The following is a 144,179-nucleotide window of genomic DNA, read 5'->3' as shown; positions in this document are numbered from 1 at the left end:
GCTGCTCCTGCCTGGCCTCCATGTTGGCTACTGCTGCTCCTGCCTGGCCTCCATGTTCACTACTGCTGCTCCGATACTGGCCTCAAATGACTATTGCTGGACCTCCACTGGCCTCCAATGACTACTGCTGCCCCTTTCCTGCATTTGTGACATTTTTCCTGCATAGACCCTGTAATAGTGAATATTGAAGTCTAAAAAAAACTGACTTTGAGATATCGAAAAGATAATGATGTTTCTGACATGTAAAGCCCTAATTTCAACCAAATACACAACCCCCGTATCATATAGATGCTTTAAAGTATGAAATCTGAAGAAATCCGAAATTCGGTCGGACCGAACTTGCCGAAAAAATCCGAAAGTTCGGTCGAACCGAACTTTCGAAAAGTTCGCTCATCTCTAGCTGTCGCTTCAAAGACCACGTTGGATCCACAATGTCATCATCATCATCGTCATGACAAGTGACTTCCTCTATCTGACAGTCTACATCCTCAAACTGCGGCTAGAAGCGACAAGCACTTTCAGGCATTGCTGACCGCTCGGTATTTCTGACGATAGGCCAGCTTCCTGATCCTCCTCTGAAGGCATCAGCAATTGGGTGTCAGAGCAGAGAAAATCATCCTCTTTGGCCTTTTGATCTTTTGAACCGCCTTCTGACCCCAACTGCATTGTGTGGTCAAAGAGCTCTTCAGAATGTGGATTATTTTCAGTAGCCTGTATATTGGGTAGGGACACTTTAGTCATGTTTGCTTCCAGTTGGACTGACGATAATAATGATGACTAGTGGTGAGCGAGTACTAAAATGCTCGGGTGCTCGTTACTCGAACCAAATATATCCCGATACTCGAGTGCTCGTTTTGAGTAACAAACCCCATTGAAGTCAATGGGAGACTTGAGCATTTTTTGAGAGGACTCAGGTTCGGTAGAGGGAAGGTTGTGTGAAAACCTCAGAAATTGATGGAAACACAACGGAAATGGACAGGCAACAGAAGGGGTTAAAACAGAGGTAGGCATAGGGACCACCTAAAAACACAGCATGGCAGTGAGAACACAGGGAACCATTAAAACAGAGGTAGCTTATCATGAACCACCCAAAAATTCAGCCTGACACAGCATAGCGGTGAGGACAGAGTGAACAAGGTAGAAGCGGTAGCCATACAGCCTTCCAAAAATTATACCAGACCTAGCATGGCAGTGAGCTCACAGAGAACAATTAAAAATATGAGTGAGGAAGAAAGTGAGCCTCCCCAAAATTAGGCCAAACACTGCATGGCATTGAGCAGAGAACTGCCGGGATCAGCAGTAGCCAACATGGAGGCTAGGCAGGAGCAACAGTAACCAACATGGAGGCCAGGCAGGAGCAACAGTAACCAACATGGAGGCTAGGCAGGAGCAACAGTAGTTAACATGGAGATGAGGCAGGATCAGCAGTAGCCAACACGGAGGCAAGGGCAGGCACACCAGTAGTCATCAGTAGTCAACATGGATGCCAGTTAAAGCCCAGCAGTAGCCAACATGAAGGCAAGGGCAGGCACACCAGTAGTCAGCAGTAGTCAACATGGATGCCAGATAAGGCCCAGCAGAAGTCAACATGGATGCCAGTTAAGGCCCATCAGTAGCCAACATGGAGGCAAGGGCAGGGACAACAGTAGTCAACATAGATGCCAGTAAAGGTCCAGCAGTAGCCAACATGGAGGCAAGGGCAGCATGGTGGCTCAGTGGTTAGCACTGTAGCCTTGCAGAGCCGGGGTCCTGGGTTCAAATACGACCAAGGACAACATCTGCAAAAAGTTTGTATGTTCTACTCCGGTTTCCTCCCACACCCAAAAACATACAGATAGGTGAAGCGCTGTGGAATCTGTGTGCACTATACAAATAATAATAAGACAAAAAAAAAAAAAAAAAGGACAGGCCCAGCAGTAGTCAACATGGATGCCAATAACGGCCCAGCAGTAGTCAACATGGATGCCAGTGAAGGACCAGCAGTAGTCTACATGGATGCCAGTAAAGGCCCAGCAATAGTCAACATGGATGCCAGTTAAGGCCCAGCAAAACGGAGGCAAAGGCAGGCGCACCAGTAGTCAACATGGATGCCAGTTAAGGCCCAGCAAAAAGGAGGCAAGGGCAGGCCCAGCAGTAGTCAACATGGATGTCAGTTAAGGCCCAGCAGTAGTTAACATGGATTACAGTTAAGGCCCAGCAGTAGTTAACATGGATTACAGTTAAGGCCCAGCAGTAGTCAACATGGATGCCAGTTAAGGACCAGCAGTAGCCAACATGGATGTCAGTTAGGGCCCAGCAGCAGTCAACATGGATGCCAGTTAAGGCCCAGCAAAAAGGATGCAAGGGCAGGCACACCAGTAGTCAACATGGATGCCAGTTAAGTCCCAGCAGTAGTCAACATGGATGCCAGTTAAGGCCCAGCAGTAGCCAACATGGAGGCAAGGGAAAGCACATCAGTAGTCAACATGGATGCCAGTTAAGACCAAGCAGTGGCCAACATGGAGGCAAGGGCAGGCACACCAGTAGTCAACATGGATGCCTGTTGACTTGCGGCAATGCGCACAGATGCGGTGCACCTTGTCTAGCAAGTCAGCCACATTGGGGTAAGTTTTAAGGAACCGCAGCAACATTAGATTGAAGACGTGGGCCAGACATGGTACATGTGTGAGGCTGCCAAGTTGCAGAGCCGCCACCAGGTTCCGCCCCTTTTCACACGCAACCAAGCTCACTGCTAATTACACACGAACCCGGGTGCTGACAGATAACTGGCTAGGCCAGCTGTCAGTCACCATCAAGGGTACACCCGATGCCTGTCGACCAGGGATGGTGAGACCCCGACCACGGCTAGACCAAAAAAACTAAAATAAAACAGCTGGTTGGTTGACGGGGGCGCCATCGGCGGCCCCCCGGAAACCAGTCCTGCTCCTCTGCAGATGTAGTGTGACGTCAGAGCATGGAGGTGAGAACACAGAGAACAATACAGTCTGCTTAAGAGGCCACAGAATTTGATTGAATACACTTTCAATCCTTTAAAGAGTCTCTAAGAGACGGCAAGTGCGGTAGCCTGTGTATTAAAAAGACCTGGTTAATCCTGCCTTTAAAAAGTCTACTACAAAATCCAAGAAAAAAAAGAAGCTACTGGTAAAAGGCCTGGTCAATCCTGCCTTCAAAACGGCTAAAACATCCAAGGAAGGGAGAAGGTGCTGTTTAGCAGTTTGAGCACCTCCTGTTGGCGCTTAACCACGGCAGTGCTGCTGTGCCTAAAACTAAAATAGCCAGATTATAGCTAGATTTAGCCTCACACCCTCATGCAGTTGTGTGTGATTGGCATCTCTTTGGAGGTAGGGACGAAGAATAACAATACAGTCTTCTTAAGAGGCCCAGATCTAAAAAATGAAAGGACAGAGAACACCCGCAAGTTGACATCCACAGATTATATGGTTCGAAATGGACAACACAAGGATGCTAAATTAGGATCTACCATTATCACTGTCTGTTCCTTTGAACAGTGGCGTGTATCTTGGAGATACAATAGATGACCAGACAGCCCTGCAAAATTGCAATTGAAGTCGATTTGATTTTAAAGTGGCCATTACTGGCCTTTAGATGAGGCAGGCGTGGAACCTCACAAAAATTAGGCCTGACACAGTAGAATAAGAGTAAAAAAAATAAAATACAATAGCTGGCTGGTTGGCAGGGGCGCGATCGGCAGGCCCCCGGCAACCAGTGCCGCTGCTCCGCAGATGTAGTGTGACGTCATAGCATGGCAGTAAGGACACAGAGAACCATTAAAAGTTAGGTAGCAAGTGAGCCTCCCAAAAATTAGGCCTAATACAGCATGGCGGTGAGAACACATGGAACCATTCAAACACAGGTAGCATATGGACCACCCAAAAACTTAGCCTGACACCACAGACCCAGACCAAGATGGACAATCCAATTATGTCTAGATTTAGCCTCACACCCACATGCAGTTGTGTGTGAGAGGCATATCTTTGGAGGTAGGGACGAAGAATAACAATACAGTCTTCTTAAGGGGCCCCGGAATTTGATTTGAATGAATGAATACACTTTCAATCCTTTAAAGAGTCTCTAAGAGAGGGCAAGTGTCTATTAAAAAGACCTGGTCCATCCTGCCTTCAAAAAGGCTACAACATCCAAGGAAGGATAAAATCTACTGGTGAAAGGATGGCAGAGGACACCCCTAAGATAAGATGACATCCACAGATAATATGGTTCGAAATGGACAAGACAAGAAAGGTAAATTGAATTTGACTATGAATTTGACTCTAGCAGTTGGGGTAACATTCCCTGCATTATGTGACTCCCCACTTCTCCCCCCACCATTGTTTTGAGTTTGAATTTGACTTTGAATTGGACTGTAGCAGTTGGGGTTAGTTTAACTGGTTGACTTGCGGAAATGTGCACCTTGGTGAGAAAGTCAGCCACATTGGAGAAAGTTTTAAGGAACCGCAGCAACACTAGGTTGAAGACGTGGGACAGGCATGGTACATGTGTGAGGCTGCCGAGTTGCAGAGCCACCACCAGGTTCCCCTTGTCACACGCAACCAATTACACACAAACCTGGGATGCCAGTTAAGGCCCAGCAGTAGCCAACAAGGAGGCAAGGGCAGACACACCAGTAGTCTACATAGATGTCAGTTAAGGCCCAGCAACAACAAGGCAAGGGCAGTCACAGCAGTAAACTACATTGTTACCATTTAAGGCTCAGCAACAACGAGGCAAGGGCAGGCACACCAGTAGTCTACATGGATGCCAGTTAATGCCCTGCAACAACGAGGCAAGGGCAGGCACACCAGTAGTCAACATGGATGCCAGTAAAGGCCCAGCAGTAGCCAACATGGAGGCAAGGGACAGTTGCTGCAGGGACAGTTGAATTCTGCGCTTGGACACCTTGCTTGAGGGTGTGGAGCATAGTGGAGGTGAAGGGGTGCGTGTAGGGTGGGAGGCGCTGGTGCCTGGGGCCAGGGCGGGGGGACTGATAGAGCCAGCACGTGACACAGGGGAAGGAGCAGGGGTGCAACTTGCAGTCACTGAACGGCCTTGGTTCCACTGAGTGGGGTGTTTAGCATACTGGTAGTGGTTAGGCTGGTAGTGGTGGCTCCCCTGCTGATCCTGGCGTGGCACACGTTGCACACTACAGTCCGTCGGTCATCCGCAGTTTCTTTGAAAAACCTCCAGACTTCGGAACATCTAGCCCTGGCCACGGGAGTTTGACTCCATGAAACAGTTGCTGATCTACTCGCTCTGCCCCTGCCTCTCTCTCTGCCCACCCCTCTTCCTCTTCCAACCGATCCTGCAGGTGAACTTGCCTCCCCCTCAGAAGCACGGTCTTCACTAGGCTTATCCACCCAGCTCGGGTCAGTCACCTCTTCCTCATCCACGTGATCACCTGTTCACACTGCTGCGGTTTCAGTAACGGTCTACCTTGAGACCCCGTAAGTTGGTCAAAGAAGCTAGGGAGTGGACGTCTGTGGTGTGCCACTGCTACCTCCTCAACCGGTGCTGCTGTGTCAGCCTGCCCTTAAACACGGCTTCCAGCAACCACATCACTTGGAACCCCACACCCACGCCCTCGACTCTTACCCCAGGGGTTCACCATTTTATGGACACTGCACAGTATGGAACTGAGATAGGCCTTGCGTATGAAATACAGATATCTGGAAAAATAGTTGTAGTACCCACTGGTTTGGTGGGGCTTTACGGTGCAATCTGGTATGGGCACCAACTGTTCTGTCACCCCAATACAAAGATCAGTGAAGTTCTATGCAGGCTGCACTACAAATCCCAGCAATATAGTGTAGTACACACTAGTTTAGGGGGTGCTATCTGGTATGGGCACCAATTGTACACACTTTCTGTCACACCTATACAATGAGCAGTGAAGTTCTATGCAGGATGCACTACAAATCCCAGCAATACAGTGTAGTACACACTAGTTTAGGGGGTGCTATCTGGTATGGGCACCAACTGTAGTACACTAGGACCACCAGGCCCAAAATCGAAAAGCACCCTATACCTATATCTGAGGAGACTAATTTAAGGTCCTGTTACGGTTAACAGGGGTGACGTCACACATCTTGATATTCACAGAAAAACAGGATGCAAGGAATTATAGGAGTAATAATCCCTTGTATCCTGGTCTATTCTTTGAAAAAAGTACAATTTAGCATCACCGTTGTTATTTTTACCAGATTCGTAACAAACTTTCTTAAAGTTCGGTTCGGTGCCGAACCGAACTTTTCGCAAAGTTCGTAACGAATCCGGTTTGTTATAGTTCAATTTGCTCATTCTTAGCCATGACTGAGAGGAAGAGGAGGTCAAAGTGTTTGATTCAGGGTCCGATAACCACTGAAAAACAGATTGACGACGCTGTTTATTAATAAGGCGCAAAGGAAACCTAGCAAGAGAGGACAGGCCTGACAGTCCTGCTACTGACGATGTTCTCGCTTGTATGTTGGCTGAAGCCTCTGGTTCTCACAAGGTTCACAAGATAGATATGAAGTCTTAAAAGAGACAAGAACAAAAAAATCAACAGATCTACCCAGTTTGGATAAATCCATGTACACAAATCAGATGTACGATTATTTACTGGGTACAACAGATGTGAAGTATTCCGTACTTTTTTTATGACGGACAAAGAACGTATGTCAGCTGTATGACCGCTGTAATCACTGAACAAATGCAAATGAGATGTACGTTTAATTACTGCATAACAGATGTCAAGTATTTTGTATATTTCATGACGGACAGAGGACGTTTTTCAGCTTATAGAGATAGAGCTGTAATAATGAAACAAATGCACATACACAAATGAGATGTACCTTTAATTACTGTATAACAGATGTCAAGTATTTTGTATGTTTGGTAACAGACAGAGGATGTTTTTCAGCTTATAGGAATAGAGCCTTAATCACTAAACAAATACATGTACACAAATGAGATGTACATTTAATTACTGTATAACAGATGTCAAGTATTTTGTATATTTAGTGACGGACAGAGGACGTTTTTCAGTTTATAGGAATAGAGCTGTAATCCCTAAACAAATGTACGTACACAAATGAGATGTACGTTTAATTACTGTATAACAGATGTCATGTATTTTGTATATTTGGTGACAGACAAAGGCCATTTTTCAGCTTATAGGAATAGAGTTGTAATCACTAAACAAATCAGCCATAGGTGTGAGGTGCAGCACTCTTTTTCTTCCCTGAACCGTATTTTGTTTTTCTCTTTTCTCCGTGTTTTGCACTCCTCCTGGTGAGACCCACATGACCGCAATTAGCAGGAGACACCTGAGTGCTCATGGTTTTAATCCCTCCCGCCTGTCCCATTCTATCTTTGATAGCTATGGTGAGTGCAATACCTTATCCAGACTTGTGCTGTTTGGGGGCAGCTTCCTCCGCCGCTGGTGCTGGCTGGGTTTTAGTGTGGCATTTTTGGGTCTGGTCCTGTGGCATGGGGGTTGCAGGGCCGTTCCATGGCCTCCCTTCCCTGACTGTGCACGCCTGCAGGGGTGGTGGTCGCTGACTGGCACAGTGTGGACTTAGTGTAGGGACCCATGTGTATCAGATACCTGCACGCGGTACATGGGGCAGTGTGGCTTGATCAATTCACATACAGAATTCTGATGTTTTTTATGCAGCCGAGAGGTACTAGTATCAGCCATAGGTGTGAGGTGCTGCACTCTTTTTCTTCCCTGAACACTAAACAAATGCATGTACACAAATGAAATGTACCTTTAATTACTGTATAATAGATGTCAAGTATTTTGTATATTTGGTGATGGACGTTTTTTAGCTTATAGGAATAGAACCTTAATAACTAAACAAATGCACATACACATGAGATGTATGTTTAATTACTGTATAACAAATGTGATCAGACAAAAACACACTTTTGGGCACTATGTATAAATTGGCTAATCCAATATGCCTGTAATACCAAAGCTAAGTATTGCTGTGAATACAATGCTGTCTATGGACAGGAAAATGCTTGTTGAAAATATGCTAGTCTAACCTTGCTAAACACCCTATTAATCTCAATTTCTATCTGACTAATCTCGCTAATCTCACTTCCTATCTGTCTAATCGAAATGCCAGCATGCAGCATGCAATGAGACACTGATAGAGCACTCTATCCAGCACAGTGAGTGAGCTGAAAATGGTGTCCATAACGCAGCACAGTGACTCATATATGAGATGGTCATGGGATTTTAGCAGCCAATGAGACCCCTACACCTCAGCAATGACGTTTCTGACACTTTTATGTGCTCTGCACTAATTGGCTGACAAAAAGGCGCTCGACGCTAAGTCAAACGCTAACTCGAACAAACAGTAAAATGTTTGGTTCGGTTCGAGTTCGAGAAAATCAAGATGTTCGACCTGAATCTAAGTTTTCTCAAACAGTTCGATCAACATTAGTTAGCACACTCTCCCATGTATAGATTTTATTTTATATAATACAACATGGAGAGAGAGGAGCGGTTGCATAGGTGGGATACCTATGGCTGATACTAATGCCACCAGGTTATTTTTAAAAACCAACGCCAGGATTTTGGTGTATAATTTGATCAAACCATATTGCCCCGTGTACCACAAGCAGGTCCCTTGGTTCACACGGGTCCCTACGCTGACTCCACACTGTGCCCCACCAAAACCCAGCCGGCACCACCGGCGGGGAAGGCTGCCCCCAAACAATACAAGTATGAATATGGTATTGCACTCACCACCACTGCTGCAGACAGAATAGGAAAGACATAAGGTACTGACATGTGAGCACAGGTATATCCTGCCAATTTGGGTCATGTGGGTCTTATAAAGGGGAGTGCCAGCTGCTCAGAAAAGGGAGAACTATAAAATACGACATGGCCTAGTGGCATTAGTGTCAGCCATAGGTGGGATGTGCAGCCGCTCCTTTCTCTCCATGTCAGATTTTATTTTATATTGATTCTTTTCTGCACTATTGCGGTACGCACTTGATAAAAAAAAAGGCGGACCGGTCTTAAAACGCGTTGTGTCCTGTGTTAATTTTATGTTTATAATAAATGATTTCATGCTACATATCACCTATCCGTGGCTATCTAGACCTGCACCAAACACCCTGTCCCTGGGATGGAGGAGTTTACTGATTGCTTTTAATCCCTGTGGGAATTAGAAGGGAGTTGCTGTGTTTCACTGACATCCTGTCAGTAACAGTTGTGCCTTATATCAGCACAACTCACTAAGGTGAAAGTTCCATATGCACATTTTTAACCTTTATTACTACTGTCTGTGGTTACGCTATGGAGCGATGTCTTATGTTTTGATTCTCTGACCTTTTCTCTGAGCTCTACTTTTGCCTGTCTAACCAGCCCCACTCCACTATCTCTCTAAATGTGGGAAACCGCTTTAATATTTCAAATATCATTATATACCCTTATGTTTAAGGCAGGGGCGGGCTGGGCCGGGGGGCAGGGTGGCATATGCCCCCCGGGCCGGTCCCCCCCAGGACACTTAAGGGCCGCAGAGGCCGGATATTAATTTGGCCGCTCTGCCTCTTTAAGGCTCCCGGAAGTAGCGGCCGCTGACACTGTGACGCTGTCTCTCTCTCTCTCTCACACTTCTCTTCACTTCATTGGTGGTGCAGGCAGCCTGCTGCATCAGGGAGTGAAGAGAAGTGCACTGCCCATGAAGGAGGGAGAGGAGGACGCCGGCCCGGAGAGGAGCCGCCCACTGTGCTGACAGGTATCTGGGGAGGGGGTCTGGGGGGGGGTCACTGTATAGTACTGGGGTCTGTAAGCTGTAAGACACCACCACTATACAGTAGCCTAGGGCTGGCTGGAGCAGAGGACACTCACCTTCCTGTCCGGTCAGCCAGCTGATTCTGCAGTGTGATTAGCACTGCCTGCTCCTCTCTGCTCTGGTCAGACCTGATTAGAAGAGGCCAGAACAGAAGAGAAGAACGGACCTGCTAGTAAGTATATTGGGGAGGTAGGGGGGCATTGTGCTTTGTTCTGTAACATGTGACTCTCCAGTTCTTGCATGACTACAACTCCCATTATACCCTGGTGACAGGACATGATGAGGGTTGTAGTTTGGTAACAGCTGAGGAGCCACATGTTAGGAAGCAATCATTTAGGGGTACAGTTTATTTAGTAGTGTTCTCCAACATGTGACTCCTCAGTGCAAAACTATAACTCCCATCATGCCCTGGTGGCAGGAGATAATAGGGATGGTAGTTTAGGAACAGCAGGAGGGTCACATGTTGGAGAACACTTCACTAAATAAACTGTACCCCTAAATGATTGCTTCCTAACAGTGGCTCCTCAGCTGTTACCAAACTACAACTCCCACCATGCCCTGCTGGCCAGATATAATGGGGGTTCTAGTTTAGGAACAACAGGAGGGTCACATATTGGAAAACACCACACTAAATAAACAGTACCCATAAATCATTGCTTCCCAACCAGTGGCTCCTCAGCTGTTACTAAACTAAAACTCTCATCATGTCCTGCCACCAGGGTACAATGGGAGGTGTAGTTTTGCCACTGGTAGGGAAACAATAATTTAGCGAGGGGGGGGGGGGGCAGTTTAATTAGTATAGTGTTCTCCAACATGTGACCCTCCAGCCGCTACAAGAATAGAACTCCCATCATGTCCTGCTGACATAATGGAGGTTGTAGTTTAGGAACAGCTGAGGGGCCACTGGTTGGAAAACAATGATTTAGGGGGGACAGTGGTACAGTACATTAGAGGGGACAGTGGTACAGTACATTAGAGAGGACAGTGGTACAGTACATTAGAGAGGACAGTGGTACAGGACATTAGAGGACAGTGGTACAGTACATTAGAGGGGACAGTGGTACAGTACATTAGAAGACAGTGGTACAGTACATTAGAGGGGACAGTGGTACAGTACATTAGAGGGGACAGTGGTACAGTACATTAGAGAGGACAGTGGTACAGTACATTAGAGGGGACATTGGTACAGTACATTAGAGGGGGCAGTGGTACAGTACATTAGATGGGACAGTGGTACAGTACATTAGAGAGGACAGTGGTACAGTACATTAGAGAGGACAGTGGTACAGTACATTAGAGGGGATAGTGGTACAGTACATTAGAGAGGACAGTGGTACAGTACATTACAGAGGACAGTGGTGCAGTACATTAGAGGGGTCAGTGGTACAGTACATTAGAGGGGACAGTGGTACAGGACATTAGAGGACAGTGGTACAGTACATTAGAGGGGACATTGGTACAGTACATTAGAGAGGACAGTGGTACAGTACATTAGAGAGGACAGTGGTACAGTACATTAGATAGGACAGTGGTACAGTGCATTAGAGAGGACAGTGGTACAGTACATTAGAGAGGACAGTGGTACAGTACATTAGAGGGGACAGTGGTACAGTACATTAGAGGAGGCAGTGGTACAGTACATTAGAGGACAGTGGTACAGTACATTAGAGAGGACAGTGGTACAGTACATTAGAGAGGACAGTGGTACAGTACATTAGAGGGGACAGTGGTACAGTACATTAGAGAGGATAGTGGTACAGTACATTAGAAAGGACAGTGGTACAGTACATTAGAGGGGACATTGGTACAGTACATTAGAGGGGGCAGTGGTACAGTACATTAGAGAGGACAGTGGTACAGTACATTAGAGAGGACAGTGGTATAGTACATTAGAGGGGACAGTGGTATAGTACATTAGAGAGGACATTGGTACAGTACATTAGAGGACATTGGTACAGTACATTAGAGGACAGTGGTACAGTACATTAGGGAGGACAGTGGTACAGTACATTAGAGGGGACAGTGGTACAGTACATTAGAGAGGATAGTGGTACAGTACATTAGAGGGGACAGTGGTACAGTACATTAGAGAGGATAGTGGTACAGTACATTAGAGAGGACAGTGGTACAGTACATTAGAGGGGACATTGGTACAGAACATTAGAGGGGGCAGTGGTACAGTACATTAGAGAGGACAGTGGTACAGTACATTAGAGGGGACAGTGGTACAGTACATTAGAGAGGACATTGGTACAGTACATTAGAGGACATTGGTACAGTACATTAGAGGACAGTGGTACAGTACATTAGGGAGGACAGTGGTACAGTACATTAGAGGGGAGAGTGGTACAGTACATTAGAGAGGATAGTGGTACAGTACATTAGAGAGGACAGTGGTACAGTACATTAGAGGGGACAGTGGTACAGTACATTAGGGGGACAGTGGTACCGTACATTAGAGGGGACAGTGGTACAGTACATTAGAGGACAGTGGTACAGTACATTAGAGGACAGTGGTACAGTACATTAGATAGGACAGTGGTACAGTACATTAGAGAGGGCAGTGGTACAGTGCATTAGAGAGGGCAGTGGTACAGTGCATTAGAGAGGGCAGAGGCACAGTACATTAGAGGGGACAGTGGTACAGTACATTAGAGAGGACAGTGGTACAGTACATTAGAGAGGACAGTGGTACAGTACATTAGATAGGACATCGGTACAGTACATTAGAGAGGACAGTGGTACAGTACATTAGAGAGGACAGTGGTACAGTACATTAGAGAGGACAGTGGCACAGTACATTAGAGGGGACAGTGGAACAGTACATTGGAGGGCATAGGTTATATAGTTTATTAAGTAAGCAGTGGCAAACTACATTGTGGGCACAGTATAACACGGGGACAGTGGCACTATTTAATATAAACACAGTTAATAAGAGGCACAGTTTATCCAAGGGGACGGTGGTACAGTTCATTAGGACAAAGGGGTACCATTTATTTAGCACAAAGGGGGGGCTAACTGCAGATGGAAGCACAAAGTGAGGGCAAAAAGGGAGGGCACAACTACAGAGGGCAAAGAGAGGGAGCACAACTACAGATGGGGCACAAAGAGGGGGTCTCATTACAGATGAGGGCACAAAGAAGGGGTCTTACTACAGATGAGGACACAATGATGGATCCTAACTACAGATACAGGCATAAAGAAGGGATCTAAGTATAGAAAGAAGCACAGAAAAGGGAAACGACTACAGATTGGTCTTCAAAGAAGTCTCTTCTACTGTTTAAGGGCACTATGATAGAGAGTTTGTATAGAGGTGGTTAAAGGTGCTGTAAAAGTAAGGTCCTGAAGATGTTTGTCTGGCAGATGATGCTGTGATGATTTGTGGTTGGAAGAAGTCTTCATGATGGAAAAGAAAAGGAAACCTGACCGACTCTGATCAGAGAAGACGTCACCTGTGAGTCACTGGATGTGTCTGCACTGTACTTACACCTCTATTTGTTTGGGGGAATATTGGCCCCTGTGTGGTGAAGTGTAGTACCAGTATAGTAGTAATGCTTGTGGAGTGACGGTATTATTAAGGAACCATTTATAATGTAGTTACTGTGTGATTATAGTATGTGGTCATGGTGTGGGGGTATTATTGGTCCCTTTTATAGTAGTATTATTGGTTATATTAGTATACAGGGTTTGGTCAGTAATAGTATGATGTCCATGTCCATACCAGGTACAATCCAATCCAGAGCAGATTGAACTCTGGCCTTATATAAAAATCCTGGGCCAGGGGAACATAAAAAAGAATCTATACTTACTCAACCCCGTGCCCCTGCAGCACAGGGTCACCAGCTCTCTCACAGCTGCTGTTATCCTGTTCCTCACGTTCCTGCATTGTCATGTTCCGGCGGAAAGTACCCACTTGCCCCAGTGCGTGACATTGCAGAACCAGGAGCTGCAGGAGGCTGGTCTGTGAGCAGAGACGCTGTACTGCGGGGGCACAGGGACAGGTAAATATGGATTCTTTATTATGTTCCCCTCACCCCCTGCCTGCTTGGGATGTTTAGGTTCAGCAACAGTTCTCCTTTAAGTATATGTGCCCTGACGATTGTCCGCTACTCATGGGCCACTGCTGTGTGCTTGCCCCCCAGGCCAAAGTTTGCCAGCCAGCCCCTGGTTTAAGGTACAAAAATGGGTGGTTCTGGGCAATGAAATTTTGAAACCCAAACCATGGTTTGGAAAATGTAATGCTCATATTTGAAGCTATGTAAGTTATTATTGTTAAAGCAACATTTACTTTGCTACAATCTAAGCAAAATATGTGGTGATATTTTTGAATAATATGTCATAAAAAAACAAACATAATTTTCTATGAGAAAAACTTTTGTCCACTATACCTTCAGGGTACTTTGTATGATAAGGCAGATTTTTTTTGTTGAGCTTTTGCTTTTAAATACTGTATACTATTTGCAATACATATAGTTATAATTATAGCAAATAATTATGTTATACATAAGGAATTTGAAATATATTAAAACCTCAATTATATCTGTTTCGGAAAGCTCCATATGTATGAGATAAAACAAATACAAATTTTATAGAAATACACATACTGTATATAGAGAGATTTGGTTTGATACATAACAAAGGACTTATTTTATTTCTCCTGACTCTTTGCTTTAATTCTCTATCTATTGGGTTTGCATACATTTTTTTTCAGGCTATAAGTAATGAGCAGGCAATGACTTAAGATTCACAGAGACCAAGTCATGACTGGATCAGAATATACTTTTAATGAGATAGAGTTGAAAATTGGAAAGTGTAACCCAATGACAGAATTGGCAAATCAGCCAAGACTATTAAAAACATTCCAGACCATTATGCAAGGAAACTGGCATATATTCTTTATAGACTGCTTGTTATTGTAGAACAAAAGGACTTTTTAACACAAAGGGAGGCATTTACTTTTAAGTCTAAAACATGCAATTTTTTGACAAAGAATCAGTTTGTTTTTTTACTTAGCTGAATAGGAATAATTTAAAAATATTCATAAATTTGGGAATAAAATTAATCACAAAATTATTGCCAAATACTCGCAAAAAAATGCTCAAAAAAATTCACTTGCCACTGACCAGATGTAGGACTGCAGTAGATTTTAGAAATTGTGGTAATAATAAAATTGGACACAGATTCTGGATTATGCTAATTATTAGTGATGAGCGAGCATGCTCGTCCAAGCTTGGTCCTCATTCAAACATTAGGGTACTCGATGGTATTCGTCACTCGGACGAGCATCTCGCGATACTCGAGAAAATCTCATCATCCATTTTCTGTATGTTTGGGCGCTATTTCTCAGCCAATAAACATGCAGGAGACTCTTTGGTACATCCTGCGATCACGTGGGACCCATACATGTCGATGGCAGCAATTGGTTGGCCAAATCAGATAACCCTGCCATATAAAAAGCACGTCCGGTAAGGCTCGGCTCACATGTATGCTGGAAGAGATTAGGGACAGAGCTGCTGTTTTTAAAATGTACTACTACAGAATGCTGGTTGAGACTTGCACTGCAGCTACCAGGATTTCAGCAGCACACTGTGGTGATCGGCTGCTGGCAGAAAGGGGACATTAGGTGTTGCATACAGACTCCTAAGAAGTGTTCAGTACTCTTTTATGATTGCATGGCTGGTGGTCCTGCTGTACTACATTGTATTGATGTGATTTGTAGTACACCTGAATAGAACTTCACTGCTCATTGTAAGGTGGTGTCACAGAGTGTATTGGTGCAGCCACTAGTGGGACCACTAACATATTTCCGATTTCTGTTTTTCTTGCTCAAGCCATATTTAAGTTCACTACTGCTTGCAGAGTGTAAAGGGGGTGTCACAGAGTGTATGGGTGCAGCCACCACCAGATTGTATCTCACAGCCCCCAAAAACTATTGAGACCACTTGTATATATCCATATTTCTGTGTTTCTTACTCAAGCCATATTTAAGTTCACTACTGCTTGAACAGTGTAAAGGAGGTGTCACAGAGTGTATTGGTGCAGCCACCACTAGATTGTATTCCACAGCCCCCCAAAAACTAGTGGGACCACTAGTATATTTCCAGATTTCTGTCTTTCTTACTCAAGCCATATTTAAGTTCACTACTGCTTGCAGAGTGTAAAGGGGGTGTCACAGAGTGTATTGGTGCAGCCACCACTAGATTGTATCTCACAGCTCCCCAAAAACTAGTGGGGCCACAAGTATATTTTCAGATTTCTGTCTTTCTTACTCAAGCCATATTTAAGTTCACTACTCCTTGCACAGTGTAAAGGGGGTGTCAAAGAGTGTGTATAGGTGCAGCCACCAACAGATTGTATCCCACAGCCCCCTAAAAACTAGTGGGCCCTGTAATATACTTTCTGATTTCTGTATTTCTTACGCAAAGCATATCTTAGTTCACTATTGCTTGCACAGTGTAAAGGGGGTGTCACAGAGTGTGTATACTGTAGGTGCAGCCACCAACAGATTGTATCCCACAGCCCCCAAAAAACTAGTGGGACCAATAGTATATTTTTATTTTTGTCTTTCTTACTCAAAACATATCTAAGCTCCATACTGTGCAATGTCCATAAAATGGTGAACCCCAGGGGTAAGGGGCGAGGATGAGGGCATGGGTGTGGAGTTTCAAGCGACGCAGTTGGCAGAGGTTGGTTCAGGACAGGGTGACACAGCATCACCCATTGAGGAGGGAGCAGTGGCACACCGCAGACGTTCACTCCCTAGCTTCCTCTTGCAACTTACGGGGTCTCAGGGTACACCACCATTAAAACTGCAGCATTGTTAACAGGTGATCACGTGGATAGTGGATAATGTTTCCAGTTACTTATCCACCACCCAGTCTTCCACGCAGTCCACCTACGCTACCCAAGGGAGTGGAACCCTTGCTCCAGCAGCTCAGCCTCCTTCCCCACAGCCTGGCCCCTCAAGGGAAAGAAGGGATTCAGATCCACCACCACCATGCTCCCAGGAACTCTTTTCTAGACCCTTCCCTGAGTCTGAGCAACCGGAGCAGTCGATCTGTCCAGATGCCCAAACTATGCAGCTCACGCAGTCAGTGAGTGATGAGAGTGGCGACCTGCAAGCGGGGTTGGAAGAGATGTCTGATGATGTCAATGAGACCCGGTTGTCAGACAGTGAGGTTGTTGTCATGGATGTAACTCAAAGTGGGGAGCAGAGTGAGGAAATGGAGGAAGAGCTGGTGGATGAGGATGAGGTGACTGACCCGAGCTGGTGGATAAGGCTAGTGAAGACAGTGCTTCTGAGAAGGAGGCAAGTTCACCTGCAGGACCGGTTGGAAGAGGGGTGGGCAGAGGGAGAAGCAGGGGCAGATTGAGTAGATCAGCAACTGTTTCACGGAGTCAAACTCCCGTGGCCAGGCCTAGATGTTCCCAAGTCTAACCACTACCAGCATGCACAGGCATATAAGTGCTAAACACCCCACTCAGTGGAACCAAGGCCGAGTCGCACCCCTGCTCCTTCCCGTGTCAGGTGTTGGCTCTGTCAGTCCCCCCGCCCAGGCCCCAGGCACGAGCGCCTCCCACCCTACACGTTCCCCTTCACCTCTACTATGCTCCACACCCTCCAGCAAGGTGTCCAAGCGCAGTGTTCAGCTGTCTCTGCAGCAGACCTTTGAACGGAAGCACAAATACACTGCCGCTCACCCGCATAAAAAAGCCCTAAATGTGTGCATAGGCAAACTGCTGAGCTTGGAGATGCTGCCCTATCGGCTAGTAGAGATAGAGACTTTTAGAAACCTCATGGCGGTGGCTGTCCCTACTTTTCATGGTGTGTCGTCTCAGCCCTACACCAGTCTCTCATGATTTATATACCTTTTTCTCCTCCTCTTCTTCCTACTTCTCTCTATTACCCTCCACGAGCACGTCGCCTGCATTTCATAGCGCTAGCTGCATCAGCACTTCAGTGGGCAAGCGCCAACAGGAGGTGTTGAAACTGCTGAACTTAGGCGACAAGAGGCACGCGGCCCAGGAGCTGTTGCAGGGCATCACAGCACAGACAGATCTTTGGCTCGCGACATGGAACCTCAAACCAGGAATGTGTGACAACCGGCGGAACCTGGTGGTGGCTCTGCAACTCGGCAGCCTCACACATGTACCATGCCTGGCCCACTTGTTCAATCTAGTGGTGCAGCGGTTCCTTAAGACCCGCTGCTTGGCTGACTTGCTCACCAAGGTGCGGCGCATCTGTGCACATTTTTTGTAAGTCAACCACGAATGCTACCACCCTTAAGGCAGTGCAAAGGCGCATGCAACTGCCGGATCCCAGACTGCTGTGCGACGTGCCCACGAGGTGGAATTCCACCTTCCAGATTGTAGCCAGGATTTACCAGCAACGCAGAGCCATTGTCGAATACCAGATGTCAACCTCGGTAAAAAGTGGTAATCAGGTCAGTCAGCTACCTCAAATCTACAATGAGGAGTGGACGTGGATGTCTGCTATCTGTCAGGTACTGGGCCCCTTTGAGGAGTCAACACAGATGGTCAGAGGCGATGCCGCCATCATCAGCCTCACCATCCCGCTGCTGTGTCAAACCTCACTGCTCAGCCTGAAGTCTGAGACTTTGCCTTTGTCTCAGGAGACGGGTGAAGAACATCCGCTGCTAGATAGCCAGACCACCCTGACATCAGTTTCTCACCACAGAGTAGAGGATGAGGAGGATTAAGAAGAGGAGGAAGAGGAGCAGACTGCTGCCGTGAATGAAGAGGGTACCCATGCTCAATGCATAGTTATTGAGCGTGTATGGCCTGAAGAGGAGGAATTGTTGGAGGAGGAGGAAATTGGGCCTATTGAGGAGAGGGAGTTCTTGCGTGTTGGGACCCTGGCGCACATGGCTGACTTTATGTTAGGCTGTCTTTCCTGTGACCCTCGGGTTAAAATTTGTTTTGACAGCACCGATTACTGAGTGTTCACCCTTCTGGACCCTCGGTACAAACCACTTTCATTCCTGCCGAGAAATGCAATATGAGAGTGAATCAATATCAACAGGCCCTGGTGCAGAAGCTGAAAATGTACTTCCCATCTGACACCACTAGCGCCAGAGGACATCGTTTTGTGGTCCAAAGAGCGGAGGAGAGGAGAGGTGGAGCAGGCAGCTTGTCAAGGGGCAGGGGAACACTCTCCAAGGCCTTTGACAGTTTCATGGCACTCCAGCAAGACTATGTTAACCGTCCCCAGTCTAGATAGAGCAGGGGGGAGGCCTTCATAAAGATGGTGAGGGAGTACATTGCTTACCATACCAACGTCCCTCCCGATCACTCTGCTACATATAACTACTGGGTTACAAAACTGCATAAGTGGCCCGAACTGGCGCTTTATGCCTTGGAGGTGCTGGGCTGCCCTTTCACTAGCGTGTTGTCAAAGTGGGTCTTCAGTGCAGCTGGTGCAATCATCACTGATAAGCACACCCGTCTGTCAACTGACATCGCTGACAGGCTGGCGTTTATAAAAATGAACAAAGTCTGGATTTCACCTGAATTCAACTGTCCACCCGGGGAAAGCAGCTCAACATGAAGATTCTTGGTATCTCCTCTCCTCCTCCTCCTTCAATTCTTAGCCAACAGCCAAGTCTTCTTCCACCATGCTTTGTCTGGCCGAATTTTTGGGAGGCTCACTTGCTACCATATTCACTTTTAATGGTTCTCTGTGTCCTGACTGCCATGCTCTGACGCCACTACCTCTGCCGAGGAGTGGGACTGGTTGCCGGAGGCCCACTGATCGCGTCCCCGGTAACCAGCCAGCTGTGTTATTTTTTTTTGTGTGTGTGTGTGTAGCCGCGGCCAGGGCCTCACCACCCCCGGTCGAGAGGCATCAGGTGTACCCTTGATGTTGACTGACAGCTGGCCTAGCCAGTTAGCTGTCAGCACCTAGGTTTGTGTCAACTATTAATCCCAGCCCCTCACTCACTTTTAATGGATCTCTGTGTGCTCACTGCCATGCTGTGTCTGACCTAATTTTTGGGAGGCTCACTTGCTTCCTCACTCACTTTTAATGGTTCTCTGTGTCCTCACTGCCATGCTGTGTCTGCCCTAATTTTTGGGAGGCTCACTTTAGGCTCACTTGCTTCCTCACTCACATTTAATGGTTCTTTGTGTGCTCACTGTCATGCTGTGTCTGACCTAATTTTTGGGAGGCTCACTTGCTACCTCTCTCACTTTTAATGGTTCTCTGCCTCCTCACTGCCATGCTATGACGTCACTATGTCTGTGGAGAAGCGGGACTGGTTGCCGGGGGCCCGCCAATCGGGTCCTCGGCAACCAGCCAGCTTTGTTATCTTTTTTTGTGTAGCTGAGGCCAGGGCCTCACCACCCCCAGTCGATTGTCATCAGGTGTACCCCTGATGGTGACTGACAGCTGGCCTAGCCAGTTAGCTGTCAGCACCTAGGTTTGTGTCCACTATAAATCCCAGCCCCTGGCCTCACTCCAATTTTTTGGGAAGCTCACTTGCTTCCTCACTCACTTTTAATGGTTCCCTGTCTGCTCACTGCCATGCTTTGTCTGGTCTAATTTTTGGAAGGCTCACGGCCTACTGATTCTACCTTGGTCACTCTATTCTTACCCCCATGCTTTGTCAGGGTAAATTTTGGGGTGGTTCATATGCTACATCTGTTTTTAATGGTTCTCTGTGTCTTCACCGCTAGACATGAGCGAACTGTTTAGACTTTTGGTCTGAAAGCAGTTCTCTCTCATCATGCCTGTGATCCCGGCCGCATAGTTGCGCTCCTGGGATTATGCGGCAGGGATATTCCAGGGAATTGATGTTGAAATCCCTGGAACATCCTGGCCGCATTTTTGTGGGATCGCAACTATGCGGCCGGGATCACAGGCATGACAAGAGAGCGCCGATGCCGTTGGACCAAAAGTCCGACGGTCCACTCATCTCTACTCACCGCCATGCTGTATCAGGCAAATTTTTTGGGTGGTTCATCATATGTTACTTCTTTTTTAATGTTTCCCTGTGTTCTCATTGCCATGCTGTGTCAGGCTGCGTTTTTGGGTGGATCCTTCCCTCTACCGAACTTGGGTCCCCTGCAAAAATACTTGAGTTTCCAATTGACTTCAGTGGGGTTCGATACTCAAAACGAGCACTCGAATATCGGGAGATATTAGTCTCGAGTTACAGGCCGAGCATTTTAGTACTCGCTCATCACTTATAATAATGCCTAGTCTCCCTGTTGGCTAAATTCTACGGCACCTCATCAACACCTACAATGTCATTAAATGCTAATGATCCACTGCTGTCCACAGCTCTACTGGGTGAAGTTAAAACAGTGAGTCACCTGTCTCCTGGGACCTGTTCTAAAACCTTGTCTTGCAGCAGCATAAATATCAATGCCAAAGAACAGGCCACCTTACAGCTTACTCACTTGATTAACTTAACCCAGGAGAGCTGTAGACTGTGAGTATTGACACACAAATTGACAGGAAAGAATCTACATAGCTTACACTACTAAAATCTAAACTTAAACTTCTATAATCCTCTTTAACCCTGCAACAATATATGGGGTATCTGTTTACTGAAAGTGCATGACTAAGTAACAGCAGAACCTTTTTTCCAAGTATAATAAATACAGAAATAAATACATCACAGAAATGTTAAATTAAAATTTAGTTTTTTTAACAGGATTTCTGTAATTTCTATTATCGTACATATAAAATTGTTACAAGATTTAAACATCACTCAAAATCCTTTAATACCAGCAATTCAGACCACTAAATGTCTTCATACAGTAAGAAGTAAATCACAGACAGGTGCTCTAGAAAACATTCTCCAATCTCTGAAGCTTTTTAAAGAAGTCATTCTTTAGAAATGGCTGAAAATACCATGACCTCATCTCAGCATTTGCCAGGATATGACTAGGGACATAAAGAGCAATTCTAAGTAACCTTTGAAAAGTAACTTTTGAAGCTTACAGAGTGAAATCATAAAGTAAATGTAACAAAACTATGAACTTTTGATTTGATGAACAACAATTATTTTCTCTTATCTTGAAATCAACTATGTGACTCCAATGATTTGAAGTAAAGCCTTGTCCTGGCTTCACTTCTCTAAACACAATATGCCGCTGTAAATACATTGTCCAGTATGCTTAGATATTTAGTTCCCATGGGAAAAATCAAGTTGGATTAGTGTATAAGTTAAAGCACAAAGCATTATGTAGGGGATAAAAGAACTATAATTCTAGGGGATGGTCAAATGACATTTAATGATTAATATTTGTTAGTATATGGGAAAGAAAGTGGAAATCAAATTCTGTAAAGTTTCTGAAATTTAGAGGAGTCTCTATAACCTATTCAGTAAATGTACTACAGACTTTGTAACTTTCTTTTTGCAATCTAAGTTAATGACAAGATTCCTTTATTTAGCAGATTAGTACAATTATTGCAATATAGAAATATATGTACAGTACTTTTTAAATGTTTTTTTTTTTACTTTTATGCTATAAAAACTGAGTTCTGCAAGGGCTAATTTTTTTGCAGAATGAGGTGACAGTTTTAGCTGTACCATTTTGGGTTTTATGTCATGTTTGGAAGGTGAGATTAATAAAGCTATGTAATTTTGGTGGCATTCACTGTGCTAGTAAAATCAAGTGATAATGTCTTTGTTATCATTAGATATGGACAAACTGTCGTAAATTTGTTTTGTGAGGATTACAAATTTTGGTTTGGATTTGTGAATATATTCGCAAATCGCACACAAATAAATTTCATTAAAGCAGCAAAACTATAGTAACTACAATAGTGGGACTATTAAGGAGTAAAAAAAAAAAAAGTGTCAACAATTGGAAATTGACAATCCCTATCCCTTGGTAACAAATCATTTAACATGTTCCGATCACACTTCAAGAAGGGGTTTTGTTGCAATAAACTGCAAATATGTCAAAGTGTCTAAAGAAGTCTTGCCCTTTTCAAGGTTTGGCCAGTGGCAGCGGGAGAGGTAGCAGTCAAGGTGGTGGAAGTGGAGGAACATGGGGTCTTGGAAGTGGTGGAACATGGTGTAGGGGCCATCCTAACAGGATTGGATGAATTATGGAGCCATCTTGGGAGAGGTCCCCACTGTAATAGGTTTGTCCAAAGTTTTCTGGCTGATGGTCCGCCAAAGAGTAATTTGCGGCCAAGACATGACAGGAAAATCTCAGCCACTGTACTTTTTACAAAGCAATGATTTAAAGTCATGCCACTGGATGAAGAATCTTGGAGCACAGGCATTGTAATCTTCATTAAGGCACGAAGATGTGTTTGTTCCACCAATGCAGCAATGGTTGGAACGGGGGGTGGGGGACACTGCTACTGAAGAGACAACAGACGCTGTCTAAAGCCATTACCATCAGACGTTACTTCTAAACTACTCAAACAATCACCCTACAACAATCATAATAATGGGACAAATGGCTAAATGAAATGTCCTGCATTTCTTTTATTGCATTTATATTACAAATATAAAAATGACTAAATATTAGTGATGAGCGAGTACTAAAATGCTCGGGTGCTCGTTACTCGAAACGAATATCTCCCGATACTTGAGTGCTCGTTTCGAGTAACGAACCCCATTGAAGTCAATGGGAGACTCGAGCATTTTTGCTGGAGACTCAAGTTCGGTAGAGGGAAGGTCGTGTGAAAACCTTTCAACCTCAGAAATTGATGGAAACACAATGGAAATGGAAAGGAAACAGCAGGGGCAGAACGTATGCATGTCTCTGAGGCTGCCTAATGGCACCATTATGCCTAATTCTGTGCAACAGCCTGGTTAAAGCAGAGGTAGGCATAGGGACCACCCAAAAACTCAGCAAGGAGGCAAGGGCAGGCACAGCAGTAGTCAACATGGACATCTATTACTGCTCTGTTCAATCCTGCCTTAAAAACGGCTACAACATCAAAAAAAGGTCGAAGGTACTGGTGAAAGAATGGCAGAGGACATGCTTAAGATAAGATGACATCCACAGATAATATGGTTCGAAATGGACAAGGCAAGGAAGGTAAATTGAATTTGACTATGAATTTGACTCTAGCAGTTGGGGTAACATTCCCTGCATCATGTGACTCCCCACTTCTCCTCCTACTGTTGTTTTGAGTTTAATTTGACTTTGAATTGGACTGTAGCAGTTGGGGGTAGTTTAACTAGTTGACTTGCGGAAATGCGCACAGATGCGGTGCACCTTGGTGAGCAAGTCAGCCACATTGGGGTAAGTTTTAAGGAACCGCAGCAACATTAGGTTGAAGACGTGGACAAGGCATGGTACATCTGTGAGGCTGCCGAGTTGCAGAGCCACCACCAGGTTCCGCCCCTTGTCACACGCAACCACCTCAGTGCTAATTACACACAAACCTGGGTGCTGACAGTTAACTGGCCATGGCAGCTGTCAGTCACCATCAAGGGTACACCTGATGCCTCTCGACCGAGGGTGGTGAGGCCCTGACCATGGCAAAAAAAATAAAAAAATAAAACATCTGGCTGGTTGGCGGGGGAGTGATCGGCGGGCATGGCAGTGAGGAGAAGCATTAAAAGTAAGTGAGGAAGCAAGTGAGCCTCCCAAAAATTAGGCCAGGCACAGCATGGCATTGGGCACACAGAGAACCATTAAAATTGAGTGAGGAAGCTAGTGAGCCTCCCAAAAATTAGGTCAGACACAGCATTGCAGTGAGCACACAGAGAACCATTAAAAGTGAGTGAGGAAGCTAGTGAGCCTCCCAAAAATTAGGCCAGACACAGCATGGCAGTGAGCACACAGAGAACCATTAAAAGTGAGTGAGGAAGCTAGTGAGCCTCCCAAAAATTAGGCCAGACAAAGCATGGCAGTGAGTACACAGAGAAACATTAAAAGTGAGTGAGGAAGCTAGTGAGCCTCCCAAAAAATTGGAGTGAGGCCAGGGGCTGGGATTTATAGTAGACACGAACCTAGGTGCTGACAGCTAACTGGATAGGTCAGGTGTCAGTCACCATAGAGGGTACACCTGATGTCTTCCGACCGGGGTTGGTGAGGCCCCGGCCACAGCTAGACAAAAAGATAAAATAAATCAGCTGGCTGGTTGGCGAGGACGTGATCGGTGGGCCCCCGGCAACCAGTCCCGCTCCTCCGCAGACGTAGTGGGACGTCAGAGCATGGCATTGAGGACACAGGGAACAATACAGTCTTCTTTAGAGGCCACGGAATTTGAACAAATACATGACGACAAGAGACGGCAAGTGCGGTAGCCTGTGTATTAAAAAGACCTGGTCAATCCTGCCTTCAAAAAGGCTATGACAACATCCAAGGAAGGATAGAAGCTACTGATCAAAGGCCTGGTCAATCCTGCCTTCGAAACGGCTAAAACATCCAAGGAAGGTAGAAGGTGCTGTTCATCAGTTTGAGCACCGCCTGTTGGCACTTACCCATGGCAGTACTGCTGCGCCTAAAGCTAAAATAGCCGGATTATGGCTACATTTTTCCTCACACCCTCATGCAGTTTTGCGTGATAGGCATCTCTTTGGAGGTAGGGACGAAGAATAACAATACAGTCTTCTTAAGAGGCCCCGGAATTAGAACAAATACACTTTCAATCCTTCAAAGAGTCTCTAAGAGAGGGCGAGTGCGGTAGCCTGTGTATTAAAAAGACCTGATCAATCCTGCCTTTAAAAAGGCTACAACATCCAAGGAAGGTAGACGGTACTGGTGAAAGGCCTGGTCAATCCTGCCTTCAAAAAGGCTACTACAACATCGAAGGAAGGAAAGAAGCTACTGGTAAAAGGCCTGGTGAATCCTGCCTTCAAAACGGCTAACACATACAAGGAAGGTAGAATGTGCTGTTCAGCAGTTTGAGCACCGCCTGTTGGCGCTTACCCATGGCAGTGCTGCTGCACCTAAAACTAAAATAGCCAGATTATAGCTAGATTTAGCCTCACACCCTCATGCAGTTGTGCGTGAGAGGCATCTCTTTGGAGGTAGGGACAAAGAATAACAATACAGTCTTCTTAAGAGGCCCCAAGCTAAAAAAATGAAAGGAGGGCAGAGAATACCCAAAGTTGACATCCACAGATTGTCTGGTACGAAATGGACAACACAAGGATGCTAAATTAGGATCCACCATTATCACTGTCTGTTCCTTTGAACAGTGGCGTGTATTTTGGAAATAGAATAGATGACCAGAAAGCCCTGCAAAATTGCACTTGAATTGAAGTCGATTTGATTTTAAAATTTAAATTGAAGGTTAGAAAATAAAAAAAAACATAAAGTGGCCATTACCTGCCTTTAGATGAGGAAGCCATGGAACCTCACAAAAATTACACAGTAGAGTAAGAGTAAAAAACAAACAAACAAAAAAAAAACAGCTGGCTGGTTGGCGGGGGTGCAATCGGCGGGCCCCCGGCAACCAGTCCAGCTCCTCCGCAGACATAGTGTGGCGTCAGACTTGGCAGTGAGGACACAGAGAACCTTTAAAAGTGAGGTAACAAGTGAGCCTCCCAAAAATTAGGAGTTAACATTTGAACCAACCCAAAATTTAGCCTGACACAGCATGGCGGTAAGAACACATGGAACCATTCAAACACCGATAGCATATGGACCACCCAAAAACTTAGCCTGACACCACAGACCTAGACCAAGATGGACAATACAATTATGCCTCACACCCACATGCAGTTGTGCGTGACAGGCATATCTTTGGAGGTATGGACAAAGAATAACAATACAGTGTTCTTAATTTGAACGAATACATACAATTTCAATCCTTTAAAGAGTCTCTAAGAGAGGGCAAGTGTCTATTAAAAAGACCTGGTCAACCCTGCCTTCGAAAAGGCTACAACATTCAAGGAAGGTATACGGAACAGGTGAAAGGCCTGGTCAATCCTGCCTTCAAAACAGCTACAACATCGAAAAAAGGTAGAAGGTACTGGTGAAAGGATGGCAGAGGACACCCCTAAGATAAGATGACATCCACAGGTAATATTGTTCGAATTGGACAAGACAAGGAAGGTAAATTGAATTTGACTATGAAATTAACTCTAGCAGTTGGGGTAACATTCCATGCATCATGTGACTCCCCACTTCTCCCCCCACCGTTGTTTTGAGTTTAAATTTGACTTTGAATTGGACTGTAGCAGTTGGGGTTAGTTTAACTGGTTGACTTGCGGAAATTCGCACAGATGCGGGGCACCTTGGTGAGCAAGTCAGCCACATTGGGGTAAGTTTTAAGGAACCGCAGTACCACTAGGTTGAAGATGTGGGCCAGGCATGGTACATGTGTGAGGCTGGCGAGTTGCAGAGCCGTGACCAGGTTCCGCCCCTTGTCACACGAAACCAAGTTCACTGCTAATTACACACGAACCCGGGATGCCAGTGAAGGCCCAGCAGTAGCCAACATGGAGGCAAGGGCAGGCACACCAGTAGTCAACATGGATGCCAGTTAAGGCCCAGCAGTAGCCAACATGGAGGCAAGGGCAGGCACACCAGTAGTCAACATGGATGTCCATTACTACTGTGGTCAATCCTGCCTTAAACACAGGTACAAAATTTAAAAAAGGTAGAAGTTACTGGTGAAAGCATGGCATAGGACACCCGTAAGATAAGATGACATCCACAGATAATATGGTTTGAAATGAACAAGACAAGTAAGGTAAGGGCAGGCACAGCAGTAGTCAACATGGATGCCAGTGAAGGCCCAGCAGTAGCCAACATGGAGGCAAGGGACAGTTGCTGCAGGGACAGTTGAACGCTGCACTTGGACACCTTGCTGGAGGGTTTGGAGCATAGTGGAGGTGAAGAGGTGCGTGTAGGGCTGGAGGCCCTCGTGCCTGGTGCCTTGGTGGGGGGACTGACAGAGCCAGCATGTGACATAGGGGAAGGAGCAGGTGTGCGACTTGCAGTCACTGAACGGCCTTCGTTCCACCGAGTGGGGTGTTTAGCACTCATATGCCTGCGCATGCTGGTAGTGGTTAGGCTGTTAGTGGCGGCTCCCCTGCTGATCCTGGCGTGGCACACATTGCACACTACAGTCCGTCAGGTCATCCGCAATTTCTTTAAAAAACCTCCAGACTTTGGGAACATCTAGCCCTGGCCACGGGAGTTTGACTCAATGAAACAGTTGCTTATCTACTCGCTCTGCCCCTGCTTCTCCCTCTGCCCACTCCTCTTCCTCTTCCAACCGATCCTGCAGGTGAACTTGCCTCCCCTCAGAAGCACAGTCTTCACTAGGCTTATCCACCCAGCTCGGGTCAGTCACCTCGTCCTCATCCACCAGCTCTTCCTCCATTTCCTCACTCTCCTTCTCACTTTGCGTTACATCCATGACAACAACCTCATTGTCTGACAACCGGGTCTCATCTTCATCATCAGACACCTCATCCAATCCCGCTTGCAAGTCCCCACTCTCATCACCCACTGACTGCGTGAGCTGCATAGTTTGGGCATCAGGACAGATCGACTGCTCCAGTTGCTCTGACTCAGTTAAGGGTCCAGAAAAGAGTTCCTGGGAGCATGGTGGTGGTGGATCTGATTCCTTTGTTTCCCTGAAGGGGAAAGGCTGTGGGGAAGGAGGCTGAGCTAATGGAGCAAGGCTTTCACTCCCTTGGGTAGCGTGGGTGGACTGCGTGGTGGACAAGTTACTGGACACATTATCCGCTATCCACGTGATCACCTGTTCACACTGCTGCGGTTTTAATATCGGTCTACCATGAGACCCCGTAAGTTGCGCAAAGATGCTAGGAAGTGGACGTCTGCGGTGTGCCACTGCTATCTCCTCAACAGGTGTTGCTGTGTCACCCTGCCCTGAACCACGGCCTCCGGCAACGGCATCACTTGGAACCCCACGCCCTGTTCCTCGACCCTTACCCCTGGGGTTCACCATTTTATGGACACTGCACAGTATGGAACTTAGATAGGCCTTGCGTATAAAATACAGAAATCAGGAAAGATACTTGTGCTCCCACAAGTTTTTGGGGGGCTGTACAATACAATCTGGTACTGACTGGACCTAGATACGCGCTGTGATACCCCCTTAGAATGAGCAGTAAAGTTTTATAAAGGTGCACTACAAATCCCAGCAATACAATACACTACAATACAATACACTACAATACAATGTAGTCCCCACGAGTTTAGGGGGGACTGTGCGGTACAATCTGGTATCGGCAAGTACTATACACACACTCTCTGACACCCCCTTACAATGAGCAGTGAAGTTCTATGCAGGATGTACTACAAATCCCAGCAATACAGTGTAGTCCCCATGAGTTTAGGGGGGGCTGTACGGTACAATCTGGTATTGGCCGGAACTATACACACACTCTCAGACACCCCCTTACAATGATCAGTGAAGTTCTATGCAGGATGTACTACAAATCCCAGCAATACAGTGTAGTACCCACGAGTTTAGGGGGGGCTGTACGGTACAATCTGGTATTGGCCGGAACTATACACACACTCTCTGACACTCCCTTACAATGAGCAGTGAAGTTCTATGCAGGATGTACTACAAATCCCAGCAGTACAGTGTCGTCCCCACGAGTTTAGGGGGGGCTGTACGGTACAATCTGGTATTGGCCGGAGCTATACACATACTCTCTGACACCCCCTTACAATGAGCAGTGAAGTTCTATGCAGGGTGTACTACAAATCCCAGCAATACAGTGTAGTACAGCAGCACCACCAGCCCGAAAATCAAAAAAGAGTACACTGAGCACTTCTTAGGGGTCTGTATGCAACACCTAATGTCCTCTTTCTGCCAGCAGCCGATCACCACAGTGTGCTGGTGAAATCGTGGTAGTAGCACTGCAAGTCCCAGCCAGCAGTCTTTAGTAATACAATTAAAAAACGCTTTTAAGCCCTGAAAAGGGCTGTTTGTTTGTATGGCTAGTATTCCCTGCCTACTGGAACGCTAAATCCTACACTGACGCTCTCCCTGACCAGCAGCAGCTCTGTCCCTGATCTCTTCCAGCATGCGTCTGAAGCGAGCACTACCGGCGCCGAGTTTTATATGGCAGGGTCATCTGATCTGGCCAACCAATCGCTAATATCGATTATGGATCCCACATGATCGCAGGATGCATAAAAAAGTCTCCTGCATGTTTATTGGCTGAGAAATAGCACCCAAACTTACAGGAAATGGTTGATGAGATTTTCTCGAGTATCGCAAAATGCTCGTCCGAGTAACGAGTACCCTAATACTCGATCGAGTACCAAGCTAAAATTAACCAAACATTATGAACCGCTCTATAAGATTATGGTACAACTGGTCCATCCCTACACTTATTCCTCCCCACTAACAACTTATGCAATCTGCCGTGCCCGCTAATCAGGTAATCGGAGGCAGCTGTCAAAGATGACAGCTGCCTCCGACTACTGGCTGCAGATGATCGGTGGTGGTATAGTGGGGAGATCGCTCCTCCCCGGGAGGTTGTCCCGGAGGAGCGATCTCTGTACCTGATGCAGGCCGGGGACTGCTCCAAAATGGCGCCATCCCTGGCTCAGCACTCGTTTGTTTTCGGCTGCAGCAGCCGAAAGCAAACGAGTGCCGATCTTATTGATCTTTGCTGTATAACTATAGTGTACACTAAAGTGTATATACTAGAAGTCCCCCAGGGGGGCTTCTAGTATATGTGTAAAAGTAAAAATAAAAGTGATGTTATAAGTAAAAAGCCCCCTCCCCTAATAAAAATCTGAATCACCCCCCTTTTCCCATGTTATAAATAAAAATAAACAAATAAACAAATAAACATGTTTGCTATCGACGCGTCTGTAATGGCCCAAAATATAAATTTATCACATTCCTGATCGGTAAATGGCGTTAGCGTAAAAAAATCCCAAAGTGCAAAATTGTGCATTTTTGGTCGCATCAAATCCAGAAAAATTGTAATAAAAAGCGATCAAAAAGTCGCATATGCGCAATCAAGGTACCAATAGAAAGTAAACATCATGGCGCAAAAAAAGACACCTGACTCCCCACAGACCAAAGGATAAAAGCGCTATAAGCCTGGGAATAGAGCGATTTTAAGTGACATATATTTGTTAACAATGGTTTGAAGGCTTCCGGTTCCGGCGCCATGCTGTAGGGACGTGTGGAGACACAGCTCCGTGCTCGCCGCGCCTGCTTACCTGCCTTATACCCGCACTACTGCTCCTAACGACCCCAGTCATAGACATATTGCTCAGGGGAGACTTTATGGACCGCTTCGTGCAAGCAATGTGTTCTATAAAGCAAGGCAAGTCCGTGGGCAAAGCCGTGAAGGAGAAGGCGCGAGGCGCCAAAATGGCGGACAGGCCGCCGGCTGCTGACTATAGAGATAACTCTCCCACACGTTCTGACAATGAGACCTCAGATGGAGAGGACGCCCCAAACCTGGACTGTGAACGGCTGGCATCGGCGGTTGCTAGCCGTCTCCTACCTACGATTCAGTCCACACTTACCACCACAATGATGGCCACTCTAAAGAAGCTGCAGGCTGAGGTCACACAACATAGTGGACGCCTGGATGAGGCAGAAGCCTGTATCTTACAGCTAGAGGAAGGTATGGATTCAGTTGTTCCCACATCAAGGGATCTAATTGCTGATAACCGCAGACTGTGGTGCAAAATCCAAGATATGGAAGACCGCTCACGGCGGAATAACCTACAGGTTATAGGGGTCCCAGAAACGGTATCCCTACGAGATCTTGTGACGCTATGTAAAGTGACCATACCTTCCCTACTGGGCTTGCCCCGTACTTGCAAAGTAGAACAGGCACATAGACTGGGTGCTGACATGAGACACCAACCCAGTGGAGCATCGCTCCCAGCTCTCCAGCATCACCCCCAACCCCGCCAAGTCATTGTCCGGTACTTGGACTACTCTGATAAGGCAGAAATCTTACAGACATTCAGACGCCATCATGATGGGATTTTATATGACAATGTTAAATTGCTGATCTTTGCGGATTATTCCGAAGAAACTACTAGACAACGTAAGCTGTTCTCCCCGGTGTGTTCCATACTTTACAAGAGGAAAATCAGATTTACACTCCTCCATCCTGCCACACTTCGGGTCTTTCATCAAGATGGCTCGTTCTCAACATACCGATCCCCGGATAAAGCCAAGGAAGACCTGGGCCTCTACGTCGATCCCCAAATGCGAGATGAGCATAGACCAAACCGGCGCCGAGCTTCCCTATCACCCAAACGCCGCCGAGAAACTCGAGCCTCTCCGAGCCTCTCCGAAACTCGGAATGGTTCTCTGCACCCAAGGAGCAGCGTTGCAGGAGATCCTCTCTGCCACCCTAAAGCCCGCGGGGTCCCGGAGGGTGAGGAAACCATGGACATGATCTTACAGGAGGGTGACTGTTAACCTATGGTTGAGTTTGATAGGCTGACACTCCCATGTTTATATTTATGATGTATATTCACATAGTTTGGGGTTGTTTGTTTTCTAGTTCTGCAGTTGGTGGGTGCGGTGAGAGGTAGCCTGTGCTAGATATTATGATAAGGACAATGCCTTACAGCGTGGAAAAAAGTGGAGTCATCAGACGCCGCTCTCTGGTCGCTATACAAGCGATACAGCCGCCAGAGCAGCTGGTCCGGTTACCTGTGTTGGGGGGGGTGGGGGAGGGATTGTTGGGGGTATGTTGGGTGGGAACAGGGTGGGTTGCTCGCTGAGGGAGGTTTCACCTCTTATCTCCATAGGTATGAGATCAATAATGCTCCAGGCTAATGCTACGCCTGCTCTCTTGGAATATAAAAGGGCTTAGGTCACCCCAGATGCGACATATGGTCCTCAAATACCTAAAGAAATTTAAACCTGACTTGGTTCTGCTGCAGGAGACCCATCTGGGCGAGGAGGATTTCTTTTGTCTAAAGAAACTGTGGGTGCGAGATGTCTATGGGTCCCCTGCAGTGGATCGCAAGGGTGGAGTAGTAATCCTAGTCAGTAGAGCCTTCAATGGAGAAGTCCTGGGTTCTGATCAGGATACGGAAGGCCGCATCTGGTCCTTAAAGGTAAAATTATTAACTGAAGAGGTTGGGATTTACAACATATATGGCCCGAATGGGAATAATGCCGCCTTTTATACTATGCTTACCTCCCGACTCCTTGCTGACCCTACGCCTAACAAATTGGTTGCAGGAGACTTCAATGAGGTTATGTCCATTTTGGAAGACAGAACACATAGTCGCTCTGTCTCTAAGCCTTTGCCTCAAAGAACTACTCTTCTAGAACTCTTAACTTAATGTGGGACTGTCTGACACGTGGAGATATTTACATCCCGACTCCTGTGAATTTTCCTTTTATTCTGCCCCCCATGATTCCTGGTCCAAGATTGATTATATCCTGTCCTCTCACTCCTTTCTACCTAAACTACTATCCCATACTATAGAGGAAATGGTCATTTCTGATCATGCTCTCCTGCTGAGTACTTTTGTGACAGACCTGCCGCATGGTAGTGATTTTCTCTGGAGGTTCCCGATTGGGCTAGCTAAGGATTTAAAGTTTTACTTAAAGGCTGGTGGTTGGAGTATGCTACCCATAATGTGTCCCACGCTGACCAACCCCAGTTATTCTGGGATGCTGCGAAATCTGTCTTGCGGGGTCATATTATGGCGTATAAGTACTCCCCCCAGAAAAAGCTTGCGATTAATATCAGCAAATATAGCACAGCTCTTAGGGAGGCATACACTCACTTCCAGAATGCCCCATCCGACCTGACAAGGACAGCTTGGCAGCAGGCACGTGCTGACTATGAACAATGGATGGAGAGGAAAGAGGCACTAAACAGATCATATTTCGATGCCCTTCTGTTTAGACACGGCAATAAGGCAGGCAGTATTCTGGCCAGATTTGCTAAGGGCCCCCTTCCTCTACAAAGTATTACAGTACTGCAAGACGTAGGGGGAACAACACATAGTCATCCGAAAGAAGTGCTCTCTGTCCTCCAGGGGTTTTATCAAAATCTCTACACTGCTCCTAACTCTTCCCCTGTGGGGGACAAGGCCTCCTGGTTGAACTGTAATCTACTTTCCCTGTCGGAGGAACAAGTTTCATTTCTTAATTCCCCGATCTCCATTGAAGAATTATCAGGAGTTATTAAACACCTAAAATCACATAATGCACCAGGTCCCGACGGATTTTCTGGTGATTTTTATAAAATCCTCAACCAGGAAATTTCCCCTACCTTGCTAGCACTCTATAAAACCTATCTGGACGGCACTCCAATACCTGGCCCATCTAATATGGCACACATTAAAGTGCTTTAAAACCAGGCAAGGACCCCAAACTTCCGGGATCCTACCGCCCTATATCTTTGTTAAACTTAGATTTAAAAATAATTTCTAAGGTTCTGGCAGACCCGGTTGTCTATGGTTATGCCAGAACTTATTTTGCCAGTCCAGGTAGGTTTTGTTAGGAATAGGGCAGCAGTCATGAATATAAGAAAAGTACTGGCGGTTTTAGATGAGGTCAGATTTCGGGCTCAGGATCATCCATCCCCAGCTCTCCTGTCTATTGACGCTGAAAAAGCTTTTGATAGTGTGAGCTGGGGATGGATGTTGGAGGTGATGGGAAGGATGGGCTTCACTGGCCCCTTTATGGCCTATATTAGGGGACTATATAGTACTCCCTTTGCTAGGATTCATCTGCCTGGCTTCCTTTCTCCATCTTTTCCCCTCTTCCGGGGAACACGCCAGGGGTGCCCGCTGTCCCCATTACTTTTCAATTTGGCAATAGAGCCCCTCTCTAGAAAAGGGCAACTGGCAACTGGTGCCAGACATAGCGGGAGTGAGGATAGGAGCAGGGGAGGTGTGTGTGGCTTTATTTGCTGACGATCTTCTCGTCTTCCTGGATGACTACGTGAGGGACACAGACAAGGTGCTCAGATATCTGGAACAATTTGGTAGCCACTCGGGTTTTAAAGTCAATGCTGACAAAAGTGAATTATTGTCCCTGTCCTCCAGGTCGTCGGCCAGGTCGACACCAACTAGAAGTCTGCCAGTTAAGTGGGCATCTTCCTCAATTACTTATTAGGGGATTAGGGTGGGTAGGGAATCGGGCTCCCTTTACACTATGAACTTCTCCCCAATAATTAGGAAGATTCTCGGGGATCTCCAGAAATGGTCAAAACTACCACTCTCGCTATTGGCACGTGTTACTTTGCTGAAAATGATGGGTTTTGCCAAACTCTTATACCCACTGCAGACAGTCCAACTACTTCTTAAGCACACTGATGTTACATGTCTGGCCAAGGCGTTCAGCTCTTTCAAATGGGCCTCGAAGAGGCCTCGGATAGCGCAGAAAAAATTAACTCTTCCTAAAGAACAGGGAGGCCTTAACCTCCCTGATGTGCGTCTTTACAATTTAGCCTGCATATTACATCATGGGATAGATTGGGTGAAACGCACAAGCTCTTATTCTAATTATGATTTAGAATCCCAATTGGTAGCTCCTTGGTCACTGAACAGTTTACTCCATAAGAAGTATGGCGCTTTACCTCTTATGGTTAAACAAAGCCTCCTCTTGATGGATACGGTCAAGGCCTGGCAACATAGTAGGAAACTTATGGGTCTCCCATTTCTGGTTAGTGCACATATGGAGCTTTGGAGACACCCAGAATTTTCCCAAGGCCAGCAAAACCCTATGTTTCGAGAGTAGAAAACTCAAAGGGCATAAAAGAGGCTTCCGATCTCATGAATGTTTCGAAAAGGAGATATCTGTCATTTCTAGAAGTACAGGAGGCCTTTGCCCTCTCACCTAACCATTTTCGGGTTCACCTAACCATTCATGGGTTTCTACTTTCTAGACTGCGAAATTTACAGAATGAGCTGACATCTAATCCAATATCTGCTTATATCCGCATGTCCACTCATGCCCGCATGTCCGCATGTCCACTCATTCTGTATCTTTCTTGCATAATACTCTACGCCATGCTGCGCTTAAAGGGGTTGAAGCATCTTTGTTTAAATATTGGAGAGACAAGCTGCCTCTCCCAGAGCTGCCAGCTCAAATTCTTAAGGGCTGGAACACGGTGAGAAAGGCCATTATATGTGAAAAATGGAGGGAATCACAGTTCCGTATTTTACATCACGCCACTTATGGGTTTAGTCTTCCGAGGACCCCGGAACGTCCGGACCGGATTATAGCATGCCCAAACTGTGGTGAACCTAAAACGGATCTATATCATGGGCTATTTACTTGTCCTTTGGTTAGAACGTTCTGGGGAGACCTTGTCTCCTTACTCCGGGAGAAATTGCAAGTGGCTATTCCAGTAGACCCCCATCTGATGATACTACACATCCCTCCTGATGAGGGCAGATTGTCTCTACTGATCCATACTTTTGTTGTGATGGCAAAACGCTGTCTTTTATCTAGATGGCTGGTTCAGGACATACCCACTGTTGGACAGGTGATACAGCAGGTCAAGTATTATCTATATATGGAACAATTGGAAGCTGAGCCATCTAGGGAAAAGAGGGCCAGGCCCTTCTTTAAAAAGTGTAAAAGGTTCATAAACTCCTTTCTAGACCCCACTGAACGGCAAAAGGTGGTCAGGCCCTTTCGCAACACTAAATGGTATCTTATGGTGGATATTGCTGACACCCTTGGTGACTTACGCTTACCTGATTAGAGTGTTGGAGTAGTATAATTGGAGTGGGGGGGTCCTCTGTCGCGAGCTGGGGAAGGGGGGGAGGGAGGGGGGTTATATTGATTAGTTTTTTTGACATATGTTGTGTATGTTGACAAAGTTGGAGACACCTTGTTTCTTTATATTTTTAAATTTTACTGTGTAAACTGGAAAATTTGAATAAAAATGATGTTTGCAAAAAACAAAACAAAAAAACAATGGTTTGAATTTTTTACAGGCCATCAGATACAATAAAAGTTATACATGTCATATACAGTTTTAATCGTAACGACTTGAAGAACATATATAACAAGTCAGTTTTACCCCAGGGCGTAAAAACACAAACCCCCCGAATAAAAGAAATGCGTTTTTTTTTTTATTATTTCATCACACTTTGAATTTTTTTCTGGTTTCGCAGTGTACTTTATGAAAAAATTCAGCCTGTCATTGCAAAGTACAATTAGTGGCGCAAAAAATAAGGGCTCATGTGGGTTTCTAGGTGAAAAAATGCAACTGCTATGGCCTTTTAAGCACAAGGAGGAAAAAACGAAAATGCAAAAATTTAAATTGGCCTGGTTCTCTAAGGGTTAAAGCCATGTTCCCACTTTGTATGAGACCGGCTGTTACGTGACCCTGTCAGAAAAGATCATCCCGATGATCTTTGATCTTTGCCACCGCTAAATTTGAATTTGGGTGCATCCATGCATGCCCACAACCGAATTCCCTGCTGCTCACATTGTGTGAACTGACAGGGTTTTCTGCGGCCGCTATGCAATGAAAATTGACATATCAGTTTCTTGCAGCGCCACTAGGGATCCCGGCTGGAGTGTAAACTATGTGTATACATTCCGACCGGGATTCCATAGAAGGCAGTACTGTGTAAGTTCCGTAGTAATCACGCCCCGTTGTTACAACGGCCGTGATTACTATTGAACTTACGTAGTGGGAACATGGCCTAATAAACTATATACACTATTATATACAAAATACTACTATAAATATCCACCTGGCTAAGCTTATTTCCCTCCTGTTTGATTGACTGTACCAACACAGATCGAAGGATTCATGCAGAACTACAATTCCAAGGTTATCCATGAGCAGGTGATGTGTGATGTCTGCTGATTTGTGGCACAGTTTGAGGTAGATACTGTTTGTCAGCTGCAACGATTCTTGTGTAAACTACATCAGGCAGGTGCCTCACATCATGGAGACTGCATTAAGTAACATCATCATCAAGGGGAGCAGTGCTATGGTCTACCATGTGAACCTGATCCCAGAGAGGGACAAAATAGTGGTGGAGGAGGAGTTATATGGGCACAGGGTTTCAGACACTTACAGGTGGGCATCTCTGCCCGAGGTCACACAAAACAGCCAGCAGAGGTAGCAAATCACGATCCACATAAAAGATTGGTCACAATAAACAAATGGCAAGGGAGGCAGATTACAAGCATAGTCAGGGTACAAAAGCTGGGATAAAAAGTGTGTGTGTGTGTGTGGGGGGGGGGGGCACGTCACATAGTCCACTGAGAATAAAATACTTTGTTGCACAGGAGTAGGAAGGGGTTTGATGGGGATTTTAATGTTTTCTAATATTTTTGTCACTTGTGTTTTTCGAGACAGTAAAGAATTACATAAACTGACTATCCAGTAATCTGACTAAGCAGGAATGCTGCTAATCTGGAACACTGGGTTAACTTAAAGCACTCAACCCACAGACTGGTTTCAATGAACAATGAATTTACAGTGATAATAGCAACTGCTTTAACAGCACCCACTGACTGATAGTAGGATTTTTTTTCACAACACCCAGTGACTTGGTATAATGCCCAGCCAGAACCCAGTGACTTGTTATAATGCCAAGTCAGCACCCATTGACTTGGTATAATGCACACCCTGTTCAGTCTAATATATTAAAAATACAAAAGTTATTGAGTTCTCTGTGGCTCATAGCATGAAGTCACTGACTTCTTCTGGTCCATCTTCTCTGACCACAAATGGAATATTTGAGTTGAGCCTTCCATAAATATAATTTGAGTCCATTTAGGTCAACTATCCAAGCAGTTCTTTTTTTTTTTTTTTTTTTTTAATAATGGCCTATTAAGTCGGTGGTTGAGGAGGAGGAAATAAGCTGAACTATGCACTTCATACACTTTGTTGGGTTGATAGGGGTGCATTGGAATTGTCTGTCAGAGCTTGAGGACACACATGGCCATTCATGTTTTGCTGCTTTCCCCTTTTACAGATACAAAGTCTGGATTAATCCAGTGGCTGTTAATTTTGAAAAATGTTAGTCTGTCAGCACTGTCAGTTGACAGGCAGCTGAGCTTATCCATAATGCTCCTGGCTGTGTTGAATATTCCTTCAGAGATAACACTGGCAGCAGGGCAGGCCAGCACCTCCTAGGCATAGAGGTACAAATCCAGCCATGTGTCCAGTTTGGACACCCTTTCATTATAGTGCGAGTGAGGGATAGGGGAGGACAAGGTTACAGTTAGCCAGGTGCTCACTCAACACTTGTCCCTTTTCCCTGATTCTCCCAATAGACCCTCAGTGGTGAAAGTTTCGTGACGGGGTGCCATGAAAGTGTCCCACACCTTTGAGAGTGTTCCCCTGATGGCTGTGGACAGGAATGCACTATAACTATTTTTTTTCTTTATATTCTAGCCGTATACAGCCGTATGCAGCTGTATACACTATATCCCAAGTTTACTTTATGCCGACAAGCCACAGTTGACGGCTATATGGCTAAATACGGTATAGTATACAGGTATAAGGCTGTATACTATTCGTATAATCTATATATCTTTTTTTTTTTTTTATGCCGAAAGACCAGAGGTGACAGGCGTTGAACCATTTTATATCAAACAATGAACCCAAAAAACTTTGGGTGTGTGTGTGTGACTGAGGGTACTATTACACAGAACGATAATCAGCTGAATCGGCCCGATCTGACCGATTATCGCTCCATGTAATAAATACAACGATCAGCCGATGACAACGATCATCGGCTCATCGTTGATATAGGTTTGGACCTATTTTCGTCGGGCGCCGACCGCGCACCGCTACGCATAATACTGGCTATTCCAGTAAACCCCCATCTGATGATACTACACATCCCTCCTGATGAGGGCAGATTGTCTCTACTGATCCATACTTTTGTTGTGATGGCAAAACGCTGTCTTTTATCTAGATGGCTGGTTCAGGACATACCCACTGTTGGACAGGTGATACAGCAGGTCAAGTATTATCTATATATGGAACAATTGGAAGCTGAGCCATCTAGGGAAAAGAGGGCCAGGCCCTTCTTTAAAAAGTGTAAAAGGTTCATAATCTCCTTTCTAGACCCCACTGAACGGCAAAAGGTGGTCAGGCCCTTTCGCAACACTAAATGGTATCTTATGGCGGATATTGCTGACACCCTTGGTGACTTATGCTTACCTGATTAGAGTGTTGGAGTAGTATAATTGGAGTGGGGGGGGGGTCCTCTGTCGCGAGCTGGGGAAGGGGGGGAGGGAGGGGGGGTTATATTGATTAGTTTTTTTGACATATGTTGTGTATGTTGACAAAGTTGGAGACACCTTGTTTCTTCATATTTTTAAATTTTACTGTGTAAACTGGAAAATTTGAATAAAAATGATGTTTGCAAAAAACAAAACAAAAAAACAATGGTTTGAATTTTTTACAGGCCATCAGATACAATAAAAGTTATACATGTCATATACAGTTTTAATCGTAACGACTTGAAGAACATATATAACAAGTCAGTTTTACCCCAGGGCGTAAAAACACAAACCCCCCGAATAAAAGAAATGCGTTTTTTTTTTTTTTTTTTTCATCACACTTTGAATTTTTTTCTGGTTTCGCAGTGTACTTTATGAAAAAATTCAGCCTGTCATTGCAAAGTACAATTAGTGGCGCAAAAAATAAGGGCTCATGTGGGTTTCTAGGTGAAAAAATGCAACTGCTATGGCCTTTTAAGCACAAGGAGGAAAAAACGAAAATGCAAAAATTGAAATTGGCCGGGTCCTCTAAGGGTTAAAGCCATGTTCCCACTTTGTATGAGACCGGCTGTTCCGTGACCCTGTCAGAAAAGATCATCCCGATGATCTTTGATCTTTGCCACCGCTAAATTTGAATTTGGGTGCATCCATGCACGCCCACAACCGAATTCCCTGCTGCTCACATTGTGTGAACTGACAGGGTTTTCTGCGGCCGCTATGCAATGAAAATTGACATATCAGTTTCTTGCAGCGCCACTAGGGATCCCGGCTGGAGTGTAAACTATGTGTATACATTCCGACCGGGATTCCATAGAAGGCAGTACTGTGTAAGTTCAGTAGTAATCACGCCCCGTTGTTACAACGGCCGTGATTACTATTGAACTTACGTAGTGGGAACATGGCCTAATAAACTATATACACTATTATATACAAAATACTACTATAAATATCCACCTGGCTAAGCTTATTTCCCTCCTGTTTGATTGACTGTACCAACACAGATCGAAGGATTCATGCAGAACTACAATTCCAAGGTTATCCATGAGCAGGTGATGTGTGATGTCTGCTGATTTGTGGCACAGTTTGAGGTAGATACTGTTTGTCAGCTGCAACGATTCTTGTGTAAACTACATCAGGCAGGTGCCTCACATCATGGAGACTGCATTAAGTAACATCATCATTAAGGGGAGCGGTGCTATGGTCTACCATGTGAACCTGATCCCAGAGAGGGACAAAATAGTGGTGGAGGAGGAGTTATATGGGCACAGGGTTTCAGACACTTACAGGTGGGCATCTCTGCCCGAGGTCACACAAAACAGCCAGCAGAGGTAGCAAATCACGATCCACATAAAAGATTGGTCACAATAAACAAATGGCAAGGGAGGCAGATTACAAGCATAGTCAGGGTACAAAAGCTGGGATAAAAAGTGTGTGTGTGTGTGTGGGGGGGGGGGGGGGGCACGTCACATAGTCCACTGAGAATAAAATACTTTGTTGCACAGGAGTAGGAAGGGGTTTGATGGGGATTTTAATGTTTTCTAATATTTTTGTCACTTGTGTTTTTCGAGACAGTAAAGGATTACATAAACTGACTATCCAGTAATCTGACTAAGCAGGAATGCTGCTAATCTGGAACACTGGGTTAACTTAAAGCACTCAACCCACAGACTGGTTTCAATGAACAATGAATTTACAGTGATAATAGCAACTGCTTTAACAGCACCCACTGACTGATAGTAGGATTTTTTTTCACAACACCCAGTGACTTGGTATAATGCCCAGCCAGAACCCAGTGACTTGTTATAATGCCAAGTCAGCACCCATTGACTTGGTATAATGCACACCCTGTTCAGTCTAATATATTAAAAATACAAAAGTTATTGAGTTCTCTGTGGCTCATAGCATGAAGTCACTGACTTCTTCTGGTCCATCTTCTCTGACCACAAATGGAATATTTGAGTTGAGCCTTCCATAAATATAATTTAGTCCATTTAGGTCAACTATCCAAGCAGTTCTTTTTTTTTTTTTTTTTTTTTTTTTTTTAATAATGGCCTATTAAGTCGGTGGTTGAGGAGGAGGAAATAAGCTGAACTATGCACTTCATACACTTTGTTGGGTTGATAGGGGTGCATTGGAATTGTCTGTCAGAGCTTGAGGACACACATGGCCATTCATGTTTTGCTGCTTTCCCCTTTTACAGATACAAAGTCTGGATTAATCCAGTGGCTGTTAATTTTGAAAAATGTTAGTCTGTCAGCACTGTCAGTTGACAGGCAGCTGAGCTTATCCATAATGCTCCTGGCTGTGTTGAATATTCCTTCAGAGATAACACTGGCAGCAGGGCAGGCCAGCACCTCCTAGGCATAGAGGTACAAATCCAGCCATGTGTCCAGTTTGGACACCCTTTCATTATAGTGCGAGTGAGGGATAGGGGAGGACAAGGTTACAGTTAGCCAGGTGCTCACTCAACACTTGTCCCTTTTCCCTGATTCTCCCAATAGACCCTCAGTGGTGAAAGTTTCGTGACGGGGTGCCATGAAAGTGTCCCACACCTTTGAGAGTGTTCCCCTGATGGCTGTGGACAGGAATGCACTATAACTATTTTTTTTCTTTATATTCTAGCCGTATACAGCCGTATGCAGCTGTATACACTATATCCCAAGTTTACTTTATGCCGACAAGCCACAGTTGACGGCTATATGGCTAAATACGGTATAGTATACAGGTATAAGGCTGTATACTATTCGTATAATCTATATATCTTTTTTTTTTTTTTATGCCGAAAGACCAGAGGTGACAGGCGTTGAACCATTTTATATCAAACAATGAACCCAAAAAACTTTGGGTGTGTGTGTGTGACTGAGGGTACTATTACACAGAACGATAATCAGCTGAATCGGCCCGATCTGACCGATTATCGCTCCATGTAATAAATACAACGATCAGCCGATGACAACGATCATCGGCTCATCGTTGATATAGGTTTGGACCTATTTTCGTCGGACGCCGACCGCGCACCGCTACGCATAATAGCGGTGCGCGGCCGGCAACCGACGATATACATTACCTATCCATGTTCCAGGGCTGCTGCGGTTTTCTTCTCCCCAGGTCCTGCGCGTTCTAGCTTCAAAGTGGCCTGTCAGCTGACAGGCCGCCCGGCCAATTACAGGCTGTGGCGGTCCCGGCCTGTGATTGGCTGAGTGGCCTGTCAGCTGACAGGCCACTCTGAAGTTAGAGCGCGCGGACCCGGGGAGAAAAAGACCACAGCAGCAGCCCTGGAACGTGGATAGGTATTGTATATAGTTAAGCAAGGGTGGAAAGGACATCGGTAACGATGTCCCTGCAGCCCTTGTTTAACGATTATCGGGCCGTGGAATAGGTCCAGTAAACGTGCGACGATCTAGCAGATCGCTGTTCATTTACAGGTATTATCGGGCCCCCATCGGCCCGTGTAATACCACCCTGACTGGCTGTCTGTGTCACTGTCATATGCTTAGGAATACGTTGGGATACGTAACAATATAGTTTTGGGGTTACTTTAGTTTTTTTCCAATATATCACACAGCACAAAAGACAATTGTGACTGTTTAATATCCCAACAGAAATATACCAATTTGGGCAGAAAAAAAATGATGCACAGTAGACTATTGCGAATGTTCAATATCCTAAGAGAAGTACGCCAATTTAGGAAGAAAAAGTAATGGAGAAATTTATCAAACATGGTGTAAAGTGAAACTGGCTTAGTTGCCCCCAACAACCAATCAGATTTCACCTTTCATTTTCCAAAGAGTCTGTGAGGAATGAAAAGTCGGATTTGATAGGTTGCTAGGGGTACCTAAGCCAGTTTCACTTTACACCATGTTTGATAAATCTCCCCCTAGGTGTTTTCAAGTTTTACTTACAGCAACAGGCTATACATGAATATATATATATATATATATATATATATATATATATATATATATATATATATATACTGTGCAAATGGCCGCAGCACTCCAGACTTCTAGTAAAGTGAAGATTTATTCCATAGAAAAGCACACAGGGAAAACAGTGACGTTTCGCTCCATCAATAGGAGCTTTTTCAAGCCAGTGGATACAACTATAAGAACAAGTGTTTTATATCATCAGTAATTACTCAATCTGTGACGTAAAAATGTGGGCGTGATACATACGTGTGAATATAATAAATAAAACTTACAATACATCATGATATTTTTCATCATAAGACACGATAAACACGATGAACACAGGATTGTGTTTAAGGGAATAACATTCCATGATTGTGAATAATATATTAGTCTGTAAATATGCACTTATCGGGGCAAATGCAGCTCACTCACGGGCAGTAGCCATCTCAGCAAAGTCCTCCAAGCAAGTGTAGTTGAAACGCACGCTCCGGTGGAGCGCACGGCCATGTTGGATTAATAGAGACTTGGTATAGCGTCTCAGTATCCCAGCAACCAAGAGGTCATGTGATCAACCTGTTAAACCATCTGACCGGCATTGTCACTTGCGGCGAGTCCTACCAATTAGCACAGATTTCCATATATCCTCCGCAAGCGGGGAGAGGTCCCTTGTCAACGGCATCCTCTGTCACAGGAGAACATTCCTAAAGGGATCCCTGGCCATCCGTGGGGGCTCATCCGCTGTCAGATATCGGCTCTCTGGTATGTAATTATGGTTGCTGTTCTCATAAAACACGGGAGTATAATTACTTAATTCTGTACAGGAGGGCATTGCTGTGGATTACTGTCGCTGAGGATCCGCTTGTTATGTCCCAAGGGATAGGCTTGCTAGCATGGTGATCTGTAGTGGGATGCAAACGCAGTGAATCTGCAAAACTGTCTGTGTCACTATATGATATGCTGCTAGACAGCCTTTCCACTATAATGGAAGCAGCTATATACTGTACTGTGTAATAGCCCTAATAAGGTCTTTAACATTTTCTCTCGCCTACAATCTTCTAAAAGCATCACTTTCCTCTTTCCAAAAGCTCAACCTGCTAAAATATCAACACATACACTGAACGAGGAAGTAGTTCAACTGCAGCCTATTCCTGACACTGCTCTTTGCTGCCTGTGTGTGAGAACACACTGATGGGTTCCTAGCCGCTAATAGAATCGCTTTATATTGGGTTATAAAACTGTGCTGTGTATAGTTGTAGTCCTAAAAAGGGCTTTGGGGGGGGGGTCCCTCCTGCCTAAAATCTGCTAAAGCCTAACTCTCCCTGCTCCACACACTCTCCATTAAGGTCCAAAATGACATCTGACAACAATCAGGAAATCCCAAGTTCTTATACTCTGGAGGTCACATGAGTAAGCCAGCCAATTAATGTAGATGCTGTTCTCACGTTGCAAGCGTGCTCCTAGGGCCTGTCAATTTTTATTGCATATTTGGCCAGAAGCTTGATAGAAAACTAGTATATTGAGTATTCAATCAAATACCTACTCGATCGAGTGCTTCTCGCTCATCTCTAGTAATGAGATATATACTGTCAGTGAAATATTCAGAATGTAAAGCATCTTTTACTAAAAGGAACAATCTTTCTTTTTCAAATAAATTAACTGACATATATTTTTTTTTATTTTTTATCATTTATAGCCAAAATTGAGGTAGCAACATTACATAGCAAGATTACAGCATTTAGCTTCACTTAATGTAATTGATTGAGGAAAAAAATAACAGTTTTTTTACTTACTTATATTGAGATAAGGGTACATAGAAAACAAATATTGGCACTTAAACTAATTTATCATAATAACTGCTTTACTTGGTAATTCAGAATGTCTGAAATCAGTGAACAAGCACAGAGAAAAGATGACTAACCGATGGAAATAAAGAAAAATGTTAAAAAGGATAAAACCGTAACATATTATTTTCAGTATTAAGAGAGTGTGTCACTGCTAAATATTACTTATCAGTGGCAAACACAATTCAACTACAATGTTAGATATCCATGTCACTTGGTAAAAAATTTACAGAAGAAATTGCTTAGAAATGTACAGTTCATGAATGTGGCTATGCAAAAAGTTCAAAAGGTGAGGGGGGGGTTAAAAAATAAAGTAAAGTGGGACTACATTTGAAAAAAAAAAATAGCTTTTGTTCCTCATGATGGATATTGGTGTTTTAGTACTTCAAGTTGTTGCTATGTATTGAAATTGATTTGTACAAGCATGTTGACACTTCTGTTTCTGTATCTGTAATAGAGTTTATCTTATTATTCACTTTAAATGTCCAAACATAACCTGCTGTCGGTGGCACATCTGTCCGAGTAATGAGAAAATTGTGGCTGACGAGTGATTAAAGGAAATGGCTACACGAACATCACTAAGTTAGTGCAGCCCTGGCTGCATGATTATTGAGCAGTATAATAAACTCTGTAAAGGTCCTATTCCACCAACAGATCTGACAACAGATTATCTGCCAAAGATTTGAAGCCAAGCCCAGGAGTGGATTTGAAAAGAGGAGAAATTCAGTCTTTCCTTTATGACCTGTTCTCTGATTATAATCTGTTCCTGGGGTTGCCTTCAAATCTTTAGCAGATAATCTGTCGTCAGATCTGTCGGTGGAATAGGGCCTTAAGTGAAGGCTAATCTAGGAGATTAGCAATTGCTTAGACCATGGGTCTGACAATCTAAACAACCTTTAGTCCTCAATCGCTGCTACTTCTCTCTTTTTTGTTTGTATTGCTCTTGCATTACAGCCGTACCAGACATGAAGCTATCCCTCCCCCCCCTTCCCTCTTACCATCGGCATCGTAAAAGCATCCGCAGCGAGCGGGGAACGAGGAGCAAGTGATTGCTGACCTAACAGATCGACGCTCGCTTGCTCCCTCTTGTCGCCCCATGTAATAGGGACTTTAGAGAGGGAGTGGCTCCTAACAGGTCGCCGCTCGCTTGCTCCCTCCTGTCGCCCCATGTAATAGGGGCTTTAGAGAGTGAGTGTCGAGTCTGTTTAGTATAAGGACTCCTTGTATGAGGTTGTCTTGTTTTGGCAGGTGGCCCCATAAAATGTGATCAGCATGCACAATAAAAACCTAATTGTAAATTTACTAGTAATTCAATTTTAAATAATAAATATATTCAGTGTTTGCTTATACTTTAGTGCCTGAAAGTGTTTGCATTACAAGCCAATCAGATGTGCACCTGCACATTTATTTCACTTTGGATGTGCTTAACTTTGCTTTTTGAATTGTTTATGATACAGAAGTGTCAACCACAGTATTTCAATACCAGAGACAGCTACAATGGCCCACTAACTCAGCACACAAGTGGAACGTATGTCACTTGTTTTAAGTTTTTGCTGAAAGTTTTAATTTAGCAAACATTTGAAGGGACTCTGCCACCTCCAAAATGCTTCCAAAACATAGAAACATAGAAGAATGTTGACAGAAAAAGAACACCTGGTCCATCTAGTCTGACACTTTAGTATTTCCCTTCTTATTATCTTAGGATAGATATATAAACTTAAGATATCAGTTGATAGATTTAACAAAGTTGCTGCAACATTTTTATCTTTTTACATACTACAATTCCTTTGCTATACACCCACAAACGAAGGAGTATAAGTAGTCCTCTCCATTATATTCTTGAGCTAAGTAGTCCTCCGTATGAATCAACATGCCACGTTTGCAGGCTTACAGCGTGGAAATGCAAAAGAGTAGAAAGAAACAAATTACAGATTTGGAATCAGCATTGTTTATCCAATTTTTACAGATGATTATAGTTTAGGGGTTGAGGGAGGTGGGTTGAGGGTGAAAGAGTCCATTTTAAGTGAACCTGTTGTTATAACTTTCAAAATCTGCACCAAAAGTAGATGTGATATAAAGCAAGTTTTCAATTTACATTCATTTTTTTTTCTTTCTAGTTATCATGGAAAACTTGGCACTTGCTGTTTTCTAACTCTTTTTTCTCAGTCAGAAAACATTGGGGGAGATTTATCAAGCATGATGTAAAGTGAAACTAGCTCAGTTGCCCCTAGCAACCAATCAGATTCTACCTTTCATGTTCCAAAGAGTCTGTAAGGAATGAAAGGTGTAATCTGATTGGTTGCTAGGGGCAACTGAGCCAGTTTCACTTTACACCATGTTTGATAAATCTCCACCATTAAGTCCTATGTTTCCCAGGCCATCTGATCGCTCACAGAGAAGGCAGTGAACGCATTGAGCCATGGTTCTCTCTACTGGCTGGAATTCCTGTATTTAGTCTGTTTTTTTCAACCACCACAAGTAATAAAATCTGCCTTCAGGAGACTGGACCTGGATTTCTGGTAAGTTCAGATTTGTTTTACAGCATTATAACAAAAAAATATAATGAATGTACAGTGGTGCCTTGGATTACGAGCATAATTTGTTTTGGGACCGTGCTTTTAATCCAAATCCACTCTTATACCAAAGCAAATTTTCCCATAAGAAATCATAGAAATGCAGACAATTGGTTCCACACCCCAAAAATAATTATTTATTATTCTGAATAACATGTAAAACAGATGAAACAAACATTCAGAAACTGCAGAATATGTGATATTATAAGTTACTGTACAGTAATGGAGAGGATGGGAAACACAAGGGTTGACAGAGACTGCAGGGAGCATGAAGGAATGAGCAGGGTATATGTGGGCACATACATGCAGCACTCTCTGTCCGGGGAGAGAGAGGTTACAGATATGAAGAGATTACCTCCACAGTCCTGTCCCCTGATGTAAGCCCCAGCCTGAAGTGGTTTTGCTATGATTTGGAAGGTGAGGGAGACTTCCTGGGTCAGAGTACAGGGCTATAGACCGAGCTATGCAGACCATGCCCCTCCCCCACTTGCCCTCCCACCCAGTAAAGGGAGCTCTTAAACCAAAACAATGCTCTTAAACCAAGTCACAATTTTGAAAAACTATGAGCTCTTAAACCAAAACGCTCTTAAACCAAGTTACTCTTAAACCAAGGTACCACTGTATATGGAAATCTTCCTTTATATCACATCTACTGTTGATTTACATTTTCAAAGTTATAACAACAGGTACACTTTAAGGCATGTCCCCAAGCTTTTACTAAAACTTATGACTTTGCTAAACCATATCATAAAAAATATTCCCTGTGCCCTCAATCCAGCCCTATCATAATTTTCATACACCAAGTTGTGAGTCTCATAAATAATTTATTGTGCAACTTAAATTATTTAAAAAAAACATTCTAATGTTAGTTATAGGGTTCTTCCTGCGTTAAAATTCCACATCACTTATCTGCTACACGGACCCACCTTTTATTTTAGTTCCCTCACTTTCACCACAGCAACATTGACAGACAAGTGTAAATATATTCTCCAGTTGACAGCCATACAGATACTCTGTTAGCAACTAAAATGAACAAGACAGAGCAATAGTACACAAGAACAAATAATAATAAAAAAAAATGTCCTAACAATCTTCCCTCAATTTTTTCTTCAGCAGCTCTGTCTCATACTGCCTGATCTGCTTCCTCTGGAAATTTTTTCCCAAAGCATGAGAGAAGGGAAAAAAAACAACAATGATTTAATGCAAGCAGACTGTCGATACTAAGAGGCTCCCAGCAGGTGCCACTTTAAAAAAAGCAAGCAGCTACCCATGAGACATATCCCATGACCCTTGAGGGTCATTTTGTTTGGTTTTACACAATGCATGAGGGAAGTGATTTGGGGGAGGAAACAGCACATTGAAAGGGAGTAATGCTTTTAAAATCTGAGACAAAATCCTTGTATTTATTGCTAAAAATGCATAAAACTGTTAAATACTCTTAATCTTACATTTTCAGATTTGCTTAAGATAGAGTGGAAAAAAATTCTAATAATTTTCTAGAATTCCTAGTATTTCTGGTTAGCATTGCTCCTCTAATTGGTGACCCACCGTGTATTCCATATAAATACTGCTATTCTCTAACTTGTGAGCTAGTCAAACAAATGGAATTTATTTGTGCTAATTATAGCCTGTCAACTCCCTCCAGACATGCTTCTTTCTTATTGCTGTATTTACCAGCCATTGAATAGAAAGCCTAAAGACACTTCCTCCGACTGGATATTCATTAAGTGCTTTCTGCCCTAGTCAGTCTTCATTCACCTCCCCCCATACTATTTTCATTATCTGTCCTCTGTGAAAACAGAACCAGGAAGCATGAAAGATTATGTCCTGTGATAAAACAATAAGCCAGTTTAATCTTCTGTGCTTACAGAATGTGCACTGCTTGTTGTGTGTGTCAGTGCTTCACATTTTCACGGAATTGTTCACATTATATGACATTATGGTTGAATAGGAAAATGCTAAACCAAGTATTTCTTTAGAGTATTTTATTGCACTTCAGATATCCAGCGAAGTGTGGTGTTTTTCACAAGGTCATATGTATATCACATAATTTCCTAATTGAACATCCTCTTTTACAATTTCCACTCTAAATATATCTTGTTTTATCATATTAAGGTTGACACGATGACATGCAAGATGACCTGGTACAAAAGATTGGATTTGCCATTCTGGAGGAAATTTCATTTACTGGAGTAAAGTGATGTTGTGATCTGGAAACAATATTACTGGAAAACCAGAATGTGCTCTACAGATACAATTTTAAAAATTAGGACCACCTTTGAATTTCTACTTTAATATAAAAGAATAAAAAAAAACTGAATATACTCTTTAATTTACATTTTACAATATATAATCTTCAAGAGTTTTAATTTTGTAAACCAGTTTACAGTTACAGACTCTGTTTCTTGTACTAAAATACACTCTTGTTTTATTCAATAATCTGTAAAATAAAGCAACGTTTTGGTCATGAATGGCCTTTAACAAGTCATAACAAACGTGTGTCTTGGCTTGATAAAAGCAATTTGTGGCCAAAACACTGCTGTGTTTATGGATTACTGAATAAAGCAATAGGGTTTTATTGGACCCATGATGCCTTGCATTTCCCATTCTATTGATGTCAACACAGTGCAGTGGACAGCTGTTTCATGTTTAAACACAGATAGTACAAGTAATGCTAAGGTATTTCCACATTAACTTAATACTAGAATCAAATCATGAAAATTTTGTACTGACTTTCTAATCAAGGAGGGTTGGGACCCAGAATCCTTACCGACGCTAAGAATAAAGATATCACAATTATTGTTTAGTGCTTTGACCTCTTAACTGTTCTCATCTGCATATTGTTGCTCTCAGTCTATTCCAGTCTCACATCATGGCACATATTCTAGCAATAAGACCACTGTCCATGATGAATAACTCTCTTATGCTTAGCTGATCTTGGCTGTAAATTGAAGGTTATACAGCATATAATCAAACATAAGCTAAGTGGGTCTACACAATGAAAGAACTGCATAATTTTTTATTTTTATTTTTAAGGGAAAATCGCAGTGCTAATGTGTTTACTTTCCCCTGGTTGTATTTTACTTGATATTTTATATCTGTATTTCGAAGGAAAAAGGAAATTGTCCCTTTGCTAAGTAATTATAATAAAATAAAGTTTTAGACTCACTCTTGGTTTTGCCTTGCAAATACTGATGCAAAGTAACCAAACCATGCAATGTAATATTGCTGGTTTCTGTGTGCATGACAGCCACAAGTCCTGACCCAACAATGGTTCTATTGTGTCACATAGGGATCTTTGATGTTGTCAGTTTCAATCATTATACTCATTGACAGTCCAGGAGTTGCAACAATAAGACAGACACAAAAATGGACCTGTATTAGCCTTGTTTGAAACTGGTTACACAAAAGGATATGTTGGTGGTCAATAAGTAATTAAAAAAAAAAAAAAAAAAGAATAAATTGATTTGCTTTTTTGTCATATTGAGTTTTCTTGCTGTACATTTGCAGGAGTCATCTTGAATGATGACAAGTTAAATATTTAATATATTGCGTGAGCCACAGGAAAAGACAGACTGAGATATTTATTTGAATTTGGACATTTGCCTAGAATCTGAGGAATATGTTCTTATTCAAATATATAGACTCTGTGATATTGAAGCACTATGCAGATGTAATATAAATGGAAGGACAAAATAAGCAAGTCAAATCAGAATACACATTCTATATGAAAATTGAAATACACACATATATTTCACTCAGAAGTCTCCAATGATTTTGTAATTGCAAATGAGCAACATTAACACGTGGATATGGAAATCGTAACATGAAAATACATAGCTTTCAACTCCGCAACGTGCAACATTGTTTGGACATTTATTGTGAATGAATTAATAAAGCAAATTAGAGACCTATACCAGAAAGAACATGTGTGAAATACAGAAGGGTTTCATTTAGTCTTCAACTCTGTAGATGGGTCAACACAGAAGGCTGTGAAAATCAGTTGAACAAACAGGACAGCTGAAGTGGAAATCCCTGGTGCATTCTCCAATGCTGTTTGGGAGGGAGATAAAAGAAAGACACACACATTGAATACACAAACTGCAAAAAAGATCATATGCAAAAGAAAGGACTCTAGTGACATGTCATAGGAACAATGTGCTCTTTTCTCCTCTTTGAAGAAAAGTTCCGTGATGTCAAATGATATGTAAACAGTTGCTGTCTTTAGACGCACAACATTTCCTGACAGCTGAAAAATGATTTTTATCATAGATTTGTTAAAATCAAATCAACCTGACAAGTATGGGTCAGTTTAGTTCATTTATGAGTGCTCATATCCCTACAGAGAAGGGGGCTGTATTTTTCAGACAAGCATTCATAAGTGATATGGTCTTTTTTTCTGATGAAATGAAAGGGGTATTCCTCTGTGTACTGTGAAATATATTATATATCTTCCACATAGTTGGTTAGGGATCAACTGCCAACTTCTTTACGGAGTGAACGCCTGATTGAAGCTCCAGCTGTGTTCCAAAGATTGAAAGAGACCTTGAAAATGGCAAAGCAAGGCTCAGCATTCAGAACTGACAAAACAAATCTGACAAGAAAGGCAATTGCTATTCTTTTGGAGTGCTCATCATGGGAAATGTCATTGAAAAGAAAGTCAGATAGAGAAGATAAAAAACCCTTTTGTAACTCTATCACAAAATGCAGCTATTTCATATAAATATTTTAAGTGTCGGTAGATTATCTAAATTTACATTATTTTTACATTTGCAGTGTTTGCATTCACCTGAGAGTATGGATGCTTTGTTTTGTAGGAAAATAATTGCCCACATAAAACTTTAGCAAACACACTGACAAGAGGTTAAGAGGTACATTGTAAGAAGCACAAGGCACAAAACACAGCAGAGCAAAGCAAGATTTGTATTTCTTAGTAAAATTGCAGGAGTGGGTTGTTATTATTATGTTCACCAAAGATACTGATGGTAATACATATAATATTTGTGATTTTCCATTTTAAATTCATAAACACACTTCTGATGTTAAAGAGGTAGCGGTAATGAAATAACCAAAATATATACATCTATATATAATGAGATAAGATGTCTTTTTATATTAATTTCCTAAATCAAAAAGATATCCACAAATGACACTTTAACTTTTTTGCAGATAATAGACTGTGGATGAATTCATTATTATCAGTTTCTTGCTCTCTTGATTCAACTGATTGTTTACTTGAAAGACTGCTCAGTCATTTAATAGTTTCATAAATATATACACACACACCTTGGTTTAAGAGCAACTTGGATTAAGAGTGTTTTGCAAGAAGAGAGTGGGAGGGGGAGTGGGGGACAGGAAGGGGCATGGTCTGCATAGCGGGGTCTACAGCATTGTACTCTGTACCCAGGAAGTCTCCCTCACCTTCCAAATCATATCAGATCCACTGCAGGCTGGGGCTTACATCAGGGGACAGGACTGTGGAGGTAATCTGTTCATAGGTGTAACCCCTGTCTCTCCAGACAGAGAGTGCTGCTATACTGTGCTCACACCTGCCCTGCTTATTCCTTCATGCTCCCTGTAGTCTCTGTCAGTCCTTTTGTTTCCCATCCTCTCCATTACTGTACAGTAACTTATAATATGACATATTCAGGTGTTTCTAAATGTGTGTTTCATTTGTTTTACATGTTATTCAGTTATTAAAAAAAAAACATTATTTTTGGGGTGATGAACCAATTGTCTGCATTTCAATGATTTCTTATAAGAGATTTTTCCTTGCTTTAAGAGTGGTTTGGATTACAAGCATGGTCCCAGAACAAATTACGCTTGTAATTTAAGGCACCACTGTGTATATATATATATATATATATATATATATATATATATATATATATATATATGCACACACACACAGTGTCAGACTGGGGTACATTGGGCCCACCAGGGAAACTGACTCTAGGGGCCCGCCCTACATGCACAGATTTAACCAGCGCCAAACCTTTCACGTTAGTACAGAAACTTTGCATAGAGCTGTCTATGTGAGCATGTCAGAATGACATGCTAAAAGGTTTAATCAGCCAGGGTTTCAATGCTGAGACCCTCAACAATGGCTGGATCATCACTCACCTGTCATGCAGCAAGTGACGGGCTAAGGAGGGGTAGAAGGAGGGGTATATACAGGGATGGGAAGGAGGGTATATACAGGGCTGGGAAGGAGGGTATATACAGGGCTGGGAAGGAGGGAATATAGGGCTGGGAAGGAGGGTATATACAAGGCTGAGAAGGATGGTATATACACGGCTGGGAAGGGAGAGTATATACAGGGCTGGGAAGGAGGGTATATACAGGGATGGGGGGAGAGGGGACATATATACTGCTGGGGGGAGGGGCTCTAAAGAGGATAAATTTTAGGGGACTGTGCTGGGGAGGATGTAAATACTGTGCTGAGGGAGATGGCATCTGGGGGTTCTATACAGAGTTCATTGCAATGTTTGGGTGGGGGCGGGGCCCAATGTAGTGGGGGAGGGGTTCGCTATGTGCTGTGGGGAAGGAGCACCTCCACAGTGTTGGGAGTGTTACTGGATGCCAGCAGGATGGCTGGAGGGCATTAGATGACAGGACACAGACATTACACATCCCCTCACCTTTCTCTCTCCTGCCTCCAGCCATCCTGTGTCTGAAGTTCCTGCTCCTTGCACTGTATCCCCATCCATACAGATAGCGGCATACAGAGCTCCTGCTGCCCTAAGACATGCCCCCTGCACGGATTATCACTGAGGTGTTGCTCTGTGTACAGGGCATCCTAAAGACACTCTGTATGCAGGAAGTCCTGGGGGTTGTCCTCTCCAAGGCCGTGCAGTGGGGACACATGGGTGCCCTGACAGGAAGGTGAAAGGACTGTGCTGTGTTCTGTACTTTGCAGGAGCTTATGTTGGGTCTGAAGCTGCTGTTCAGGAGCTCCTGTTCAGGGGCCCATCAAGGGGGAGGAGGGGGGAGGGGACCACCGGGGAAACTGGCCCAGTCCGAGGCTGTATATATATATATATATATATATATATATATATATATATATATTTGGCCTATCCACTGGACAATGGACAGCATATATAGTGCAAGTATTAAATAAATAAATATATATATATATATATATATATATATATATATATATATATATATATATAAACATATATATATATATATATATATATATATCATGAGAGGTACACTTTAATAAATTCCCTATATCTTGGACTTTCATGTTGAAGGAGTTTAGAATTTCTATCATTGTTTCAATCTACAACTCTTTTGTGGGCTCTAGGACCTGTATTTTAGACTTTTGTCAGTACTTGTTTTAAAAATATAAATGTGATTTGATATTGCCTTAATGCTGAGTGATTCTTCCCTTCCTCTCCTTGATCTTTTGCATTGTTGTTGAACTGGTGGCACATCTGGTCAGAGAAGAAATGGGGAACACACATACTTTGGTCCCTGCACTTGTCCCCACCCAGTGTCCCTGCCTTCTTTCCACTATCAGTCCTAGGCAGCTGTGGACAACATGGTGGCAGTCCTTAACTTAAATATGGTGATGATTTAACTTAAAAAAGTGTCACACTGAACATAGAGAAGACATACACACACAAAAGAGAAGGGTCAGCAAACCAGATCAAAACCAGAGGACAGATGAGGTACATAATTAGAGGCATATCGCATAGTCGGGTTACATAGCAGGTAGTAGCTGAAGGTAGTAGCTGAAGAAGTGACATGTCACTTCTTTCGGCAGGTAACGGAATACACGCCGGCCCATAGAATGGTGTCTATGGAGCTGGTGGAAAGGCACGCGGCCGTGCGCGGACAGCCCATGGAATTCCGTGGAGTTTATCAGTGATAATTCCATAGGTGAATTTCAATCGCAGGTAATTTTCATTTAATGTTGCCAAAAATTCCTTGAATTTCTTCTTTATGGATGTCCAAACAATAACTACATCGTTGATGAACCTAAGGAACGTTGTTATGTGATCCATGTGGTCCATGTGTGTTATGTGGTCCATGATGATAATTCCTCCCAGAGGATGACCTAATTCTCCCACCAGCCAAGGTACAGGTTAGCGTTTTGGGGGATGCAAGGACTCCCCATCCCTGAGGCTTGTTGCTGATGGAAGTAGTTGCCCCTGAGGTGGAAATAGTTTCTGGTAATGACAAATTTTAACAAAGATATGACAAACTTATAATGGGCCCTGTATTAAGTGCTGCATGTGCCTAAAAGGGTTTCCACTGCATTGCACCCATAAGCGTGAGGTATTGTTGAATACTACGCTTCTACATCCAGTGAACTAAATAGGTGCCTTCATTAATCTGCAAATCTTCCAACCTGATAAGTACATCAGTAGTATCCTTAACAAGGGCGGTACTGCAAAGACAAATGGCCTCAGTATATTATCAACATATTGTGTGAGATTGGCTACACCCAATACAATCGGGTGAACATCGGGTAACTTTGACTTCACCCTGCAGATGGCACAGGCTCCAGATGAAAGGGGATGCTGCAGCAGACAGACCCATACAAGTCTGGGGTGGCACAGAAGGCAGCGCAGAAATGAGAGCAGGTACGTTGCTGAAGTTGTATTGTAGACACAAGAAAGCAAAAAATTTAACTTTTAAAAAACAACTACAAATTTTTTTTTTATAGCATTTTTAAATTTACATGCCATCAAATAAAATGGGTTCAAATGTGGCTATAATTACAAAGTGTTTTTAAAAAATTTAATGCATGGCAGTTAACATTACCTGAAAGGAGTCAAACATGTCAATTGAAATCATTAGTTGAGAGAAACTGTATTTATCAATGTCACACCTTCTGTCTGAAATAGCAGATTTAATAATTTGTTTTCTCTCTCCTTTTTATTTTATTCTCAGATTTCCTTGATGAGCCTCTGCTAAGTTTACTAAATCTGCTTGGAGTGTTAGATGTGTGAAATGAAGTTATCTTGATTAAATGTTTTTTTATTTCACCCACCTGTTTTTTTTTGTTTTTTGTTTTTTTCTACTTCTACAAGATCCAGTTCTGGCTTCCAAAATATTTTGCATATCTGTTTTACAGCCCCCTGCATTGTTCAGCAACAGATTGTTCCTGGAGACATTTCACAATTTGTTATATTGTCATCTACAGTAGTTCTGAATACCTGGGATTTGTAAGTAAATTTTCCCTTTTAAAAATATAGTAGACTGTTCTATAATCTGGCTAATACTTTGAATTTACCTTTAACACTCTTCTGTGTAACTCATTTTCTTTTTTTTTTTAGTTTTTACAAATACAATTGCTACTTTTTGCTAAAATATTCTTATTACTAATTGACTAAATATTTTTATTAATCTGCAGTTAATTAGCTAGAGCACTTGGACATAATATAAAACTAGTGAGAAGAATCTGGAGGCATCCACTGAGACTCCTGGTTTTGTACGTTTCTTCAAACCAAAATGAACAGTGTTAAACAATTGCAGCTGCAATAATGCAACTATAGGGGCTCATTTACTGCAAAAGACATGTCAGAAACGTGTGTTTTTTACTGCATGAGACATGTCAAAAATGTGTTTTTTATGTCCCACTCATTTCAATGAGAGAAGTGATTCTGCTTGCATTTTTTCTGCCAAAAAAAAACACATCAAAAGCTGAAGCAGAAAGTGTGGTAAACACTAGAAAAGAAAGAAAATTTTTGCACTCTTAAATTTTTTTTTTTTTTTAATGATATGCTCACCTGTCCGTACTCCCCCAGTGTTCTCTTCCTTGTCCCTGCGCCTCCAGCCCACTCAATTAAATACTGACTGAGAAGGGAAATCTCCATGGGCAGTGATTAGTTAAACTGACGGTAACTAGCCAGACAAAAGGGACAACCTGCTCAATTACTGGTTGCAGCGCTGTCTAGGCTCAGTCAGCCACTGACTGGCTAAGCGGGCTGTCACTCTCATCTCTGGAGTGAAAGCCCGCTAAGCCAATCAGTGACTGAGATGGGACAGCTCCACAATCAGTGATCAGCTGTTGCATCTCAGTCAGTAATTGGCAGAGTGAGCTGGAAGCACAGGTACACAGAGGAGGACACCGGGAAAGAGTGGAGAGATAAGTTATTCAGAAAAACTACACTATTACAGCTTAACAGTTGGTAAGCTATTTTTGTGTAGTTCATTAAGGTTCAGTTCGCAAGTTCGTGAATTTTATACCAAAAATTTGCAAACTTAAGTTTTCAAAGCTTCACTCTTCTCTAGTGAACGCCAAAAGGAGATGCATCTCCGTTAGTGATGAGCGAATAGTAAGATAGTCGAATATTCAATATTAGTACGAATATCCTGCGAATATTCGAATATTCAATCGAATATTCGATCCCATTAAAGTCTATGGGAACAAGTATTCGATTAGTGAAAAACATCTATATGACCATTTAGAGGGTAAAACCCGAAGCTGGGGGATTTGAACGCTTATCAAATATTTGTCGAATATTCGCGGGATATTCGTACGAATATCGAATATTCGAATATCTCACTATTCGAACGAATACCTATTCGATTGAACAGTATTCGCTCATCACTAATCTCAGTTTCTATTTTTCTGCGATTACATAGTTGTGTCTCTGCCCCTGTATGAAAGTGAAAGTATATTCGAGGAATATTTGGTGAGCGGTGTGCAGCTTGGTACAGGTACTCGAGAGCGAGCGGTTTTCTCCTAGCCATTTGTGAATGTATTTGGCAGGGCCTAGGGAATAGAGAGAGCCATGGCAAAAGGCACCCTTGTCACCAGCCAAGTCTAGCTTGGAAGAGCAGTCAGTATGGCTGTGTTATCCAGTCACAGTTTGGCAGTATTGTTCAGGACTGGTGTGGTGGTGTTAAATGTGAGGCTTGGAGCTGTTACATACCAATCTACCAATCCTGTGGTGAGAACTCCTTCAGACAATATGCATACTGCTCTAATCATTGATTCTATGTGGAAATTTGTTTATGTTTTAAGCAATTAAAAACCATGAAAAACGCGATTCAGACAATTTTTCTACATGTAGAGAAATACATGTGGCTGAAACCACGCTCTCATTTCTTCCTCAGTAGTCATGTGCTGTTACCAGGATTATAACCCATACGCCTATTGGTTACCGCATGAGGGTCTGGTTTCAGTTGCATGTGGTGAAGTGACATACAGTAAATGTGGGAACGCCTAAAACTGATCAGATATTAATATGATGTCCAGAAACTAGAAAATAATTATGCTAATTGGTGAGTGAGGATGGAGTGTCTTGAGGTTTAGTGCTTATGGCAGGAGCAGCTGTTAATACGGCCCTAGGTCCAGGTGCTGACAGATTCCCTTTACCTAAACAAGTGTTATTTACATATACCTCCTTGAACCTAAAAGGAAACTCCCAACAGCCTTTCAAACAAAACTTTTAAACAATGCAAGGTTCTTACCTATGTTCCCCCTGACACTGTTCATGTGATTTTACAGTAGTAGCGCTCCATTTGCTCTTCTCCTGCACTGCTATAACACAATTTCCAGTAGTCTTTGCAGTGCATGCTCAGAATTTCCCCACCCCATAACCCCTCTCCCTCTCATGCCCCACCCCTCTTACACCCTCCCACACACCACACACTTTCCACTGCCTGTTATGTCTATATCCTCAGTCTGAGATTAGGAAACAAACTGAATATGAGATCACACGATCTTTGTCTCCTGAGGGGAAGGGAGAGCAGAGGGAGAAGGAGACAGAGTGGAGTGCACAGAGGCCAGTTTTCATCACTTCCTGGATGTCAATCCAGTGCAGGAGAACTAGGCAGGCACAGTATTACATTATATAGAGTAGGGATGGTCCGAACCCTCCGAGGTTCAGGTTCAGATGAACCCGAACGCTCGGCATCAGATTCCCGCTGTCTGCCCGCTCCGTGGAGCGGGTGGATACAGTGGGAGGACCTCCTGGAAAACTGGGATACAGCCTATGGCTATGGCTGTATCCCAGTTTTCCAGGCGGTCCTCCCGCTTGATCCGCCCGCTGCACGGAGCAGGCAGACAGCGGGAATCATTACCGAGAGTTCGGGTTCGTACGAACCCGAACCAAACTCGGTTCGGACCATCCCTAATATAGAGACATCTATACAACTTTTTATGTAATTTTTTAATAGAAAATAATTTTCCCTATCCAGAGTATCCAGAACATTTTTTTTTCAATACTTGCATTCTTATAATGTTTTGGGATATGTTCAACTTTGTACTATTTTACTTATATCTAGTATACGCCTAATTTATGCCACAAATCTCTTATTATTGCTATATTTTTTTCTTGTTTGTAACTTCTAACTTAGTAACTTAAAAAAAAAAACAACTTAAAGAATAAATATGGAACAAGAAATTTGTTTATTAAGCCAGTGATGCAATACTTTTTTGGGGGTCTCTTTTGGAATTACTTAATTTACATCATTCATGTACAATGATAGGTTGAATAAAAAACAAAGAAATACTTGTAATTTTGATTGTCTGGACTTTGGACATGTGCATTAGAAGGGGAATACTGCAAAAATCATAGATCAGATTCTGACTGCTTATGTCATTTTTATTTTATTCTATTGCTAAGGTTAATATATAATATGTTTACAACTGTTTTTACTAGATTAGTGCTTAGCCAGGAATCTTGCTACAAATTTCCTGTAATTTGTAAAAATTTGTACCTCTTGAGATTTAATACAATGATATGAAACATAAATTTTGCCTATAATTATATTTGAATTGAGGTCTGCAACAGATCAAAACAAGTTAATGCATCACCTAAGGAAAAGTGTGACCTTTGTAAGTGTTATGAATAATTGCCATAAGTGAACTTAAATTGTTTCCCTCCTGAAAATTATGCATGTCAAATCGCCTTTACTTCAAATGTAAATAATAACCCTAATAATGTAACAGAGCATCTTTGATATTAATCTCCCTGCAAGTAAATATCATATACAAAGTAGTTATTTATTTGAAAAACATTGTTCTTCAAAAATGAAGGAAATTAGAAAATGAGATGTTTTTCATTACAATTAGGTGCTTAACAAGAAACATCTGAAAAAAGTTAATGTATTAATTTAATCCCATTTTAGGGTACAGTACCACCTTTTAGAAGCCTGTTGTCCCTTTCAGTAAAAATTTTGAAACTTCAGTTGCTGAACAGTGCACACTGTAACTGAAAATACATGGGGTTGGAGAGGGGGGAGCCCTTTTACTTCATATTGTGTCCGTATTTGTAAACTGTGGGTATGTGCACACTACGGAATCCTGGCGGATCACCCACCTCGGATTCTTCACCTCACCCCTGCTCGCGGACACTGACAGCCGTGCGCATCTCCGCTGATCCCGTAGGCTATATTCTATGGTTAGCCAGATTCTGCTGTCTGCCCAAAGAATGAACCCACTCAGAGTCCAGGTCGAGGTGCAGAATCCACGGTGGGTGATCCACCGGGATTCCTTAGTGTGTACATACCCTGTGAGACTAAAGGAAATAGTAGATGGGAAATGTCTGACTGCTAAGAGTCCCAGGGCCCTATTAGACAGCCCAATCTCGAAATGAGTCTCAAAGACTGTTACTCATTCACAGTGCCTTTACACACGTATATGGAAAGCGTCATCTTAAGAATCATCAGCGTCTTTTTAGAATTATTGGTGATGTTTTTTTTTCTAATTTTCCATTTTACTATGTATATTATAAAAATTCCAAAATCTTGGAATTACCCCTGAAGGAGGGTCAATTTTTAGAGCAGAGGCTGTGACTGTGTACCACTGTGCCCCTGGCTCTGGGAGAGTCTTAGTCTTAGAGAGTCTTTGCAACATAGAACCACCAACCTCAACAAGTGTATGTGTTTATGGGCAGCAGGTAATTATCCCTCAATGACCTAATCCCTTTCAAAAAGATAAGATAAATGAGAATAGTTCTGTTCTTCAGAGTAAGGCCTTATTCCCATGTTCCTGTACCGGAGTCTCCCCCCTGCACAACAGCATCTTTGAAATGATGCTGGGAGCGAGGGAACGGTATATGCGCTGTTCGGCTCTGTCATCACAGCGCTGTGCATATCCATCCAGTTCCCCCTGCTCCCAGCATCATATCAGAGATTCTGCTGTGTGTGTGTGTGGGGGGGGGGGACATGCCTTCCATGTCTGTGTTCAGCGTGAAACAGGGAACGAGGGAATAAGGCCTAAGGGATGAGTTTAGGAAGAGGCATGGACATAAAATGACCCTGACAGTTGGAGAAAAAGGCATTTTTGAATAGGCCTTATGGTGCTTTTACACAGATTTATCTGACAGATTTCTCAAGCCAAAGCCAGGAACAGACTATAGACAGAACAGGTCATAAAATAAAAACTGATTTATCCTCTTTTCAGATTGATTCCTGGCTTTGACTTCAAGAATCTGTCAGATAAATCTGTCTGTGTAAACGCACCATTCACTATTCAATTATGCAAAGTTTATTGAAATGACAACCTGAAGCCTATTTATTAAAAAAAATTCTATATTTATTTATAATAATTCTAAAATTATATAGAATAAGAATGACAGAGAGAGGGACAGATAGATAACTAAATGGTTAGAAAAATGCCTACTGAGTAGGCTTTTTTTTCCAGAAACAAAACACACTTAATCATTGTGATTCTACAGAAATCTCTTTCATGTCAGCCATGTCTCTCAGGTTTCTTTCAAGCAACGTGTAACCATCAGGCAGAAAGATGAGTGATTTAAGGCTCTGATTATGCTTACAGCAAGACACTCACAATAGTACTTCCAAAAATATCACATCTTAAATGATTTGCACACTGTTCCTGGTCACAGACAAATTAGCAAACATTACAAATGACTTGACTGAGTAATGAGCAGGTTCTGGGTAAGTTACTGTGCTGACAGCAGGTTTTAAAATCTATTGAGTTAGACAAGGGAGAAGGTGAATAGGGTAGAATTACAGGGAGAAAAAAAGATTAATGAAGGGTTTTTGCTGAACATACTGTTGCTGTGTTCTTTTAGTCACTTTACAAATTCACATTTTTTTTTTCTCTTACATTGAGAACTATAATTTTATAACCTAAAACAAGCCTGTTTAAATAATTCTACATCATGCAATGTGTCAATACTTTATTGATTTCAATAGAATTACTTTATAAAAATGCTTTTTATGAAACAACTTTATTTATGGAAAGTGGGTTACAGGAAATTTACCTTACATTCTAATTACATAAAACTACTTTTCTGCTATCTAATAATAAAATAGCCATCCCGTAAAGCCCCTTCTGTATATTTTAATGTGTCCTTCCTATATTGGTGAACACACAATTATATATATATCTCACTGGTAGTGGTAACTGAAGTATTGCCTATACAAGCTCCCATGCAGCTCATGATAATGCTGCTCAGGTATCAAACTGTCACTGTTTGATGCAGTTGACAGTTGTAGTATTTCCTATGCTTACTCCCCAGTGACTCATTTTAGCTGCTAAGGCATCAGATGTGTTCTAGTATAAGACTGTGGGGGATCTGCCTTAAGCCTGCACAGACAACCAAGCAGCCATCAAATTTTTACAAAAGTAGGGTTTCACCTGGATTTAGAATATAACTTTACAAAAATTGTGTTTTTAAGTGAGCACACTGTCACATCCACATCTAAATGGCTAAAGAAAAAAAAAAAGTGTTGGATTAAAGTCAAAGTCTAGGCCTCAACCCTATTGACATACTGTTGCAGGATTTAAAAAGAACTGTGCTTTACCCCTTCATGACAAAGCCCAAAATGACCTAAATGACCAGGAAAATTAAAATTTTTGCATATTCGTTTTTTCTTCCTCACCTTCTGAGCTATAGTGCTTTTATTTTCCCATCTACAGTGCCATGTAAGGACTTGTTATTTTTTTTTGAACCAGGGTAATTTTTAATGGCACCTTTCAATCTACAATAAAATGTATAATGGAACCCAAAAATTGTTATTTGTGGGGTGAAGTTGGAAGAAAAAAAAAATGCAATTTTGTAACTTATGGGGGTTTCTGTGTGCAGGTAATGCACTTTATGGTAAAACTTTCATAATATCTTTATTCTATACGTCAGTTCGAATACAACGGTAACCATTTTTACATAGCTTTTTGCAAATAATTATGATTAAAATTATTATGACTGTTTGACTTTTTCCCCTGTGAGACTGTATGGGATGTATTTTTGCACCATGATATTTAGATTTTATTTTTATGAGATTTGTGTAGATGGACATTTTAATTACCTTTCATTTATTTTTTTTATATAGTGTAACAAAAAATCAGCAATTCTAGATTTTTTTTCTCCTCTTATCTTATGTACTGTTCACTGTAGGAAGAATACTACTGCAACATTTTAATAGATCAGACAATTTCACATGCTACAACATATAATATCTATTTATTTTATTACTTTTATGTGTTTTATTTGTATAATAGGAAAGGGGGTGATTTGAACCTTTATTGAGGGAGGGGCTTTGGCATATTTATTAAAACTTTTTATATAGGGAACAATAAATGCAACCATTAGATTGCTAACACTGGTCATAGCATTGATCTGTGTTTTCTGTGATCTTTCCATAGAGTCTGCCAGAAACAAACTCTATGAGAAGATTATTGATCCGACTGCATCGAGGTAAGCAGTATACCTCCGTCTGTCATGAAAATTGATAGGTCTTGATCAGAGAGTGACAAGAGTGGCTCTTGTCACACACCTAAATGCAGTAGCATTTGAGGGGTTGATGACAAGTGGGAGCGTGATTTCTGTGGCCTGTCATTAATGATGAGGTCCTCACCCTCTATGAAGCAAGCTCAGCTTCTGGACCCTATGGCGTATCAGTATTTCATGGGTTGTTTTGGAACAGGGTCATCTTGGGGTTAAACAAACGGCAGAAGTTAATAAACTTGAATGTGGGTCCAACATGCAGGATTAAATTCTTGATGCTTTATTTGATCAAGTTTAGGATTGCGACATATATTCCATATAAAAAATGTCCATAATTTACTCATGATAAGTGTTGAGGGGATTTGCCGAATTGTTCAGGTTCAGCAAGGTTGTCTGAATCCGAACATTTGATTCCCAGCCATAGGCTGTATACTGGAAGCCCTAGAACCTTCCAGCTGCCGGGTATCAAATGGTCAACATTTAGGGTCAAAGAATGTTGTTCAACTTGAACAGTTTGGCAAATTCCCTCAAATATTCAAGCAGAAAAAAACTACTTCACATTATTTTTGCTAAATTTGGTTCTACATTAAATTGATTTATAGGATGTACTTATTTTTCACAGTCTAAATTCTTAATTTTGGTTTATATTTTTGGGAACAAATAACATGTTATATTTTCTCTTTATTGTAAATTTTATTAGTGCAAGGGTGAAAGGATGAAAACACAGGCTCGTCTCCCTATATGAAATTAAAGCACAAGTTTGTTGATAAACTTGTGTGCTGATTTGCTTCCACATTCGAGCCACATGCAACCTACAGCATGTTTTTTTTTACCCTAAAGCTAGGATGGGGTTCCCGCAGCCAGTTTTTGCAAAACTACAATTCCCATCATGCCTGGACAGCCAAAGCCAAGGTTTGTATTTTTGCAGCACCTGGAGGTAGTGGAAGGTTCCCCATGCCATTCTAGCAATGTGATCATTTATCATGGGTGAATTTCCCAATCTTAATTTTGCAAGCATTTTACAATCAGGCTGTGTGAACAATCCCAAGCACTGCTGATATGTTGATGAGTACTAGAGATGAGCGAGTACTACTCGATCGAGTAGGTATTTGATCGAATATTACACTATTTGAAAAACTTGATTTCAAACGAGTATTCGATCAAAACCCCAATGAAAATTTGATTTGTTTTTAACCAATAACTATATGGGGGGGGGGGGAGGCACTAGGAGAACACAGGCAGTGAAAAAAAAATCACCTACATTCATTGGCTGGCTAAACCGTGTGACCTTCACAATAATCGAATAGTGGATTTGAAATTCGTTTTCAGATGAGACTTGGAGCTAGGCAAGGAGACAGTGTGTAGCAGGAACATTCAGGTATTAGGTGATTTTAGGCAGGAGAGACCCCCCCAAAAGCCCTTTCTAGGGCTAAAGCTATAGAACGTTTATCTAAAGATTTACAGCTATTAAACCAACTAGCAGCACATAGGTCACATACAGTAGGTGCGTTCAGACAGGCAGCCGGAGTGTATTCACTGTGAGGAATAGGCTGAGGTGTATGTGTCTGTACAGGGTATACGGCTGTATACTCCTTGTGTGCCAAGGCAACAAAAATAAGTGTGGTGCTACTGTTCTGTGTGCTGGGCACCACATTATAAAGTCAACACCTGTTGCCTGCTGTAGAGCATTCTTGTATTACATTAGTGAGGGTATACAGCTGTATACTCGGTGTGTGCCAAAGAAAAAAATCTAAGTGTGGTACTACTGTTCTTACAGCAGAATAGCTACAGGGTAGGCATTTTCTATATGGCCCATGCAGGAGGGAGGCCCAGGGGAGAAGGTAAGAGCGTGTGTCCTTCTGCTTAGCCCCTTATGTACTGCAGTGTGTAAGTGACCCAATGTTTACTTACATGCTCTGTTCTCCAGCTTGCAATCAAGTAGGAAAATGTGCAGAGCTCCGTGCAGTGGTCAGGGTTTATCAGTGCGCCACCAGTAAAGCACAGAGCATATACTGTATATATATCAATATGTGCAGCGCTTTGTGTTGTGTGTAGGGGTGGGGGGCTTACGTTTTTTTGCTATGGGTCCCCATGAATCCTAGCTACGCTCCTGTGTTCTGCATACTGTGCATCACATAAAGTCGAACGCCTGTTGCCTGCTGAAGGGCATTCTTATAATACATCAGAGAGGGTATACATCTGTATACTCCTTGTGTGCCAAGGCAAAAAATAAAAGCCTGGTACTACTCTTCTATGAGCATTCTATTATGTCATAGAGAGGGTATAAGGCTGTATTCTACTTGAAGGCCATGAGACCTACACTCTCTTATGTGTAATAAGGGCATATGGAAGTGGCAGATGACTTTTTTAAATTTAAAGAGGACGTGTCTGACTGCATCACACACACGTACACACACAAATAACAGTTAGCGATGGGTGCTGTTAGATTTCACCCTTGCCTATGCCATCTGTGGTTGTCATAGGCAACATGATTTAAAGAAGTCAATGAAAATATTTCTTTGACTTAAAATGTGGCTTTCTGTCCATACTACTGTAAGGGAAAGAAGGTTTCCATGTATTTTTCCACTTTACATAGATGTTGTATTGTGTTTGGAGTGTACAGTTGATAGGCTGTGATAGTGGCGTAATACTGCGACTTTGGCATGTTAGATACACCCAGACATGCTTCCCCGTCTGTCCCAGTTGCATTCCAGAGGTGTTGGCAGCATTTCCTGAGGTGTCATTGTGGACTTGGTGACCGAATTTGGATTTCCATGTGTAGAGCATTTTTCTCCCATAGACTTTAATGGGATTCGATATTTGATCGAGCATTGGGGTCTACTCGACTCGATATTCAAAAATTTTAATATTTTACTACTCGCTCATCTTTAATGTGTACATATAATGTAGGCAGTAGAGATGAGCGAACCGGGTTCAGGTTCGAGTCGATCCAAACCCGAACGTTCGGAATTTGATTAGCTGGGGCTGCTGAACTTGGATAAAGCTCTAAGGTTGTCTGGAAAACATGGATACAGCAAATGACTATATCCATGTTTTCCACATAGCCTTATGGCTTTATCCAACTTCAGCAGCCACCGCTAATCAAATGCCGAAAGTTCGGGTTCGGATCGACTCGAGCATGCTCGAGGTTTGCTCATCTCTAGTAGGCAGCAGAATCTATGCATGTATGTTGAATTCATCTAGCTACCGTTCAGAACTTGTGCAGACATAAACACAGAGAACACAAGGAATTTCCAAGAATGAAGAAACACTGGGGATTTTACATGACTGCCACCATCTTATATCCTATGGATGCAGAAACAGCCACTTTATTGTTTACATATGTTGTCTATAGGCAGCAGGATGCTCACAAGTGAAGGTTACAGTATGTAATGGGACACTACATGACAGGTAATGACATGAAATGTTATGATTTATTAGTCACATCTTTTAACCCTGCTGTTCTGTTCGGTTATACTATACACATATAACGTTCCAGTCATTTTTGACCGGGTCTATTAAAGTCTGGATTTTTTACTAATTTAAGTATTTTATTTGAATTTCTTTTGCATTATTATACAGTGTGTGAACATGGTTGTTCACAAATTAAAAATTAAATCAAAAACTAGCAACAATCTTGATCTTTTTCCACAGTCCATGTTGGATTTTTTGTCTTGAAGGTATAATCCATTTCATTTGTCAGTTTGTTTGTGTCATGTAGCTTTGATTTGTTACAAACAACAAAAAACATCCTCTTTGTGGGGGATAATAATAACAATGTTATCAGGACTTGTAGGATATCTGTAGGATATTGTTTTCAAAATATTAGTTTTATCTTGCTCTGAAACCTTTAAGAAAAAATTGAAGATATGTGGTATTTTTTTATGCAAACCTGTTAATAGAATATACACCAAAATTCAGTTAAGCAGTATTCCCTCACTCAGTTACTATTATTGTCTCGCATCTGAATGGGGAAATAAATTTTGTGTAAAGGAGACCAACATAATCCCCTTTGAAGAAGGCATAGCCGAAACGTACGTCGGGGTGGGGGCTGCTGGTGGACTCTTTACCTCATTGCCACTCTTGGTAATATACTTTTAACTTTGTTTACAGTTACTACGCTTGTGATATAAGTTTTTAGGTGTATGTTTTCTCGATTTAGCAGACAGGATACTACTCTCATTTGCATTACACCTTTATGAGTTACCACCATCACCCCCTGCTTGTATGTTCGTTGTCGTTGTGTGTTTTTTAACCTCTTTTCCAGAAGTGGTTCATTGCTTCATTCCTTTTTCTGTTTTTTGTCATTTCATGTGTGCTTTTTAACAATTTATATAATAAAGATTTGTTCATATTGATATCAGTTTGAGGTTCAGTTGTGTTTTTGTTGGTTTGCTGTTAATAGAATATCATATAGTGTCACAAGACAAAAACTAATCTGATTTGCTCATAGCAACCAATCCCATCCTGCAATGTAATGAGGTGCTGAGCTGTAATGGTGTTGAGGCGTTTTCTAGGCCGCTGTGGTTGCCGTGACAGATCTGGCATTTGCCCATGGCAGAATGTACTAGGGTTAAATACATAAGGTCCACAATGGACATTTTTACTGTTTAGTGGCACAAAGTGAGTATTATTACTGTGTGGAGGATAATTATTACAGTGTTGGGATGCTTTATCTGTATAACATATAAAAGATGGCAATATTACATTGTGAAACACAAAAGACACATTTATTGTATAACACACCTCCTGGGACACAGTTAATTCTATCCCTTTGCACTATTCATTTTACCATTTTACTAGTAGTTTTAGTCTACATGTTTAGAAGGTCAGTGCCATATTGTAATGGCTTGACTAAATATACAAAATATGACATCCTTAACAATGGCCTCAGTATTTCTGGAGTAGAGTATTTGAGGGCATTGGACATCCTAGCTGGTATGGTATTTGGCACAAATTACTAGGCAAAGAATTAGGGAAAACAGCAGGATGAGGACTTTGTGTAGCCCGGGAAATCTTATTAGGAAAGTGAGAAGCCAAAATTTTCTGGCCAGCAATAGGAAGACTGGGCAAACCATTAGAAATTGGTTTTGACAGAATTTTTTTTCCCCCCCAGTTTGCAGAATATGTACTGTATGGATGACTAGAATCTACCATATGGTGCTGATGTTAGTCTTTTGTATTGTAGTTGTATTCACTAACAGTATGGAAATATGTAGTGGGACTGGTGGCAGTTATGGTAAGGCAGTATTATTCAATTCTTGTATTGTATCATTAGTAATGATGGTCATTTTTGGTTTTGGTATATTGGTAATATTTGATAACTATATATTTGTGGGTGAAGAATGTGTACAGTAAATGGCCATATTACTTATTTGCTTACTCATATGATGCATATAGTTACATAAAGGAAATAATTTTCTCGGACTGAAATGTTGTAATTTTTGCAATGCTTTAAGGATTACGGGTCATTTTGTGGCTGTAAGATATGATGGTTTTATTAGGATATGCTATCTGTTTCTGATCTGTGGAAGTTTACCTGTCAGGACCCCCACCTCAGAATGAAGAGACTGCATTGCTATTTCACAGATTTTCTCTGCACATCAATGCAGAGAACAGCACACTGCAACACAGACACAGTCACTTGAAATGAGCAGTACTTCAGTTTCTGGCACAGTAGGTGGTTTGTAGCACTATAAAAGCACCAGGGCTGAAACTAATGGGACCTTTATCCCTTAATGCTTAGGATAGGTCCCAAAAATTTGACTCTTAATGCTCATATTGTTGTGAAATATCCCAGCAATATACTATAATATTCTAATATGGAGCTTTCCCTTTAATAAAGGTAATAATTTGCAGACAGTCCACATACTTAGATCTTTTCTTTGGTATAGTAGCAGAAGACAGGTATAACGTTGGCTGAAAGGGCGTAAGGATTGAATTACAGTGATGCTAAGGACTACATTTTATCCCTGTCTTCTCATTGTTTGTTACATGTTAGATAGATGGATTAGATAGATAGTAGATATACCTCTTTATTTTAAATTCTTACAACAAAAACAAAAATCATTGTTGCTCCTCACATCTAGGTGAATAAATGCTTTTTTTTGCTATAAGAACACAATTAAATCTATATTGAGAAACCAGAAGAATTTAAAATTAAATAAAACTGACCTTTTTCTGAAATTGACAATTCTCTTCTTTGTTGCATGCTCAGGGGAACACAGAGGGATTCTTATTGATTGCTCTGAAGCAATCCACTTTTGGTCTGGGTTGTACTGGATTTGCAATTATACCTAGAAGACGAATTATTGACTGGTTGGTATTACTAGACCAACTTGAAATTCTTCAGCAAACTGAGGTAGTGTTCAGAAGAATCACTGTATAAAGTTTGTTTTTTATTCTATATATCCTTATTTAACACAGAAAAGGAATGAAAGATATCTATGTAATTGACAGTTAGGTATACAAAATATAAAGCTTTCCACTATGTATTTGAAACTTTGTTTTAAAAAAAATATATATAAATTGACATAAAGCTTTATTTGCTGAAAATATAATGCCCCTTTAATTGTGATGAAAAAGCATCTCATTAGTATTCTATAGTTGTAATCTGTGGCTATAGGTATTGCAGATGTGTATCTTTTCATAGAGGTTTTTATTACTGTTCTCTAGCAGAATTTCTCTCTGTAAGCAGTGTACTCAAAATGCACAGAGCATGGTAATGTGGATACAACTCAATTTATAATTAAAATATAATTGTTCGATCCTGAATTTACAATCTTACATAGTCAAGGTTAGAGTGTATAAATTATACTTTATTTTTGCCCTGCTTTAATGGTTTAAACATTAACAATGCTAATAGATCAGATAATGTGACAAGGAACACTGTCAGCAAATTACACAAATCTCTAATACAGTGGAAAGCTTTTGGTGTGAATTAAAACCCTTATGTAAATGACATTTTCAGTATGGCTCTGCACGTTATTTAAGATGCAAATAGGTTTGTATAAAGGCAGGGAGTTAAGGAGGAGCAAAATTTTAAAAACTTGGATTGCCAATATTTCGTTAATGGACAAATTTGTTGTTATGGATCCATGTATGTTACAGAGGACAAAGGATGTGAGATTCTATGGATCCATATTTCAGCTCTATTGTTTTATTAGAAGCAAATGTAATAAAATATGGTGAAATGTTAATGTTTTTATTACTTCTAGCAGTGAATGCTGACCACACACATAAATGTTTGACCACCAGTTGTCTCAACTGTATCATGAATATGCCAGTGTGGGTTGCATTAGCAGCTTTGTTATTTTTATGGTGGGAACAGGGATGAACCTGCTATGAACCTCAGACAAAACTAATCACAGTGAGACATTAGAATCTGATAGGTTGAAATTAAATCTGTCTGGTTCCTGTTTCCCTCAATATAAGGAATCAAGAGATGTTCTACTGGTCACAATAGATATAATATTGTTGTCAGATACCACTGACAAAAGTCTCATGTTTAGCTCAGCTTGTTATACTATACTGTATAGCTATTCAGTTTTTAAGAGAAATTTTATTCATTTTCCATCTTTTAAGGTCAACCAAAGATAGAGGACAGTGCTCATCCTAGTATAAAATAAGTAGTATTGGACTCACCCGGTTTATGTAAGTACAGGAATCACTCTTCCCCAACTAGAATCCATAATAGCATCATTTCACTAGTAACTGTCCCTGTTCCACAAGAGCATCTATATAGAGGATACTCAACAACACCCAGGGTGTTGCTCAGGGTCAGAAACCAATAGAGTGATATAGTGTGGGAATTAAAGGGGTACTCCAGCGGCGGGTCCCGTATCGAGGCGCTCCGGTCCCCTGTTCTCGGCCGCTTCCTGGTGTCGGACGCCAGTCAGTGACAGAGGCGGGGTCTGAGAGGACTTGAAACGGATCCTGCCTCTGTCACTGACTGGCTGAGCGGACTTAAGATGTCACATCTCAAGCCCACTTTAGACACCAGAAAGCCAGGAACCAGGGAGCAGAGCGCCCCAATATGGGACCCGCCGCTGGATCCGGGGAGGTGAGTGGATGTCTTTTCTCTCAGCCACCTCCTCCCTGGCTAGATCTCAAAATAGCCCCTCCCCCCACCAGAGTACCCCTTTAACCAACCTAAATCGCAGCACTTACTTCACTGTGGGGGAATGGTTAAATGATCATGCCTGACCCTCTCCAGGATGCCCAATTAATCATACAGCAACAGGACCAGCTCCGGACTTAATAGCATCCAAAAGGCAATTTAATCCAAAATCACTATGGCAAAGCGTTTCGGTGGGTGTAGTCCCACCTTTTTCAAGCCAAAACAATACTCATATAGGAACAGTTTACTTACATCCTGTAGCAGTATTCACATGTACCTCACACCGGGTTGAGAATGACGCATCGCAAGGCAGCCCAGGAGGAAATCGGAACTGTCCTGCAATCCATAAATGCATTCCACCCCGGGCAGATGTAGTGGATCACAGAGTGAGCCAAACTGGCACCCGGAAGTGGCTCTGCATTCCAAATATGCGTTCCACTGTCAGTGGACTTTGATAATGTGGGAAAAAACAAAAATAAATATAAAATTTAAAAATTTGGATCACAATAGATTAAAACTACATGTATATTGTAGAGTAGATCTATCTTATTAAGATTATTTATAAAAAGTAGAAATATATAAATATATTATAATGTCATGATATCGCTTACAAAGCAATTCCATGGATTAAGTACACAATATAATAATATGGTAAATGGCATGGCACATATAGAAAAAAGTTTTTTTCCTCCATTATTTCAGTCCCCAAAATCATTAACCCTGCTGTTCTGTTCGGTCAAAAACGAACGAAACATTATATGTGTATAGTAGAACCGAGCAGAACAGCAGGGTTAATACATACAGACTCATTCCCTCTTTATAATTAACTCCTCTAAAACAAGGGTATCCTTTGTCTGTGACTGTATTTGTTGTAATACTCTCAATCCGTGGATAAAATTTTTTATTTCTGTTTCAGAGGGTAGTAGACATAAAAAAAGAGAACATTTTTTTTTTGTTGGGGTTGTTCCATAACGAAAAGTTTATACTGATGTTATGTGTTGTGTGAAATAAAACATATTTCAAATGTACAAGCATTTTTTTAAATGGATTATTTAAAGGATAGAGATCTGCTAATCCCCCATGTTTTTTTTTTTTTTTTTATAACGTTGCATTTAGGCATCCACTAACTTTGTTCATTCATGCTTAACTCAATTGCAGTCAATTTATCTGTCCCATTACATTTGGCAGTTGGTTTTCACTGTACTTAAAAGCAAGGGAGAATGCAGGAAAATGTCTGCACTATTGTATGGCAGCACCAGGGCACAGTTTAGAGGTGAAAACAAGAAGTGATCAGATACTCATGAGGAGAAAAACAGGACTGGGGTGTAAGTTACTTTAAAAATAAAAAATTGGACTCCTCTGCATAAATGTACAGTATGTGGAAAACATCTGATTTTGCCTTATGTTGCTTTATTACACAACCCCTTTAAGTCACCTAAATAAATTGTTACCTTTTCATGAAATGAAAACCTAAATTGTTTGTTAGGCTAGGTTCACACTGCGTTTTCAGCATCCGTTTAACGGATCATTTTTTTGCAAAAAAAAACGGATTGCAAAAAAAGGATGCATTTGTGTGAATCTGTTTTTGATCCGTTTTTCCATTGACTTCCATTATTAAAAAAAAAACGGATCAAAACGGATCAAAATGGACGCAGAATGTTACCAAATGACCTAAACAAACTGGGAATACTCCACTCCTACTGTGGTGTCTAGAGCTACCCTTATGCCTTTACCAGAGCTTTTTGTAAGGTCAGATAGACTTAGCTGCCAGAGACCCAAAATGCATCTGCAGAGTGCAAAGATAGAATATTAGTTCAGGTCAGAAGGCTGCAAACTACAGTATGACAGGAACCCCAATGGAACCCCAACACACAAGGGAATAACAGGTACACAGTGCAATGTCAGGAGAGCATGTCTTGACAGTGTTACCTGAGACACAGTCCAAAGGTTGGAAGCCAGAAGATAAGTGCCTCATGAAAATGACTAAAATGACACAGATGCCTTTAAACTTGCATACAGAATATACTGTATAGAGAGTATTACATTTAGAGATCATGGGACTTATTTGTTCCTTGATTAAATTTTTTAGCGTTTTGTTTTCCTTAATTTATACTCTAGTTTTTTTGCCTATGGGGCTGAAAGGGGTGTCATTTTTTGCGCCACCATATTTGTGTAGCTCGGACGTTTTGATCACTTTTTTTTTTTATATATGTATAACGTAACAAAAAATGAGCAATTCTGGTGCTTTTTCCCCACTTATGTTGATTGTTATATTTTAGGAGATTGGACAATTATGCACGCTAAGGTATACAATATGTTTATTTATTAATTTTTATGTTTTATTTATATAAAGGGATAGGGGGTGATTTTAACACATTTTATGTCCCCCTGGGGGAACTTTTCCATGCAATCATTAGATTGCAAACACTGATCATTGCTATGCCGTAGGCATAACATTAATCAGTGTTATTGGTGCTCTGCTCATTGAGCCTGCCTGTGGCAGACTCAATGAGCAGAGCGCTGATCGGACCACACGGAGGAAGGTAAGAGACCTCCGGCAGTCTGACACAGCAATCTGGACCCGATTGGTCCAGATTGCGGGACCCGGTCTCGATCCGTAAGTGATAGGCGCTGCTCCTGTCACTTACACTTAAATGCCGTGATCATGCCGTGGCGTTTAAGCAGTTAATGAAAGGCTGCAGTATGATCGGGTACGCCCAGGGTCATCTGGTGACAGGCGGTCAGGGCATAACTGTACGTCCTAGGTCGCCTAGGAGTTAAACAAGCTGTTAATTATCACCATGTGACCGACATGATTTTGCCAGTGCACCTTTCCACAACGTGGTTGTAGAATTTGTTAACCCTTTTGTGTAATGCACAGTAATTGTGCTCTGCTTTGCACTCCACATAGTGGAGTAGTGCTCCCTTTATGCCCTGCACAGTACTAGCCCCCTGTTCAGTGCCCTTTAAATGCCCCAACTCAGTAGTGGTGTTTTCCTAGTGTCAGTAGTTTGGGAAGGAATGTTTTTTTCCATTCTCAAAAATAATGCACACTAACCCCTTAATGACGGAGGGCATACATGTACGCCCCCACCGCCTGGAATTTAAAGCATCAGGGCATACATGTATTCCCTACTGGGGCGCTGCACTGTGGAGGGAGCTCAGGAGCTGAGCTCCCTTCATAGCAGGTGAGGACCGGCTGCTGCAATAACCTATAGATGAAAACTTTGCTCATGCACGCTCACCTGGTGGGGTCGTACACAGCTAAGCACGACTCTAATGTGCGCATGTAGTTATATATAGCAGGGTTGCTGCCGGCCACATTCCAATCCCCAGATGGGTAATCAGTGCAATGTAGACTTCAGCGAGTAAAAGAAAAAAAGTGGTTGATTCCTATTAGCACCAAACCCTCATTTGAATACCGGCCAGGAGTCTTCAACGTCCCAGAGAAATGGCTCACGGCTTCTGGAGTCAAGTAACACTTGGTATTGGTATGCTATGCATTTCGAGGGTGAGAATCCCCCTTCATCAGGCATCTGAACTGCTCTTAATGTCCCCTACTCAGTATTGGTGCTCTCTAGTGAACCCTAGACTAAAAAATAATCCCCATGTCCTCTACTCAATACTGGTGACCCTTAAATATCTTTTCTCCTTAAAGCCTCAACTTAGTAATAATATTTCTTAGTGCCCTAACCCAATAATAATGCCTCTCAGTGTCCCCACACAAATAATCCCCTTTAGGGTCCAACACAGAATTTTGCTGCACCCTTTAGTGCTCCCCATCTCAGTATTGGGGCCTGTCTTAGTGCCTTCACCCAGTTTTTGAGCCTACCCTTAGTGTACCTCCGAGGATAGTGGTGCCCTATTAGTGTCTTAACCATTTAGTAACGATCTCCCATTAAGTACTTTCTCCATCTCCCCCCCCCCCAACACCTGCTGTTTTTAGTGTTTGTGGGGCTTCTCCTTTAAATGCATTGTCTAGGCAGAAGTGTTTATGTATATGCCCTAGGAGGGGCTGATTAAAAGAAATAACATGCACTCACCTTCCTGGCCATGCTACCACTGGTTCATCCCAACCCTTAACCTCGAAGTGGCAGCATAGTGATGGTGGAATGGAATAATACCAGTTGCAGCAGGGGAGCTAGGGAGGTGAGGACACTAAATGTGCACTAAACTAAAAAAAAACAATGTTTACGTGTTTTAGCATGTATTTTGTTCATAAGATGGGTCTCAGGGTTAGAAGCTTTTCTCAACATTTTTTAATAACCTGACATTTTTCACAATCTCTAAAATTCATCCAGTACCTCTGTCAGTATAATAAAAATAAACATGGCATCTGCAAAAGATGTTAGTCTTACCTCTTGGTCATTTACAAATCAGAGTTTATCAAATACAGCACCATGCTGTCAGCTCTGTTGAAAGATCAAATAGGGAGGATATCCCTGCCTCGTACCTTTTACTATATCATTTTCTATTCTATATTGAAACAGAAAGAGTCCTCTTATTTCAAATGTATCCAATACTGTCTCTTATTAAATCAATCTGACAATATCAAATGCATTCTCTGCAAGCAGGAAAGGACATTAGTGTACCCTATCAATTGCCTTTAACACAAATGTTCAGTTTTTTTTCTTTTGGTAAAGAAGGACGTGTGGTAACCAAGCCAGACAGGTGCTGTTAGCTAGGGCACTAGTTGGTGTACCGCTACAGCACTTGTCACTAAACCTGATTGGTATATGCCCTCCCTGACAGTTAATCTCCTGTGATACGATGCAGGTGTGTGGCATTCACTTTTTTTTATTTGCCCATAAAAAGCAGACGGGATCAGAATAGGGCCCTAATGACCATCACAGAAAGCCATATCTGCAATGACTGAAGGTGGCACCTTGTGGCCAAAATACAGCAGTTTGGAAAAGTTTACATAGAGAATACTGTTAGGGTGTGTTCACACGTAGCACATCCTCGGAAGTGTTCATGCTGCAAGTTCCGGAGCGAAATCTGCTGCAGTATGCAGTATAGTTATTCCCTTCGTCCTCTGTATTCTTGCAGGGGATTTTCAATCTTTTGCAAGAATGTAGCCCACTGCCTTATTAACTAATCATCTACTGGGAGTTTGAAGAAGCTCATACATCACCTGCCTGCGCTCTGGCTTGCTTCTCCAGCTCCCTGGTCAATGACAGCGCTCAGCCAATCAGTGCACTGTCCAGCTACAATTTACTGATGGGCTGAGCAGAAAGGGTTTTTTTATTACTGTATGGGCAGTAAGACTGTGGAACTCTGCCAGGGCAAGTGAGCATGGTTAACTCAATCAGATAATTAAAAATAGCCTGGATGTGTTTCTGGAATACAATAACATTACAAGTTTTAGTCAATGGGGGACATTTATCAAGACTGGTGTACTGGTATGCCAGTCTTATTTTAAGGTTGTGGCGGTGTTCTGTACTCTGGGCCGCCATCACACCTTGTCCTGTATCTCAGAGGATGTTGAAACCCATGTGCGAGTGCCTGGTGTTGTCTCCTCTTTGGCCCCTTACCTCTCCCCACTCCTGGTCTGTCTCACTCCGACCAGTGTGCGTCTCCATCTCTTAGGGTGCCTCCGCCCCTTTTCTGATCCCCTCTTCCCCTATTGAAGCCTCTTTATGCTTATCCTTAGCTAAAGGTCCCAGCTTTCCGGCCTGTGATTCCTGCCCATTACTGCTGCCAGTGGTTCAAGCCCTTGACTCCTGCCCTTGTTCTAGCCTTTAGTCCTGCTGCGGCCTACCTGCATACTTGCCTACGTGTGATCAGCTGCACCTCGCCTGCAACTTCTAGCAAGCCCCCCCAGGTTTATTGACCTGGGGGGGGGTCGCCTGCCACCTTGCGACGTCCTCTGGTGAAGACCAGCAGCCCCTTAGACTCCGTTCCCTGGTGCTGCTTACGATATTGCAAGCGACGGTTTAGTGAATCCGTGACTTCAAGTCATTACATCTTAGGTAAAGCCCTGCCCCTTTTTCTCAGCCAAATGCCCTGGGAAAAGATCTAACTTGTCATTGTGAAAAAATCTACACCTGCTTTTGCCTGGTTTACATAAGTTTCCAGGCGTAAACCTTGATAAATTAGATATGAAAGGGGACAATGCTCCACATTGCCACATGTTACAGCTGGCTTATGCCATGGATCAGGTAAAAATCTGGATCTCACACTTCAAAAATGTCCCCCACTATGTGGTGACCCAGGGATGCAAGATATTTAGATGCAAGCGCTTATGTTGAAGATGATAAAGCCTCAGTGTGGGGCAATCTATCAACAGGGACCTAAGCAATTATACTTCCCTAGTGCCGACTGCATTACTACATTACTGATATTCCTAACACTTCAGACTATGGGTACATATCGATTTGCAGGGACGCAGGACTGAGCTTATGGTACTTTCTCTGTTTTTATTTGTGTTTAACCCCTAGACTACCCTGGGCGTACCCGTACGTCCTAAGGTCGCTAAGTTAGTTAAGAGGGGGGCTGTGGGGCGGCCCAGCTATGAACCACCGCAATCCCAGGTGCTTTATGTAGCCCGGGACCGCGACTATTAGCGGGCACGGTCCGATTGCCGTGCCCACTAATTAGCTTTCTAAATGCAGCTGTCAAAGTTGACAGCTACATTTAAAAAGCAGCTTTTTGCCATCCCTGGTGTTTAATGGTCGCGGAGGAGTAATCCCCGCATCTCACATCAGCTGGGGTCTGCGCCGTAACGGAGCTGATAATGGTTCGGCAAGCTATTGTTTTCGGCAGGAGCCGAAAGCAATAGAGTGCCTATCTTATTAATCTATGCAGTATTACTATACTGCATAGATCTCAATAAGAGATCAATGTAGTTATACTAGAAGTCCCCCCAAGGGGGCTTAAGCGCGAAACAATTCCAAAGTGCAAAATTGCACATTTTTGGTCGCATCAAATCCAGAAAAATTGTAATAAAAAGCGATCAAAAAGTCACATATGCGCACTCAAGGTACCAATAGAAAGTACAGATCATGGCGCAAAAAATGACACCTCACAGTGTTATAAGCATGGTAATAGAGCGATTTTAAGGAACATATCTTTCTTAAAAATGGTTTGTATTTTTTTAAATTGTCATTGCAAAGTACAATTAGTGTCGCAAAAAATAAGGGCTCATGTGGGTTTTTAGGTGAAAAAATGCAAGTGCTAAGGCCTTTTAAGCACAAGGAGGAAAAAGCAAAAATGCAAAAATTTTAATTGGCCTGTTCCTCTAAGGGTTAAGCCTATGTTTTCACAGTGTGTTATTTGTGGTTATCGGACCTTGTCTGGAGATTTTCATTTATAATTAAATGATGTTTTTATCCTTTATTACTAGCATTGTATGAAAGAGCATTTCTATAGACCCCAGCTTTTTTCTCTGTTTGTTGCCACTGCAGAACTTGTCATGGGGATTGGGGTAGCTTTCCTTATGTACCTGAACACACCCATTAAAAGTGTGCCCAAAGTCCCCTCTTTAGTGTGGTGGTGCAGTATGGGAGTGCACAGACTCTAGCAAAAATGTTTACTTGACAATCTCTTGAAGATACTGTACTGTGTTTTTAATTACTCTGATCACAAGGTACATCAATACTTAAAGGTAAATTTACCAGCAAGTTCCCTTCTTGGGGACGTCTTGGGTGAATCCTGCTTTAGCCATTAAACTGTTAATAAACAATACTTAGCTTTTGCAAAGTCTCTGAATTTTTTTTTTAATGAAGACTTGCACTTGAGGTGAGGGTGGTGAGGGAACAACCTGGAAAGGACCCGTTGTTATATGTATGGCACTCTGTGTGTGTGTGTGGGAAGGGAAGTTCTGACAACCTTGAACTGTTGATACACCTATATATACGGTTCAGGGAAGACACCTATATATAGTTTTCAGTACCACAAGAAATAAACGTATCCCCAAATATGGAGGAGTAGTCAAATCTTTGTTTCAATCCATCACAAAACAAAACATCATTAAAAACACTGTCGTGTCTCCTAACAGTAGCTGTCAGTGAAGTTCACGCTGTCCGGTACGGAAGTGTCGGCCAGATGATTTTAACTTCTTTTGATTTGGAATGTGGGCGCATTCAGGTGTGTCCGCATTCGAAGGCTATGTTCACACTACCTAAAACTATGGCCGTTGTTGCAATGGCCAATGGAATCCCGGTAGTATACACATCCTATACGCTCTGGCCAGGATCCCGTGCGGCCTCGCTAGTAACTGACATGTCAGTTTTCTGCGGCCGCAATTCAATGAATTGTAGCCGTAGGAAATCCTGTCAGTTCACACTATGAAGCGAGCGGCTCCGGCCGTTTGCTCCATAGTGTGCAGGGGGAAGCTCTGATGCGGGCGCGCGCTGATGCGCCCGCATAAGAGCTCTGTGGCCGGACAGATCATCCGGCACTTAAGTACCAGCCGCAATGATCTGGGCAGAGATCAGCTGTTCCGTGACCTGGCCGGGGTCACGGAACAGCCGGATGTTCACGTTGTGTGAACATAGCCCAAATCACCATAGCAGACAATGTAAATTGTGGCCGGCTATTCAATAAATAGCGTCTGCACAAAACTAACAGGATTCCATAGGAAACAATTTCATTTTAATTTTCAATAAATAGTGGCCGGTGTTGCAATGACTGTTATTTATTAAAAGTTTACGTTGTGTGAACTTAGCCTAACACTGCATCCACACATTACCCTGTAATACACATAACATCAGAGCTGATCTCTCTTTCTCTTTCTCTCTCTCTTTCTCTTTCTCTTTCTCTCTATATATATAGCAGTGGCAATCGCGTTCTGGGTCACTGCAAATTTTTGAGACTTTGAGATTCCAGGGAAGTTCTGGAAATTTGTTCTGATTTAGGAAGTCCTAAATCTGTTTAGAGTTTTATTGTTACATATGTATGTTGTCTGACTGACAACATTTCAACCCTGTTCTGGAGACCTACATAAGAATCATAAACAACAAAATACTAAAACGTATGCAAAGAGGAAGCCAAGCACCATGCAATTGCATTTTTTCCTGACCCACATCGATAGGCCTCTCACTAGCCATCCAACACCCCGCTCTGCACTGATGAGGGGCAACAACTTTGAAACAGCTGTCTTCAGATGGGAAATCTTTTCTTTTGGAGAGTTTTGGCTTGGCATAGATCCCCAGTCAATGTTCGAGATGGAATGAAACACTTACATTAAAGTGTCACTGTCGTTATAACTTTTAAAATCTAAATCAACAGTAGATGTGATATAAACAAGTTTGCATTTTACATTTATTATTATTATTATTATTATTATTATTATTTAGTTATCATGGAAAACATGGCACTTCCTAGGTTATTTTTTTTTTTCTTTCTCAAAAAACAGGAAACATCTGAGCTCTTACATAGAGAAGGCTGTCATGTGATTGATGGACACATTGAGCCGTGACTCTCTGTACTGGCTGAAATTCCTGTGTTTAGTCTGTTTTTTCAACCAGTCAGAAAATCTGTTTTTTGGTAGGTTCAGCTTTTTTATACAGCATGATAACAAAAACAATCAATGTAAGTTGCAAACTTGCTTTATATCACATCTACTCTTAATTTAGTTTTTGAAAGTTATAACAACAGTGACGCTTTACCTTTTCTTAGGTGGCTTGAGGGCTATTTTTTCCTAGAATTTCCAGTGGAACAGGAATGGATAGGAAGGAGAACTAGTATCCCTTTGACTCCATCCAAGTGAAAATAGTTTTATAAAGACAAAAACAAAAAAGAAAATGCATACAACCATGGTATAGCTCAACAGAGATCTGGCTGTTGCCATGCGACAGTGCAGACATTTTCCCACAATACCTCTTGCATTTGAAGTAAAAACGGCAATTGAACTGAGCATGAGTGACCCAACCTAGTTATTGCATGGTGGGCCTTAACCAAGAGCAACAGGTTATCAAACAAAGCAGCTCATTGGGGGATTAGTGAGTCTACATCTCTCAACCAAGAAATGTAAATTTGAAATAGGTTTCAGTTAAAATAATGTATCAGTATAGACCTAATGGGGGAAATTTATCAAACATGGTGTAAAGTGAAACTGTCTCAGTTGCCCCTAGCAACCAATCAGATTCCCCTTTTCATTCCTCACAGACTCTTTGGAAAATGAAAGGTGGAATCTGATTGGTTGCTAGGGGCAACTGAGACAGTTTCACTTTACACCATGTTTGATAAATCTCTCCCAATGTTCTTCCTGACACCACCCATTAAGTATATGCCTCTAATTTATACAAATAGGAAGAGATAGGGGTGCACAATGGGTGTAAATAGTAGGTGCTTGTTACGGAAGGGTTTTAACCCCAATATACTGTAATAGAAGACTCCGCAGCACTCTTTTTCATGCAAAAGTGTTCAGCAGTTTATTAACAGTGTGCAAAAGAATAGGCCAGGTATGTATACAACATTTATCACCACACTGGTGAACATAGAATTATATATTTTGTTTGGCGACTGAAGATGATGTTTCAACCCTGCCAGGGTTTTTTTCAACGTCGCTGTGGAAAAAGAATAAGCACATACTGTAAGTACCTGGAATGGACAGGTGGTAATGAGAATAAAATAAAATACAATAAAATCTAAATTTTTATTTTATTCTCATTACCATCTTTAGTTGCCAAACAAAATATATAATTCTATGTTCACCAGTGTGGGGATAAATATTGTATACATACCTGGCCTAATCCTTTGCATGCCGTTAATAAACTGTTTACTACTTTTGCATGAAAAAGAGTGCTGCAGAGTCTTCTATTACTCTAATTTTTACAAATGCATGCAAATGCATTTGTGATTTGGTATCTAGACAGATTCCATATAAATCCGACATTTGGGTGAAAACTCCAGGAAAAAGCCTTAGGGCTTTTGACAAAAGGTTGACTACATGCTCTGTCCACACTGCCCTACTGTCTGCACAAGGTCTTATAATTGGTTTTAAAAAAAAAAAAGACAAATCTAGTCTGGCTATCTGAGCCCAGCCTTCAGCTGTATTTGCAAAAAAATACATTTTTCTTTTGTTAGTTTTTCCTGTTCGTTATTATGCATAGAAAGGTAACTGAGCTTTTGGCCCTTGCTTTTTATTTTGGTGTAAAAAAAAGAATGTAGTTTATGCACATTGACGTAGACATGGTGCATACAAATTGGTTGCTTGACTTGACCTTTAATCTTAAGGAACAAGCAGAAAAATGTTCCAAGGAAGTGGGTTTGTTGCTCTCTAGAGACTGATAAGCCTTAATAAAGGTGCATTCAGTTGCAATTCCTCTAAAGCTTCCAGTGCTATTATGCTTTTTTTTTTTTTTACTTTTGTAACAACTACTTTTCTAAATCCCTTTCAATGTCATCTTGGTTGTACTTTGTATTCTCTAATACTTTGACTCCTTGTGTCCACATCTGCTTGCTCCTATTTCAGATGCACACATCACTGCTTATTAGACATCAGTGAAAAAAGATTAAATGTGCATACATTAAAACCCCTTTGACTAATATTAACAATATTTAGTATTATTACATAATAAAATTGTATTCTTTTTTATCAATATTCTTATGTTTTTCATAAAAAAACAAAACATGCTTTAGATTTATTTCATGTTATAGACCAAACACAGTGGTATATAAAGAATGGAAATGTAGTCTGCTAGCCATAATTAACACATTAGAGTTGACCATTCTGTACTGAGCATTGACAGCGGCAATGTGTTGAAGTCCTATAGAGAGAGAATGAAGGGAAAGATAAGTAGTCTTGGTATAACCCCTTTAAACCCTTTAATAGTAAAGTTACATTGTCACCGCATTTTTGCTTTATAACTGCTCTACACGGGTGTAGTGGGTAAATTTTAAAGTTTTCATACCTTAGTTTATATCATACTATACGTCATGGTGCTTGTTCCAGTAAAAAGTGATCTTTTATCATCTGCAGATTGTGCTACGTGGGTGGGGCTTTACACCTGAGTAGAGAAGTCAAAATGCAAAAAGAGGGTCACAGTGTCACTTTAATTTTACTATTTTCTTTTTGTCCCTTTAGGTGGATGCTTATTTAGGTTTATAATGCTCTGAAATACTTAGTATGGCATAACACTAATTTTGTCAGTGTATTACTAACAGCCAAACTCCTAAATTTCTATCACACAGCAACTATTTTTGTGGAATACTGCCACTGTAGTTTTATAGCCAAAGCTAGAAGTGGATAAAGCAGGACACAGTCAGTCCATTATATATCCCATTTCTTTTGAATCCACTTTTAAGGTACCTATACAACTCTAACAACTGCCAGTGTAACAATTGTTTGGCTGACAGTTTTTTCTCCTGTCCTTCCCATACACATGAATATTAGGCATGGCAAATGTTTATATGTTCTCTATGGGGAGGGAAGGGGTGAGTAACAGCCAGACAGCTTTGACAGCTTTTTTTTTTTTTTTCTTTCTCTGGGAACAAAAAAGATCCATCACTATCTCAACAACATCATCTGTCAGTGGAGACTCAGGAGGACCCTACATACTTTACAATGATAGCTGAACTTGCCATCAGCTATATGGTAGTAACCTTAAGCCCCTATTACACGGGAGACGGAGAGGCGCAAACGAGCTGTGAGTACAACTGGGGCCTTGGGGAGCTGCGGGGGGGGGGGGGGGGGCTACCTGGGTGATTGCTTGATTGTCCGGGAAGCCCATAGAGGGCTGCTGCTCCTGTTCCCCCAGAGCAAAGGTAGCAGATGGCTGCTATGTTAGTCGTTTGTCTTTCAATATGTTGAAAGACAAACGACTGCAACGATCAGCCGACACCGTTCATGTCGGCTTAGCGTTGCCTTCTATAACACAGGGCGATTATTGTCCGTAACGGCTGATATCAGCCGAATACGACCGATAATCATTTTGTGTAATAGGGCCTTTAGGCTATGGCTATGTTAGACCTCTGGCTGCCATGATGGTTTATCAGTGCCCCACAAACACCCTTTTTTCTATCAAAAGGATCAAAGAATTGGATTAATTGTTATTTAGTTATCATAGCCATTACAGATGGACTTGCTGAGCTCACGCTCTTAAATATTCATTAAGGCTATGCAAAGGCCATATTTCATTACAATGGCTGTTGTGCAAACAACAGCCACTATTTTATAAATAAAGGTGATTGTTTGCAAGTAACGGCCATTGTTATGAAACATGGTTGTTGTTTTTACATAATGTGAACATAACCTAAAAGAGTATGCGTCCTTTTTCACATAAGCACCCTGCCTTGTCATTCTCTCTCATAGACCACAGACAGCTTCATGCCACTTTACAAGGTCCCAACACAAGGCACAGAATGTCAGCATCCTTGTATGTATGGGTGAGTAGGGGTACGAAGGGAGCACAAAGTGGGATTTATTTCTTTATTTTGTAGGGAACACAATGGTGGGCTTTATCACTAGGTGAAGACATAAATATTGGCATTATCATGTGGCATAAAAAGGAGCAGTATTACTGTATAACATATTGAGAAGATCACTCTTTCAGAACTGAGTAGAGTAGGTAGGTTACAGTAGCTACGATACCATTGAAGGAGATGGTGCAATGGATGGATCTTGATGTTATCCAAAGCCAACAAATCTAATCTCAGTATTCCCCTTTTTTCAAGTCACAGAAATATATATATATATATATATATATATATATATATTTATTTATTTCCCATTTTCAGCTTCACTGTTACTGAATTGAGACACTATTATGGTGTTCAATAATTTTGTGGGGCATACAGGGAAACACTGTGTAGTTCACTATTACCATCTAAGATTCAGTATGGTCATGTAGACTAGAGACCCAGTGGGGTGGCTTAAATGATGAGGGAAAAAGTGGCAACTCCCCCAAATCCCCCAAACCCCCAAATCTTCCTAAACTTCATAGACTTTATAAAAATAAACTTAATTTAAAGCAATTTCCTCCAACATGCACATAGTGGACAAACAGACACCAGTAAAAGGCACAAGGCAATAGCTGTTGCATGGCATCATAAGGTGCTTCATTACGTCTCTCCCCCTCTAAAACACGTCATCCCTTTAAACACACCTCTCCCAATACGTGGAACAGAAAATATATTCACAAAAGCACATTACACATACACAATACACATTGTGTAGCTTTGTAGCTTTCTAGAGCTTTTTCTCTCTGTAACTTTAGCATTTTTTAAGTAGTCAGGTTTCTTTTTGGTGCAGGTCTCTAACTGCTTGACCTACAGTGGTTTTGTTTTCTGCAGGGTGCAGATCTGCAATAAAACTGTGATATAATTGCCATAATATAAAAGCCAGGCTGGACGTCTACTTGGGTCCTTGTTTGGAGCTGTGAAGTATCTGTTTAACTTCTTCTTATACCTATTACTCTCTACTTTGCTCAACCTGTTGTGGTCTGCATAATTTCCACTGACTCTGACTTCCTCTGTAAAGAGGCTAGGGTAGAGTAATCTCTGCCTTCCTCTTTGAAGGCTCTTACAGTGGTGTGTGTGTTAGATACTTAAAGTGACTCTGTACCCACAATATGACCCCCCTCCCCAAACCGCTTGTACCGTCATATAGCTGCTTTTAATTCAAGATCTGTCATACGGTCCGTTCGGCAGGTGATGCAGTTATTGTCCTGAAAAAAAAAATACTTTTGCCCAACGGCAGGGGCTTAGATTGTGTATGCATTAAGCTGGCACAACCTCTCTGTCCCTCCTCCCCACCTTCCTCATCATTAGGAATGATCCAGGCAGATTGCCTCCTATTCATCAGTTGTGTTAGCCCGGCACATGGTCTGGATCGTTAAGCAGCTGTGCAATGTTCAGACAGGAGTAAATGTTTCAGTGGCATTCCTAATGATGAAGAGGGTGGGGAGGAGGGATGGAGGGGTGGTGCAAAGTTAGGGCACAGATGTTCCTGTTGAGCATGGGGCTGCAAGTTTAAAAGTTTTTAAAGACAATAACTGCATCACCTGCCGAACGGACCCCAGGACAGATCTTGGATTAAAAACAGCTATCCGAAGGTACGAGTGGTTTGCGGGGGGGCCAAATTGTGGGTACAGAATCGCTTTAACAGCCTTTGTCTTACCTGGTTGTAAAGTCAAGTGCAATATAAAACATGTTGTAGTTTAACTTAGGATAAGGCATGATATCATGGTATCATGTGCAAGCAGGCGAAAATTGCAGTGTAAATCCTAAACCAGCTCGAAGCTATATAAAAATGCTACAAAAACTAAGGGAAGGAAACCATAGGCTTTTTTGATGTAGTAAACCTGGTCTTAAAGACATTTTAGGATAAAAATATGCCCATCAAAATTATCCTAGTAGGATTGTTATAAAGTGGGAAGCCATGTGTATAGCATTATAAACCAACAACAAATAATGTACCTTCCACTTTGATAGCAAAGAATGATATTTCAGTAGCCAGTTAATGGACATGCTACATTTAGTTTTTCAATATTTCTCCATCATTTTATTCTAGACACAATAAAACAAATACATGCTTTTATACTAAAAATTCTATTCACCGAAAATGCTGAAATATTTCTATACTTGAAGCAAAAATGTATTAGATAACATTTTCATCCAGCTGGGTTCATTGCTTGTACGCAGAGAAAAGGTATATAAAAGGTTAAATGCTTCTTTCTGTAGCCCACACATCCCCCAGCACAGAGCAATCTCTGGCAGACAGCCAACCAATCTTTGCTTCCTAATAAAACTCTGATTCCATCTGCTTCTGCAGTGCAATATATTCCACTTCAGGTCAAAAGCAGAGAGCCAGCAGTATTAACATTACACTAATCTGTAAAGACGTTTTCACTAGGCTAGATAGGCTAATGTTACACACCACTAAAAGCTTCAAGGGTAAGGAACAGCAGTAATTGTCACTGGGAAATATGCAGTGTCTGGCTTTTATTAAATCTCTCAAATGACAATAAATTTGTTCTTGTCAAAAACAAACAGCGACAAAATATGACTAATAAGGAGAGATATTTCTTAATAGAAATAGCAATCGGAGAACTGCAGCTCTTGCTGTACTGTCTGCTTCTTATTTATTTTATTATTAGGAATTTACACTGAAGTATTTTACAGCTGCATGGTGGATTTTTTTTTTGTTTTTAAGAGAGGAAGAATTGTGCTTTATGTGCTTATTCAAATAGAGAATGTTCCATCTAACTTAATATAATGGAGGTTTATAGAGACACTACTGTATATAGCAGGGAATGGAGTGCCTATGGGAGAGTGGGGACACCGACTGCCACTGTAAGGCTGGGTTCAAACCTGAGTTTGTTTATATAGAGATACAGCATAACATAAACTTTGCTTTCCCTTAATTGAATTCTCACTACAGTGGTGCCTTGGATTACGAGCATAATTCGTTCCGGGACCGTGCTTGTAATCCAAATCCACTCTTAAACCAAAGCAAATTTTCCCATAAGAAATCATTGATATTCAACCAATTGGTTGCACACCCCAAAAATAATGATTTATTATTCTGAATAACATGTAAAATAGATGAAAAAAAACATTCAGAAACATCAGAATATGTGCTATTATAAGTTACTGTACAGTAATGGAGAGGATGGGAAACACAAGGACTGACAGAGACTGCAGGGAGCATGAAGGAATGAGTAGGGAAGATGTGGGCAAATACATGCAACACTCTCTGTCTGGGGAGAGAGGGGTTACAGCTATGGAGATAACCTCCACAGTCCTGTCCCCTGATGTAAGCCCTAGCCTGAAGTGGATCTGCTATGATTTGAAAGGTGAGGGAGTCTTAATGGGTCAGAGTACAGTGCTGTAGACCCCGCTATGCAGACCATGTCCCTCCTCCACTCGCGCTCCCACCCAGTACAGGGAGCTCTTAAACCAAAGCAATGCTCTTAAACCAAGTCATAATTTTGAAAAACTGTGAGCTCTTAAACCAAAACGCTCTTAAACCAAGTTACTCTTAAACCAAGGTACCACTGTATTTGTTTTGTAAGCAGAGGGCTGAAAATTAAAACCTAAAAGGGTTGTGTGCGCTTTGCAATGTCATTAGCATTGCCAGGCTTAATCAGGTCATTGATCACATAAAGGACTAGGGCAGAATCATGTTGTACCATCTGCTGTTCAAAGACGCACGTAAAGTGTGTGTGATATAAGAGCCCAGTTTAAAGTGCAAGTGATGTAAGAGCCCAGCTTAAGTTTTTGCAATGTACCTTAGGCCCTGTTCACAATGAGAAAAAGCGTGCATTTCCGCTTCCTCCCCTCTCTGCTCAAAGAATTGACATGTCATTTCTTTGAGCGGGAGCTGACACACAAGCCCTCCCATTCACTCACTGCAGGACACTGAGCACGGCAGGATTCCGTGAACAGGGCCTTAAAAAGGAAAAAAATGAGACTATACTAAGCAAGTATGAATCTAGTGTACCCAGTAGGTTTTCTTGAACTTGTTTTAAAGGGAGAAAACAAGGAATTGCGGATTTCCAGTCCATCTCTTAAACCTACAAAAAAAATCTCCACAATGATCAATTTACTCAGAAAAGTTCATTTATTTATTTCATAAAGACAAGAAAAAAGCCCTCCCATAAAAACATATACACATAAGACATATTAAAAGCACAAACGGGGGAATCCAGTACAAAAATTACTTTTGTGATTATAAGGGACTACAGGTCACAGGATACCATATACTCAGTTTGTAAAGTCAGTGGCAGGATGGAAGTAGGAGCATTAATTACATCAGGTACAATGGTCTCATAATCACATAAATATTAATATTGCACAATCCACTTATATAATATATTTAGCAGCAATCAAAGTATTAGGTAAAAGTAGTAACACAGCCTAATAGCAGCAATATGTTAAAGTGGTAAACAGTATGTATATCACTTATTAAATACCAATTGCACAAAGCCCCTAGGCTGTAAACAGAATGATGCTGAGGTCTGGGGTATAGATCTCACATCCAAACCTACTGCCATCCCCACATTTGTCCTACCCCGGATCTCTGCATCCCTTCTACCAATATACTGACCCAGTGGCCATGTTGTACCGGTTCCCCCTTGGAGTGTGGAGAGGGGGAACCGGTACAACATGACCACTGGGTCAGTATATTGGTTTGATGGTTTGATGGGGAAGAAAGAGAGCTAAACAGATTTTTAATATAAAAAATGACAGATTCTGAGCCGCTGACATAGATTTAAATAGATTCTTAGTTGGAAATAAATAAAGACTGAAAAGTGAGAAATTCAGATGAAATATGCAACAGAACTGTCAGACTACTATTACTAATAATAATTTAAATAAAATATGAAAGTCCAGTAAAATCATGAAAGAAAAGAAAGTGAAGATTAAAGATCTCCAGGTGTTACTGGGGTTCCATTAGTTTCCCATAACAACAAGCAATCATAGTCATAACAAAATTACAATTAGAATTGATATACTGATATCCGAGGGATACATATTTTATGGAGGTTACAGGTATCAGCCATGAATTTAACCTTTTTGATTATAATTGAAAAAAAATTACAGAACAGCAATCTGTATGTGCACACCAGTCTTAAAAATTGTGTCAGCCTGGGAACCAAGCACTTGATGCCAGACAGTCTGCTACCCAGCGAGAGCTCACATTCAGGCAGTCATCATTCTGGTGTAATATAAGCAGTCATTGCTTTAAAATTATTGCCACAAATAAGACTCAGCTAGTAGCTAAACAATTACACTGTGTAGTAAGCGATGAGCTGCCCTGTATTCCCATTTCCCACAATCTGAACATATGATTGCTCCCTGATTGTTTTTAGAGACTACCACTTTGTGATACTATTCCCAAACATATATTTGCTTGTGTGGTTTTTACTGATATTCTCTTTTCATTCGTTAAATAGATACTTGCAATGTTTCCTATTTTGCTTTACAGACTATTAAAAGTCACAGCACATGAATATACAAACCCCTAGGCATAACAAAAGCTATTAGGAAATACATATTGAAAGCCATCATGTATATAAATTCAATTTAGATTGCTTCATTTTCTTTCCAGCTGCAAAGGAAAAAAATATTTTTCCTCTAATGAGCCATCGGAAAACTTACTGAATTAAGAAGCATATCATTATTTTAATGCAGTGTGGTATAGTTAAGCTAATGTACTTTTATCAAACAAATACTTTTTAGATGAAAGAAAGATAATTGTGGGAAGATTAGCACTGACACATTCACTTTAATACACTTCTAACATTTTCCTTTTCATTACTCTGTTTCTTTGTGCCAGGCGTGACTCGCAGTAATTGTTTTAAACTATTGACATTTCTTTACAATATCATTTCAAACCTACATCTAAAGAGCAGGATGTTAAAAGAAAATTATCAAAGTGCTAGAAGGGTAGGAATCACAAACTTAACTATTTATTTCATCAGCAAATAATATTAGAGGCATCTAAAGGAAGGATTTGACATGATTCAGGATAGTTCAGCATTCCAGGGGTTTATGTAATTAGAATATGGCTATGTTCACACAACATTTTTTCAGCTCAACATTTTTTCAGCTCAGGTTTAAAATGACGTCCCTTATTTTGAGTCTAAAATAACAGAGTTCATTTAGCTGTCTGGCCTACCCTTAGTGCAATGACTGGTGTTTGTACATTAATCTAAATTGGGTTACTAACTGCCCTTTTGGGTGCAGCTTAATTGAAAATTCAATTGAATTTAAAAGTAAAAATGGAGAAAGAATGGTGACGAAAGAAAAATGGTGTGTGAACTACTGATAAAAAATGTCCGCTGATTGCAAAAGACGTCCAAAAATAATGATCATTTTCATTATTTTGACGACCGCATTTAAAACGTCCGTTATTTGAAGCATTGTGTGCATTGGACGTCCGTCTTCCTATTGACTTCAATGCATTGCCATTGCAGTCACTTAAATCGCGGCAAAAACTAATGTTTTTTAAATATCAAAATCAGACGCCTTTTCTATATTTTTGACATTGTGTGAACATAGCCTATAACTGCATTTTAACTTCACCTTTCTTGTGCTTAACCCTTTTCAGGTTAGCCATTGAACTATATACATTCCTGCACATGCCCCATGCAGCAGGAACATGTATATACGTTTACTTTTTACAAGTTTTTTTTACAACTTTTTGTTTGCGATATGCATTGTGCGGAAACAATATTGTTTTATTTAATAGACAATTACACACACTACATTACATAATATGTTTATAATAATTATAATATTTTTAAATGTTTCATTTATAAAATGTGAAGGGTTGGTGATTTAAACTTTTATTAGGGGAGGGGCTTTGGTATATTTTTATAGGTGAGTGAATCAGATTAGTTTTGCTTAGCTCTGTGCAGAGGGACCATACCGCCCAGAGACTGCATTGGAAAACATGGCTGCATCCATGTTTTCCAGGGTATCCCTTGTCGGTATTGTTCCTCTGCACAGAGCCGGCAGCCTGAGGGAGATGAGCGCAGAAAATTTTTGCTTTCAACCAAGCAAAACAAATCTGATTTCTCATCTCTAAAAAAATACCCAGGCCCCATCCCCAATAAAAGTTTAAATCACCAACCTTTCACATTTTATAAATAAAATATTTAATATATTATAAAATATATTATAAACATATTATGTATCATAGCATGTGTAATTGTCCAATCTATTAAATAAAACAATATTGTTCGCACTAAGTGAATATCGTAAACAAAAAGTAGTAAAAAAAATTGCTGATCTTGAATTACATTTTATGTTAAAAAATGAAGTTTTAAAAAGTGATCAATTTGTCCCATCTACACAAATATGATACTAATAAAAACGAGATCATGGCGCAAAACAATGATGCCCCATAAAGCCCCGTAAAGGAAACAGTAAAAGCGTTATACCTAATTGGGGAAAAAAAAGTTTTACTGTTTAAAGAAAAGCTTTGTAAACATGCATTTTACTGTAATCAGACTGACCTATAGAATAAAGATAACATGACAGTTTTACCGTAAAGTGCTTTATGTAAACACGGGAACCTTCTTAAATTTGTGGAAATGCAATTTTTTTTCCAATTTGATTCCAAAAACAATATTTTGGGTAGTTTGTCATACATTGTATGTTAGATTGAAAGGCACCACTACAAGGTATAATTGTTCCTGGAAAAAAAAACAAGCCCTTAAGTGGCACTGTAGATGGAAAAATAAAAGAGGAAGTAAAATGAAAATTAGCCTGGTCATTAAGGCCATTTTAGGCTCTGCCCTTAAAGGAGAACTCTGGCCAAAAGTATTTTTTGATATGTTATTACTTATGGAAAGTTAGACAAATTCCTAATGTACATTAATTATGGTAAATGCACATATACTGCTATTTTCCCCAGCCTCCCCCACTGCTGCCATCGGTAACAACCTGGCCCCCATCACCAGCCCCAGCCTGCCGCACAGCCGCTGCCGGTAACAACCTGGTCCCTATCACCAGCCCCAGCCTGCCGCACAGCTGCCGCCCCTGACGGTAACCTCCTGGTCCCCAGCCTGCCGCACAGCAGCTGCCCCCACCGGTAACCGCCTGGTCCCCAGCCTCCCCCACTGCCATCGCCGGTAACAACCTAGCCCCCATCACCAGCCCCCAGGCCTACCGCACAGCCGCCGCCGGTAATCTCCTGGCCCCCATCACCAGTCCCCAGTCTACCGCACAGCTGCTGCCAGGAACAACCTAGCCAGAAGGTTACCGGCAGGGGCGGCTGTGGGGCAGGCTGGGGGCTGGTGAAGGGGATCTCCCTAGTAATACTCAGGAGTAGTAGTGTGTATCTGTCCCACAGCACTGAGCAGCGAGAGAGAGGGAGGAGGTATTAAGATGCATCGGCACCTCTCTCGCTTCCTGCTCAGTGCCTTCCATTTTGGTAGCAAGTGTCCTTGCCCTCTAAATTATCCCATAAACATAGTCCATAATTCATTATTATGAATTTTTTCATAATGTACACTGCGAAACCAGAAAAAAATTCAATGTGTGGTGAAATTGAAAAAAAAAAAAAGGAAACGTATTTATTTTTTTTGGAGGGTATTGTTTTTACGCCATTCGCCCTGGGCTAAAACTGACTTGTTACATACAGTATGTTCCTCAAGTCGTTACAATTACAACGATATGTAACATGTATAACTTTTATATTATGAGATGGCTTGTAAAAAATTCAAACCATTGTTAACAAATATACGTTCCTTAAAATCGCTCTATTCCCATGCTTATAGCGCATTTATCCTTTGGTCTTTGGGGCTGTGTGAGATGTCATTGTTTGCGCCATGATGTGTTCTTTCCATCAATACCTTGATTAAACATATGCGACTTTTTGATCGCTTTTTATTACAATTTTTGTGGATTTGATGCGACCAAAAATGTGCAATTTTGCACTTCGGGATTTTATTGCGCTTGCATTATTTACCGCGCGAGATCAGGAATGTGATTAATAGTTCAGGCGATTACGCATGCGGCGATACCAAACATGTTTATTTATGAATTTTTATTTATAACATTTATAACATTGCGATCTATGCTGCATAGTAATACAGCATAGATCGAAGCCAGAAGCAACCGAATGCCGAGCTGGGATCAGCGCCATTACGGCGCAGACCCCTTCCGGGTGAAGACACGGGGATTGCTTCTCCGGGACAACGTCACCAAGACAACAGGGAATGGCTGCATCAGGTAATCGGAAGCAGCTGGCATCCGATTATCTAATTAGCGGGCACGGCGATCAGACCGTGCCCGCTAATAGCCGCGGACTCGGGCTACATGGGGCACCTGGGACCGCGGCGGTTCAGAGTGCGGCTGCCGCGCGGCCCCACTCTGAATACCTGTGGGCGGCCCTGAACGTACAGGTACATCCAGGGTCGCCTAAGGGTTAATGACATTGCAGTATTACATTAGATTGCATGAAATCACGACCATTTACACTATGGCTGTGGTTCTCTGCGGCCTGTGCACATCATGTAGTACAGCTCCAGGCCTTACTTTTCTTTTCTGCTTTTCTGCAGTAAGGTTTGTAAGAAGGAGGTGAGAAATGACTGATCTTCTGGAACATATGTAGATATGTTCTGTATGTATTTTATTGCAATATGAGATATATTATGTTAAAAGTAGAAGAGGACGTTAAGTTATGATTTGCTGGGATTTTATCTTCCATATTTAGTGACCTTTAGGTGAAATGGTTTGATGTTTTTTTAACACTAAAGTGGTCAATGTTAATTATAATGTATCTCCAGTAAGAAAGAAAAGAAGAAAGGCAAGAAATCATTTTAAAAATAGTTATGATATACATGTTAGGCTATGTTCACACAACGTTTTTTCAGCTCTGTTTAAAATGATGTCCGTTATTTTGAGGCTAAAATAACGATCGTTATTTAGCAGCCTTGCCTCCCCGTAGTGCAATGACTGGTATTTGTACATTATTCTAGTTTGGGGTTACTAATTTGCCTTTGGGTGTGGCTTAATTGAAAAGTCCATTGAATTTAATAGTAAAACAGAGAAAGAACAGTGAGAAAAGAAAAACTGTGTGTGAACTACTAATAAAAAAAAATCAGCTGTTTGCAAAAGACGCACAAGAATAATGATCGTGTTCATAATTTTGATGTCCGCGGCAAAAACGTCCTTTATTCAATACACTGTGTGCATTGGACGTCCGTCTTCTCATTGACTTCAATGCATTGCCATTGCAGTCAGTTAAATTGCGGCAAAAACTGCCATTTTTTTAAAATATGAAAATCGGACACATTTTCATTAATTTTGACGTTGTGTGAACATAGCCTTAGAATGATTTATTATACAGTCCGCATTAATATGTAATAAGCATATGATATTCTCAGTGTTTAAGTGACTTATTAAAAACATAATTTAAAGGCTTGCATCAGTTCAGTTCTCAAGAAAGAGTGGATGGCCATTTGTATTTTATGTGTATGCTACAAAACCCATGAGGATAAAACATTGAACTTTGTACAGTCATAATTTGAAGGCCCTTTGTATAGTTAGAGGAAGCAACATAAAGGTAAATTAAACATGACAACTGAATTGTGAGTAGTTACTGTTTCTCTGGGGATATATAATGTTGGTTTATCCTTGGTGTAGTCTATCATTTTGAGGGTTATGCGCCGGGTTTGAGCAATCAGTACAAACATGCAGCAGTACAAAACCCAATACTTAATGACCGCAAACAAAGCATGGATTTTTAACAAAATTGCAGAATTGTAGACTTCAGGATTCTAGAACAATCATAAATTTATTCAAGTAATTAAAACCTAAAATTTCTAACTCTGCCCTAAAGGGTTGTCCCATAAAGACATTTTACTTAGAAAAAATAGAGAGAGAGAAGCCATTGTCAGCCATTGCTCCTGTAGTGCCTGTTGTAGCAAAGATGTAGCATTACACACCTATATAAAAATGAATGAGCTTTTATGTAATGCATATTTTCCTGGGTCCTCAATGGTAAACCACTCTTTACTACATCATGCGAGAAAGCACAGGAAAAAAGGACGTACCGTTAAATCCATGGTCCTGAAGAGGTTAATTTGCATTTCTATTTGAAAAGTATGATTAACAAAAAATTACATTTTAACTGTTTATTTGCTGAATGCCTGGGAGTGTCAAAGGAACAGGGATAAATAGAAGGTTAAGAATAACCTTTCATTGTCTATCTGCTTCAAAACATTTTCAGGTTTTTGGCTATGTTCACACAACGTCAAAAAGGCGTCTGCTTTTGCTATTTAAAAAAACGTCTGTTATGGCCACGATTTAAATGACTGCAATGCAATGCTTTGAAGTCAATGGAAAGACGGGTGTCCTATGCACACTATTTATAGAATAACGGACGTTATCACCGCGGACGTGGCTACACAGCTTTTAAACTCAAAATAACTGGAGCTGAAAAGACGATGTGTGAACATAGCCCTTCAGTGAAAGGTCCTCTACATCTCATGTCTTTGTTTTTCATCTTGTATTTTAGCAAGTATGACCTTGCAGACAGAAACTTTAATGACTTGTCGCCAGACATTTGTTGCATTATTTTTAGTCCATACCTTGGCCAAAACAAGGCCATTGCAAATTGTTAAATTTCTCTTATACAGGGAGACTTTATCATGAATAAATTAGTCAAGACGTCTTGGATCTAATCACTGATTGATTCACCTGATTGATGGTGAACAATTATGTTAATAGCCAATGGATGAAATAAAATATTATTTTCTTATCTTTTAAATAGTTGTTGGAAGGTATTTTAATGAACTGTGCATTGTCCAGATATGTTGTGTGGTGATAAAAAAAAAAAGTGAAATAACAGTTGTATAAAGTAACAGGAAAAAAACAGGATAGCTTTTCTACTCAAAAGAGATATGCCATCCGGTTGTAAACGACCCCCAGTGACTTCAATACACTTAGCCTTTTCGAATGCTTTACATTCTAATCACTGCACTTAGCATCTGTCTCTGACAGGCAGCTTGTTCAATCTAGCAGATAACAAATGAGCTGCAATGATGGTTAAGCCAAACCCTTCCACATTCACAGAATCTATGCGGTTTCACTACTCTGATTTAATAGGTTTTCAGAATAAGTACAGAACAGTAATTGCCTCAGTTATAAAGCATCCTCACCTGTAAAAATAAACTAAGTCATATTAAATCAATCTTATCATCAGCAGTTTATATGCCAATTTAATTTCATCTAGACTTGCTGTTTTCAAAGCAAAGACAAGTTGCTTTTAGTGATTGGCAGTTATAAAGGACTAATGTTTCTTAAGAATTCAGAAACGGAAATAAGTTATGAAGGAAATCCTTCCAGTACTTAACAAAATAAATATTTATTAAAAAAGAGTTTTCAAGGGAAAATGGGAAAAAAATCCATGACAAGGGTAAAAAGGGGCAGCTTACAATTCATACAATACAGAACTCAGAAGGATCAGAACAGATTGCGAACAATAAAATGTTCCTATGCGTTTCTCCTGTCAGATGAATGCAGGTTCGTCAGGGAACTACTTATGACTGATCACAGTTTAAAAAGATATCAAGGGTTAAGCAGTATATAAAAATCAATAACTAGTGATGAGCGAACATGCTCGTCCGAGCTTGGTACTTGTTCGAGTATTAGGGTACTCGAAAAAATCTCATCATCCGTTTCCTGTAAGTTTGGGCGCTATTTCTCAGCCAATAAACATGCAGGACACTCTTTGGTACATCCTGCAATCACGTGGGACCCATACATGTCGATAGCAGCTATTGGTTGGCCAGATCAGATGACCCTGCCATATAAAAATCGCGGCCGGTAGTGCTCACTTCAAACGTATGCTGGAAGAGATTAGGGACAGAGCTGCTGCTGGTCAGGGAGAGCGTTAGGGAGGGAATTAGCGTTCCAGTAGGCAGGGAATACTAGCGAAACAACCAAACAGCCCTTGTAAGGGCTTCAAATTGTTTTAAAATTGTATTACTACAGACTGCTGGCTGGGACTTGCAGTGCAGCTACCACAATTTCAGCAGCACACTGTGGTGACCGGCTGCTGGCAGAATAGGTACATTAGGTGTTGCCTACAGACCCCTAAGAAGTGCTCAGTACTCTTTAATGATTTTGTGGCTGGTGGTGCTGCTGTAGTACATTGTATTGCTGGGATTTGTAGTACACCTGCATAGAACTTCACTGCTCACTGTAAGGGGGTTTCACAGAGTGTATTGGTGTAGCCACCACCATATTGTATCTCACAACCCCCCAAAAACTATTGAGACCACTAGTGTATTTCCAGATTTCTGTCTTACTTACTCAAGCCATATTTAAGTTCAGTACTGCGTGCAGAGTGTAAAGGGGGTGTCACAGAGTGTATTGGTGCAGCCACCAACGGATTGTATCTCACAGCCCCCTAAAAACTAGTTGGCCCTCAAATATTTTTTCTGATTTCTGTATTTCTTACACAAGACATATTTAGGTTCACTACTGCTTGCAGAGTGTAAAGTGGGTGTCACAGAGTGTATTGGTGCAGCCACCACTAGATTGTATCTCACAGGCCTCCAAAAACTATTGGGACCACTAGTATATTTACAGATTTCTGTCTTTCATATGTTTTAACCAGGCTGTTGCCCAGAATTTGGCATAATGGTGCGATTAGGCAGCATCAGAGGCATCCATACATGCTGCCCCTGCTGTTTTCTGTGCATTTCTGTTGTGTTTCCATCATTTTCTGAGGTTGACAGGTTTTCACATGACCTTCCCTCAACCGAACTTGGGTCCCCTGCAAAAATGCTCGAGTTTCCCATTGACTTCATTTCTCAAAACGAGCACTCGAGTATCGGGGGATATTTGTCTCGAGTTACGAGCACCCGAGCATTTTAGTACTCGCTCATCACTACCAATAACCTGTCTCCATACCAAAATGCTTTTAGCAGCATAAAACAGTATAAAGCACACTATAATCTGTGAACATGCAAACCTGATAGCGTTCAAAGCAGTCACACAGAAGATGATAGTATATTAGAAACAACAACAGACTTTCAATAGTTACTGAAAACAAGAAAACTAAATAGTAAGAAGTTAAAGTATTAAGTTAACCCCGAGATACTCAACAGAATTGTAACTACCGGTATAGAGCAACAGGGTTAATGAACAGCAACCATATGGAAACCAACTGGAGGTTAAATAAAAAACAACACATAAAAAACATAAAAAAAATGATGAGCTTAAACATTATAGATGCATATTTGCAGAGACGATGAGGTAAGAGCACAATAAGGGCAAAAACTGTAGAGCATAAGTGATATGATACTCATCCAGGCAGATTAACCCCTTGCCTCTAAAGCCTGTTTTGGCCTTAATGACCAGGCTCATTTTTTAAAATCTGACCCGTCTCACTTTATGCGCTTATAGCTCAGTGATGCTTTAACGTATGCTAGCGATTCTGATATTGTTTTTTCGTCACATATGACACTTTATATTAGTAGCAAAATTTGGTCACTACTTTGTGTATTTTTTGTGAAAAACATCAAAATATCATGACAAATTTAAAAATTTTGCATTTTATGAACTTCTGAAATTCTCTGCTTCTAAAAGAGGAAGTCATAGAAGATAAATTAGTTACTAAATCACATTACCAATATGTCCTCTTTATTCTGGCATAATTTGGGAAACATATTTTACTTTTTTAGGGTGTTAGGGCTTAGAAATTTATTAGCAAATTATCACATTTTGTGAAAATTTCAAAAACAGATTTTTTTTAGGGACCAGTTCTTTTTTTAAATGGATTTAAAAGGCTTGTATACTGGAAACCCCCATAAGTGACCCCATTTTGGAAACTAGACACCTTAAAGAATTAATCTAGGGGTATAATGAGCATTTTAACCCTACAGGGGCTGGAAGAAAGTATTCACAATTAGGCCGTAAAAAAAAATCGAAAATTTTAATTTTCAAATAATATATACGTTTAGATTAAAGTTTCTCATTTTCAAAAGGAACATGAGAAAAAAAGCATGCGAAAATTTGTAACGCAGGTTCTCCTGAATACAACGGTACCCCAGATGTGGGCGTAAACCACTGTATGGGCACACCGCCGGGTTCAGAAGGAAAGGAGCGCCAATTAGCTTTTTTAATGCAGATTATGCTAAAGAAGTTTCTGAGCGCCAGGTGCGTTTGCAGTGCCCCTGTAGTGTCCGCAGAATAGAATCCCCCCAAAAGTCACCCCATTTTCGAAAGTACACCCCTCAAAGAATTCATCTTTGGGTAGGATGAGCATTTTGACCCCACATGCATTAGAGGAAAGTATTCAAAATTAGACAGTAAAAATGAAAAACACAAATTTTTCCAATAATATGTTGGTTTAGTTTGAAATTTCTCAATTTCACGAGGAACAAGAGAAAAAAAGTACCCTAAAATTTGTAAAGAAGGTTCTCCTGAATACAACGGTACCCCATATGTGGGCATAAACCACTGTATGGGCACACAGCTGGGCTCAGAAGAAAAGGAGCGCCAATTAGCTTTTTCAATGCAGATTTTGCTGAAGAAGTTTCTGAGCGCCAGGTGCGTTTGCAGCGCCCCTGTAGTGTCCGCAGAAGAGAAACCACCCAAAAGTCACCCCATTTTGGAAAGTACACCCCTCAAAGAATTTATCTTGGGGTGTGGTGACCATTTTGACCCCACAGGTATAAGAGGAAAGTATTTAAAATTAGACAGTAAAAATGAAAAACTAGAATTTTTCCAGTAATCTGTTCGTTTAGTTTGAAATTTCTCAATTTCACAAGGAACATGAGAGAATCCGCCCCCCAAAATTTGTAACGCAGGTTCTCCTGAGTACAACGGTACCCCAGATGTGGGCATAAACCACTGTATGGCCACACAGGAGGGCTCAGAAGGAAGGAAGCGCCAATTAGCATTTTTAGTTCAGATTTTGCTGAAGTAGTTTCTGAGCGCCAGGTGCGTTTGCAGTGCCCCTGTAGTGTCCGCAGAAGAGAACCCCCCCAAAAGTCACCCCATTTTGGAAAGTACACCCCTCAAAGAATTAATCTTGGGGTGTGGTGACCATTTTGACCCCACAGGTATTAGAGGAAAGTATTCAAAATAAGACAGTAAAATTGAAAAACTAGAATTTTTCCAATAATATGTTCGTTTAGTTTGAAATTTCTCAATTTCACTAGGAACAGGGGAGAAGCTGCATGCCCAAATCTGTAACGCAGGTTCTCCTGAGTAGAACGGTACCCCATATGTGGGCATAAACCACTGTATGGGCATCCATCCGGGCTCAGAAGGGAAGGAGCGCCAATTAGCATTTTCAGTGCAGATTTTTCTGAAGAAGTTTCTGAGCTCCAGGTGCGTTTGCAGCGCCCCTGTAGTGTCAGCAGAATAGAACTCCCCCAAAGGTCACCCCATTTAGGAAAGTACACCCCTGAAAGAATTCATCTTGGGGTGCAGTGAGCGGTTTGACCCCACAGGCCTTAGAGGAAAGTATTCAAAATAAGACAGTAAAAATGAAAAACTCGATTTTTTCCAATAATATGTTTGTTTAGTTAAAAATTTCTTAATTTCACGAGGAATGGGAGAAAAAACGTACCCCAAAATCTGTAACGCAGCTTCTTCTGTGTAAAACGGTACCCCATATGTGGGCATAAACCACAGTATAGGCAAACAGCCAGGCTCAGAAGGAAGGGAGCACCAATTTGCTGGAGCAAAACCGCAGCTAGAAATAGTTATTAGAATAGCGCAGTTACTAAAATACAATAAAAAATTAGATTACAGGTAATGTGGGGTGGTCACGGGCAACCTGGGGTGGTCACGGGCAACCTGGTGTGGTCACAGGCAAGCTGGGGTGGTCACGGGCAAGCTGGGGTGGTCATGGGCAACCTGCGGTGATTATGGGCAACCTGCGGTGGTTATGGGCAACCTGCGGTGGTTACAGACAATCTGGGGTGGTTACGGGCAATGTGGGGTGGTTACGGGCAACGTGGGGTGGTTACGGGCAACGTGGGGTGGTAACGGGCAACATGGGGTGGTAACGGGCAACGTGGGGTGGTTACGGATAAACTGAAGTGCTTATAGGTAATCTGGGATGGGTACCTGTAATTTGGGGTCGTTACAGGCAATCTGGCGTGGGTACGGGCAATCTGGAGAGGGTCACTGGCAATTTGGGGTGGTTAGAGGCAACGTGCGGTAATTATAGGCAACGTGCGGTGGTTATAGGCAATGTGCGGTGGTCAGAGGCAAAGTGCGGTGGTCAGAGGCAACGTGCGGTGGTCAGAAGCAACGTGCGGTGGTTACGTGCAATCTGGGGGGTTACGGGCAATCGGGGCTGATTACGCACTATCTGGAGGGGGTCACTGGCAATTCGGGGTGGTTACGGTCAATATGTGGTGGTTACAGGCAACGTGCGGTGGTTATAGGCAAGGTGCGGAGGTTATGGGCTTTGTGCGGTGGTTAGAGGCAACGTGCAGTAGTTAGAGGCAACGTGCGGTGGTTAGAGGCAACGTGCGGTGGTTAGAGGGGACGTGCGGTGGTTAGGGACGACGTGCGGTGGATAGGGGCGACATGCGGTGGTTAGAGGCGACGTGCGGTGGTTAGGGGCGACGTGCGGTGGTTAGGGGCAATGTGGGGTGGTTACGGGCAACGTGGGGTGGTAACGGGCAACGTGGGGTGGTAACGGGCAACGTGGGGTGGTTACGGATAAACTGAAGTGCTTATAGGTAATCTGGGATGGGTACCTGTAATTTGGTACCTGTAATTATGGGCAACGTGCGGTGATTACGTGCAATCTGGCGTGATTACAGGCAACCTGGGGCGGATATGGGCAACCTGCAGTGGTGACGGGTAATCTGGGGGGGGGGGGGTTAGGGGTAATTTGGGAGTAAACTGCAATTATTACTATAATAAAAAGTGTGTTTTTATTTTTTTGTATGTTTTTCACTTTTTGTACTTTATACATTCATTTTCACTGTATTACTATGATTACTGTGATATTTTCTATCACAGTAATCATAGTTCAGTGACAGAGACCAAATTGGTCTCTGTCACTTTAAATTTTCAGAGCTGGCTGGTTGTGAAGCGCATGCGCACTTCATAACCAGCCAGGACACCGAAGAGGAAGGAGCTCCAGGATCAGGTAATGTATATGGGGAAGGGGGGGTGACTGGGGGACGGGGGTGACAGGGGGGGTGGGGGGCGACACACTGACACTTTTTATCCCCTGTCACCAATGATTTATGGTGACAGGGGATAAAAAGTGCTTTTTTGCCCTGGGAACAGGCGATCAGCGGTATATAGTATATACCGCCGATCGCCTGCTCCGGGACCACACGGGGGGGTCCCCGATCACTGCCCCATGCTCTCTGCTACCTCCGGTGGCGGAGAGCATGGGGCTTTGATCATTTATTCATTTCCATCCCTGCGAACAAACATCGTTTGTTCGCAGGGATGGGGGCGGCCATCTTGGATGTGATGGCCGCCCAGGGAGGGGAGGGTTAGTAATCGGCCACTAGGGGGGCTGATCTGGGGTCTGATTTATACGTTTTCATCTGAATCCACGGTGGGGGGAGATGAAAGCGATCGGCGGCGCCGGTAATACCCGTTACTGGCTGATCGCTGCTATAACGGTAATAGCGGCGATCGGCCGGTTTTGGGGGATGAGGGGGGGCGGGGGACACATCAGATGTGGCAGCGGGAGGAGGCAACGTTCTGTAGCCTCCTCCCGCCGCCCGATCGGCGGGGGAACACAAATCTCCCCCATAGACGCTGCGGTCGCATTGACCGCGGCGTTTATGGGGTTAACTGCCCGCGGGGAGCGCGGTTCCCCTCCGGGCAGATGCAGCGGGAGGATGCTATGTGACATACCCTCCTCCCGCTGCCCGATCACCGTCCGGGACAGCGGGGGGAGGCAGGGAAAGCATGACGTTTGGGGAACGTCATGTTGCGGGAACTACTTGTTTTACATGACTTGTTTTACGTTCCCCAAACGTCATTTTGCGGCAAGGGGTTAAAGAACATCACCTGAAGATCAGTGTGAAGTATCCTCCATCTAGGGCTGCCAAAAAGGTTTGATAAGGTACCAAACCGGGGGGGGGGGGGGGGGAAGATAAAATGGTTTCTAAAAAAAAACGCTAAAGGAAATTATATATTTGCATAAAAAAAAGGAAAGGAAAGAAAAATGCTACAAATAAAACATTTACCAATTAAAACCAAGATAAATGTAATCAATACCGATATTGATTCATTGTATTTATGGTAACGCAGAAATAACAATTACCAATAACAATCATAAAGTAATTAGACTGGTAAAAATCTTGACGTTTATGGATAAACCAACATGGGTACTTTTTTTCTGTATCTCAAAAGCGTTCAGCTACAATGCCAGACAAAAGCTATGGAAAAGTGTGCAAATGGATATTTGTAAAAATAAAAAATTGAACTGAAATATCAAATATTATTTATATATAAAAGCTTTAAGCAAAAAGTAATTTCTGAATTCAGGTCACAACTGACCATGCTTCAAGTACAATATTTTTCAAATCTCTAGAGAAGTCAGTGATTCAATCTCAACATGCAGAGAAAGAAAACAAATGGTGAGTGTTTGCACTGTAACAAGATGTTTATCACTGTATGAGTTTGAAAGAGGCATTTTATTGCTCAGACTATATTTTTTCATTATATTTTTTGATCTGTAGAAATAAAAACGTTTTTAAAATAGTGACCAATACAAAGAATACATCAATGTAGTTATTGTGTTTTGTATAACCTCTACAGCAAATAAATAAAATAATTCTCTCAATGAAAATACAATTTTAAGTGATGCCTGATGTGGTAATGTAACAAGTAGATGAAATGAATTACTGGTAATTGGTGATAAAATATACTTTTTATGAAAAGTCAATAAACCAAATCAATGTTTTCATTTGCATCATCATCATCATCATCATCATCATAATAATAAATAATTATTAGAAATTTGATAAGCATAAAAAAGGGGTTTAAAAACAAAGGGGGACATTTACTGTTGATGCCAGCCATATACCCCGCTGAGCAGGTGGGGCTGGCCATCTCCTGTGCATAATTTACCATGATTTACATGTGATTTTGAGATGCCAACAGCCACGAATCTAACTTGTGGATACCTCCCTATAGCGCCAAGGACACTGAGGAGGAAGGTATGTACCTTACTTTCCTCCTCTGCAGCATTCCCACCCTGTTAGTTGGTGTTATTTTCTTCCGGGAGCACTGTTAGGAGCACTGCCCCACCCCCACAGCGTCATCTGGCCTGCACGCTCCATTGATTATCAATGGAGCGTGCGGGCCGGAAGAAGTTGTGGAGGTGGGGCAGAACTCCTAACCGTGCTTGCAGACGAAGATTATGCCAACAGTACGGGACTAGCGCCGAGGAGAAGGTGTTGCCCCAGTTAAAGATGTTTGTATTCATATGTTTGATAACACATGTACTGTATACCTCCAACTATAGCTGGATAACAAGGATTCAGAATCGGATTAATTAGCTCCTAATTAACAAATTTATTAATCACTTCATCCAAAAGTTTAGATCACATGGTGAATAATTCTACGCCTTCTTATAAAGTATTAAAAATTAGCATGCATTCAATACAATGTATATACATAAACATAACCCTGACATAAAACACAAAACTAACTAAACATACATATACAGAAATAGGCGAACAATTATCCTAAGGTAATGACATCTACTAGGGACGAATTAACTTTTGAAAAGTTTGGTTCGGTTCGATCCGGCGAACTTTCGTGAAGTTCGGAATCGTACGAACTGAACCTAAAACGAACCTTGCAATTACGGCTGAATACTTGCAGCTACAATAGTGGGAGTCTGATAGGGTATGAAAAAAGTGGAAAAAATCAAAATGCAAAAATTGTGAAAAAAAAAATTAGCCAAGGTGAAAGTGATTACACAGGACATAGGACACAAAGTTTCTTAGACCCAGTAGGGTGGAAAACAGACATTTGACAGTGGAACCAGCAGCAGTAGTAGTACTGTTTTTGACCCATTGTGGTGGAGAACAGACAATTGACGGAGGAGGAGGAGGCAGTAGCACTTGATTGCACCCAACCTAGTATGGTTGAAAAGAGACTATTGGAGAAGCAGTACCACTTGATTGCACCCAGCTCTGTATGATTGAGAACAGACTATTCATGGAGTAGGAGGCGGAGGAGAAGGATGTTAAGCCTTGGAGTGGTGGATTGGGAATGCTCGCTGATGATGTTGTTTACCGCACTTTCAAGAACACGGAGGAGTGGGGTGATGTTCATGCCTGCTCACAGAGTTGTGTCCTCAAAAGGGATCAACAATTGGCAGGACAAGTTCGAAGAAACCTGTGCATTATGAGGTTTATCAAATGTGCCGTACAAGGTGTATGACGCAGCCCTCCCTGCTGCACCGCAGAGAAAAGGTTCTTCCCTTTGTGGGCTACAACATTTCCCATCGTTAGTTGACCTTGGGTCAGCCATTCATATATCTCCTCCTTGATGGTCCGGAGGAGCTCCTGCCCACTGTGGCTCCGTTCACCAAGGCTCACAAAATGGAGGACAGCCTGAGAGCGCCGGGCCTGACATTGTTGGTAAGACACCGGGGCAGGTTGGACTGCAGTCAAAGTGGTGGATGGTTGCAAGCTGGTGGAGGCAGAACTTTTGCAGAACTGGCCCCCTAAAGCACCGGGGAGGTGACAGTGGCAAGAATGTGCTAACTTTCTGGTGGTCTCCTGGGGGGATGTTAACCCAATGGGCACTAACAGACATGTACTGCCCTTGCCCATAATTAAAGGACCAGACATCAGCACTGGGGTGCAAGGTCTTTGACACCAAAAATCCCAATGAATTGCTAACATTTTTCTAAACAACTGTGCAGTGATGGGACAGCCGAGGGGACAGCCGAGGGGACAGCCGATGGGACTTTTTTTGGACTTTTTTTTTTACTTTTTGTTGTTGCGGCTAAACGGGGTTCTCCTATTTTTTTAACCTTATTGTAAAGATATTAACTGATTTTCCCTTGATAAATTCGATAAGCTTGAACAGTGAAGTTGCTTTCATGTGTCTTGGTTAATACTCACAGACAGCTGTCACATTATTTTTGATTAGTCAGCACCCAGGTATATCTGAGGAGACTAATTAAAGGTCCTACCCTAACAGGGGTGACGTCACACATCTTGTAATTCACAGAAAACCAGGATACAAGAGATTATAGGAGTAATAATCTTTTGTATCCTGGTCTATTCTGTGAAAAAAGTACAATTTTGTGTCGCCGTTGTTATTTTTACCAAATTCATCCCTAATATCTACCACACAGCTGTGTGGTTCCTTCTCTTCTTGATGTTTCCCTAATGCATAACCTCATGTCTCTGGACCCTTTTTTTATCTACCTTCTAGCCATTAACTAAAAGGTGGACTTTTCTTATTAGTCATACCTTAGGATAGTTGTGTAACTTCTGGTGGAATGTGGTTGTGTATGCCCAAACAAGGAAAGCTGAAATATTCCATCTCCATGCTGATATTTATGGCTGTCCCCCAAGCTACTACCAACAGGTGGGGTATGGATACTGTACACAAGAAGGTACTGGTTTTGTCTTTGATAACGATCAACTCCTTGTGTATTCAATCACCTCTGCCTGACATATTCAGCCCTGTATCTGAGATACACAAACACATTCATAGTTATGATTGCTAAATCCCTATGGTAAAAGAATTCCATGTTATTTTACTAATATCCCCTTTTTTCCTATTACACCTGACACACACACACACACACACACACACACATATACATATATATATATATATATAAATATATATATATATATATATATATATATATATATATATATATACACACATATATATACACACACAGGACGTCCTATCAACAGGAATACTGTTGTTGTCTTTGTTTAGAAGACCAACTATACGTCCAGTCTTTCCAGTCTAGCATTCCTCCTGAGGCAAGCTTTGGCTGTCAAGGAATTTATTGAGTGAAACCAGTGCTATGCAGACAGAAGGGTGAAAAGTTGACCATTGTGATATATATATATATATATATATATATATATATATATATATATATATATATATATATAATGAAAGAAAATCACTGCGGCACTCCGGAACAGCTCGTGTTCAAATCGTAAGGTTTATTTCTCCCACAAAGTGCATAAGCGACGTTTCAGCTCAATCCTTATGAGCTTTTCTCAAGCTGTGCAATATACATGTGTAACTTCAAGCTTTAAATAGATACAAAATGGTTCCTCCCACACATCACGTGATCAATCAGAAAACAGTGTACAAAAGTGAAAAAGATGTAGATCACATCTACAAAAGTACAAATATGTAAAGCATAATGTGAAATGAGACATCATATACATGTCATAAGGTATACATATTAGGAATGTGCTATAGTGTCCTAAAAGAATTAATAAAAGTCCTTTAAACAATCACAATTGAAGACAGGTGGGATGATCGCTCACCAGATCGCGTCAGAGGGCCAAATATGAGTCCTCGTGGAATCAGTTTGTAAACAGATTCATAGCGCATGCGCCAATTGAAGCCGACCAAAATAGATGACGTGGCATGGTCGGATAGGCGCAGGGGTATCGAGTGCAGCGTGACGTGTGACGTAACACAACCCAAATGGTAATCAGCAGGGCAGCTAGGCAGGTAACCATGGAGAACAGACGCTCTGACCGGACTTCACAGGGTTTTAACCCCTTGCTGGTAAACGGCATCCCATCAGTCACCTATCGGGAATCATAATGGCCAAGGAAACATGGTCCGATGAACAGGCGGGTTCCTGCATAGGGCTACGCCTTCAGACTCATGTCAGTCCTAGACAATCCAGAACTGTCACGATTCCTTTATCGGCCTCATCCCAGGGACTGTAGTATAGCCAATAACCTCACGCCGGCACGTCTAGTCCTACTCACATCATGGAGTACCGCATCATTGCTGTCGTCACAACCGCACCATGTGAATAACGATGTAAATCCAGAAAAAATGTTCAGGCCCAGACGTCGATCAGGAGAGTGTCCCACTCTGCTTCACTGAAATAGCAGCTTGTTACTGTAATGAGAAAATAAGAGATATAAGATAAACAAATAACAACATCTTGTTGATAATAAGAAAAAAACTGTTTTTACACATGTATAATTGGGACCAGAAATAGAGGAGAGGAGAGGAAACAGGAGTCTAAGCCACAGAGTGAACCCATATTAAACATTCAATTCATTTGCAATAACTTGGTAAAATTTTAAAGTCTACATTAAGACCATTAGGTCTAAGTGTGTTAAATTTGTCAATCCAAAATAATTCCCTTCTCTTTAATGATACTTGTCTATTGCCACCTCTGCGTGGTGCCGGTATTTGTTCAAATACAATGGCCCTCAAATCGCTCTCTCTGTGTCCCTTTTCCAAAAAATGTTTCGAGACAGGTAGGTCGGTTCTCTGTTTGCGTATACTGTAACGGTGTTGTATAAGACGGGTTTTAAAGTCCAATGTTGTCTCACCAATATATAGTAAATTGCAGGGACATAACAGGATATAGATCACCCAATCACTCTCACAGGTCAGATGTTGCTTGATCTGTACGACCTGTCCTGATGTGGGATGTGTGAACTGGTCACACTTAACAATGTGTCTACAGTTCACACATCTCCGACAGGGATAGCAGCCATTTCTTAAAGGACCCAAGAGGAACTGTGTGCCTTTTTCTTGGTGTGTGGCTGTCTTTACCAAAAAATCTTTCAGGTTCTTTGGTCTTCTGTAAGACATGAGGGGACGGTTATTGAATTCAGGGATAGCAGGAAAACTATTACCCAAGATTCTCCAATGTTTGCATAAGATCTTTTCTATGTGTTGGCTCATACCACTGTATTCACTCACAAACGGTATACGTGATGCACTAATTTTTTTATCTTTTTTTCTTAGGAGTTCCTCCCTGTTCATCTCAAGAGTCTCCCTCCTGTATCTTGCGGTAAGTGAATGTGGATAACCTCTGTGGTGGAAATCATCTGCATATTCGTCTAGGGTGTTAGCTAGTATTGTCTGATCACCTACTATGCGTTTAACTCGCATAAACTGGCTTTTAGGTAAAGATTTAATGGCACTCTTAGGGTGATTTGATTTGTAGTGTAGTAAGGTATTTTTGTCGGTGTCTTTCTTGTAGAGTCGGGTATTGAAATGTGTTCCATCTCTATATACCAACGTGTCCAAGAATTGCACATGAGTTGTTGAATGATTGAGAGTCAGTTTGATATCGGGGTCGATCGAGTTGAGGTATCGGAAAAAATCCAAAAGCTCCTCCTCCGAACCCCTCCATGCTAAAAAAATGTCATCGATGTATCTCCACCAGCCCACAATGTTGTGGGCATGGTGGGACACATCGATGTAGGTGCCTTCAAGGTGGGCGACAAAGAGGTTGGCGAAAGCAGGCGCCACATTAGACCCCATTGCCGTTCCCTTGCATTGTAAGAAAATCTGGTTGTCAAACATAAAAAAGTTACCTGTAAGGATTAACTCCAATAGAGAAAGCAAAAATTGTTGGCAGCTATCAGAATATGTGGTCTTCTGTAATGCTACAGCTACCGCTTGGATACCCTTGGAATGTGCAATTGAGGTATAAAGGCTTGCAATATCCATTGAAGCTATGTATGTGACTTCTTCCGAACGTAAATTACGTATTTTAGTAAGGAAATGCGTCGTGTCTTGTAAGTAAGAGGGAACCTGCACAACCAAAGGCTGCAGCACCCGATCCAGAAATTCTGATGCTCTACTCAAAACTGAGCCCATCCCCGACACTATCGGGCGCCCCGGAGGATTCTGTAGACATTTATGTATTTTAGGGAGTAGATAGAAGAGGGGCATGATGGGATATTCCACCCAAATAAATTCCCTACATTTCTTATCTATATTCCCATTAGTCACTGCTCGTTCCAGTAATTCACTAAGTTTAGCCTTAACCATGGGTGTGGGGTCCTGTTGCAAAGGTATGTAAGTATTCCTGTCCGATAGCTGTTTATATGCTTCTGCCATATATTGTGCAGTGTCCATCACCACGACACCACCACCCTTGTCAGCTGACTTGATGGTGATGTCGTGGTTACGGGCCAAATCATTCAGAGCCCTCATTTCCTCTCTAGTCATGTTAGGATGTGCAATAAAATCTGTAGGTGTAGTTGACCTGAGTGCTTTGATGTCCTTTTTTACAACCTCTATGTATGTTTCAATAGGGTGCACAGTTTGTACAGGTACAAAATCACTTTTAACAAATAAATCAAGATCTTTAAGTAAAATATCCACATTCTGACTCATCGGGTTGGAACTAGGTGCAGACTGTTCAATGGTGTCACCCCAGACCCGCAACTTAATGCGGCGGAAGAACTGCCAGAGATCCATCTGCACACTAAACCAATCTGTGGTATTCCCTGGACAAAAAGAAAGTCCTTTCTCTAAGACACGCATATGAACATCAGATAATGTGACAGAGGAGATATTTACCGCTATGTTGTATCGTTCTGAGAGTCCTCCCTCTGTTTCGTTGTGAGTACCCGTTGTGGTTTGAAGGTTCTGCCTATTCTTTTTGTACCGTTGTCTCTTCCGGCCCCCTCGTCTTGTGGGTTTTTTGGTTGTCGTATGGTGGGGGTAGAGGATTGTTGACTCCCCCCTAAAAAAACTTTTGCTGGAGAGTCAGTTTGTGAGTTGTTACTCTGTGCCCGGTTTCTCTTGTTTTTGCGTCCTATATTGGATTCTCCTTCCATGTTCCAATTGTAGATGTTACCGTGATCATAGTCCTTCATGTCCCTGCGCCATTTACGCTTCTTGACCTCTTGGATCTCGTTTTCATGCTTAGATAGAAATTCTTTTAATTTGTCCATATGTGTATTCATATCCTGTTCCAATAATAGGAGACGAAGAGATGTCTCTAATTTTTCTATGCGGATGTGTATTTCGCATAGTTCTTTCTCTAGATGATCCATATTTAACAAGATAATGTCCAATGCATAGCGGTTAGAAATGTCTTCAAATCGTTTCTTGAATACAGCGTTGGTAGTGAAAAGGGTTGGCTTTAAGCGAGATCTCATGCCACGTGGAATGCAGCCGCTCTTGTAGTATTCAGTTAATGTGGTCAAATGTAATTTTAAACCAACTTCTTTCTTGCATTCAAATTCTAAGTCTCGTTTAATATCATTAGCAGAAGGTACTTTTAAGAATGAAGGGTCACCTCGTGAAGCAGAAACAATCCTGTTCCTTTCCTCCTCTGAAAAACTGGATCCCTGCGGGAGACGTGCTTCAATGGTTGCAAAAGTAGTCATGCTTGTAGCGGTGGTGCCAGCGTCTTGGTCCATCAGATATCAGTAGAAAAGTGGACGCGGCACTCAAGAAGAATAGCGTGGTCGGTGCCAGCAGTGTATACCCTTGAGGACCGTGGGTATAAATGCATATAATGAAAGAAAATCACTGCGGCACTCCGGAACAGCTCGTGTTCAAATCGTAAGGTTTATTTCTCCCACAAAGTGCATAAGCGACGTTTCAGCTCAATCCTTATGAGCTTTTCTCAAGCTGTGCAATATACATGTGTAACTTCAAGCTTTAAATAGATACAAAATGGTTCCTCCCACACATCACGTGATCAATCAGAAAACAGTGTACAAAAGTGAAAAAGATGTAGATCACATCTACAAAAGTACAAATATGTAAAACATAATGTGAAATGAGACATCATATACATGTCATAAGGTATACATATTAGGAATGTGCTATAGTGTCCTAAAAGAATTAATAAAAGTCCTTTAAACAATCACAATTGAAGACAGGTGGGATGATCGCTCACCAGATCGCGTCAGAGGGCCAAATATGAGTCCTCGTGGAATCAGTTTGTAAACAGATTCATAGCGCATGCGCCAATTGAAGCCGACCAAAATAGATGACGTGGCATGGTCGGATAGGCGCAGGGGTATCGAGTGCAGCGTGACGTGTGACGTAACACAACCCAAATGGTAATCAGCAGGGCAGCTAGGCAGGTAACCATGGAGAACAGACGCTCTGACCGGACTTCACAGGGTTTTAACCCCTTGCTGGTAAACGGCATCCCATCAGTCACCTATCGGGAATCATAATGGCCAAGGAAACATGGTCCGATGAACAGGCGGGTTCCTGCATAGGGCTACGCCTTCAGACTCATGTCAGTCCTAGACAATCCAGAACTGTCACGATTCCTTTATCGGCCTCATCCCAGGGACTGTAGTATAGCCAATAACCTCACGCCGGCACGTCTAGTCCTACTCACATCATGGAGTACCGCATCATTGCTGTCGTCACAACCGCACCATGTGAATAACGATGTAAATCCAGAAAAAATGTTCAGGCCCAGACGTCGATCAGGAGAGTGTCCCACTCTGCTTCACTGAAATAGCAGCTTGTTACTGTAATGAGAAAATAAGAGATATAAGATAAACAAATAACAACATCTTGTTGATAATAAGAAAAAAACTGTTTTTACACATGTATAATTGGGACCAGAAATAGAGGAGAGGAGAGGAAACAGGAGTCTAAGCCACAGAGTGAACCCATATTAAACATTCAATTCATTTGCAATAACTTGGTAAAATTTTAGAGTCTACATTAAGACCATTAGGTCTAAGTGTGTTAAAAACAGTTTTTTTCTTATTATCAACAAGATGTTGTTATTTGTTTATCTTATATCTCTTATTTTCTCATTACAGTAACAAGCTGCTATTTCAGTGAAGCAGAGTGGGACACTCTCCTGATCGACGTCTGGGCCTGAACATTTTTTCTGGATTTACATCGTTATTCACATGGTGCGGTTGTGACGACAGCAATGATGCGGTACTCCATGATGTGAGTAGGACTAGACGTGCCGGCGTGAGGTTATTGGCTATACTACAGTCCCTGGGATGAGGCCGATAAAGGAATCGTGACAGTTCTGGATTGTCTAGGACTGACATGAGTCTGAAGGCGTAGCCCTATGCAGGAACCCGCCTGTTCATCGGACCATGTTTCCTTGGCCATTATGATTCCCGATAGGTGACTGATGGGATGCCGTTTACCAGCAAGGGGTTAAAACCCTGTGAAGTCCGGTCAGAGCGTCTGTTCTCCATGGTTACCTGCCTAGCTGCCCTGCTGATTACCATTTGGGTTGTGTTACGTCACACGTCACGCTGCACTCGATACCCCTGCGCCTATCCGACCATGCCACGTCATCTATTTTGGTCGGCTTCAATTGGCGCATGCGCTATGAATCTGTTTACAAACTGATTCCACGAGGACTCATATTTGGCCCTCTGACGCGATCTGGTGAGCGATCATCCCACCTGTCTTCAATTGTGATTGTTTAAAGGACTTTTATTAATTCTTTTAGGACACTATAGCACATTCCTAATATGTATACCTTATGACATGTATATGATGTCTCATTTCACATTATGTTTTACATATTTGTACTTTTGTAGATGTGATCTACATCTTTTTCACTTTTGTACACTGTTTTCTGATTGATCACGTGATGTGTGGGAGGAACCATTTTGTATCTATTTAAAGCTTGAAGTTACACATGTATATTGCACAGCTTGAGAAAAGCTCATAAGGATTGAGCTGAAACGTCGCTTATGCACTTTGTGGGAGAAATAAACCTTACGATTTGAACACGAGCTGTTCCGGAGTGCCGCAGTGATTTTCTTTCATTATATGCATTTATACCCACGGTCCTCAAGGGTATACACTGCTGGCACCGACCACGCTATTCTTCTTGAGTGCCGCGTCCACTTTTCTACTGATATCTGATGGACCAAGACGCTGGCACCACCGCTACAAGCATGACTACTTTTGCAACCATTGAAGCACGTCTCCCGCAGGGATCCAGTTTTTCAGAGGAGGAAAGGAACAGGATTGTTTCTGCTTCACGAGGTGACCCTTCATTCTTAAAAGTACCTTCTGCTAATGATATTAAACGAGACTTAGAATTTGAATGCAAGAAAGAAGTTGGTTTAAAATTACATTTGACCACATTAACTGAATACTACAAGAGCGGCTGCATTCCACGTGGCATGAGATCTCGCTTAAAGCCAACCCTTTTCACTACCAACGCTGTATTCAAGAAACGATTTGAAGACATTTCTAACCGCTATGCATTGGACATTATCTTGTTAAATATGGATCATCTAGAGAAAGAACTATGCGAAATACACATCCGCATAGAAAAATTAGAGACATCTCTTCGTCTCCTATTATTGGAACAGGATATGAATACACATATGGACAAATTAAAAGAATTTCTATCTAAGCATGAAAACGAGATCCAAGAGGTCAAGAAGCGTAAATGGCGCAGGGACATGAAGGACTATGATCACGGTAACATCTACAATTGGAACATGGAAGGAGAATCCAATATAGGACGCAAAAACAAGAGAAACCGGGCACAGAGTAACAACTCACAAACTGACTCTCCAGCAAAAGTTTTTTTTAGGGGGGAGTCAACAATCCTCTACCCCCACCATACGACAACCAAAAAACCCACAAGACGAGGGGGCCGGAAGAGACAACGGTACAAAAAGAATAGGCAGAACCTTCAAACCACAACGGGTACTCACAACGAAACAGAGGGAGGACTCTCAGAACGATACAACATAGCGGTAAATATCTCCTCTGTCACATTATCTGATGTTCATATGCGTGTCTTAGAGAAAGGACTTTCTTTTTGTCCAGGGAATACCACAGATTGGTTTAGTGTGCAGATGGATCTCTGGCAGTTCTTCCGCCGCATTAAGTTGCGGGTCTGGGGTGACACCATTGAACAGTCTGCACCTAGTTCCAACCCGATGAGTCAGAATGTGGATATTTTACTTAAAGATCTTGATTTATTTGTTAAAAGTGATTTTGTACCTGTACAAACTGTGCACCCTATTGAAACATACATAGAGGTTGTAAAAAAGGACATCAAAGCACTCAGGTCAACTACACCTACAGATTTTATTGCACATCCTAACATGACTAGAGAGGAAATGAGGGCTCTGAATGATTTGGCCCGTAACCACGACATCACCATCAAGTCAGCTGACAAGGGTGGTGGTGTCGTGGTGATGGACACTGCACAATATATGGCAGAAGCATATAAACAGCTATCGGACAGGAATACTTACATACCTTTGCAACAGGACCCCACACCCATGGTTAAGGCTAAACTTAGTGAATTACTGGAACGAGCAGTGACTAATGGGAATATAGATAAGAAATGTAGGGAATTTATTTGGGTGGAATATCCCATCATGCCCCTCTTCTATCTACTCCCTAAAATACATAAATGTCTACAGAATCCTCCGGGGCGCCCGATAGTGTCGGGGATGGGCTCAGTTTTGAGTAGAGCATCAGAATTTCTGGATCGGGTGCTGCAGCCTTTGGTTGTGCAGGTTCCCTCTTACTTACAAGACACGACGCATTTCCTTACTAAAATACGTAATTTACGTTCGGAAGAAGTCACATACATAGCTTCAATGGATATTGCAAGCCTTTATACCTCAATTGCACATTCCAAGGGTATCCAAGCGGTAGCTGTAGCATTACAGAAGACCACATATTCTGATAGCTGCCAACAATTTTTGCTTTCTCTATTGGAGTTAATCCTTACAGGTAACTTTTTTATGTTTGACAACCAGATTTTCTTACAATGCAAGGGAACGGCAATGGGGTCTAATGTGGCGCCTGCTTTCGCCAACCTCTTTGTCGCCCACCTTGAAGGCACCTACATCGATGTGTCCCACCATGCCCACAACATTGTGGGCTGGTGGAGATACATCGATGACATTTTTTTAGCATGGAGGGGTTCGGAGGAGGAGCTTTTGGATTTTTTCCGATACCTCAACTCGATCGACCCCGATATCAAACTGACTCTCAATCATTCAACAACTCATGTGCAATTCTTGGACACGTTGGTATATAGAGATGGAACACATTTCAATACCCGACTCTACAAGAAAGACACCGACAAAAATACCTTACTACACTACAAATCAAATCACCCTAAGAGTGCCATTAAATCTTTACCTAAAAGCCAGTTTATGCGAGTTAAACGCATAGTAGGTGATCAGACAATACTAGCTAACACCCTAGACGAATATGCAGATGATTTCCACCACAGAGGTTATCCACATTCACTTACCGCAAGATACAGGAGGGAGACTCTTGAGATGAACAGGGAGGAACTCCTAAGAAAAAAAGATAAAAAAATTAGTGCATCACGTATACCGTTTGTGAGTGAATACAGTGGTATGAGCCAACACATAGAAAAGATCTTATGCAAACATTGGAGAATCTTGGGTAATAGTTTTCCTGCTATCCCTGAATTCAATAACCGTCCCCTCATGTCTTACAGAAGACCAAAGAACCTGAAAGATTTTTTGGTAAAGACAGCCACACACCAAGAAAAAGGCACACAGTTCCTCTTGGGTCCTTTAAGAAATGGCTGCTATCCCTGTCGGAGATGTGTGAACTGTAGACACATTGTTAAGTGTGACCAGTTCACACATCCCACATCAGGACAGGTCGTACAGATCAAGCAACATCTGACCTGTGAGAGTGATTGGGTGATCTATATCCTGTTATGTCCCTGCAATTTACTATATATTGGTGAGACAACATTGGACTTTAAAACCCGTCTTATACAACACCGTTACAGTATACGCAAACAGAGAACCGACCTACCTGTCTCGAAACATTTTTTGGAAAAGGGACACAGAGAGAGCGATTTGAGGGCCATTGTATTTGAACAAATACCGGCACCACGCAGAGGTGGCAATAGACAAGTATCATTAAAGAGAAGGGAATTATTTTGGATTGACAAATTTAACACACTTAGACCTAATGGTCTTAATGTAGACTTTAAAATTTTACCAAGTTATTGCAAATGAATTGAATGTTTAATATGGGTTCACTCTGTGGCTTAGACTCCTGTTTCCTCTCCTCTCCTCTATTTCTGGTCCCAATTATACATGTGTAAAAACAGTTTTTTTCTTATTATCAACAAGATGTTGTTATTTGTTTATCTTATATCTCTTATTTTCTCATTACAGTAACAAGCTGCTATTTCAGTGAAGCAGAGTGGGACACTCTCCTGATCGACGTCTGGGCCTGAACATTTTTTCTGGATTTACATCGTTATTCACATGGTGCGGTTGTGACGACAGCAATGATGCGGTACTCCATGATGTGAGTAGGACTAGACGTGCCGGCGTGAGGTTATTGGCTATACTACAGTCCCTGGGATGAGGCCGATAAAGGAATCGTGACAGTTCTGGATTGTCTAGGACTGACATGAGTCTGAAGGCGTAGCCCTATGCAGGAACCCGCCTGTTCATCGGACCATGTTTCCTTGGCCATTATGATTCCCGATAGGTGACTGATGGGATGCCGTTTACCAGCAAGGGGTTAAAACCCTGTGAAGTCCGGTCAGAGCGTCTGTTCTCCATGGTTACCTGCCTAGCTGCCCTGCTGATTACCATTTGGGTTGTGTTACGTCACACGTCACGCTGCACTCGATACCCCTGCGCCTATCCGACCATGCCACGTCATCTATTTTGGTCGGCTTCAATTGGCGCATGCGCTATGAATCTGTTTACAAACTGATTCCACGAGGACTCATATTTGGCCCTCTGACGCGATCTGGTGAGCGATCATCCCACCTGTCTTCAATTGTGATTGTTTAAAGGACTTTTATTAATTCTTTTAGGACACTATAGCACATTCCTAATATGTATACCTTATGACATGTATATGATGTCTCATTTCACATTATGTTTTACATATTTGTACTTTTGTAGATGTGATCTACATCTTTTTCACTTTTGTACACTGTTTTCTGATTGATCACGTGATGTGTGGGAGGAACCATTTTGTATCTATTTAAAGCTTGAAGTTACACATGTATATTGCACAGCTTGAGAAAAGCTCATAAGGATTGAGCTGAAACGTCGCTTATGCACTTTGTGGGAGAAATAAACCTTACGATTTGAACACGAGCTGTTCCGGAGTGCCGCAGTGATTTTCTTTCATTATATGCATTTATACCCACGGTCCTCAAGGGTATACACTGCTGGCACCGACCACGCTAATCTTCTTGAGTGCCGCGTCCACTTTTCTACTGATATATATATATATATATATATATATATATATCCCAGTGTATATATAGGGAGGAATAAACATTTATAATCAAGATAAGAATAAGCAATTATTTTTCTGGTAACAAAGGGTAAGACACATACCCTTCTCTTCATCGTCTCAGGGGCATAAGGGGGTGGGGGTGGTATAAGGGGCTATCAGCAGGTTAGATTCATCTAACCTTCTAACAGTTCCCCTTTTAAGTCTTACCTATCTAAATTTATGTGGTAATACAAAAGAGCAATCCAAAAGCCAGCAGACCATACTAACACTTCCCACAATAATAATAATAAAAATAATAATAATAATAATTTTTATTTATATAGCGCCAACAGATTCCGCAGCACTTTACACTATGCAGTTTGCTCGCAGTGGTGGCTAACAAAAAAGCCAAAAATAAGGTTAAGGTAACCCCATAGAGTTGGACCTACACTAGCAATGGTCTCTCTTGGACTAAAGGCCCTATTCCACCAACAGATCTGACGACAGATTATTTGCCAAAGATTTGAAGCCAAACCCAGGAGTGGATTTGAAAAGAGGAGAAATCCAGTCTTTCCTTTATGACCTGATCTCTGTTTATAGTCTGTTCCTGGGTTTGGCTTCAAATCTTTGGCAGATAATCTGTTGTCAGATCTGTTGGTGGAATAGGACCTTAAGAGTATACACATCTGGGCACATAGGATCAACTGAGCTCTTTGTAAAACACCTACATGAGCTGGGTGGAGTGCATGGCTATAAAGGAGGTAGCCACATATCCCACATGTGACACACAAAAAACAACTGCATAGTGTGAACAAGTGTAAGTGTGGTGTGCTGGCTTTTGAATTTCTTTTTTGTGTGTCACATGTGGGGGGCGTAGCTACCTCTCTTATAGCCATGCCCTCCACCCAGCTCCTTTGATGTTTTACACAGAGCTCAGTTGATCCTATATGCCCAAATATGTAGACTTATAGTCCAAGAGGGGTCATTGCTAGTGTAAGTCCAACTTTCTGGGGTCACCTTAACATGGTGAATTGGTACATTCTATTTGATTAAATGGTTTGCTAAGAACCTCAATAAAAAACAAGAAATTGTTGGTCATATGAAATGGAAGCATATGATATGACTGTGCTCTGTCATGAATGAAACTTCCACCAGATTGGTCTCTAAGGCTTACTTCCATAGGCACAGCCCTGAAAGACACCCATATCAGATACAATGCCTTTTACATTGTAAAAAATGTTTAAGTTCTAAGTAGATTACATACTATTACTTACATAGCATTTTTAAGTGTTATCTTAGCTCATTTTGTAGTTGCATTTACACAGATTGACTTCATTTAATGGCTTCAGTTTCCTTTTTGCTTAACTTCATCCAATGTGTCCAATTTTCCACTTCAAGTGGTTTGATTTTTCAAACTATCCATTTTTTTAAAGCTAAATCTATACTCTGTGGTTGTTATTAAACTATTCTCAGATTAATACTCACTCCAATTTAGCACCAGCGATAGTTAGTGTAATATCATTAGTTTTTGACCCAACAGAGTCTACTATTTAAGTGCACATACATTTTAAAGCTCTTTCAGGTGTATTAATTTGGATAACTTCAACCACACTACAAATTCTAAGACCATGTTAAAAATATCCAGCTGTATCACTCTTCTACAGAACTTTTTTTTTCTTTATTTGTCTGGTGTTGGATGAAGATTTTTGATCTGATTTCATGCAGCTTTTCATTACTAGAAAACAGCAAGAAAACAACAAGAAAACTATAGAAATGTAACTTTTAATAGTGGTATGCTCCTTTCACACATCCTACAATGTTAGACTCGTTGCAATGTCAGGCTTGCTGGCATCCATCATCCATAGGGTCCCATATTAAAAGAATGTATAGCCCTGTTTACCTTTTTATTGGCTGTTTCAGTATAGAATATTACAATTTTATGGGCTATTCAATAAAACTACAACAACAAAAACTCTACTCCAAACAATACTGGCCTAACAGAACTCAAACGAACACTATTTTAGCCTCTACCAGTTAATAGAGGTCAAATGGGCAAACAATTGACTAAAATGCATTGATAAAAGAGTTTACGTTATGAGATAATCTCAAGGCATGGCACACATACACTTGTCAAAGTCTGACCCTGATTTACCATCTCACTCTATATTTAGTCCTCATAAGCTCTATTAAATCAAAAACCATTTAAATTATGCCTCTCTTTAAAAAAAAAAAAAAAAATTGAGATAACTAAATGAACAGACCATGACCAATCATAAGGATTAAGTATAAACAAGCATAAACAACCACTCAACCATAATTATGCTTTCTAATTATTCCGGTCTATACCTTTCCATGAAGTGTCCTTTAGGATCTAGAGCAGTGCAAACGAAGTCCAGGAGCTTGCTGGACATAAGGTGCATAAGTCCAATACAAGAAATTTTCGTAGCACTCAAGCCCATAAAATCATGATCCTTTATTTTTCATGAGTACAAATACATCCAAAGAAACAAGATGTGTACAGCAACGCATTTCAACGTGACCATATTTTTCACAGCTTATACACAAAATGCATAAAACAGCTCATATATATATCAAAAAGTAAAAAGGGAGACAACAGGCTAAGCTTGGATTTCTTCTGGCTCATTCTTGTGATTACCCTAGGATAGACAGCTCTCCATAGCATAGATCAGACTGGTAGAAAATAGGTGAGTAAAGTAAATGGAGATTCTCACCTAGTCAAGTTGTTCTAGACACAATTTGGACTGCTGCCACTCCCAAGTAAACCACAGAGGACTCAGACAAAAGACATAGCTCCTCCTCTCGAAAAATGGGTATACAGCACAGGTCCAATGTATAAAAGACGTTAGCGATTTATGAAAATAAAGACATTTATTAAAAACTGACACAACGCGGTCTGGCCTCTTTATAAAGTGTTTACTATAACATCACACAAAACATGCATATATAAGACAAACACTGTGTCATTAGGTCAAACCCCTCCTGGATGTGACCAGAAGGAAAGTAACCCAATAATTACCATTCTGCCTAAAATACAAAGAACACAACTTATATACAAAAAAAAACAATGTAAAAAAATTAGTCTATACTTACTTATAATACTGAATACTGTATAATATATAATATTACTAAAAGACATACTAAAAACGTACTAAAAATGCAATCAGCAAACTTACTATCTAATTATACCTCTATGATAACTCTTTCTAATAATAAGTAGACTCTATCTTGGATGTTCTATTGTTTCTTTAAGACCATACGGAGCAAGTGTGGACAACTTAAAAATCCAGTAAGACTCTCGATTAATCAGATGTTTATATCTGTTATGTCTGTTGCTGACAATATGTTCCAAAATCGTAAGTTTAACCATAGTAGGATCACACTGGTATTTTAAATACTTTTTAGATAAACTACAGTACATACTAAAAAAACCTTTTTTTAAGTTATACCAATGTTTATTCCTAAATGATCGCACAGTCTGAACCGTGCGACCCATGTATTTCAGTTTGCTAGGACCCTTTAACAGGTAAACTATGAATTGTGGGGAATAATCATATGTATCATATAAATGTGTCTCATGGCAAATGATCTAAAAAAATTTAACAGAGCTCGCCTGTACCAAACTACAACATAAACAACGGCTTCTGGGACAACGCACCGTACCCACTTTTCTATCATTAGTAGCCACTGTATATTTAATAATAATATTATTCCGCAATCTGCTGGGTGCTAACTGGTTTAAGTTTTTCAGAAGCTTATACTAGGGTTTTTAGGGAGAATAGGATTCAAAATGGGATCTTTTAGGAGAATTGGCCAATTCTTCTGTAAAAAATTTTTTAATATCACTATCCCCACAGAAATAGGCTATGTTCACATAACGTAAAAAATACAGAAAAGGTGGCTGATTTTGATATTTTGAAAAAACTTCAGTTTTTTCGCGATTTAACTGACTGCAATGGCAATGCATTAAAGTCAATGGGAAGATGACGTCCAATACACACAATGCATTGAATAACGGACATTTTTACCATGGGTGTCAAAATAATGACTAGAGATAAGCGAACCTCGAGCATGCTCGAGTCCATCCGAACCCGAACTTTCGTCATTTGATTAGCGGTGGCTGCTGAAGTTGGATAAAGCCCAAAGGCTATGTGGAAAACATGGATTTTGGCTGTATCCATGTTTTCCAGAAAACCTTAGAGCTTTATCCAAGTTCAGCAGTCCCAGCTAATCAAACGCTAAAAGTTTGGGTTCGGATGGACTCAAACCTGAACCCGGTTCTCTCATCTCTAATAATGACCATGATCATTATTTTTAGAGATGACCGAACTCGGGTTTGAGTCCATCCGAACCCGAACGATCGGCATTTGATTAGTGGAGGCTAGAGATGAGCAAACCGGGTTCAGGTTCGAGTCCATCCGAACCCGAACGTTTGGTATTTGATTAGCTGGGGCTGCTGAACTTGGATACAGCTCTAAGGTTGTCTGGAAAACATGGATACAGCCAATGACTATATCCATGTTTTCCACATAGCCTTAGGGCTTTATCCAAGTTCAGCAGCCACCGCTAATCAAATGCCGAAAGTTCGGGTTCGGATCGACTCAAGCATGCTCGAGGTTCGCTCATCTCTAGTGGGGGCTGCTGAACTTGGATAAAGCTCTTAGGATGTCTGGAAACAAGCATGCTCGAGGTTTTCTTATATCTAATTATTTTCGGACGTCTCTTGCAAACAACTGACGTTTTTTATTAGTAGTTCACATACAGTTTTTCTTTTGTCACCATTCTTTCTCCGTTTTTACTGTAAAATTCAATGGACTTTTCAATTAAGCCACACCCAAAGGCCAATTAGTAATCCCAAACTAGAATAATGTACAGACACCTGTCATTGCACTAAGGGGAAGCCAGGCTGCTAAATGACGTCCATTATTTTACCCTCAAAATGACGGACGTCATTTTAAACTGAGATGAAAAAACTTTGTGTGAACATTACCTTATTCTGTTATAAAACAAACACCAAACTTGTTTCCTTTGCTATTTTTATTATTTTTGTTCCTACTTCTCTTTTTCATGTTTATTAGAATATTTTTCTGTGAGGTTCTTTTATTTGTATAAAATGCCTTTGGATACCCTTTGTTAATAAACCTAGTATGTAGTATTCTAGACTGTATAACATAATCTGTGCCCTGACTGCAATTTTTTCTTATCTGTTGATATTGTCCAAAAGGGACAGGAATTTTTTTACAACTGGGGTATGTGACAACTATTATAATCTAAAAAGCTAATGCCATCAACATTTTTAAAATGGGTTCTAGTTATTATAGAAGAATCATGTGTTTTCATAATCTCTAAATCCAAAAATAAGATCTTGTTACTTCCAAAATTCAGAGTAAATTCAAAATTTCATTCATTATTAAGTGTTTCTTGTTATTGGTCAGGATCTAAACAGATCTCAAACAATCAAAACTTTTTTCTACATCTCTATTACATATGAAAAGTTTTTAAGAATGACACTAACCATTTAAGATTTATCTGGAATACTATAGCTGGACCAAACAGCTGGTTTCAGAAAATGCGATAAGCAGAAAGGGCATCCCATGGTGCATATTATTCATTCTACAGGCTGTTTTTCCCCATCAGGCTGTGCAATCTTTGTGAAAATTGTTGAAACATTTCATCCAAACATACAATGCTTATAATTGTAGATATTAACACTACCATTCTCACTTTGACCTTCTTATAGAGAGCACTGATCTCACATAATTGACATTATTTATTACTTCAATCAATATCCACAATGTTTTGTGTTGAAGACTGAACACGTTCACCTGAATAGGAAGCATGTACACATGCAAACGTTGCAAAACATGGGGTATTGACTTTGACTGTGCGGGCTGTGGCTGCTGGAGAGAATGATGTCAGGGGGACACTGAGGGACACAGGGCACTGGAGGGACACTGAGCATCCCTCTGCTATCATCCTCTCCAGCAGCCACAGCCCGCACAGCTCTGGGAGTCAGGTTGTGACATCACCATTTTATTCAGGAAGTGAAGCCTTGATGCAGTAGTAAGTGCAGGGAAAAAAGCACTTTATGTGCATTTCCTGGCAAAAATTGCCAGACTTTACACTCGTGTTTTCTAAAGGTTTAAAGGTGCAATGTGATTCTGTCTTTAATTAAGCAGAAAATAAATGTTTTATAACAGATATTAAATTCCTCCCAACATATTGGAGACTTAAGTTGACTTGGTAAGGATATAATACACCCAGCCAGCAATTAATATCTTAGGGCCAGTTCCCACTGAGCAAGATCATCGGAATTCCGTGGCGGAGATACTCCTTGTGCTGCTGTAAGTGAAAGGAGAGGGTGTGCGCTCGTCCGTTGCCGCCGCTCTCCGCTCAAAGAACTAACATGTTAGTTCTTTAAGCGGAGAGAAGAGGGAGCGGACTACGCGCGCCCTCTCCATTCACTCCGCCGCAGAATTCCGACGATCTTGCTCAGTGTGAACTGGCCCTTATAGTAACTCTAGGAAGGGACTGTGGAAATGATTAGCAAATGAAGGCATGTGAACTATTGTATTATTATTAATAATAATTAACTGCCATGACACAAAATATAGCAGAAGGAAACTGGTGAGCCACATGGCCATTTTCTATAAATGATCCACTCAGCAATATGCCAATAAAAAAAAAAAACACAAGCCAAGATGCTGGCTCAGCTTCATCCTGGATGTAATTTAAGGATTGCTCAAGTCATTCTCTAAAACTGCATAAAAGCAGTTCTGCTTTTGCCTTGGAGACAATATTTCTATAATAGTCTGCGCATACATCTGCATGATTTCTTGCAGTGATTTAAACGGAATACAATGTTAATTATTTGCATTCAAAAGAGGCAACACAATAGTCATTAGATAAAATAGTGATTGTTCAGCTCTAATAGTTACTCATCCTAATCCAACCAAGAAGTGTCTCCCATAGAAGTAAATATTCTCATACAGCATTCAGCATAACAATTCTGGTTTATCATTCTCATTACAAAGCTTATACACAAAGTAAGAGTTAACCCCTAAACGACGTTGGGCGTACCTATACGCCCCCGCAGGGTGGGCTTTAACGCAAACGGGCGTATAGGTACGCCCGATGTTTCCCCGATTGCTGTGTGTTCACACACAGCGGTCGGGGAAGATGGCCTGCTATAAATCATAGCAGGCCATCTTAGCTTCACGGCAGCTTCAATTCAGATCAGCCAATAGCGGCGATCGGAACCTTTCCGGGTCATCGGTGACCCGATGACCCGGAAAAAAATGGCGGTCGGTGCTGTCCGAGGACGGCACCGCCATTACTGTAAAAAGTAATGGTGGTCACCGTGCCACCGGCCCGATGGCCGAGGGGTCCAGAGCAAGTATTTGTACATTACTCACCTGTCCCGGGCTCCTGATCTGCGTCTTCCGGGTTCGCGGCGTCCTCGTGGTCGTTCGGGTCATCGGCTTCCTCCGTGACGTCATGTTCGGCTTCTTTCGGCTATTTTCGGCTCCAGCGTCGGCTTTTTCCGTATTTTGCGCTCTGCTGCCCTCTAGCGGCTGATATGTGTAATACACTTATCAGCAGCTACAGGGATGTTCAGAATGTAGAAAAAGTTTTGTTTTTTTTTCAATTTTTTTTTTTTCTATTTTCCGCACCCTATCGCCGCTGAGTGTTGATCAGCATCGCACGAAAGTGCGCTGCTAATCAGCAACTCCTCTTTTTTGGCGTAGGGTGTTTTTTTTCTATATTCTACTGCCACGGTCTGCTTATAAGTGCCGCACATAAGTGCGGCATTTATCAGCAACTCCTTTGTTGGCGTAGGTTTTTTTTTTATACTTACTGTAAAAAAACACGTAAAAAACACTACATTACACCACACTACATTGAATAAAGTTTGACACTACACCACTACATACCCCATTAACTAGTCCCCATATAAAGATGGCCCCCAGGGTGTTTTCGGTGTCGGACGCATACGTTATTGCCTCCGACACCGAAACAGCCAGTAAGGATGAATGGGGGGATCCTTCTTTCCTCCATTCATCCTCATCATCCAGTGACGTGTCTGGGGGTAGCATAGCGTACGCTGCCCCCCAGACACGTCTTTTCCGCCAGTACCGTCCCAATAAGAGATGACGGTATGGAGTGAAATTCTACAAACTGTGTGAGCGTACCTCAGGGTACACTTACAGATTTAGGGTACGTGCACACTGCGGAATGGCAAAGGATAACCCTTTGTGCATTCCGCAGCTGGCACCCGCCGGCGGACTGATGCGGGCGCAAGTCTCCACCCGTGTCATAGACTCCATGTTATGCATGGGCGGATTCCATCGTCCGTCCAAAGAATGAACACGTTGGACGGAGAGCGGAATCCGCCCGTGCATAGAATGGAGTCTATGACACGGACGGAGACGTGCGCCTGCATCAGTCCGCCGGCGGGTGCCAACTGCGGAATGCACGAAGGGTTATCTGTCGCGATTCCGCAGTGTGCACGTACCCTTAGAGTGTATGTAGGAAGGGACACCCGAATCCAGCCCCAGATGCCCCCAGATGTCCCCTACCCCCCATCCTCGGAACAAGTGGGAAGATCGTCCGGGAACTGATCTTCCCACTGCTGGATAAAGGTCACCACCTGTACGGGGATAACTTTTATACCAGCACCCCCTCTTCCAGTCCCTCGCTGCCCTGTAGCTTGCGGCACGATCCGAACATATCAGAAGTAGTAATAGAGCCCTAATGTTTAGCGGCCATGGAGCGGACCCAGCGCTTCTGGATATGAAGGACCCCGTATCGCACCAGGGCAACATTTTCAAGGTGACGTCCCCCACACTGGAGTACGGGAGACCCCAGAAGAAGTGCAGAGTGTGGCGTAACAGGGGGACAACATTTTCCAGTGTGACACCTGTCCTGATCACCCCGGCCTCTGCATACTGGATAGCTTCAAGGCGTACCACACGTCATTGGGGTTCTACATTATCTAAATTCTGTCCCTTATTCCTATTTCAGGGGTCACGTTGATGCAGGGATTATTCTGATCGCCATTATGGAGTCGGGAAGGAATTTTTCCCCTGTGATGAGGCTACTGTCGTCTGCCTCACAAGGGGTTTTTGCCTTCCTCTGGATCAACACAAATTGAGTTTGATGGACACCTGTCATTTTCAACCTTATAAACTAATAATTGGCCTAATACCCCCAAATAAATTAGAATTGTCCCTTTTCCCCAGCTAAGTAGGTATGGCCACCATTCCCATTAGAGGATGCCATGATGCAATTACAAAGCCTCTGTGCGGCCAGGACAGTAGAAACCCCCCACAAGTGACCCCATTCTGGAAACTACACCCGATAAGGAATCTAACAAGGGGGGCAGCGGGGATATGGCCCCCTGGTGACGGCCACATTTGGGACGTGAAAATGAAAAAAATTGTATTTTTTATTTTCTCGGCACATGTTCTACGTAAGTGCCCGTCACCAGTGGGGTCCATATCCTCATTGCACCCCTTGTTAGATTCCTTATGGGGTGTAGTTCCCAGAATGGAGTCACATGTCGGGGGTTTCTACTGTCCTGGCAGCACAGGAGCTTTGTAATTGCGACATGGCCTCTATCCTCCATTCCAGCCTCTAAATGGCGCTCTGTCCCTTTGGTAACTTGCCCTGTGCCCATATGGCACATTATGCCCACATGTGGGGTATTTTCGTACTCAGGGGAAACTACCCTACACGTTTTGTGTTCATTTTCTTTTTTAACCCCTTGTGGAAATGGAAAAAAATCAAGGCTAGACCAACATTTAGTGTAATTTTTGTAAAATTTTTACTCTAAATCATTAATCTTGTCATGATTTTTTCATTTTCACAAGGGGTTAAAAGATAAAAAAAAAACATTTAATGTGTAGCGCAATTTCCCCTGAGTACGTAAATACCCCACGTGTGTACATAAAGCGCCATTCGGGTGCAGGGTAAGCCTCCGAAGGGACGGAGCGCCATTTGGTTTTTGAAGGCTGGATTTGGATGGAATGGATTTCGAGGGGCCATGTTGCATTCAAAAGGCCCCTGTGTTGCCAAGACAGTTGAAACCCCCCACAAGTGACCCCATTATGGAAACTGCACCCCTCAGGGAATGTAACAAGGGGTGTAGTGAGCATATGGACCCCACTGGTGACGGGCACAAATGTGGAACAATGTGGCGTGAAAATGAAATATTACATTTTTTACACTATAATGTTGATTTAGCCTTGAATTTATCATTTTCACAAGGGGTTAAAAGAGGAAAAAAAAACAAAATGTGTAGAGCAATTTCCCCCGAGTCCGTAAATACCCCACATGTGGACATAAAGCACCATGTGGGCGCAGGGCAAGCCTCCCAAGAGAAGGAGCGCCATTTGGATTTTGGAGGTTGGATTTGGCTAGAATGGATGATGAACACCATGTCGCATTTACAGAGCCCTCTTGCTGCCAAAACACTGGAAACCCCCCACAAGTGACCCCATTCTGGAAACTGCAGCCCTCAGGGAATCTAACAAGTGGTGCAGTGAGGATATGGACCCCTTGATGACGGGCACATTTGTGCCATTAATGGGAAAATGAAATTTTTTACTTTTACGTCACATTGTTCCACATTTGTGCCCGTCACCAGTGGGGTCCATATGCTCACTGCCCCCTTGTTAGATTTCTTGAGGGGTGTAGTTTCCAGAATGGGGTCACTTTCCAGTGTCTTGGCAGCACGAGGGCTCTTTAATTGCGACATGGCGCTTGAAATCCTTTTCAGTGAAATTCAGCTTCCAAAAGCCAATTGGCGCTCCTTCCCTTTGGAGGCTCGTCCTGCGCCCCCTTGGCACTTTATCGCCACATTTGGGGTATTTCCGTACTCGGGAGAAACTGCGCTACATATTTTGTGTCTTTTTTTGCCTCTTATCCCTTTAAGAAAATGAAAAATTGAAGGCTAGAACAACGTTTTAGTTTTCACGCCATATTGTTCGGAAAATCTGTGAAGCACCTATGGGGTCCAGATGCTCACCGCACCCCTTGTTGCATTCCTTGAGGGGTGTAGTTTTCTAAATGGTGTCCCTTTAGGGGTGTTTTTTAGGTTTTGGCACCCCAGAGCCTCTGCCAACCTGAAGTGGTACAGTCAAAAATGACCAAATATAACGGAGGCGTTGAAATTCACTAGGCGCTCCCTTATATCTGAGGCTTGTGGTTGCGTCAAATAGCGCAATAGGGTCACATATGGGGTATTTCTATAAACTGCAGAAACGGGACAATAATTATTGGGGTGCATTTCTCTGGTAATAGGTTTATATTTATGAAAAATATTGGATTACAATAAAATCTCTGCACAGAAAATTAAAATTTTCAAATTCCTTACACACTTAGCTTTTATTTCTGTGACTCCCCTAAAGGGTTAAAACACTTTCTGGATATGCTTTTGCAGAGTTTGGCGGGTGCAGTTTCTGAAATGGGGTGCTTTGTGGGGCTTTCTAACATACAGGCCCCTCAAATACACTTAAAGGCTAGGTTCACACACAGTATTTTTGCTCAGTATTTTGGTCCTCATATTGCAACCAAAACCAGGAGTGGATGAAAAACATAGAAATGCTATGTTCACACACTGTGGAAATTTAGTGGATGGCCATCATTTTATAACAAATTATGGTCATTATTTCATAACGGCCGATGTTTAAAATAACGCCAATTATTTGCCATTAAATGATGGCCATCCACTCAATTCCAACAGTGTGTAAACCTAGCCTATCTGTGTTTCCAATCCACTCCTGGTTTTGGTTGCAATATGAGGACCAAAATACTGAGCAAAAATACTGTGTGTGAACCTAGCCTTTAAACCTGAACAGGTTCCTAAAAATATCTGATTTTGAAATTTTACTGAAAATTTGGAAATTTGCTGCTAATGTTTTAAGCTCCCTATTGTCTAAAAAAAATTAAAGATAGTTTAATAAATGCTGCCAACATAAAGTAGACATGTTGCTAATGCTATTTAATATATAATTTATGTGGTATAACCACTTTCTGTATACGCAAAAAAGTTTCAAAGTTGGAAAAATGCATTTTTTCAAATTTTTTCACATTATTTGGGTTTTTTTCATAAAGATTTGTTATAAGTATCGACTCCAATTTACCAGAAATGTAAAGTACAATATGTCACGAGAAAACAGTCTCAGAATCAGCCGGATAGGTAAAAGCATCCCGAAGTTATTAATGAATAAAGTGACACTGGTCATATTCATAAAATTTGTCTCTGTCATTAAGGCCATTTCAGGCTCTGTCCTTAAGGGGTTAAAGTAAGTTACTATTACTACTACTACTACTACTATTAATAATAATAATAATAATAATAATAATAATAATAATAATAATAATAATAATAGTTCAGCCAATAACTTTAGCCATATTCCTGTAGCTTGAAACATTGTCAAATATTAAAATGAACGTTTAGGGCAACCACAACTGAACCTTAATATAATCTAGCCCAGAAACCATTGCTGGATTTCTCTTTTGTTGATGAAGAACTACAGTGGTTTGCACTGTATATCAACAAAAAAGTCATTACATACAGAGTGAACTTTTTCAAGCGTTTATTTCTGTTAAAGTTGATGATTATGGATTACAGCCAAGAAAACCCCAAAAGTCTATACAGTAAATGCCCTCAATACTTGGTCGGGGAACCTTTTGCATGAATGAAGGCATTAATGCGGCATGGCATGGAGGCGATTAGCTGTTGGCACTGCAGAGGTGTTATTGAAGCCCAGGATGCTTTGATAGCAGCCTTCAGCTTGTCTACATTGTTGGATCTGGTGTCTTTCATCTTCCTCTTGACAATACCCCATAAATTCTCTATGGGGTTAAGGTCAGGCGAGTTTGTTGACCAATCAAGCACAGTGATGCTGTGGTTAGTAAACCAGGTATTGGTACTTTTGGCTGTGTGGAGAGGTGCCAAATCCTGCTGGAAGATGAAAATTCCATCTTCAAAAATCTTTTCAGCACAGGGATGCAAGAAGTGCTCTAAAATTTCCTGGTAGACGGCAATATTGACTTTGGTGTTCATGAAACACAGTGAACCTACACCAGCAGATGACTCCCCAAACCATCACTGATTGTGGAAACTTCCTACTAGACCTCAAGCTGCTTAGATTGTTTGTCTCTCCACTCTTCATCCAGACTCTGGGACCTTGATTTCCAAATGAAATGCAAAATTTACTTTCATCTGAAATCAGCCCCTTGGACCACTGATCAACAGTCCAGTTCTTCTTTTCTTTTGCCCAGATAAGACTCTTCTGGCGTTGTTTATTGGTCAGGAGTGGCTTGACACATGCAATGCAACACTTGTAGCCCATGTCCTGCAGACATCTGTATGTGGTGGCTTTTAAAGCACTGACTCCAGCAGCAATCCACTCTTTGTGAATCTCTCCCACATTTTTGAATGTCATTTTTGTTACAATCCTGTTAAGACTGCTGTTCTCCCGGTTGCTTGTGCACCTTTTTCTACCACACTTTTCTCTTCCACTCAATTTTCTATTAATATGCTTTGATACAGAACTCTGAGAACAGCCAGCTTCTTTAGCAATGAACCTTTGTGGCTTACACTCCTTGTGGAGTGTGTGAATGACTACCTTCTGGACATCTGTCAAGTTAGCAGTCTTCCCCATGATTGTGTTGCATACTGAACCAGACTAAGGGACATTTTATAACACTTAGGAAGCCACTGCAGGTGTTTGGGTTAATTATTAAAATTTTCTAAATTACTGACTTTTGGGTTTTTCCTGATTGTAATCCATAATCATCAACTTAAACAGAAATAAACGCTTGAAAAAGTTCACTTTGTATGTAATGACTCTATAGAATATATGAGGTCACTTTTTGAATTGAAATACTTAATTTTTTTTTTTTTTTTTTTGATATTCTAATTTATTGCAAACCACTGTGTCAATGCCTCTGAATTATAAATCATTAGCCAGTGCTTCTCAAGTAGCTTAGTTACTTATTTTAGGCACTGAACTGTTTTTTTTTTTCATTCTAGAAATCAATTTGGGTCTCAGCTCTGATTTTGAAACCACCAAAACTGAAGAATTGTATAAATTGTATAAATACAAAAAAATCCTGAATTGCTTTGTACTGAATTTTTGTATAGTTTCTCATTGAGCATACTTATTTACAGGATGTATAAATTCTGGAAATGAAAGCTGAGGGGTTATCTAGGTATGCTGGCTGACCTCCCGCAAGTGTCGACACCAAAGCGTGTGCCTCTTTGTGAGAGTGATGCTAGCATTTATCCTGGTTAAATTCCCTGGTCTATGGTTCTTGAGTTGATTCCTTTGTGTTCTTATTTTGTGGTTACAGGATCTGATTCTGCCCCCTTAAGTGGTGGTATAATATAATTTTGTACCTCTAAGGTAGAGTTGAATGTCTTCACCATGAAGATATGTAATTTTTTTAAATGGAAAAGTTGGCTGCAGATCTTATTCTTGGTCTGCCTTGGCTATGTTTACATGACCCGGTTTTTAATTGGAGAACCACAGAACTGGTTAAATAGGGAATTTCCTGTGCTTTTTATCTAAGCCTAGTCAGTCCTTCAGTTTGTACTGTAAGTGATGCTCTAACTCTTCCTTAATATATCTGAGATTTCAAAAAAAAATTTTTAAGCAGTTGCGAATACTGGAGTCACATCAGGAATATGTGTAAGAAGTATTGTCTAGGTTACGCAAAAATTCATTGTGTGCAAAGTTTCCTAGTGTTTATTTGGTGTCAAAGAGATTGGATTTCTCGGCTATATCAGTACAGATGGAGCCTAAAAAGGTCCCAGCTCTACTTGACAAAGACTCCTCAGTCACTTCCTGAGGGTCTGTTACAGTCACTTCCCCTGCCCAGTAGGCCCTGGTCTCTTTTATCCATGGACTTTATAACCGATCTTTCTCCCAAGGCAAGACTGTGGTCAGGGTTATTGTAAATCGGTTCACTAACATGTACCACTTGGTTGCATTTAAAAAAAAACCTACCCAATGCTAAAACACTTGCTGTTCTATTTGTATGTCTTATTCTTTAAATCTATGGACTTTCTGCCAACATTGTGTCAAATGTTCAATATGTTCCTTTATTGCCAGAGGCACAATACCTTGTTTACCCAAAGGTTAAAACTTAACTTTTATTTAATGGTATAGAAATTAAAAAGAAGAAAAGAATCCCAGCGGTGTAATGTGTATATACAGTGCTCTTATTAAAATAGGGACATTGTAATACTGACTAGTGTCACAATGATTACGTTGTTGAATGTGTTCACACAGTGTGCGGTACTTGGGAGGGAATGCAGTGGTACAGCAATGTTCACTGCGCGCTCCGTGAAACTGGGGGTTACTTCACCACCTCAGTGTTCCATTCGAGGATGCGTGGAGTGTCGCTATTCGGCATACACTTAAGAGAAATTATAATACTGCTGTTAAGCGATACCCATGTGTAGCAAAAATGTTGCTACCGACAGTAATGGTTCCCTGTGTCTATGCACAATACTGGGATACCGGATCGTCGTACCGTAATTGGAATGGTGATAACTAGGGGGGTGAGTGGAACGGGTAGCTCCCGTGTTATATAGGAGATATTGCGGTATATGGCTTAGCCCGATTGATGCCCTTGCCGCGGGCTGGCAATGCCGACCGTTGCCTAGGACGGTAATGTCTCTCTCCCTCTGGTCACTATTCACCAATGCTACCACATGTATATAGTATCGCCCTGCTTCCCTAACCCATTATTATCTGCCAACACAATGTCCCTAATCTAAAATTGCCAAGCCTGTGTCTAACTAGTTTCGTCAGATGCTCTGACTTTCTCAAAGTAATCGGCTATACTTTGTGCCTCTGGCAATAAAGGAATTGTTACAATATACCTCCCAATAGGTTGGGATCACTATCCCAAATGTTCAATATGTGTCAAGGTACTGGTGGGCGTTATGAGACAAATAGGGTATCACATTTTTCTTCTGTTCCGCCTTTCACCTGGAGACTAATGGGCAAACTGAAAGCCTTAATCAATCTCTAGAGCAGTATATTAGATCCTACATCTCTGATTGCCAGGAAAAGTGTTCTGTGTTTTTACCCATGGCAGAATTCGCCCTCAACAATCATGTCAATTCCTCAACACCATTGACCCCCTTCTTATGTAATTATGGTTTCCATCCTAAGTTCTCCTCTTTACCATACCAAGAAATTCAGTTCTTGTCTGTAAAGAAATAATTGATAAACTGTGCACAGTTTGGGCAAAGAGTCTTGTGACTCTAAAACATGCCCAACAGGATCAAATCAAATACGCCAATCGAAAACATGGTCCAGATTATTTAGTTAGTGATAAGGTCTGGTTGTCTACAAAGAATTTGCGACTCCGTTGTTCCTCGTTCAAGTACGCTCCACACTCTTCGCTTTCCAATCACCAAAATTACAGTTGCCTTGTTCCCTAGGAATTCACCTGGTGTTACTTAAATCTCTGCTCAAGAAATATATTCCACCTGCAGTCTCATTTCCTCTGCCTCTTTCTGTGGTGGTGCAGGGGGAGTTAGAGTTTAAGTTGAGCAAATCCTTGATTGCCGAAGGGTTCGTAATTTGCTTCAATATTTGGTGCATTGGAAGGGTTACGGTCTAGAGGAGCAAATTTGGGTGACAGTTAAGGACCTCCACGCTCCTAGCTTTGTTAAAAAATTCCATTTGAATTTATTCTCTGACTATATTAGGTACTAATTTAGCAATTTAAAACAATTAGTTAAATCACAAGCATTGAAGGGACAGTTTTATTTCCTCTATCCAAGGTCAACTTGTCAATTTTTGTTCTGAGCTTTAACATCCAAAAATATGTCCTTGCACAAAGGGAAAAGTGTATACTAAAAGTAAAAGCATACCAAAAGATGCTTAACCAAGAAGTTAAATACAGTACATTATACCTGGAGGTTGAATATATATATATATATATATATATATATATATATATATATATATATATTATTTTAAAAGAAAAAATGCTAATGAAAAAATACAAAAATATATGTTTTAAACCTAATTAAATGTGGTATTGTACATAGTTTAACTTGTGCAGATTTTTTATTTTTTCATATTTTTTTATGCTTTCCCAAGTAAGAAAATGCACCTGCCATTTATATATTTAATGACCTATTATAATATTGTGGTATGTGTTCATAGCAAAAATTAACAAATAATAAAAGTTTATTCATTTAGTCCAGGGTGGAAAATCTTATTAGAGAACCCGTGGTGAATGATTTTTTTTTCTAATTTCATCCATGCAGTGATCTGCAAGCTCTGACAGTGTATATAAAATGCGGAATTTGCCAGGAAAACCACATGATCAAAATAGTATGAGTTGGAATAAATAACTACTAGGTATATCAAGAGATTGGCTAATGTTTAGAAAATGGACACATATCTGGACATATCTGTTCTTTTCCAATTATGGACAGAAAAAAAAAAACATTTACATTTGTTTAATGTGATTCATATTGAAAAAGTGTATCTATACTCTCTAAAGCGATGTTTTTCAGGTCCCTGGAATAAAAATGACTCAAAATAATTACATGAAGAAAACCTTATCAATCAGCAGGTCAAAGGATCCATACTAGTAACAAGTATCACAAAAAAAAAACTGTTATCATTTTATGGTTTATTCCCCATTATATTATAGGTCAACTTTGTAAAGCACACATGTATCACCTATTAACTGTGACAGTTCTTAATGAGACTTCATCCATACCTAAGCCCTAGATGACCCTAGACGTACAAGTACAACCAGGGCTTAACCAAGCTGCCAGGACTCCAAGATCACAACTTTAAAGATGTAATAGACTTACATGTAATCCATGGAGGACACCCCCCAAACAGTTCGGACCAACCAATCACATCATTACAGGGGGGATTCCAGGCAGCCAATCATGGGTGAAGCTGCCAGTCTAAAATATTGATCCCTCCCTGCTCACCTCACTCCTTTCAGGACCGGCAAGCAGAAACAGTCTACATCTGTGTCTGCTGCCCCCTGTTCTTTTGTTGCTGCCCTTTGCCTCCCAGTGCTTCCTCTGTGTTGTTGGTGGCATAGTGTTTGTAGTGAGATCCTGCTTGTAGTGCCCTTTATGCTGCTAGCAGTCCCCCTGCATCTCTTCCCCCCTGTCTCTTTCCCCCTTTTGCACTTTTTCTACTCCCCCAACATTGGTGGCACAGTGTAAGGGAGACACTAGTGGTATCCCTGGGCCATCCTCCCCTACGATCTCTTCCCCTCTGCCCTCTTCCCTTGTGCCCTTTTCCCCTGTGCCCTCCTCCCTGCTTTTTTTGGGCCTCCCCCCTTCTGTGCCAGCTTTTTACCCATTGGTAGCATAGTGCTGGGTGATCCAGTCAGCAATGCCCTCTGTGCGCTGCATTTCTGATCCTCTGTGAGGTCTGCCCCTCTGAAGCATCAAATGGTGCTGTCCCTGTCTCCCACCCTTGTGCTGATCAGTGACTAATAACTGATCAGCTACAAGTGAGCACTGCTTTTTTTTTTTTTTTTTGCAACAACAAAAAAAAGTGTGTATGTGCCCCCACGATGTGCCCTTGGTAGTTTGGTGCTTATTAGAGAATGTATGTGGCCAGAAGAAGTGTTTTGCTGTCTGTACCAACCTACCTGTTTTTATAAAAAAAAAAAATATATATATATATACTTTTTTTTTTTCTTTTGATAGGGTTTATAGAGTTTTGATGCAAGTGCTCATTTTTGGGGCAATTTAACTTTTTTGTGCCTAGGTACCTTGGCATATATTACAGGATGTATATGGACAGCAGCGCTTTATTGGCTGATCCCCTCTGTGCCTACGTACCATCTGTGACAGATTTTTGAGAATCTATGTTCGTGTCCCTGTGCTTTGTGGTAGAGTCACTCTTTTGTGCAATCCTCCCTGCGTGTTTTTTTCTGTCCTGCTTTCCGGGGTGCTAATCACGACCTATGCACTAAAGTATCCTGCTTTCCTTGGTGCTGATCAGCCCACACTTTTTCCCCCCTTTTTGTGTGGAATTTGATGATGCCTGTCCATGTCACCAGCAACAGTATAGTTCTGTGTGGCTGGATTGTCCTCTGTGGTCTGTGGCTGCTGAGGGTTAATCAGTGACACACACCACTGTTCAGCAAGTGCTCCTTTTTGGGGCAGATTTTTTTTTTTTGTTCCCTTTGTGCCTAGGTACTTTGGCATATATTAAAGGGTGCATACGGCCAGCAGCATTTCATTTTGTAACTTAAGGATCCCTTTTTGTCATGTGTGTTCTTTGAGGCTGGACGGTCCTCACACCGGTTCTGAGATCTCATCAGTGACACACACCACTGATCAGCAAGTGCTTATTTTTGGGGGCAGAATAATAATAATAATAATAATAATAATAATAATAATAATAATAATATTCAATAAACTTTTATTACTTTTTGGGCCTTGGTACCTTGGCATATATTACAGGGTGTATAAAATAAAATTTTTCATTTTCATTGCACATTGTGCCTGTCACCAGTGGTGTCCATATGTTCCCTATACCCCTTGTTACGGTCCTAGAGGGGTGTAGTTTCCATAATGAGGTCGCTTGTGGGAAGTTTCCAGTGTTTTGGTAGCATGGGACTTTATAAAATCAGCATGGCCTCAGCAAAATCCAACTTCCAAAATCCAAATGGAAAAACTGATTGCTGAACTCAGGGAGACCAGCCAAATGACAACACTGCCGGCTGCTAGTGAAAGCGCTCAATGCAGTGAAGTCCTAGGTGCATTGCCCCCTGAGAAGCATGAATATGCAAAAGAAGAGCCCATGGAGCCTCATTGAAGAGTCTCAAAACACAGGACTAGCCAGACATCCCTTCCCTTTGGAGCCTTTCCTTGCTCCCGCTTAGCACTTTATGTCCACATGTGGGGTATTTCCGTACTTGGAGGGAATTGGTCTATAAGTGCTGTGGTTTTTTTCTATTTAACCCCTTAGCGACCCATGATGTATCTGATACGTCATGGTGCCGCAGGGGGTGTTCAGAGAGGGGTCCCGCCGGGACCCCTCTCATGTTGAAAGATCATGTTGAAAGAACATGTTGAAAGATCAAAATTCAATGGGATATATGATCAAAGATCAATAGGATATTAAATGCAGAAACAGGGCAATAAATATTGTGATGCATTTCTCTAGTAATATATCTGGCAATATCTGGTATATATTTCTGAACAGAAACTTTAATTATTCCATTTTCTTACCCACTTAGGTTTTATTTCTGTGACTCACCTAAAGGATAAAAACTTTTTGGAAGTTATTTTGAACAGTTTTGGGAGTGCAGTTTCTGAAATGGGGTGATTTGTGGAGCTTTCTAAAATACAGTCCATTCCAATACACTTCAAACCTGAACCGGTCCCTAAAAAAATCTGATCTTGAATTTTTTTGTGAAAATTTGGAAACTTGCTGCAAAATTTACACATCATATTCATAAAATTTGGCCTTGTCCACTAAGTCATTTTTGGCTTGGGCATGAATTGGTTAAGTTCTTGCTTTCTTCACATCTACTTACTTTACAATTTATGTCCTATAAATCAGCTCTTCTCAAAATGTGAGGTCCAGCTTACTGTGTGGTGAGGTGTAGGGTCCCTGCCTGTGAGATAAGTACACAGCAGGGACTTAAAAGCAAAGCCTACCCTGATGATGACAGCCCTAAATGATCAGTGTAGACTTCGTATTGATAGGAGGTTAAGAACCTGTGATAATGTCATGATCCCGTGACCATGATCCCCCAGGTCCTTAACAACTAGGGGGCAGTGTAACAGAAGAAAGCGCCCGGAGGAGCAGCAGTAATGTGTTAACAAGGATACATCCCTGCCCTGGGGCTGCAAATATGGAAAGTGGTGTGTGTGTGTGTGTGTGTGTGTGTGTTGGTGTGTGTGTGTGTGTGTGTGTGTGGGTTGGTGATGGCATTCAGGGCCAGCGTCAGCACAGGGCTTACCTGGGCAAGTGGCTCAATGAGGGAAAGGGGTCAGTGTTCTAATGTTCAGATGATTCACTGTAGTGCAGGGTGAGTTGGTTGAACATCAGAAGACACAGAAGACAAAGCAGGACCTGTACAAAGAGAGAAAAGGGAGTAAGACATAAACACATGACCAGAAGTCCTCAACCTTCCTGTGTGGGGAGCAGCCCAACAGAAAGGAAGAGAGAAGGCTGAACTGTAAGCGCTGTGTTTGTCAGTGGTAGTCAGTAAGTGTCTGTGTCGGTCAGTCAGTGTCTGTGTCAATCAGTGTCAGTTAGTGTCAGTCTGACAGTATCAGTCAGTTCAAGTATGTGTCACTCAGTCAATGTCAGTCAGTGTCAGTCAGTCAGTGGGTGTCAATAATGTGTGTTTGTGTGTTTGTTTAGTAGTGTCTGAAAAGATTGTGCATAGTGTGTGAATGATAGGTGCAGAGTGGATGGATGAGAGGCTCTGTCACCCACAGGCCCGCAAAAACCTTAAGTCATTCTGTGTGTGTGTGTGTGTGTGTGTGTGTGTGTGAGAGTGTGTGTGTGTGTGTGTGTGTGTCGTGGGGGGGGGGGGTCTTGAATGGGGTAAGGGGAAAAGGGCGGATGTACATCAAGAAGAAGAGTGTGTGTGTGTGTATTTAAAATACCAGTTGTGCAGAGGAGTGGGTTATGGAGAAAGGACTGCTGCAATGTGGTACTGGTTTACAGGTTGAGCAGTGTGATGTAGGGTTACTAAATTGGAGCAGTATTTCTTGGTGCAGTGTAGTGTTAGGATGTATGATCCAGTCCCAAAAAATGCATCTGCTTCAAGACCCCCAAGGAATATTTGCAATAAGGAATGTTTTGGGTCAAAGAAGTATAATTTAAAGGGCTTCCCATGAGGATTTAAAGATGCAAGTAAAAATATTCATTTATGTAATAAAGTGACATTCTACATTACACAGATGCTCACAATAGATGGTCATGCTTATTGATGCACTTTAAGCAAAATTGTGAGCTATATATCCACAGCTCACAATTGTTAAATAAATGCAATGAAATGGTGCAATATTTTCAGTGCAGTAGGAACAAAGTACAAATAAACTATGTTAGGCTATGTTCACACTGCGTACAAGTCCGGCCGCATTTCGTTCGCTGCCGTACATGTGCGTCTGAAACTACGGGCATGGGAAAAATAGACATGCGGACGGATGCGTACGAACCGCGAACATACGCCCGTAGTACAGTTATGCTTCCCTAGCTTGCTTCGAAGCGATCTGAGACAGGTCATTTACTTGGAAATCTTCGCCCAGCTCCATAAACCACACAGAACCTTTCAGATCGAAAAATCAAATTCAATTTGGCTGAAATAAGTACTTTGTACGGGACCGCATGGAAATCCACGGCCGTGAGTTTAAACATTTCCGTCCTCAAACAATGGTCTTGTTCATTTTTCACGGCGCCGTATACGATCCGTCCGTAAGCTCATACGTAGTGTGCATTGTGCGGGCGTATATCGTATACTTTCAAGCGAACGCATCAACCTCAAAACTACGTGCGTATATTCGCGTTTCGCACTACGGCCAGAAACATACGCAGTGTGAACATAGCCTTAAGGTGTATTCAATCCTTGATCAACCGATCGAGGGTGCATACCATTGTGGGAGATGTGTGCATGTTGCTGATTTGGAAGCCCTGATCCTGGATATAAATGAGCAGCTGCAAAGATTGAGATGCATTGTCAAACTGGAAAGCGGTCTGCCGCCCACTGTGCTCCAAGGGGTAGATGGGGGAGAGGGTGATAGCATGGAGGTGCAGGATGAAGAGGCAGCTAGCTGGGTGACATTTAGAAAACAGGGTAGAGGGAAGAGTGCAAGGGAGGTTAGTCCTGATCTGGCACACCCCAACAAGTCTGTCAAATTGACGGAATAGGGGGATGTTGATTTAGGGGTGGCATAGCTGCAACAGGACACTGCCTCTGAAAGCTAGGGTGGTGTCTGCTCCAGTAAGGTGGGAAATAGGAGTGCAGGGCAGGACAGGCAGGTACTGGTAGTTGGGGACTCAATTATTAGGGGGACAGACAGGGCAATCTGTCACAAAGACCGGGATCGTCAAACAGTGTGTTGCCTGAGGGGCTGGCGATGACCCAGCAGTCATGGTGCACATTGGCACCAATGAAAAAGTTAGAGGTCCTTATAAACGACTTCAGGGACTTAGGCAGGAAGCTTAAGACTAGGACCTCCAAGGTGATATTTTCTGAAATATTACCTGTACCACGAGCAACACCTGAGAGACAGCGGGAGATTAGTGAGGTAAATAAGTGGCTCAAGCTGGTGTAGGATAGAGGGGTTTGGGTTCATGGAGAACTGGGCCGACTTCTCTTTTGGTTAAAGGCTGTACGGTAGGGATGGGCTGCATCTCAATGGGGAGGGTGCAGCCGTGCTGGTGGGGGAGGGGCTGGGGGAGGCTGTGGATGTTGTGTATCTGGACTTTTCATAGGCATTTGATACTGTGCCACGTGAAAGGTTGGTCTCTAAAATGAGAATGCTGGGACTAGGGGAAAACATATGCAAATGG

The sequence above is a fragment of the Dendropsophus ebraccatus genome, chromosome 3 (genome assembly GCF_027789765.1).
Source record: "Dendropsophus ebraccatus isolate aDenEbr1 chromosome 3, aDenEbr1.pat, whole genome shotgun sequence".
Taxonomy (NCBI): Eukaryota; Metazoa; Chordata; class Amphibia; order Anura; family Hylidae; genus Dendropsophus; species Dendropsophus ebraccatus.
The sequence above is the reverse complement of the archived record's forward strand: the minus strand, read 5'-3'. Positions refer to the sequence as shown.